Raw genomic sequence first — 144179 nt, 5'->3', positions numbered from 1 at the left:
AGGGGGCCTCTGTGTGCGTCGTGCCGTATGAAGACGTGCCCAGCCGAGCATGCCATGCTCAGTGGTAAGCGCAGAGAAGGTGGGCAGCGACAGGTCTGGAAACTGCCAACAGTCTGAGAAATGTGTCTGCCCCCGACAGCGAGCCCGACAAGTGTGCACACGAGGGAAGAAAACGTTAAGGCATCAACCAAACGCCTGTTCTTAACGTCCACTAAGAGTCCATGAGCACACAAAAAATCCGCCCCGAGGAGGGAAAATAAATGTCCGCTGTCACAAAATCCCAGCTGAAATATTGTCCTCTGATGCACAAACACATAGGCCTCACGCCGTATGTGCGAATTGGACCGCCGTTAGCCGTCGTCAACCGCGGTCCATGCCCCCCACGGGTGATATCTTCACTCAACGCGGGAACTACGCTCCGTTGAGCATTTCCCTGGGGTTTGTAGCTGCACGGAGCGATGCATTTCTTAGCCATTGTCCCGAAACGTGCGTGGTAAAAGCACTCTCCGGTGTCTCCACGCCGGCTCGAAACTGCCGTGTCCGGCCTCCGCCATGCTGTCTTGCCTGCAGATGGGCCACTGAGCGTCGCGGCTAACGTCTCTGCACCGGGCTTTTGTGTAGCCAGGAAAAAACTATCCGCTTCCTCAGCCAAGGCACGGGGATCCGTGACCGCCGTGTTGGCCAGCGCCGTCTGGACCCGGGAAGGTAAGTGACGCAGGAAAATCTCTGTGAATAAAATCCGGGGATCTTTCCCCCATAGCTGAGATGGCTTGCTGTCTCCTAGGCCTTGAATGTCAAGTATCTGGCGGGCCCTCTGCTTAGCAGATAAGCTAAATGTTTTAAGGAGGAGGGCCTTAATCGCCTCATATTTGCCATGGTGTGGGGGGTCTGTGATAAAACCAACCAACCTGGACGACGTGAAGCCTCCCAGCGTTCCCGTCACGGACCGGCCGGCAGGCGAAGTGCGCTTCCACGTGTGCAAACCACGCCGCCGCGGCATTCTCCCAAAACTCCGGCAGCTTTATGAAAACATCACGCTCAGCCATGTTCGTTAATTTTCCGGAAACTTTCTCAGAAAAGTCGGAGTCACCAGTGTAGTAACGTGAAAAGGGAGTCGGAGGCGGTGTATTCAGAATTGACTTCCACACTTTATTATTCATTAAACTCTCGGAGGATAATGCATGAACTGCTCTGTCTGACGAGCTAGCAGGAATGAATAGCCACAGCTCAGTGTTCCCACTAAAGGGTCCGTGTGGCAACACAATACAACAGGTGAATTATGGTCCACAATATGGTGTCACCACAGTATATGGGTACATGTATTATTGTTATTATTCCTTATTTCCTTATCTATTAATTTTCATTTTCTTTTAATATTATCTGTTACATTACTTTATTTTTACCTATATATGTAGGCCTATCTATTTATTTACTTTACTAGCTAGGACCGGGAGGGGGGAAATGGACAAATATTCACTGTATAAATGTAAAGTCATTGTGCCTGACTCAATAAAAAATAAAAATAAATAAAAATAATGGTTGTTGGTAATGTATTAGCGAGGGGTCTGAGCAGTGGCGTGCACAGACATTTATAGGGGCAGGTGCTCAAGAGAAAAAAAAAGGGCACCTTCTGAGTCGTCGTGGCGGTCTGGCGTTCGCCCGCGCGCGAAATTGTGCGCGAAAATTTGCCGGATAATGGCGGATTTTGTTAGTTTATTTTCGGTTTTTGGTTACTCCTTCCATCTCTTCCTCCTTTTGGTCATCATCAGAGAGCACTGTTTCTGAACATGTTGCTGCTCTGGACTCTGACATTTCTGCTTCATCTGTTTCTGACTCAGAGATATTTTCTATGGATTTGTCTCCCTCATCTTAGATGGACTATTGCAGGACAGCAGGGGGCTGCTTCCCTGAGCCTGCTGTAGCTGCCTAGAATACAAACAATATAGAATATGATGTTTATTTCAATTATTTGGGTAAGGCAATGCAATGCATGATAACATTAAGACTCACCAGACTTTAACTGTCATGGCCAAAATTCAACACCCTACCACATAGTTGTTGTTTTTTTGTCATTTGGCAAGTAGCTTCATGTCTGATTTAGTATCACTTAGTGTGGTTAAAATAAATTGTGTGCCTCTCAATAAAATTATATTATTATTACTCTTATTATTATCACAGTTCAAATCTGAGCATGAAAGGGCTCTAGACAGACAGTTTGTCCCTTAACATGACTCTGGTATTGACTCTGACCTTTCTTCTTCATCTTAATCATTGATGATGGGTAAGGGTTCATCAGGCACATCTGCATCCTCATCTTCCTTGCTGGTAGGCTCAGGCTGCTTTACCCAGGAGAGCAGAGAGCTGCTTGCTGTAGCTCTCTTTGTTTTTCTTTTCTTATCCTGTCTCTTCTTGGCATTATTCTACAAGTGGTAAATGCAAATGAGCTAAATCAATGTACTGCTCTGCTGTGCATGATAATTAAGGGTTAATCTCCTAGAAACATTTAACAGCAGCATTAATGTAAACCTATAAGGTTACTACTACTTATATTGTACTTTTTGAGGCATTTTTACTTTACTTGAGTATTTCCCATTTTCAATACATTTACTTCTACTCCACTACATCTCAGATGCAAATATTCTACTTTTACTCCACTACAATTATTTGAAAACTTTAGTTACTGGTTACTATGTAGATTTTGATTAAGATTATTACAAAACATACATGTAATCACTTCAGCCCTAGCATAATGACGCATTGTGAGCGTGTAGATCTGCTATTTTCAAAAGTGCACAACGAGACTAAATGGATGGATGCAAGAAAATAAGTAAAGTTATAGTTTAGTTTGGCATCTGATTTAGGGGACTACACTCGTTGTCTCGTATTTGTTACCTGGTGGTTACCTAATTGGTCGTCACTAGGGCACTTTTAATCGTGTTGCTGCGTGCTGCTGAACCACACACCCGCCGTGGCCTGTCTGACTGAGTGACTGACTGTCTGCTCTGCGCGTTCACGTTGAGAGCAGGGAAGGGAGGGGCTGCAGCCAGGGCACGTACGGGAGTGCCGCGGGGCACGTGTGGGGATGTCTGACAAAATTACAACGCGCATTTGGGGCATTGTTGTATATATTAGAAGCTTTTAATCCAGAATTGATCGATGTTACCATGAGCCACATACTGTAAAAAAATAAAATAAAAAACTGTAAAAAACGAACTTTCAAAAGGGCACATTGCTGTCCAGAGGGCAAAACGGGCTCAAGCACTACCTAGAGTCTATGTGTGCACGTCTCTGGGTCTGAGCCAGGGGCGGACTGGGACTAAAATGCAGCCCTGGAAACTGACCCAGTCCGGCCACATTAAATGTCAAATGTTAGAAATCCGCTGTTTATTATTTAAAGTTTTACGTCCGATTCACTCCTTTTTCCCTCTCTGTACACAGCTCCAGTTTGATCATTGGCCTGTCATCAGATTTCATTTTTAGTTCCTGCTGTAGCGGAAGTTTAGTACAATTATTTTTTTGATGAAATACTCCAAATCTCCACCCTCCATAATTGCACTTGCTTCAGTTGCTTGCTACTTTTTAAGGGTAGGGATGACAGTTACAGTACGAACTGAAGTTGATGTGATTTGATTGGATTGTGAGGCATGACGTGAGCCTCATCTGATTGGTCAATCCCTCCATTTTTTTTCACCAAGGGAAGCCAATTTCGGCTGGCCTCGTCTCGCAACAGAGAGTGCAATCTACTGTTTCACCATAACATCTAGAGGGGCGCTGTTTCACTCTTTGTAAAATACTCAATGAGAATGGCGGAGAGATGGGCCGGCAGAATAATTACCGAAACTAAACGAAGTGTTTTTATTTATTTATTAATATTATAACTACAATGCAAAAAAACAGGGGAAGCCTGGCTTCCCTTGGCCTCCAGGAGAAAACGCCACTGAGTTCAAGGGATAATTCTCACCCACCTCTTGCTCTTGCCCTGCACTTGTATGTGCCAGTTGAGCTGGTTCTTCCAGCAGCTCAACTCTGTCCCTCATCATGAACGCAGGAGGCTGGCTGTATATCTGAACTTGTGCCCTCATCATTCTCTTCATCATCTTGCACTTGTTCTAAGTTGCTGCTGATAGTGCTTGTAGCGCTGCTGCCAAAAAGGTCTGTCGATTTGCGACATTTATATGCTTCACCTGCGAGTGACTTCACCTTTATTTCTCTTGCCTTCTCGGCCCCACCTTTTTCTTTTCGTTTTCTTTGATTTGTATCCATGTTTTTTCATTCTCCCTGTCTGCCGCGGCATCTAATCCCTTCTCTTTGGCCAAATCCCAAACCACTCCCTCGACCCTACCCCTCCGTGATGGAGTGAACTCCGTCTGTAGCACACACTCACAGCTCAACGAGGCTCCCTCCTGTCAGATGGAGGGAGTAAATACAGCAGCAAGCTTTGGGACGGCCTCCCCTCTCTCCGGCAGAAACAGGAAATGCCGTAACTGTATGTAACAACGGTTTCAAATCAGCATCTCTTAGACAAAAAGTTTAAATGAATAACTCAAATAAAACTCCAAACATCTTTCATTGTGTTTCAAAGCTCTTTTAGTTTTAAACCTGATGTTTATAAGCTTCTTAGTTTTTGCAACGGTCTGTAAATAATACACAACTTTATAATAAAATGCACACATTTACCTTTTTCTAGACTAAACACAGGTATGATCCTAAGTTAAAAACATGAGGTTATCATGAGGTTGTTAACATCGCTATTTATCAGTGGATGTTTGCTGGAACTACTTGCAACAGCGTGTTTCCTGACGGACACACACAGCGTGACTTTGGTCAGGTAGAGACCGGTCTCAAGCAAGCCAAGCCCCCAGGAAGTGCGCCGGACTCAGATGAAAATATTCGTGCTGGCCAAATGGCGGTACTACACTTCCGTTTGGTTGCCAGGCCCGGAAACACTTTTTCCCATTGACCTACATGGGGAAAGAGTGGTCTGTAACTCGTTGGATAATTTTTTTTAAACTAAATAAACAACCCAGTATGAACACTTGTATAGCCCTTATTAAAAACATTCGTTCCTCAAGTTGTAAACATTTGCTAATAACGTTATTCTGAGAGTTATTTCCCTCTGCATTATGAACGCGCATCTAACCCACGGGACCGCGCCGCCCGGCACGTTCATGTTACGTGTCCCGACCAATCAGAGCACACTGTGCTCACAGGGAGGGTGGGGCTGGAGCAATTGGAGCTACAACGAGCCGTTAAAGGCAGAGAGTGAAATTCAGTGAATACACGTAGCCTACAGAGATGCTGGATGAGAAACCAATGTGAGTTGCGTTTATCTTTACCCATGGATGCACAATAAGAACGGATCCATATCGTCTTACTGCCATCCCACGGAGCTGTAATAATGGATATATTGCACATGTTTGCTGTAATTCATTATCATACTACATGGGCTGTATGATTAAATCTTGTACCGTAAATGTTGTATTAAATCAAGTTAATATTACCGACATTATTAACGTCCCTGTAGCTTCGTATTGCACTAAGAAGCTTATTGCACTGTATATAAATATATATAAATATATATATATATATACAGTGCAATAATTATTTCATGCTAAATGAAGCTCTGTTGGATATCACTAGATCCTGTTACAGCGTAATATAAGTACATAACGATTGATGTGTACATTAGCATAATGACTAGCTAGCCGCTAGCTGCTAACTGCCGCCTCGTTCATATCAAATCCATGATAACAACAATCCATTACCATGCTGTCATGAACGCGCGGTGCTGTTACGTGTACGCAAATTGACGTGCTTGATGTGAACGAGCATTTTGGTTAAAGTTGCGCATGCTCTATGAGTGCACATACGGGTACTTCTCAGGCATGCCGGGTAATCTGTGACGTTTCACTCTCTCAAAAGTTGGGCCATTTTATCATCATGCGCTAATGAGCAGCTCTCATAGGAATGAATGAGGACCCGCCTCCCACGCTGTATCCAGTTCTTATTATGCATCCATGGTCTCAAGTCAGCACCGCTGCAGACTCATGTTATCATGGATTTGATATTAACGAGGCGGCAGATATTAGCTAGCGGCTAGCTAGTAATGATGCTAATGTACACATCAATCGTTATGTACTTATATTACGCTGTAACAGGATCTAGTGATATCCAACAGAGCTTCATTTATCATGAAATAATTATTGCACTGTAGCCTATATATATATATTTATATACAGTGCAATAAGCTTCTTAGTGCAATACGAAGCTACAGGGACGTTAATAATGTCGGTAATATTAACTTTATTTAATACAACATTTACGGTACAAGATTTAATCATACAGCCCATGTATGATAATGAATTACAGCAAACATGTGAACGGGCGGCGCGGTCCCGTGTGTTAGATGCCTGCCCTTCCTTGTGGGAGCTCAGCTTCCATTGGCTCACACTTAACTCGAGCCCTGCATGTGGCGTCTCGTCGCTACGGTTCTCGCTTGTGTTCCTGAGAAAGTGTGTGTGAGCTCCAGCTCTACTGATCCATCATCCGTGTGTCTGGATAAACCTCTGAACGGACTCTGTGCTCTTTTTTCTGGAGCGTTTACCTCGGACTATAGGAGCTAGCTTAGCATGCTAGCTGGAAACACGTTAGCAATACTAGTCATATTGAGAGTTTGACGGAGAGAGAAACGGTGTGTTTAACGGAGTCTGCAGGGAAAGGTGATCTAGGAAACATGAGTAAAGTCCAAATGCTGCTGTCGTTGAAGAAGCAGCGACTCACTGCTGCTGCTGAAGAGATATTTGCTCTGTTTGAACAAACAATAGCAGAGCTCGAGGAGGAGCTGTTTCTTTCCAAAGAGGAGAACAAGAGACTCCAGAAACTACTGGACGCTGTTTCACAGCCTCAGCTTCGGATACACAGAGCAGGTCTGTTCCCTTTACTCTTCATTAACACTTTAAACTCTTCAGTAACACTTTATTATCACATTAATAACACTTTAGACCAGGGGCGCTGGAAGGGGGGTGCTGAGGGCGCTGCAGCACCCCCTAGCGTCAGGCAGGCGGAGCTCCTCTGCCTGCAGATTTTAATTTTTTGATATTTATTTTTTGATTACATTTCATTGTGCCTGAGATATATTTTTATATAAACAATCATACGGGGGGATAAATAGTTAAATATTGATATAAAAACAGTAAATAAAGTGCATTAAAAGTGTGTATGTGTGAGAATGGTTACGGTTATTGCATTATGTGTGGTGGTTGAGCAGCCTGATGGCCCAGGGGTAGAAACTGTTTTTGAGTCTGTTTGTCCGTGACTTGAAGCTCCTGTCTCTCCTCCCAGAAGGCAAGAGAGAGAACAGTCTGTGACCTGGGTGAGAGCTGTCCTTTATGATTGTGTTAGCTCTGCTGCGGCAGCGGGAGGTGGAGATGTGTTCCAGAGAGGGCAGGGGGCAGCCGATGGTTTTCTCTGCCATCCTGATCATTCTCTACAGGGCTTTCTTGTCCGCAGCTGAGCATCCTGCATACCACCCCGAGATGGAGTATGACAGCACGCTCTCGATGGTCGCCCGGTAGAAGGACACCAGCAGCTTCTTGTTCAGTCGGTTCCTCCGTAGCACCCTCAGGAAGTGACTTCGCTGCTGGGCCTTCTTAACTGCTGCAGTGGTGTGTGCCGTCCAGCTGAGGCTCTCTGAAATGTGAACCCCCAGGAACTTAAAGGTGGAGACCCTCTCCACTCTCTCTCCATTGAGGTGAAGGGCGGTGGGTTCTGGACGGTGCTTTCTGAAGTCTATGATGATTTATTTTGTTTTGCTTGTGTTCAGATGTAGGTTGTTAGCTGAACACCACGCAGACAACTTCAGGATCTCGTCTCTGTATGCCGACTCGTCGTCTCCCTTATATATTTGGCCGACCATAGTGGTGTCATCTGCACATTTTATAATGAAGTTGGAGGGGTGAATGGGAGAGCAGTCGTGTGTGGAGAGTGTGTAGAGTAGAGGGCTCAGCATGCAGTCCTGCGGGGAGCCAGTGCTGAGGGTTTGGGTGGAGGAGCAATAAGGGCCTATTTTCACTGTCTGAGGACGGTCTGTAAGGAAATTATTTATCCAGGCGCATAAGATGGAGGGGAAACCTAGGCGTGACAGTTTTTCCACGAGTATGTCAGGTATGATGGTGTTAAAAGCTGAGCTAAAATCAACAAACAGCATCCTTATATAGTTGCCTGGGCCTTCTAGGTGGCTCACAGCTGTGTGATCAACTCAGTAAATCAACCAGGGTTTCTCTGTCCGGCTGAGAGCGCGTTCATGTGAAATGGACGGGGTTAGCAACATTTGACCAATCACAAACATGGAGAAGCGTGCTGACAGCGCAGCGTCATACTTCATGAATGAATAGTAAATAGCAAATCCTGCTTCGTAGTACAGGCCACTGGTGTCACAGAGATTTCATAAAGTGAAGGAGGTTTTCCTTCTATAAAACAGCTGTGGGCAGCAGATTCTGTGTGAGTCACGGACATGAATTCATAGATCAAAGCAGACTTGTTACAGACTCTTCTGTTTTGCGAATCCGGTGCTTAAACAAATAGCTCTAAACCCCTGGGCAAAATGTCCCTAAATGAAGTCAGAGTTTGAAATATATCTCAAATGATGTATGCACTGCCATTTCTCCACATAAACATAACAGTCTGCAAAGAAACGGTTGTCTCCTCTGTGCTCCACTTCCTACTTGGCGCACCGGTAACTTTCTCGTGCGAACGAGAAACTAACTAAATACTATCTTGTGCGCACAAAATACTATTTTGTGCGAACGAGAAAGTACATTGTGCGAACAAAATACTTTTTTTCTCTCTCCATGAACCGTTGGGGCTCCGTATATACACTAGCATTAGACACAGTTAAAAAGTTTGGACACATCTTCTCATTCAAAGTTTTTTATTTATTTAAGGGGAGACACGGCAGGCAAAAACATCGTTTTTCAAGTACTGGTCAATTTTGAGATTTTGTGCTATTTTGATTCCATAACATGTTTTCTTTCAGGATTTTGGAAGGAAAACGTACAAAATCCACATTTAAGTGTTTATTTTACTACAGTTTGTCTATTTGCGTCTGTAGATTTCTCCTAAATTCACCAAAAGTTAGCATTCTAACGTAACATAAAGTACCGCGACCGCTGTGTGCACCATGTCAACAGAGATATCGTTGGAAAGCTCCGTCTCTCCTACACAATCTCATCGGATCCAAATATGGTCATTTCCTTTACCAGCAACCAATCGTGAAAGCACAAAGGGGTCTTAAACCAATAAACGAAATCTCATTGGCTGGTGTCAATTTCTGACAACGTGATTCGTTCAGACGCGTCACGTGGTGTGCTAAAACACTTCCTGGTTAGCTTTCCGCTAGAAATTGAAATCTCAAAATGGCAAAAGAACGGCGAAAAAAACGTTGACAGAGAAGACGACAACAATTGTCACTTGCACGAAGCAAGGTTATACAAAAAACAAATGACCCCGAACATGAAATACCTTCACGGAGTGCGTCGATGCGCAAGCTGTCATCCGGTAGACGCTACAGGTCAATTCAATCAAGGACAAACCGACTGAAAAACAGTTTCTACCCCAGAGCCATACGAGAACTGAACATTGTCAAACACTGAACTAGCACACACACAGTTACAACTTGCAACTGCACTACTTTTTAATAGTTTTATTAATTTATTAACTGATCGACATCAGAGATGCCAAATATCATCCCTGTATTTTTATATTGTAAACTGTATTTAAATAATGTGCGGGCATGTATGCATGTTGGTATGGATGTGTGAGCATATGTTTATGTGTGTATATGTTTATATAGATATATTTATTCGTTGTATGTGGATATGCACTGCGAGGATTGCTTTTTTAAATTTCATTGTACCTGGTGCGATGACAATAAAGGAATTATATTCTATTCTATTCTATCCAAAGAACAGGAGGGTTTAGCTAGCGTCTCACTGCAATCTTTAAAGGTAGTTTTTTCAAAATGATTTTTTTCTCCTACTCTGAGTTTGAAATGTCAACTTCAGTAGCACGTACATACACCAAACCTTCCAGTTATATTCCTATCAATATTATGAAGGCTTTTACAGAAGGGTTTGTTCATATATCATTCATAGCCTGAATTATACAACATTGTATACCTAAAAACATGGCGAACATTTATATTTTAGGGCTGTTGACAGTATTATCTGATTTATGAAGTGATAAAAAGAGATATCCAATATCCCTTCTGTAAAAGCCTTAGATACCTGGCTTTATCCAAAGTTCAGATTTTGATTCCTGAAATATGTTAAAATATGTGCATATTTAATGAGATAATGGCTAATTTGCATATTTAAACATGCTATTTCAGAAAATTGTAATACAAAAAACAATTGCCTTATTGTAAGTAATTAACTGGAGACATTTCTAGCTGATACCTTTAAGTAAAAAAAAAGTGACCTTAAATTGGTTCTACATTGTAGAACCAGTTATTTATTTATTTACATTGGTTCTACATTGTAGATTAATACTGAAGACATCAAAACTATAAAACAACACATATGGAATTATTCTAGCGTTCAGTGGTTTTTGTGAGTGCATTTGAGGATACATTCAAAGTTCTTGAAATGTTCCGGATCGACTGGCCTTCATTTCTTAAAGTGATGATGGACGGTCGTTTCTCTTCACTGAGTTGAGTGGGTCTTGCCATAATATGGATTACAACAGAAGTCAAATAGGGCTCTCCACTGTGCACTAACCCTACCTCAAACACATTAAGAAAGCAAGTAATTCCACAAATTGACTCTTGACAAGGCACATGTGTTAATGGAAAACCATTCCAGTTGACGACCTTGTTATGGCAGATTCCTTATTACAGCGTATTTCTCGCTTATTCATTAAGGTCACACAGGTCAGAGAGGCAGGTAAAACTGCTACTCGTTGGGGCATTTCCGCGATTGGCTGCTGTTGAAGCAAGGTGATGTACTCCAATATTATTATTTGTTGTTGTGCAACTAAATATTGATTAATCTCAACCATATCTGTGTTTATGTTTTATTGATCTCTCTCTCTCTGTTAACATTTAAAGTTGGTGAGCCATTAATTGCACTAACATCCTCGTGAAGCTGACTGAGAGAAGCCCAGAGTGTGCAAAGCTGTCATTAAGGCAAAAGGGGGCTGCTTTGAAGAATAAAAATGACACTTTTGTGTTAACTAGATAATTCCATATGTGTTCTTTCATAGTTTTGATGTCTTCAGTATTAATCTACAAAGTAGAAACAAATTAAAAATAAACAAAAACAATTGAATGAGAAGGTGTCCAAACTTTTGACTGGTACTGTATATAAAAAACACAAATATTTTAATATTGAGCAGGTTCCCTCATCTATAATCATTTATACAAGCGCAACTTTAAACATGTGCAGCAGTAAAATGCAACATTCAAAATAATCAAGAAACATCATGAATGAAACACTGACAGGGAACATTTTACTGCACCATCATTACTATGACATAAGAGGGTGCCGTAAAATGTTCTGATAATACTTGCATACTTTTACTTAAATAAGGTTTGAATTAGGGCTGTGCAATTAACCGTATTTTAATCTCTATTACGATTTTGGCTTGCAACGATTATGAAAACAACGTAATCGGAAAAAAAAACGATTATTTTGCTGCATTCCCTTTCGCAATGATGCTCTCAATGTGTCTTGCGTTATACATCCTGCCCCCCCACCCCCCCTCCCTAATAGCCCTCAGCCAGGTTGTGTTGTGACTTGCAGTCTGTTTAATAAATCCATATAAACACGTCACAAGGGAAGCTTTAGTTGCCGTGTCTTTATCCTCCGGTCTCTAGCGTACAGTCAACTTTGACTAACTATCAATATTTACCAGAAATAATCGTGATTATGATTTTTGCCATAATCGAGCAGCCCTAGTTTGAATGCAGGATTTTAATTTGTAACACAGTATTTTCATTCTATAATGTAGGCATAGTGCAGGGCTATTCAATTGGCGGCCCGCGGGCCAAATCCGGCCCCGGGGGGATATTTACTGGCCCTTTGAGTATAATGTTAAAAAGTAATCTACAGAGTGCCTTTATTCCAGAGAGGGTGTTAAATTGAGAGATAGTGGGGAAGACATTGCCTGTAAACTTGGGCGGGCTCAGGTTTCAAACCCACCTAATAGCTACTGTAGTGACAACTCCTGTCATTTATTCTATCTCTGCGTGAATGATTAGATCATTTCACTTAAATTAAATGATGTTGATTAGGGGTGTAACGGTTCACAGAAGTCACGGTTTGGTTCGTACCTCGGTTTGGGGGTCACGGTTCGGTACGGGTTCGGTACAACAAGAAAAAGCTAAAAAAAGTCCCAAATGCATAATTACATGTTTGTTGTTATTTATGTTTGAACAGTAGCAAGTTTCAGTTTAAAAATAAAGAACTCTGACATTTTGAATAATTAACTTTATTAAACAATTAAAAACAAACCACACACAGTCAGATGGCCATATTATCTATAATGGCTGATGTCAAACAAAAAGGTTTCATCAAGCTGTAAAACTAAAAACAATGTCTTGAAAATATTACATCATAAATAATAAGAAAGTGTTTCAAGAGCGCAAAGTCGTTGAAAAACATATGCCAAAAGCTTACGTTATTTATTTTGGTCTCTCGGCTCTCATGTCTCTTGGCTTCTTAAAAACAGCGGGGAGAAGCTGTTGAACTGCTGTTGTCTTTTGCCGGGCTCCAGTGATTGGCAAATCTGGGTAATGCCTTCTGATATGATTTAGCATGTTTTGCGTGTGTTACCATTAGCATACCGCACCGCTATCGAACAACGCCGACACACCGTCCTCGTCCGATCCACCACTCGTCCGATCCACCACTCGCACACTTCATCGTTATTGTAGTCCACAGGGAACCCGAAATGTTCCCTCACAGCTGATTTAAAAGAAGCAGGTGGGTTCTAGCTCCTGTGTGTTATCTGAAATCGCCATACTAACTTTTCTTCTTCTTGTATTTTGTTCGTTTTGTTGTTGTGTTTCTTCTTGTTCTTCATTTGTTGTTTAAGGGCGGCTGGCAAACAGCTTTTAGGCGCAATACCGCCCCCTGGATTATATATAGTGTAATGGATACTGCCCTGAATGACAGATTTTTTTCCCACTCGTAAAAAAAAGGCGTATTCGTCGTGTGACTGCGTGTGTCGAACCATGACGTCCGAACCGTGACGTCCGAACCGTAACGGTACGGGACAAATACGGATACCGTTACACCCCTAATGTTGATGTTTAAATTAGCTTCAAATGTAGGTCTACTGAGTTCTGAACTTGCCAGTTAGATCTATAAAGGCCTTGGGGCTATGTTGTTTGATTGAATTAAACACAATATATGCACCCCACTATGCTGTTTTACTGTATCTGAATCTTTCATCTTTCAAGCCATATTTTTCCCGGCCCCTTGCTTTGGATCATTTTCATCAACCGACCCCCATTCCAAACAAATTGAATAGCCCTGGCGTAGTGTATCTGTGAACAATCCCAAATACAATTCATTGTTTACATTGCGGCTAGTGCTAAACCAGAAGAAAAAAACCCTTTTTCATTTTTAACTGTAAGTGGAAAGGGGCTGGGCTACATGAGGTGAATTGAGCCAACATAATTAGACCATTTTTTCTGACTGTGTTGTTGTGGCAATTCAGCACTCACAACAGGAAAGAATAAAAACAGAGGAATCAATAAAACACAAACACAGATATAGTTGATTAATTATTATTTCATTGTACAACAATCAATAATAATGAGGAAACATTACCTTGCACACAAGCAGTCAATAGTGGTAATGCTCCAACGAGTACAAGTCTTTCACATCATATATAGCAGCTGTAATGAACGCACACAAAATGTCCCTTACATTAGCCAACACACCCACATATGTTCCAGATGTCGAAAGGTCATTATCTCATGACCTCTTTAGGTGTATTTCATACCCTGTCAGGATATGAACCACCTAACTAACAAGACTTAACTGTATTATCCTGAGGAGGGCCTCTTTGCACTTCCGCTCACCCCTAATAATTGCAGAAGAGACGATGGGCCTCTCTTCTCTGGAAACTGTAATTCAATAACATACCTAATTATATTGACTAGGTCCAAGAATGATATAACAGTGTGTTTCCTGTTTCCTGCAGATGTCCAGCAGCTGGTGGTGGTTAAAGAAGAGCCTCTCCCTTACCATCAGGAGTGGAGCACCAGTCTGGACCAGGAGGACTCAGAGCCCCCCCCACATATCAAGCAGGAACAGGAGGAACTCAGGATCAGTCAGGAGGGAGATCAGCTTCAGGAGCTGGAGGAGGCTGATATCACCAAATCCACTTTCACTCCTGACCCTGTGAAGAGTGAAGATGATGAAGAGAAACCTAAGTCCTCACAGCCTCATCAAAGACAAACTGAACACATGGAAACAGAAGCTGATGGAGATGACTGTCGAGGACCAGAACCAGCCAGGAACTCAGATCCAGAGAGCAGTTTACAACCAAAGACTGAGGACCACACTGGAGACTCTTCTGAAGACACTGATGACTCTTCTGAACCTGACAATGAACACAGTGCTGATTGGAAGGAGACCAGAGAACCTGCCTTAGGCTCAAACTCACTGAAAAATAGACAACAATCTGTCAGTGATCCCCGACGTAGTGTTGAGAAGAAACCATTCAGCTGCTCAGTCTGTAAGAAAGCGTTTAGATATAGAAGATATCTAAATCGACACATGAGAATCCACACAGGAGAGAAACCCTTTCGCTGCTCAGTTTGTGAGAAAGCTTTTTCACAGAGTGGAAGTTTAACGGCACACATGAGAGTCCACACAGGAGAGAAAGCACACAGCTGCTCAGTCTGTAAGAAAGCTTTTTCACACAGTAGAAGTTTAAAGGAACACATGAGAATCCACACAGGAGAGAAACCATTCAAATGCTCAGTCTGTAAGAAAGCTTTTTCCGTAAATATGAATTTAAAGACACACATGACAGTCCACACAGGAGAGAAAGCACACATCTGCTCAGTCTGTAAGAAAGCTTTTTCACAGAGTGGAAATTTAAAGAGACACATGAGAGTCCACACAGGAGAGAAAATATACAGCTGCAATGTTTGTGACAAAAGATTTAAATGGCGTAATCATTTCAAAAGGCACAAGTGTGTTGGTCGTCAGTCCTCACAGCTTAATGAAATTCAAACTGAGGATAATAGAGAGGCAGAGCCTCGAATCAGCAGCTCAGCTGAACACATGGAAACAGAAGCTGATGGAGAGGACAATGAATAAGTCTTATGACAGTTCACACATGAGAGAAATCTGTCTGACTGGATTAACATTGTTGTACAACATCCATATAAGACTTAAATGAACTCCATCTTTATCAACAGAAGTGGACAATATGTTTAATGTTTTTGTCATTCTGATGTATACGTTAACCACTGACTGTTGATGAACCATTTTATTTGGATTGAGGGCTCCAAGTTTCCATATAGGATGATTTGATGTATTGTTCTTTATTTCTAAATGTTTTGTATCATTGCTATCCTGTTAATGAGCCCTGTTTTACATAAATGTACCTGTTATCGGAGTGTTTTTGCTTCTGTAACTGTAAGGGAATACATTTTCCTATTTTGTATCCTGATGACCTAATGCCGTTGTAATGTAATACGTTACTCCCTAAGCCTGTTTTCACCCATCTGCAACCGATTCGCTAATAATCACAAATGTTCATTTCTTTGACCCCTTGACTCGACTATTTCTTGTTTAATAATTGTTACATCTCCTCAGGACCAAGTTCCCATGTCCTGCCTTTCACCTGTTGATCACCCACTGCTCATTTAAAGTGGACTGACCTTTACAATGGACCAGCTAGTCTTAGTGTCTTAATGCAAACGTTTTGTAAAATGACGCTAGACCAAAAACGTGCTGTTGGGCTGTGTGCTCTCTGCAGGATGGTGTCTGGACTCAAAGATTGTTTATGGTATGAGAGCTTCACTCTATTTTTGTTGTCCAAACGACGCCAACAGAGCGATACGTCATCTTTCCAGCAGATGGCATACATGTTACATCATCCAGTTCAACTGTCATCCACATATTAGTGATTAAAAACAGCAATGTGTGAGACATGGCTAGTAATTGACTCACAATTTCAACAGAATGTGAAGAGGTTACAGTCTTGCGGTTATGTCCAAGATGTTGTTTTTTGTTGTTGTAAGAGATAATAGGGATTGATGCAGAAAATAACCAGAAGATAGTCTGGATAGAGCCTTCAAAGAACCAGAAAGGGTTTTGAAGATTATCAGGGATATAGAAAGAATACAAATATTACAAATTATTATACTTTTTGCAGTGTTAACATCTAAATACCAAATGTAAAAGTACTCATTTATTAATAAATCATATTTGTTATAATCATGTATTTATAAATTTGTTCATCACCTTAATATTCAAGCTGATAAAGTTGGAGCTATTTTTAATAGCATTATTGGCTATGATGCTTGGTAGTTTACGAGTTGATTTTATTTTGTACAAAAATCTGAATCTGTAAAATAAGCTTTAAAATAAAAATGGTGCCACAAAAAGTTCCATATTTTCATATGAGATAGACAATGATGATCCTCCAAACCATGGAGACCATGTTTCCCAAATAAGATACCTTAGAGTACCCATCTCCACATACAATCTTATTTCAAAGTCCTATGACTCATCGTCAGGAACACCTAAAACAAAGGGAAAAAACAAACTTTCTCCTGTCAAAAAGAATCAGCAATGTTAGAAATCAAGCTACATAGTCATCAAGCCATGCAGGGATCATGCAGAGTCAAACAAAGTTCATGCGTCATGTCTCACAATCGTTAAACTAATATGGCATAGTCAGAAATCTATTGCCAACAGCATTGTGTGCATCCCAAAATAAAATCACCTTGTCGGTGGGTCAGTGTTACTGTAACAGTCAGAAATTGACAAATCAAATCACATTCATTCAGTCTTTGCAGAGTCTAAGTCAGTCTCCAGATCTCATGTCCTATAGTGCACTTTGATATTCTACCAGCTGGAGTTTTCTCGTCATTGTGTTGATGTCAAACAATGCAACAAAGTTTTTCCCGTGTTAGCAGCACAATTTTCTTCAGATTTTTAAACAAACACATTATCAATAAACTTTATAGATGTACTGCCCCTAGGAAACACAAAGCCTGACAAATGTTCATGCAAGCATTCCTAAGTGAACCTGCGGATAACGGCATTTTTAATTAATATTCCAAATTAATCAATAATAAATGTTATCAATTTGTTTATGACATGCAAATCACTAATACATTTTGTCCCACAAAAAGTTCAATTTTTTCCTCTGAGATATAATGTTCAGGTGTTAAGAAGCAGAAAACAATTATATAAAAGTTATATAATAAACAATTAGGTATAGTATAAGTTCCTCGAGTAAATAATACAGCAATTGAAGTGTGTACATGTAGAAGAATATACCATGAATCGTCCCAAAGAGGGGAAATGTACATTCTGCATTTCACCTACCCTAGTGTTAGGAGCCACTGCAAACCACGCCCCGTAAAAGGCTGCCATAAGTACTGCCCGGGTATCAGTGTCGTCAAAGGTGCCTTGCTCAGGGACACATCGGTTGCACTTGGTCTTTCGGGGACTCGTACCGGTGACCTTCCGTTTCCCAAACCAAGTCCCTATGGACTTCGGTGCTGGACGAAGTATTCCTGGATCACATCAGTTACCCATTAGCCGCGTTCACACCGCGTACTTTGTACTTAGTGCCGGCACTTAGTGCCCCGGCACTTATTACCCCAGGGCACTAAGTAGCTACCAATCACATTCACACCGGAGTACTTTTCCCTGAGGGGAGATTACGCAAATGAGCGGCTGACGTCACTTCGTCTTCTTCTGCTTTGGGTTTACTGGCCGTCTGCAAACAACTTCACGGCGTATACTGCCACCCGAAGTCCCCGGCCGGAAGTCCCCGGAGTTGGGGAAGGCTTCAGTAGAAGAACGCCGACACCTCCTCATCACCTCATCACCGCTCCCATGTTTTGTTTTTTTGTTGCCATAAGTTATTCCCTCTCCGTTGGTGTGCGGAGATAATGCTAATGCTAATAATGCTAATGCCACAAATACAATGGCGGCTTCACAAAACTTTTCAGAGTTTTACGGGGCGTGGTTTGCAATTTGCCCAGCCAATCAGAACTTAGGCACTTTTCCCCCCCAGGATAGTACCACCTCTCTAGCAGGCACTAAAAATGGGGGTAAAAGTTCCTGGCACTAAGTACTCTTTTTGGTGTGAACGCAACATAAGGGGTACTAACGGAACTAAAGGGGAAAAGTACGGGGAAAAGTACTCCGGTGTGAACGCGGCAATTGAAGATGTTTGAACCCAAGCCAATACAGTGCAGACGATGTTGTAAGTTTGGTCAGAGTTCTTTGGTCTGAAGACATGCCTTGGTGATTTGTGGCAAATATGAGGATAAGTTGTGCAGCGGTAGAAACTGAGAAGGAACCAAAGTATAGTCAGTGTGGGGGGAATCACAAAGCATAGCGATCAGATTGTCCAAAGAGAGAGATTAAAATAACTAAGAATAGGTCCAACAAAACAATGCATGAGGAAGAAGAACCAAAGCAAGGGAAGTGTTGGAGCCATAATGTATCTTGTTTGATCTGATTGAGATTAAAAGTTTTTAACTACTGGTCCCTGGTCATCAGATTCAGGTGTGTGGGACGGAAGCAAACAGTGTTTTGACCGTGTCTGGAGAAGCCCTGTCGAGATGAGCTGAGTTAAACCTGTTTGTATTCAGCGTGACTGGCATGCATATTGAACACAAAATAAATGGATCGATACTAGATTGAAAGATACACGACTCGTATGGACTTTGTTTTATCGTCTGGAACATGCGTCAGAACAAAGGTCTCCCGTTCCCATCCGTCAGTGGCTTGAGTATAGATTAGGTTAAATAGTCACTACAGGTAGAGTCGAGAAAATAGGGAGTGTAAAGCAGGTAGGAGTCATGAGGAATATTGGCGTGTCTGTCCATGGGGATCAACTATGCTGCTGAGGCAGAAAGAAAGTCAGAAAGAACCAAAATAGTTGTTGATGCCGTAAGAAAGTTTCTGACAATGGTGGGAGTTATATTGGAGAGGAAGTACAGCGGCTGCTGAGAGAGGCTTTCATGTCCTCTCAGAGCCTTGAGCAATGATATTAGTAGGCTAGTTACTCGAGATAAGAGGTTAACATGGCAAGCTGTATTATGTTAATTGATTTTCCCTTTTTCCTATATTAGTATTTTCCGTTAGCAGAGATGGCAAAAGTACACACATCCTTTACTCAAGTAGAAGTACAGATACTCGTGTTTAAAAATACTCTGGTAAAGGTAGAAGTACTGACTAAACGTCTTTACTCAAGTAAAAGTAAAGAAGTATGGGCTTTGAAATGTACTTCAGTAAAAAGTACCCATAACTAGCAGCTGTTTTAAAGAGTACCTGACCTCCCTTTATATTAATAGAACAATAATGTCATTGTTAGCTAATGAATGTTTCCATGCAGGGCCGATTCTAGGCGGCTCTGGCGGCCCTAGGCAACAAATTCACTGGGGGCCCCTCGAACCAGCTTTCATCACCATTGTGTTATAAATAATCTACCACCAACAAAAAGATTGCTAAATGTAAACAGTTTTTTATTTAACAACTTAAAAAAAAAATTTATTTTCAAAGTTAGTTATTAGTTAGTAATATGAATATAAAAGACATACACAAACAAATAAATCACGCATATAAATATAAAGAACAATTAAAACCAGAATAGTTTTCCTTTGTAAATCTACGTGAAGTTTTTTCAGTATTCTGCGGAAAGACTATATCTGTTTCTTGTATTGGTCCTCTTGTTACTAGTGCACACTTTTCACTATCATTTAGGACATTTGGCCATTGTGCTCGGTCGTCTGATGTGATCAAACCTTTTGTAGTCGTGGTAGGTGTCATCTTCATGATGAGAAGATGTTGACGCCCCACTGGAGGCAGATGTTGACGCCTCACTGGAGGCAGATGTTGACGCCCCACTGGAGGCAGATGTTGACACCCAACTGGAGGCAGATGTTGACGCCCCACTCAAGGCAGATGTTGACGCCTCACTGGAGGCAGATGTTGATGCCCCACTGGAGGCAGATGTTGACGCCTCACTCAAGGTAGATATTGACGCCCCACTGGAGGCAGATGTTGACGCCCCACTGGAGGCAGATGTTGACGCCCCACTGGAGGCAGATGTTGACGCCCAACTGGAGGCAGATGTTGACGCCCCACTGGAGGCAGATGTTGACGCCTCACTGGAGGCAGATGTTGATGCCCCACTGGAGGCAGATGTTGACACCTCACTGGAGGCAGATATTGACGCCCCACTGGAGGCAGATGTTGACGCCCCACTGGAGGCAGATGTTGACGCCTCACTGGAGGCAGATGTTGACGCCCCACTGGAGGCAGATGTTGACGCCCCACTGGAGGCAGATGTTGATGCCCCACTGGAGGTAGATGTTGACGCCCCACTGGAGGCAGATGTTGACGCCTCACTGGAGGCAGATGTTGACGCCCCACTGGAGGCAGATGTTGGCGGCTCACTGGAGGCAGATGTTGATGCCCCACTGGACACAGATGTTGACAACCCACTGGAGGCAGATGTTGACGCCCCACTCGAGGTAGATATTGACGCCCCACTGGAGGCAGAGATGTTGACGCCCCACTGGAGGCAGAGATGTTGACGCCCTAGTGGAGGCATATGTTGACGCCTCACTGGAGGCAGATGTTGACGCCCCACTGGAGGCAGATGTTGACGCCTCACTGGAGGCAGATGTTGACGCCCCACTGGAGGCAGATGTTGACGCCTCACTGGAGGCAGATGTTGACGCCTCACTGGAGGCAGATGTTGACACCCCACTGGAGGCAGATGTTGACGCCTCACTGGAGGCAGATGTTGATGCCCCACTGGAGGCAGATGTTGACGCCCTACTGGAGGCAGATGTTGACGCCCCACTGGAGGCAGATGTTGACGCCCCACTGGAGGCAGATGTTGACGCCCTACTGGAGACAGATGTTGACGCCCCACTGGAGGTAGATCTTGACGCCTCACTGGAGGCAGATGTTGACTGAACTGCTATGACCAAAAAAGAAACAGGAAATATCATGTTACAAGGAATCTTTGGAGTGCAATGCACAGTATAATCAATTAAAAGTGGAATACTTAACTTACCATCATCAGCATTTGGAGGGGGCACCTTATCCTTTTCCGTTGCTGCTGCTGGTGCCAGAAACTTAAGAAAGGATCCTGAGGATTGATGATAAAGTGAAACTTATAACAGTAACATGTTAACAATTCAAAATGCTTTCACTTTCTATAATTCTAATTCCTCATATTCAGCTTTCGAATGTTGTTCTTGAGGATAGCTTCCACTATTCTTCATTGTTTACTATTTCCATTTCATTTGAAAGGGACAATGTAAGTGAACATGGTTCCAACACAGAGGATTGTGCTGGAGCCTGCACTATGGCTACTGAGGTTGAAATATACAGTTTTCAGTATCATCATAAAACCACTAGGAGTACACTACAGATGAATGAGCATATTCCTTCTCCCATACACCTCGACCAACTGGCAGAGGAGGTGGCACTGGTCTCCTGCTCTCTCCCAAATTGAGCTTTTCCCTCTTCAAGCTACCTAGCTTCACTCCTTCCACCTTTGAATTCCATGCCGTTACAGTAACCCATCCTATACAATTAACCATTTTTGTTCTCTACCGTCCACCAGGCGCCTTGGGGGACTTCTTGGAGGAATTAGATCATCTCCTCTCACACATCCCTGAAACTGGCCCTCCCGCTGTACTTCTCGGAGACTTCAACCTTCAGACAGGGAAGATAGACGAACTAACATCTCTGTTAACGGCCTTTGCTTTCTCACTGTCTCCTTCCCCACCAATTCATAAAGCTGGCAATGTCCTTGATTTCATATTCTCAAGGAACTGCTCTACTTCTAACCTCCACACATCCGATCACTTCTTCATTTCATTCTCTCTACCCCTTTCCAAACATAACAAACTAATCTCTTCCCATCCTGCACCTGTCCGCCGTAACCTTTGTTCCCTCTCCCCCTCTACCTTTGCCTCATCGGTGCTCTCAGCCCTCCCTTCCTCTGACTCGTTCCAACTCCTACCTCCAAACTCTGCTGCAGAAACTCTCCTCTCTACTCTCTCATCCTCTCTGGACTCTCTCTGTCCTCTCACATCTCGGCAGGCTCGTCAGTCCCCTCCTGCTCCCTGGCTAAATGATGCACTGCGTGCTAATAGAACCGTCCTTCGGGCAGCAGAGCGGACATGGTGGAAATCCAAACACCGTGACGACCTCCTAACCTATCAGGCTCTCCTCTACTCTTTCTCTGCTTCGATCTCTCAGGCAAAAAGCACTTTCTTTCAAGATAAGATCCAATCTTCCTATTCCAATCTGTGCAAACTTCCCTGCTTTGGGACGCCCCCCAGACAGTCCCGAGATAGTTACCGGACGCACCCCTCACTGTAACGTCATTAGTCACGTGCTGCGCGCGACCAGTTATAAACAGACTTTCAGCAAGTGAACGAGTCGTTGTGTGTTCCACGTTGTGCGTTTATGAAACTATAACCACAACATAACAAACGAACATCCTGTAACACCATAACTCCTGTGAACAATTAAAGTTTGGATATCTACACCCCCTGGATTGCTGCAATCTTTCTGACAGAAGATTTAGGCCAGACTTGTATACACCAGCCAGCATCAATTATTCCTAATTTCACAAGTGGTCCTTCGAGCCGGAGGTATACAAGCTGCGCTATGGCCACATCCAGGGAGCTGTATGATGGGCAGCCACCGCTCAGTCCCCGTCCCAGCAGAGTACGGCGCATTCCCGGACATCTGGAGGACTTCGAGCTCAGCTACCCACATCAACCTCTTTATCCCCCCCAGATGAGGCCAGCCTCATCACCGAGGCCAGAATATGACGAGTCGCCCAGCCATGGAGGACATGTCAGCTACCCTGTAGCAGCACATCACCCTGTTGGCACTCCATATCACAACTGGCAACGATTAGAGGCACGCTGGCAGACGATTAGCAGGCAGATGCAAGAGCTAGAAACTGACATGGACAAGGTAAAGATCACCGCACACCCAAAAAGTGCCCTGGGTTACCTTTCATACCACTCACAACAGTTTCCAGCATACCAGAGTCGCTATAGCAGCCTCCCTCAACTGGAGCTGTGTTCTCCCACGAACCAACGTATGGAAGAAACAGGTTTACTCTCATATCCTCAAGCTCATCCTGCTCCTCCCCAAACGTCTCCGTCAACGTCTCCTTCAACGTCTCCACCTCAATCACAGGCTAATACTCCTGCACCGCAGACACAGCAGACTTCCCCCGCGGCGCCGGTTACTTCTGCTGAACAGATGCAGCCTGCACCTCCTATGGCTCCAAGAGCTTCTGCAACAGACACGCATTCTGCACCCACTACTTCGCTGATGCAGCCTGCGTCACCTGTCACTTCTCCTGCTGTGGTACAGCCTGAACCTCCTGCCTGGCTAATACATCCAGGTGTTATTCCTGCTCCTGTTGCATACCCGCAGTCTGCGCCAGCTCCACCGGAACAGCCATATAATCCACATCACCGGTACTGGCAGACGGCTCCAGAGCCATATCAGCCTATGCAGTATGCTGCACCACCTCGAGTACATCACTCCTACATGATGCAGCCTCCTGCAACGGCCTGGCCTACAGCTAATCCTAACATACCCAGTATGATGGAGATGGCAATTGCATCATCATATGGCATCCCAAAGCCAAGATTAACCATCTTCAGCTGAGGAAAATAAACTGACTTTCTTATGCTCAAAAAGGGATTGGACAGCGTGCTTGGCCCTCACCAACACCTGTCCGAGGATTATAAATACCAAATCCTCCTCGATCACCTCACCTTTCCATCTGCACTCCAGGTAGCTAAGAGGTACATCAACAGCCCAACTCCATACACAAGTGCCATGCAAACCCTGACCCAACGCTATGGCCAGCCAAGACAACTGGTGCAGGGAGAGCTTAAAGCCATATTGAATGCTCCAGCAGTGAAAACTGGTGATTATCAAGCGTTTGAAGACTTTGCAGCATCAGTTGGCACTCTGGTGGGAATGCTAAACACCATGGAAGGCCCTGCATCATCCGAGCTGAGATGTGGGTCTCATGTTGACACCTTACTCAGCAAACTCCCTCCTCACTTCAGAGACTCGTTCGTGGAATACTGCTTCAACAGAGGAATCATCCAGAGCAGTAGTAACCTCACATATACTCTCCCTGACCTAGCTGCGTGGCTCGAGAGGAAAGTCCAGACATTACAGGTTTCACGTCGAATAACTGTCACATGTCCAGAGCCTGCACACACAGACAGTAAGGAGCGAAGAGTGGCTAAGCCACAGAGAGTCAGACCTGCTACTATACTGCTTGGTAGCCAGCAGGGAGCCCAACACTCTAATCCATCACCTGCTGCTAGCACTCCTGCCCAGCTAAATAAACGTGAACGTTTTAAGCCCTTCTGCCCTTATTGTAAGAACCAGGAGCACTACCTCAACGCCTGTGCCGACTTTGCTAAACTCACTAACACTGAAAAGGCAAGCTGGATAAAGGATAACAGGAAATGCTGGAGGTGTGGGAGAGGGCACACGCCTGAAAACTGCACCTTAAAGAAACCATGTGCAACCTGTGGACAACAACATCTTATCATACTGCACGATGTGGCCCTCACAATGACTGTACTGACTGTAACTGCTTCCTCCAGTGTGGTCTTCACAAACCAAGTGAGCCGGTCAGGCAAATAAATGCTTAAGGTTGTCCCTGTCCGACTACAGAATGGAAAGAAAACCCTGGACACGTACGCTGTACTGGATGATGGATCTGAAAGAACTATCATACTACCAGCTGCTGCCCGCCATCTCGGCCTCCTCGGACAGGAAGAGGTCATATCCCTCAGGACAATTAGGCAAGAGATAGTGCAGGTGAAAGGAGCTACTGTGTCATTCAAAGTGTCAGCCATGACGAAGAAAGGTGTGAAACACAATATCAGTCAGGCCTTTACAGCTGCCGAGCTGAATCTGGCAGAGCAGTCACGTGCAGCTGAGTCCCTGAAGCAAAAATACAAACATCTTAGGGACATCCCACTGCCGTCCTTTAATAAGGTCAATCCCATGCTGCTCATCGGGTCAGATAACACACATCTGATCATCCCCAAACAGCCTGTGCGCACAGGCCCAACAGGCTGCCCAGTGGCTGTATGCACGGCACTCGGATGGACTATACAGGGACCAGCCAGCTTCCATCAGCAGTCAGCAGGTGAGAGCAACTGTCTCCATTCATCCTTCCTCTCCCCTTCAGAGGAGCTGCATCAGAACGTGGAGAAACTTTGGCAGCTCGACACACTCCCCTTCAGGAGCATCAATGAAGTGACCCGCTCTGGTGAGGATAAAGCAGCCATTGAACTACTGGAGGACAAGACTGTACGTGTCAAAGTTGACGATGTGTCTCGCTACGCCACTCCACTACTGCATAAGAAAAGTGCCCCCTCTCTACATGCACCTCCTACTGCAACAATGGCTCTTCTAAGAGCTACAGAACGTCGTCTGTCTATCAACCCTAAGCTATCAACAGTCTACAACGAGGAGATCCATAAGCTGGAAAAGGCTGGTTATGCAGTGAAGATTAGCTCTGAAGAGGTGAGCAACTCCAAGGAGTCATGGTTTATCCCCCACCATCTTGTACAACACAATGGTAAACACAGAGTCGTCTTCAACTGCTCCTTTAATTACCAACAAGCCTCTCTTAATGACAATCTGCTTCGTGGACCGATCCTGGGCTCAGTGCTGCTTGGCGTGCTGCTGAGGTTTAGAGAGTATTCTGTGGCCATCAGCGGAGACATACGTGGCATGTTTCATCAAGTGCGTCTCCTCCCTGAAGACCAACCACTGCTCTGCTTCCTGTGGCGAGACGGGGAGACAGATCGCAGTCCAGATGTCTACGAGTGGCGCGTACTGCCCTTCGGGACCACCTGTAGCCCATGCTGTGCTACATACGCCCTGCAGCGCCACGTTAACGACCACAGCAAAGACAATGAAGAGGTAGTTAAATCTGTGATGCACTCATTCTATGTGGATAACTGTCTCCAGTCTCTGCAGTCCCAGGACCAGGCCAGAAACCTCATTGACAAGCTGAGATCAGTCCTTGCCAGCGGAGGCTTCGAAATAAGACAGTGGGCCAGCAACATGCCTGACGTTATCTCACACATCCCTACAGAAGCCAAATCAGCTGAGTGTGAGCTATGGCTAAAAGCTAATAAGACCGACCCCCAAGAGTCTGCGCTCGGTCTCCTGTGGTGCTGTAGTACCAACACACTGGATACAAGCACCGTGCTATTTCCTTCAGCTGAACCCACCTTGAGGTACGTGTACCGAGTACTGGCTAGCCAATATGACCCTCTCGGCTACATCATCTCCCCTTTACCACACGGGCCAAGGTCATAGTTCAAGCCCTCTGGAAGAAGGGAAAGGGGATGGGATGCACCACTGCCAGATGAACTTCTCCCTGTGTGGCAAGCCTGGGAAAGAGAGCTGCCAAATCTCCAGAAAATCAGCCTGCCACGGTGCTACACTTCGGATGTTCCCGACATTACCTCCGCCGACCTACACATCTTCTCTGACGCTTCTGAGAGAGCATACGGCTCCGTCGCCTACCTGAGGTTTGAAGACGACAGAGGTAGAGTGCAGGTGTCATTCGTGATGGCAAGGTCACGTGTAGCCCCGAAGAAACAGCTCTCAATACCCCGCTTAGAGCTGTGTGCGGCCCTGACTGGAGCACAGTTGGCCAAGCTGCTGCATACCGAGCTGACACTGTCAATACACAAAACAATCCTGTGGTCAGATTCCACTACAGTCCTCCACTGGATTCAGTCTGACTCCCAGCAATACAAAGTGTTCGTAGGGACAAGGATAGCGGAAATCCAGGAGCTTGTCGGAACCTACAGCTGGAGATACGTCCCCTCTGAAGAGAACCCCGCTGACGACATTACAAGGGGAAAGCATCTACTGGACTTAGCTAAGCCCGATCACTGGACATCTGGCCCGACTTTCCTTCAACTGCCTCCAGCCGACTGGCCAGCTAACCCCGTGGTTAGTTCTGCACACACAGAGGAGACGTGCAACACCACTTTCTCTGCGGCAAACATTGCAACAGCCGAGCCTGCGGCTCAAGATCTAACACTCTTCAAATCATGGTCTGAACTACTTGAAGTCACCTACCAATCCATGCACGGGGCGGCTGCTCCACGCATGACTGGCATCCAGCCGACTAGAGACACAGGTTGTCCTGCTTAAAAGAGCACAGCAAGAATCCTTCCCTGAAGAAACGACCGCACTACAATCAGGGAAACAACTCAGCCTAGTAGTCGCTTGCTTGCCACTCTCTCCTGTATACGACCAGGCTGTAGGACTAATCAGAGTGGGAGGCCGTCTCCGGAAGGCAGAGAAATAACCTGAAAGAGGACACCATACATCCTATAATCCTGGCTCCAGACCACCCTGTCACCAAGCTGATTATACAGGACTACGACAAACGTTTGCTGCACGCAGGTCCCGATCGTGTATTCGCAGAGCTAAGGAGAACCTACTGGATACTTCGCGGACGGCAAGCAGTCAAGAAACATCAATATGCCTGCGTTGAGTGTCGCAAGTGGCGGAACAAACCCGTCATTCCTAAGATGGCAGACTTACCCGCTGCACGGCTACGCATAAACAAACCACCATACTGGTCCACTGGTGTCGACTGCTTTGGCCCATACACCATAAAGATAGGCCGCCGACACGAGAAAAGGTGGGGCATTATATTCAAGTGCCTTACTACACGGTGTGTACATTTGGACCTTTTATGTAGTATGAGCACTGACGCCTTCCTGCTCGCGCTGCGACGCTTCGTGGCGAGAAGAGGGAAACCCTACGAGATCCTCTGCGACCGAGGAACCAACTTCCGGGGAGGTGACCGCGAGCTGCAAGAAGCCTTTGCGGCACTCGAGCCAAGTCTGAAGGAACAGCTAGCTGACCAGAGTATCACCTTCAGATTTAATCCACCACTCGCTCCACACTTGGCGGCACATGGGAACGGGAGATCAAATCTGTCAAAGCTTCACTGCAAGTGGTCCTGAAAACCAAACGTTGCCTGAAGAGGTCCTGATGACTGTGCTAGTGGAAGTGGAGGGAATACTCAATTCCAAGCCCCTCGGCTATGCGACGTCTGACATTGCTGATCCAGACCCCATTACACCCAATCTCTTGCTCATGGGGCGGCGAGATGCATCATTGCCACAAGCAGTGTATGGCGACTGCGATCTGCTTGGGAGTCGCCGCTGGAAACACAGCCAGGTCTTGGCCGACCACTTCTGGGCCCAGTTTACACGTAACTATCTCCCTAACCTTCAGCTCCGTCGAAAGTGGCACACTACTATGCCAGACCTAACCACAGACCAGGTCGTCATGATTGTCGACCCGCAACTGCCAAGGGCTCTCTGGCCAGTTGGACGGGTAACCAAAGTGAACCCGAGCGATGATGGTAGGATACGCTTGCAGAGGTGAATATAAAAGGCACTACATATATTCGACCTGTGGCGAAACTCATCGCACTTCCTGAAATGCCAGAGGACTGACATGCCTCCCCCACATTCTAGCAGGGACATTTGTGCTATTACAAATTCATCTAGTGAATTTGGGGGCGGCTGTGCAAACTTCCCTGCTTTGGGACGCCCCCCAGACAGTCCCGAGATAGTTACCGGACACCCCTCACTGTAATGTCATTAGTCACGTGCTGCGCGCGACCAGTTATAAACAGACTTTCAGCAAGTGAACGAGTCGTTGTGTTTGTTTTAAATTATTATTGATGACATTATATAGTACATATTTCTTAATTTAAGCTCCAGTATATATGAATATGTTTGGTGTGTTTTTTAGGTATATTTGTTATTGACCGAGTAAACGCTTTTATTTTGAAGGCAATTTTTACAGGCCTCTACCGTAATGCATAGGATATTCACGCACCGCAATACAACGTGCGGGCTGGCTTGACTGTTTTTTCCGAAGTGAGGGCTGGCTTGACCACAGTCTGTTTACCAAGTGTTTCCTGACATAAAACGTTTTATTTCACCTTGCTATGTGTTTTTAACGTATATTAAAAAACGGGGACATTTCCGGGGACAGTTTCAACCGGGGACAGGCCAATACAAACGGGGACTGTCCCCGGAAAACGGGGACGTCTGGTCACCCTACTGTAAGTGGACACTTAAGTATTCTTTTGTACTTGGGACTATAGCAAGTAATGGAGTATTTATACTTTTACTTTAGTACAGGATCTGAGTACTTTTTCCAAGCCTTATCTTAAGCAGTGTGCGAAAAAGCACACGTCCCACCGTCCGGGACGTGTTATTTACGATATCAGACAAGTAGATCTTTCAATTGACTTGCCGGTGGACAAGTGGCGTTTTTTGCCCTCATTTATTGACAATTTATAGATAAATTCAGTTTACAAAGGCAGAACTCGTTCGCAAATGTTAGTTTCGGTTCTGCTTGTCGATTCAGGAAATGCATCTCACCGCGTACTGTTAGACGGGGGCGGGGCGGGAAGTGTAGCAGAGTTGGGAAGCAAAAGTAGACGAGAATAGCCGATCGCAGCCGGGGGAGGTCTCAAAAGCTCGCCCCACAGCCAAGCTACCTGCAGACCACCTGAGCATCCTGCTGGTCAAAGTCAGCCTCACACACTGAGGACCAGGACGGGTTAGACTGGTCAGACTGGTTAGAGTTCACCTCCAGTCTACCTGAGCACAGACTGGTCCCATTCACCAGCCTGACAGAGTCTGCAGAGGACAGAAGATAAAACTGAGGTAAAGAAACAGTTGCTTTTTTTATTGTATTTCATTATTTATCAATTCTTTAGGAAATAGTCAACATTTGGAGGAAACAATCAAACAGCTTGAAGGTGCATACCGCCACCTCCGGAGTCGGCTTGACTCGGTTTGCATTTATAAAGAATGCACACATGTGTTTAATCGTTAATGTCAGATATGTACTAAGTAAATACATTTTTTCCTGCTCAAGATTAGATTCAACTTTATTGTTATTGCACATATTACAGGTACTGAGACAACGAAATGCAGTTTAGCTTCCAACCAGGTGCAACAAGCAGTAAAGTGAAAAGTAATGTACTAATCTACAGAATAAAATATAGAATGAATTGAATGATGAATAAACAGTGAGTGGTATGAATACACTAGATATCAGCCTGTGAGCAGTATGAACAGTGTGTATGAATATGCTAAGATATATAAAGTATGAAAACGGTACGCAGTGCAAGTATAGTATAACATAGATATTAATTTCATGATGATAAACATTGTGGAACAATTATGAACATTTTTAATGGAGGGGGCGACGTAAAACTGACACAAAACAACAACAACTTTTGCCGAGCCAATTGGAGAGTTTCATCAGCAGCACGGGGTAAAAACCACCAATGAGCGCTCAGCTCGAGATACCAGCGAGTCGTTTCCCATCAAGCATTTCGCTTCCACAACCCGTGGAGAGGAACTACGCCGCCTCGCCGCGCCTCGCTCTCAAGGCTGCGGGCGTCTTTGTCCCGCGAGATTTCAACGTCTCATGTAGGCGGGCCTCCAGAGCAAGTCGGACAAAATGACTAACCATCATGCAACGCACTAGCAAGACGCAGCGTTGACGTTGATCGAAATTGCGCAGGTCTCGCTTGTCTCAAACAAGCCTAGTATGTCAGCGGAACCCGGAAGTGGCCTTCGTGCCAAAGAGCAAGAGGGAGCAAGAGCGACACTGACCCCTCTTTATAAAGGTTGCCCCGTGTGGTGATCAATCAATCAATCAATGTTTATTTATATAGCCCAATATCACAAATGTTACATTTGTCTCAGTGGACTTTACAGTTTGTACAAAATATCAGTATGACAATACGACACCCTCTGTCCTTAGACCCTCACATCGTACAAGGAAAAACTTCCGAAGAAAACCCACAGTTTAAAGGGAAAAATGGGAGAAACCTCAGGGAGAGCAACAGAGGAGGGATCCCTCTCCCAGGACGGACAGACGTGCAATAGATGCCGTGTGTAAATTGAAAAGATAATACATTTGCAACATAGGTAGTCCAAATGTTTGGAAATGCATGTGTGTATAATAGGAAGATGAATCCACGAGGATATCCATCCAGGACCTATGATCCAGGACCACAGCCACGACTCAAGATCCAGGACAGAGGAGCGCAGGATCATCCATGACTCCGGATCCCGGCGTATACAGACACCAAAAGAAAGACATTTGGGGAAGCTGGGTTAATCGGAACATGAGATACACAGGTATAGACAGAGAGAAGGAAGAAGTAAGATGTCCCCCGACAAACTAAGCCTATATCAGCAAAACTAGGGGCTGAATCTAATCAGCCCTAACTATAAGCTTTATCAAAAAGGAAGGTCTTAAGCGCACTCTTAAAAACGGATAGGGTGTCTGCCGCCCGAACACAAACTGGAAGCTGATTCCACAAATGTGGAGCTTGATAAGAAAAGGCTCTGGCTCCCATTGTACTTTTAGAGACTCTAGGAAGAACCAACAACCCTGCATTCTTGGAACGCAATGCCCTAATAGGACAGTAGGGTATAATGAGTTATTTAAGGTAAGATGGCGCCTGCCCATTAAGGGCTTTGTAGGCGAGAAGAAGAATTTTAAATTCTATCCTGTGTTCTATAGGGAGCCAGTGTAAGGCAGCCAGAACAGGAGTAATGTGGTCCCTTTTCCTAACTCTGGTTAGTACACGAGCTGCAGCATTTTGAATCAGCTGAAGCGACTTGACTGACTTCTTGGTACACCCTGATAATAAAGAGTTACAATAATCCAGCCTTGAAGTAACAAATGCATGGACTAGTTTCTCTGCATCGTTTTGAGGCAAGATATGCCTGATTTTTGCAATGTTACGTAGATGGAAGTAGGCGGTCCTTGAAATTGATTTTATGTGGGCGTTAAAGGATAAATCCTGATCAAATATAACACCAAGATTCCTTACAGTCTCACTGGAGGCCAAATTAATGCCATCCATGGTTAATATATCCTTAGATAATTTGTTTCGTAGATTCTTCGGGCCAAGTACAATAACTTCAGTTTGGTCGTGTTTAACATCAAAAAGTTTAAGGCATCCTTGGTGGAATGAGCTCCCCATTGACATCAGGACGGCAGATAGCTTGCACATCTTCCGGCGCAAACTGAAACTCATCTCTTCGACTCTCCATTTCGAGCGTTAGAACGATTAACGAAGCTTTTATACTAATAAAGGACTGGATTACCTAAGCCAGTTGAGTAGCACTTGAAAGTTTGGCTCTATGTAACCTGATATACTTATATGATTCTGTTTTTCTTCAAGGTTGTGTCTTCCTGGTCGAATGTACTTATTGTAAGTCGCTTTGGATAAAAGCGTCAGCTAAATGCAATGTAATGTAATGTAATCCACGTTTTTAAGTCCTTAAGGCAGTCTTGAATTTTATTTAGATGATTAATTTCATCAGGCTTGATTGATAAATATAGTTGAGTATCATCCGCATAACAATGAAAATGTACAGAATGATTCCTTATAATATTGCCTAACGGAAGCATATATAATGTGAACAAAATAGGTCCGAGCACTGAGCCCTGTGGCACTCCATGGCTAACTTTGGTTTGCGTGGAAGATTCATCATTGACACGTACACACTGAGAGCGTTCAGATAGATAGGACCTAAACCAGTCTAAAGCAGTTCCCTGTATGCCAACTAAGTGCTCTAGTCTTTGCAATAAGATATCATGGTCGATAGTATCAAATGCAGCACTGAGATCGCGCAAAACAAGAATAGAGACACGTCCCTTGTCAGAGGCTATTAGAATGTCATTTGTGACTTTAACCAGAGCTGTCTCTGTGCTATGATGTGTTCTAAAGCCACTGAAAATCTTCAAATAAATCATTGTTTTGTAAGTAATCACACAGCTGTTTTGCGACCGCTTTCTCAAGAATTTTTCAGAGGAACGGAAGATTGGAGGTCTATAATTGGCTAAAACCTCTGGATCGAGGTTGTGCTTTTTAAGAAGCGGTTTTATCACTGCTACTTTGAATGATTGTGGAACATAGCCTGATAATAAAGACATATTCATAATATTTAATAAATAAGTGCTAATTAATGGAAAAACTTCCTTCAACAGCTTAGTTGGAATTGGGTCTAACATACACGTTGATGGTTTAGAAGAGAGAATCATTGAATTTAATTGTTCAAGGTTTATGGCTGAAAAGCATTCTAGTTTACTATCTAGTGTAATATTAGAACTTACGTTTCCGGGAGCTGTTGATAACACTATACTGGTCAAAGGCAAGAGGTCATTAATTTTGTTTCTAAGAGTAACAATTTTATCATTAAAAAAGCACATAAAATCATTACTACTGAGTGCTATGGGAATAGAAGGCTCAATCGAGCTATGGCTCTCTGTCAGCCTGGCTACAGCGCTGAAAAGAAATCTTGCATTATTCTTATTCTCATCTATTAATGAAGAGTAGTAGGCTGCTCTCGCTTTACGCAGTGCTTTCTTATATTCATTGAGAGTAATATGCCAAATTAAACGAGATTCTTCAAGTTTAGTGGAACGCCATATCCTTTCAAGTTGTCTCGACTTTTGCTTTATTTTGCGGGTTTTCGGCATTATGCCATGGAGCTAATCTATGTTGTTTTATTTTCTTCTTTTTCAAAGGAGCACAGAGTCTAATTTTATTCGCAGCGCATCTGTAGCACTATCAACACATGATCAATTTGGGGTGGTGTACACCACACACCACAGACACCAGCCCTATACATACAGTGATAGGGCTGAACAGCTATCCTGCTATGTTGTTAATATTGACTGCCATTTCCCTTTATGAAGTATCTGGTTTACACCAGTAGATTAACTGCTGTCCTTTCTGCTAAGACAACTTGATGGATATTATTATAGATACAACAGCTTTAAACAAAAACATTTTAACATGTATCACAATGTGGTTGTGTTAACTGTGATGGTTTATTCTCGTGAAGCGAAGCGAAGAGAAGCTTAAAAAGAAGACTAAATTGAGTCTCTGAGATGTTTTCAAATTGGTACTTTAATTAATAAAAAAGGCGCGGTAAAGTCACAAACAGGATTATTTTCCAACAGAAATACAGCTGTGCATCTGGCCCTTGTTAGCAGAGAAAATGAGGCTGAAACCGCTCAGGTGCTGCTGTTATATAGCTTCTGCAGGCTCCTCCCTGCGGGCCGGCCCTCCACATCTTAATGTCCGTTGTTACGTTTAAACAGAGGATTCAGGCATTGTACATTCAATATATACTTAACACTCCTCTTCTCCTCATATTGTCTTTCATCACTTTTCCTTTAACACATTCTAAACGTTGTAGTTAATATTCTAAAAAATACAGAAAATACTTCACGGCTGGTTTGGTTTCTGGTCATTCCGGATGTTGTCACATTTTACCCACGTCTGTAAACAATAACTTTATTCAAATAAACAGTGACGTGCGGTGAGGTTCATGGCTGGTGAGGCACTGACTCTTTCAGAGTCAGATTTACAAATATTATATTCTGACCTTAATCGAAATATTCTGTTATTTTCAAAAGCTTTTTTGGTCTGATGTTTCGATTCATTTTAAACAGACCGTTCAACAAAAGGATACCCACAATCTAAATATTGGATTGTTCTTTCTTAGTAAGAACCAATTTTCATTACCAATGTGGTCTTACCTTGACTTGAAGATGAAGTCCATGCTATCCTTCTGGACAACAATCTCTATTACTTTTTTGTAAAAGTCCTCCGTATCTTCCTCTAGTTTCAAAAGTCTAGTTTGTTGTTCGCGTCTATACCGTCTCTGCGTAGAATAACAGTAGCAACAAGGACCTGTGGGCTCATGTGCGCCCCCTTCAGTGCGGCAGAGGTTATGGCTGCCTCCCCTGGTGCTTTTTTCATTGCCGTTGTACGGCGAGCCTAAATATCATATATACGTGAAATAAGTTATTTAGAGACTATGGATGGTGAGGATAAATGTAATAAAGGGATCTACAAACATTACATTGGTGACCTACAGTGAGATGGTGCAGGCATGCGCTTAGGGCCCGCTTTCCAGCCAGTTTCTGTGGGGTGACGCATTTTGAGGTGAGGCAGAGCTCATCTGTGCCTCACCTCACCCCACAGTAACTGGCTTGAGCGCGCTCACAAAATAAGTGCCCGCGCTAAATTAGTGCCCGCGCTCCAGCCAGTTACTGTGGGCTTACGTGAGGCAGAGCTCCCCCGGGAAGATTTTTTTTAAATATTGAAGTTAAAAGCATCAATGCACTTTGAGAGCAACATTAGGAGCTCTATGGATACATCTCTCAACACCCAGATGAAACACAACTGTAAACAGATGTTCTTTTTCTTTATGGATATTTTACAAATCACTCCCCTTTCAAACTGTATTCTTGTTTTACTGCCATATAGTATTTCATACCTGTTTTTCCTTTATTCTAATTTTTTTTATAACTATAGTGATCATATGAAGGTGTGCCACGGAAATAATCTTTTGAATAATTTGTGACCAAACCGTTTGAGACCCACTGAGATAACTCTCAGGTGGGTCCTCTCTCTCACACACACTAAATGCGCTATAATCCGCACCACACACACACACACAACCACCACACACACACACACACACACACACACACACACACACACACACACACACACAACACACACACACACACACACACACACACACAACACACACACTACACACACACCACAGACACACCACACACAGAGACACACCACACAACACACACACACACACCACAGGACACACCACACACAGAGACACACACACACACACACACACACACACCACAAACACACACTACAGACCCACCACACACACACAGACACCAACACACACACACACCCACAGACACACCACACACACAGTAACCCACACACACAACACACACACACACACACCACACAACACACACCACACACACACCACACACACTCACACACACCACAAACACAACACACAGAGACACACACAATTGTGTTTCTGCTTTTGAAAGTTCAAGGCATATGTTCATGTGTATAACAAAGATCTACTGTAACACTTTATGTGCTTGAGCAATATTATGTAAGTGTTTGGAAAGACATAAAAAAACACCATACTTCATAGTAAAGTTGCATTTTATAAAATGTTCATATAATAGTCATTGTTGTAACTTTTCAGCCCACATGTTAACTTCTTGAGTCACTCGTGTTTCTCACTGTCAAATTCAGCAGCTGTGGGTTTTTTACGCAAAGCGCTTTACAATTCTAATATGTGCACCTACCACCAATGGGCGGTTGGAGTTAAGTGTTTTTTTGTTGTTGAATTGTTGTGGCAATTCAGATGGCTGTTTGCTAAATGCAATGGTAGAAGTTTACACTACTGCACTTTGTCTGAAATGAACATTTTAAATAAAGTGAGGGGAATACAAATTACTGAGTTGTAGTCATTTGAATAACTTGCGTACCTGCGTACATTTAGAGTGAAGGGACGAGACAATCCTTGGTTTTCTGCTGAACTGTCTAGTCTCCTACATGAGAGAAACAAGGCCTGGGCAAAGGCTAGGAGATTCAGGCTCAGAGGTAGAATGGCTACGCTTTAGGCAGCTAAGAAATAGCTTCACATCGCAAATTAAAAGTGCTAAGTCTAAGTATTATTTGTCAGTTACCAAAAATAACCTGAATAATCCTGGAAAATGTTGGGAAAGCCATTAAATCGATCTCCACCGGTGATATCCGTAATGAGCTACCTCCGTGCATTACCACAGCATCTGGCTCTATATCGGACAGGCTCACTATGCTAAAATTGCTTTAATGAGCATTTTGTGTCCTGTGGCTCTCTGTTTGATTCTCTCACTAACTCTGCTTCTGTGAACACCACAGTCTGTGACTCTGAAAAACGTGTTTTGGAAAACCCTTTTAGTTTGACCCCTTTTACTGTTGATGTTGTTTGTGAAGCTTTAACCAAGTTAGATCCTAAGAAAACCGGCCGGCCCGGACAACGTAGAGCCTTTCTTTTTAAAGATAGCTGCAGATGTTATTGCTTATTAAATCTAACACATTAATTTCTTTGAGTGTGGGTACATTATTGTTATTATTCTTTATTTCCTTATCTATTAATTTTAATTTTCTTTTAATATTATCTTCTACATTACTTTATTTTTACTTTACTAGCTAGGACCGGGAGGGAGGGGGGGGAAAGGGACAAATATTGACTGTATAAATGTAAACTCATTGTGCCTGACTCAATACAAAAAAAATGGTTGTTTGGTAATGTATTAGCGACCCCCCACAGATGTATGATGTCGCTGCATCCGGTGGGAGCTCAGACCCCTCCTTGTGGGAGCTCAGCTCCCATTGCCTCCACAGCCACACTTAACTCGAGCCCTGTGCCTGGAGTCTGAAGTCAGGAAAGCCCAAGCGAATAAGGAGTGTGTTGTAGCTGTATTCTTTGATGTGAAAAAGCTTACGATATGATGTGGAAGGAAGGATTATTAATAAAACTGGACATTATGGGTCTGGGAGGTAATGTATATAATTGGATTATGGATTTTTTTTGTTTGGCCGTGCCATCAGAGTCCGAGTTGGCAATTCATATTCTCGAAGGCATGAAGTTGAAAATGGAACCCCGCAGGGAGTGGAATTAGTCCTCTTTTGTTTTCTATCATGATAAATGATATATACACACAAGTAGGATCTGATATTGGTAAGTCACTTTTGCAGATGATGGAGCTATTTGGAAAAGGGGCAGACATTTAAATTATATTGTAGCTAAGATTCAGGAAGCCATTACGGAAATTGAAAGCTGGTCTCTGACATGGGGGTTTAGATTGTGGAAAAAACTGAAACTTTATTTTTTACGAGGAAAAGGTTAGGTGAGGAGGTTAAAACTGTATGGACAAGATCTAAAGAAAGTGAAGACTTTTACATTTCTGGGAATATGGTTGGACGAGAGAGTCACATGGAGTACTCACATGATAAAGTAGTAGATAAATGTAAAAGGGTTTTAAATGTTATGAGGTGCTTGGCAGGCACATACGTGGGGGCTGATAAAGCTGCTTTGAGGAATGTATACACAGCCTTAATAAGATCAGTCATAGAATACGGACTAATAGTGTATGGTTCAGCTGCATACTCTTCTCTTCACAAATTAGATAGAGTCAGGCACAAAGCACTAAGGATATGCTGTGGGGCAGTCAGATCTACACCAGTGTCGGCACTTCAGGTAGAGTCGGAGAAATACCAATGTCTTTGAGGAGAAAACAGTTAATTGTTCAATTACTGGGCAAATCTTCAGGGCCATAAAGATACTCACCTACAAACAACTGTACAAACAAGTTGGGAAAGTACAACATAAAAAAAGAGAGTTTTTGTGTTTGTGTTTCGGAAATATGTCAGGGAATTCAAAGTTAAGAATGGAATATTAGTCCGACTGTTATCAGCTGTTCCACCATGGTTTCTACTTCAACCTGTAGTAGATGTATCACTATTGAAACGGTTTACATTCAATGAAAACAAAATCAATGTACAGGGTTATGTGAATACTGTTCTTCATGAACAATATGGGCACTTTATAAAAATATTTACTGATGGATCCAAAAATCCAGGAAAATTGGTCTAACTAGTTGTGCATTTATGTTCCTGAATTAAAAGTCAAAGTGGGAAAGCGTACGAGTGATCACATTGCAGTATTACTACAGTAGAGATGATGGCTATAGCACTTCAGTGGGTAGAGGAAATACAGCCAATGCGAGTGGTCATTTGCTCTGACTCCAGTGCAGCTCTGGAGAGTATTAATAGCTTCTCTCAGAATGTCATCAGGATATTTTACATGACATTTTACACATCATGTTTAGTTTAGTTCATCTGGAATTGTTGATCAATTTGTGTGGGTTCCAGCGCATGTGGGGTATTAGAGGGAATGAGGTAGTGTATCAACTGGCAACATGTGGTTTGAAAGCAACCCAGATTGATATGATGGTACCTATCAGTAGATCAGAAGTCAAATCTGTTACAAAAGTGGTTATCAAGCAACAATGGCAAAAACTATGGGACAGTAACACCAAAGGAAGACATTTATACCAGATACAAAGGGAAGTAGGGAACAGGAAGCACTTGGGGGAGTAGTAGAAGAGAACAGAGCATTAACAGCAGGATACAATTGGGACACTGGATTAAACTCATCACTTGCATCTGATTGGAAAACATCTAAATGGCAATTGTGATGGTTGCCAACAACCAGAGACAATACATCATGTATGTTTTAGCTGCACGGATTATAACCAGACAAACGATTCATTCTGAAAACTGCACTGGAACAACTCAACGTCAAACACATGGATTTCAAGACAATATACGAAAGTAAATCAAGAAATGAAGCAAACAAGCTGATCTTCAAATTACTCAAAAGCACTGGTCTGAGGACAAGGATTTAATATGAACATTTAATAACTCAACAGTAGGTGGCGATATATGCTCCAAGTGGAAGCGATTCGCCATTAAAGAAAAGAAAGAAGAACTCGAGCCCTGCATGCGGCGTCTCGTCGCTACGGTTCTCTCTTGTGTTCCTGAGAAAGTGTGTGTGAGCTCCAGCTCTACTGATCCATCATCCGTGTGTCTGGATAAACCTCTGAATGGACTCTGTGCTCTTTTTTCTGGAGCGTTTACCTCGGACTATAGGAGCTAGCTTAGCATGCTAGCTGGAAACACGTTAGCAACACTAGTCAGATTGAGAGTTTGACGGAGAGAGAAACGGTGTGTTAACGGAGTCTGCAGGGAAAGGTGATCTAGGAAACATGAGTAAAGTCCAAATGCTGCTGTCGTTGAAGAAGCAGCGACTCACTGCTGCTGCTGAAGAGATATTTGCTCTGTTTGAACAAACCAATAGCAGAGCTCGAGGAGGAGCTGTTTCTTTCCAAAGAGGAGAACAAGAGACTCCAGAAACTACTGGACGCTGTTTTACAGCCTCAGCTTCGGATACACAGAGCAGGTATGTTCCCTTTACTCTCCATTAACACTTTAAACTCTTCAGTAACACTTTATTATCACATTAATAACACTTTAGACCAGGGGCGCTGGAAGGGGGGTGCTGAGGGCGCTGCAGCACCCCTAGCGTCAGGCAGGCGGAGCTCCTCTGCCTGCAAATTAAAATGTTTGATATATATTTTTTGATTACATTTCATTGTGCCTGAGAATATATTTTATATTATTATTCAAATGATAATTTTAAACTATATAATACATTATTTAGCTTCAGGGAAGAACACAAATATATATGTCTTTTTAGTTCGTTTTTAGTCGGATACTTTTAACGTGACGCACAACACAAGTGACGAGTAACTGACATGGCACAAAAAAGTATCTCGGAATTCTTTCTCACTAAAAACGCTAAATCTGCTAAAAAGATTGAATTAGAAGATGCAGGGGCAGGGCATTATTACGCAGAATCTGTGTAATATGTAGCCAGGAATTAGCAATGCCTTGATAGCCTACTTCAATGAATGTAATTTCCACATTGTTGGTAAATCATATTTTACATCTTAAAGGTGGGGTAGGTAATTCACTTCAGATACACTTTTATTCCATGGAATGCTCTTAACATCCCGATGGCAATGAATACATTAAATGCTTTGACAATAAATACTAGGGATGCACGATATTGTTTTTTTGAAACTGATACCGATAACTTCCTGCTTCTCAAGACCGATAACTAATAATAATATATATATATATTAAATGTACCTGTAGTTTTTGCACACCTGGTGGTAACAAAAAGAGTAGTAGTGAGCAAATGACATGAGCATTACTACTATGAACAAAACAAAGCCAAGAACAGTTTTGACTCTTCAAAGTGATCATATTTATTTTCCCAAATAAAGTGCCTTTTTCAAAAGCCTCGTCGATAGGTAAAAGCCCCGGTGCCTTTGCAGCTGGCTTTGGATTCACCGCTAGTTTAGCAGCGCAGGCATCTTCGTACGCTTTTAACACACCATCGTAGCGATGGCGATGTTTCAGGTGACTAATCAGGTTAGAAGTATTATAGCTCGTTGCCTTTTTCCCTCCTCGTGGAACTTCTGCATTTGTTAATACAAATAGCAAGCGAACTATCTAACTCTGAAACTTTGAAATAGTCCCATACTACCGGCGACATGTTTACTGTCCTGGCTTCACGGCCGCACACCATTTACGCCACAGCCAGGCATGAGTTAGGGAGCGCTGGATTTGTGAAAAACTCTCTTCCTAAACCACTAATACCACAGTACTGGCAAAACGGGAGGAGCCGAGTGGAAAAACAAGCGCCCCTCATCCCAATCCACCCACACCGCAGTATTTTTTCTTTTTTTTACCCAAAAATATATTGTATATTATCGGGGCTATTAATACTTTTATCGGGTTTATCGGGATGACGTCATAATTCCTATTATCGGACCGATAATTATCAGGGCCGATAATTATCGTGCACCACTAATAAATACTAGGGCTGTCAGTCGATTAAAATAGTTAATCGCGATTAATCTTAAATTAATCGCACATTTTTGTATCTGTTCTAAATGTACCTTAGAGGAATATTTCTCAAGTTTTTAATACTCTTATCAACATATGAGTGGACAAAATATGCTTTATGCTAATGTTTATTATCATTTGAACAATGACAAATATTCTAATGAATATTAAAACACAACAACCTCTGAACATTACAATATTCGCCTCAATTCAACCTGGAACCTCTCATGCAATAATACAATACTGTGTGTGTGTTGTGTGTGTTGTGTGTGTGTGTGTGTGTGTGTGTGTGTGTGTGTGTGTGTGTGTGTTGTGTGTGTGGTGTGTGTGTGTTGTGGTGTGTTGTGTGTGTGGTGTGTGTGTGGTGTGTGTTGTGTGGTGTGTGTGTGTGTGTGGTGTGTGTGTGTGTGTGTGTGTGTGTGTGTGTGTGTGGTGTGTGTGTGTGTGTGTGTGTGTGGTGTGTGTGTGTGTGTCGTTCGTCCCCTGTCCCACTGTCTGGCTTCCTGCATAAAGTCCAGTGCTCGGCGCAGTTGTGGCGAAATGTCGCTCCTCTGTTTTCATTTAAACAGCTCCATATCCATTAGCGCAGCTAGCTAGCACCAGATGCTAACAACAACAATGCATGTAAGGTCTCTCTCCTCGCTCGCTCGGGCCACACATACACACACCCTCCCGGTCCTCCCAACAGCCAGTCGGTGCCTGCCGGTGAGCGTGGAAGTGTGGTCTGCCACAAGCGGGCAGCATCAGCTTGTAGATGGTATTTTAAACTCGATGCACTCTAAAACTACGGGTCGGCCGAGGACAAAAAATACACATGCGTTAATCGCGTTAAAATAATTAGTGGCATTAATATTTTTTATGCACAATATTTTACAAAAATGTCATCTGTGGAAGCCGTAGTACCTACTGTAAAAAGCACGACCAATCATCTGAGCCGGCCCGGCTAAAATAACTGGATGGCCTACCTGCCTGTCAGCCTTCCATCTGTGCACAACTTATCTCGTGCCCTCATTGGTCACGTGTGTGTTGGAGGAGGGGCTCTGTAAAGAATTCTGAAGGAACGGGCAGATTTTTTCCGGTTGTGTATTTTCAAGTTCTAGCGCACTCGAGCTGGTTTCTCCATTCGTACCCACCCTACCTTTAATAGAGTGTGTGGACTCGCGCTTTGTGCATGCTCTATGCAGCAAATTTGACCCGCCATCGGAGGGCCTCCTCCCCGGGTCCACGTGCCGGTGCTTGGCGGTCGGAAGAATAATATTTTACAGGACATGACGGAGCTCAGGAGTCTGCACTTTGAAGCTCCTAGAGCGGACAAAGATATGTGTATTTGCCTGAATGATGGAAATAAACAAAAAATGCTATTTTACAGGACATGACGGATATAGGTGTATTTTCACAGCTTTTTGGAAATACACCAAATGTGATATTGCAGGGCAACACGGAGCTCATTTTACCCATGTGATGTTGTGCAGTACATTACTGGAGCTCACTTAACGACATGGCGTACCAGGGGCACTCTAGGGGCACTAAGGTCTTACCCGGATGTCCTTATGTGTTTAGTCCAAGCGGCAAACTGTGGGGTAGAGCCGGGAAGCCAATACGGAAGTGCCACACACTGCAGTTCATATATTGGCCGATAGGCGATGGCTGCAGAAAGGAGCAATTTCCATAGACCCCCCATGTTAAAAGGCCCGATTTTCCAGCAGAAAAAAAACATGTTTCTACCCCTGGCTCCATACATTTTATTATCGATATAGTTAGATTCCACCTTCATGATTATGGATCTGTGAGTGAATTGTTTTCTAACGCGACCCTTTATATTTATATTAAGTCTTAAAGTTGTGCATACATTAGGGCGTGGTCACTTTGATTGCCAGATACGTGCCTCACTGTCAGCTAACAGCAACTTGTCCAATCTGCTAGGCTACAACCATAGAGGCTACAACGTTAGTTAGTTTGTAGTTACTGTAATTGATCCTTTAGCTGTGTTTGTGGTGATCGTGCCTGTTAGGGAATATTGTTACAAATACCAGATAATTAAAATGTTGTGCTGTGCGCTTGAATGTACTAACAGATCTTCCAAGAAGTCTACTTTCAGCTTTTTCGGTGAGTAAAATGATAATATTATACATGTTAACCCTGTTAGCAGGTGTTTGTGTGCTTGTTAGCTTAGCCTGTTATGTAGCTTATTAGCCAGCTAAGGACGTAACCCTTTATACATATATACAGTTTAGTTTATGATTCAGCCCTTGGGTAAGACTTTTATACTATATGGGCTATGACGCCCATAATGCTAAACGGGAGCAAATGTTAAAAGGGGATGGGCCGCCGGAGTCCACGCCGCCGAAGCTAACGGGGCTGCAGGGTGCTAGCTCGCTAGCGCGTCCCGGCGGCCGTAGCTAGCACCCTGGGGCTCCGTTAGCTTTGGCCAGCGGCGGAGTCCGGCGTTATAACTGGAGATTAAGGAATGCATCGTAAGGCGGACTTGGTTCGCCTGCAGCCCGCTGTAGTATTAGCTAAATAAATGATGTTGAGCAAGGCTTATTAAGCTGAACACCGCCACAATTATTCTGCTATGTATCGGTACTTATTTTATTACGTGTGAATGACAAGCATTAAGAATAATACCAAATAGCTAATTATCTTGCAGATTGTCTCGTTTGATTATGAATGTAACGTTTATATAGTGGAACTACACTGTTTTATCAAAACCAAAGTGCCACGCAGTGACTTGGTATGCATGTATTTCAGCAGGAAATGTGCAACCTAGATGACATTTACCAACACAGACTATATAGTAAAAGTTGTTCATGCGTTACTAAGTGAATATGGCATTAACCCTCCTGTTGTCTTCGGGTCAAATCTGACCGATTTACTACTTTCATCAATCATGTTTTACATTCGATTGATACCGAGAGCATGTTAGCTTAGCTTCTTAGCCTGAGCTAGGACTCAAACGTCACGCTCGTTGGCAGCAGGTCCCGCCCTGTCCCGCCTCGGCTCCGCCTCAGCTCCGCCTCCGCCTCAGCTCCGTCTCTTTGCCCTTATTTGGAGAAGGCGGGAGAAGGCGGGAGTTAGACTCTGACGACACCGTCGAGCCGTTAGAGGCCGACTCCGCCTACTAAGGGCTTCACGGCAACTCTGCAGAATCCTATGGGTGACGTCACGGACCCTACGTCCATTTATATATACAGTCTATGGTTTAGTCAGAGTGAGAGTGCTTGAGTTTGGGTACACATCTTTGCCAGGCGCACCCACCCGTGGAAAGACGAAATATGACAAAACAGTTAAAGTGTGAACCTCCAGCACAGGGGGGGGTGCCATGAAGAAGGCCGAATATGGATGCTGATGGGCGGACGGTAGATCACCACAAAGGGTTTCCAGGGGCATGATGTTCTGTAGGGTGTGAACATCTGGGTTTAGTCCATGGGGGAGTGCTTAAGTCCGGGGGCCCGGGGTCTCACGGTGTGCGATGTTATGGAAGTGCGCATGTTAGGGAGACATTCTGGAGCTGCTTAGTCCGTCCTTTGGGGGCTCTGTGAAGGGCCACGGAGAGGTGGTTTTCGCGGTCTGTCTCCTGGAAGTGTGACAAGAAACCTGTTTAGCCCACAATTCCTGGAGTTTCCAGGTCGAATTTGGGAGCTAATGGCGCATTTCCACTGCAACGGGGTAGCCCCGTTTAAGCGTCCTCGCTCAGGCCTCGGGCTGCCTCGCTGGCCGTCCGATGCCGTGGCGCATTTCCATTACAGTTTAGGACCTGGGGTAGCAACGCAGTGTAGGCGGGGCGATCGGCTTTGTTTTTGTTCACATTTCGAGTTGTTCCGTCGAGCTCCCGCTGGATTTGATCATCCCCCAATGAGATGTAAGGAACGTCGTCACCTCCTCGGTCGACCACGGTGTGCTTTTCTTATTAGACGTAGCCATTTGTGTAGCTCATCCGTTTACAAAATGCTGTTTATAAAAATGCTGCAAGCTTGCTTCTAAATATATATGCGACGCTAGGGATGAACTCGCAAGCGATCTTGTGACGATTCTCTCTGGCCAATCAGCAGTCGAGAGTGTTGACGTCACTAGTTCAGCCCTGGCCCTGGTCTGAGGGAACCACGATTTTATGGGGCCGGAAAAAGAGGGAAAAAGTACCCGCTAGCCGGTACTAGGCTATATGGGAAAGGCCACCAAAAAACTGGCCTGGCCGCTTGAGGACGCTTAAATGGGGCTACCCGCTGCAGTGGAAATGCGCCATAGTAGGCGGCCTGGCATGCGCCCCCACCAGTGGAAAGCAAAAAAAAGTAAAGAAAACAGTCAATTAATATCTTAAAATAATCAAAAATGAAGTTTTAAAAAGTAAAGAAAAAACGACTGAGTGCCAACGGAGGAGGGGCTCCAAAAAGCGCAAGTCTTCGGCGCTTCGGGCTGAAGCCCCGGACACTTTTGCACTCCCCCGTTGTTTACAACGGAGTGGTAAATCGAGACCTCCCCTCCTCCGTCAAAAAAATTAATTCATGTTTTTGAAGTTACCATCTGCACGAATCGGAAACCCGGTTTTTGAGAGCACTCAGAAAAAAACCGGCTGTTTCACATCATGGAGGAATGTGTCCCGCTCCATGATCACTTTGGCTCGGATACAATTGTTGCCTGGAGGACCCCCAATCATGGTTCTTACCAAACTTTAAGTTTTTGAACTGGACTCTGGAGGAATGCAAGGAGAGTTTGAGGGGACTCTACCTGCATTATGAGGCACTATTTTGGGATACAAGTTCTCCATTTTCACCCCTTTTCTCTGGTTCTCCCAAAAGTTAACATGCTTTTTCTGCCTCTGGAGGAATGCAAGAAGAGTTGTCAGGGGACTCTACCTGCATTATGATACACCATTTTGGGATACAATTTCTCCATTTTCACCCCTTTTCTCTGGTTTCTCCCAAAAGTTAACTTGTACTTTTCCTGACTCTGGAGGAATGTAAGGAGAGTTGTCAGGGGACTTTACCCACATTATGATGCACTTTTTTCGGATACTTTTTTTTACTTTCATGCATCTTTCCATGGATGAATTATTTTATTTATTTAAATATTTTGGTCAATTTCACCCAGTTTTGGCCCCCGCCTTGCCTGGAGGATAGGACCGAGAGATGACAGGGATCTCTGCCCGCCTAACGAGTGCCTAAATGGGACACCTGTAAACTGGAGAGATTTGACATGGGGTCTCTCCAGTAGCTGAGTGCCATTTTCTTGAGTCTTTTCAGGTTTCCTTCTCTGTCACTGGTTCTATTAATTCCTTTTACCTGGTACACTTCCCTGTACCGAGTGTCCACAGATGGCCCGTTTATCCACACACATTGGCACAATGCTCCGGAGGAAACAGCCGAGAAATGACAGTGTTCTCTGCCCGATTAACGAGTGCCTAAATGGGAAACCTTTCGCACGATGATTGCTGTAAAACTGGAGAGATTTGACATGGGGTCTCTCCAGTTCGCTGAGTGCTATTTTCTTGAGTCTTTTCACGTTTCCTTCTTTGTCCCCCCCGGTTCTATGCATTCTACTGGGGACACTTCCCGGTACCGAAATGCTATGCCTCGTGCACGTGGTGTGACTCTGATCACCAGGTACTATGAATTGAGACCAGTGGTCCTTTGTTGGAATGAAGGTGGAGCCCCCCACCGACGCAATATACATCAACTATATCTATTCAATGGATTAAACAAAACAATATGTTTCATCCATACAGATAGAATGGCGAGCGAATGTCCGATCTGTAAGAGTTCCTACCGCGCCCTGAGCAAGCACCTGCAGAGGAATCATAATGTGCGTAATGCAGATGAAAGAAGAATTATTCTGTTGATGGCCAAAGGACGAACAAACATTAGGCTCCATCCCTGCATTATTGCAGGATGTGAGTACATCGGGACAAGGCTGGACCGCCACTTGGACAGAGACCACTTTGAGCTGTCCCGGGAGGAAATATATGTGGTTGTTAATAAAGTAAAAATAAAAGTGGCAAAACAGGAGCTTCGTGAACTCCGATTGACAAACCCCACAGTAGGAATGATTTCCTCTTAGGATGTGGACACTGTGGATGATGAGGTCCTGTCACAACCTCCACCCTTGTCCCCAGTGATTGAATGTGACAACCCATACTGTAAGGAATGGAGGATGGAGGCAAACACAATGAGGGCTCAGAGGGACACATATGCTGCTGAGGTGAAATCCCTGCGCTGCAAGCTGCAGCAGAGGATAAAACATAGCGACATAGGAGGGAACAGAGGGCCAAGGACATGCATGGGTCCGATGAAGAGGATGGGGAGGAACAAGAGCGGGTGTATCTAAAGAAACGACCCCGGACAGAGTCAAACGAAAAAGAGGCAGTCCAAGTCCAAAGGTCCCTCCTGCAGCAAGTCCCCCCATTCCCTCCCTGCAGCAATCCCCCATTCCCTCCTGCAGCAAGTCCCCATTGCCTCCTGCAGAAATACCTCTCAGCACAGACATCCAGCTCCTCAGAACCTGCATCCTGAGATACCGAGGCCTCGTCAACCTCCCCTCCCATAAATTCCCCCTGGTTCAGCGGCAGGGGAATATAATGCGGGACATAACATTCCCACGCATCATGGGTAAGTGTGTTGAATATGTCACAAATGCAGTTTCTGTAACACGCATGTGTTGTCATTAAAGTACTGTGTTATGTTTCACAGAGGAGTATCTGCAAGGCTACCGGGAGCATTATGAGTGCATCGACCCTACAGTCAGGCTCCAAGAAAACGCAGTCTCCAAGATAAGCCGAGTGAAATCGTTCCTAACCTTCATGGCACACGGTTTCAAGCGCCTGTCTGACTGGCTCTTTATGAGAGATTTGAAGAGGATACGTGGGTGAGTAACATCAATTACTGTCCATGATGTCAGCATCATTGTGTGTGTTCTCCACATTGACGCAATGTACTGATGCGTTTCCCTTTGCCAACAGCTGGTCCCGGAGCCTGATAACGTCGAGCCTACAGGTCACGACCTCTGACTTCTATATCAAAAATATAGCACACTTTGTCAAATACATGTCAGCCACACCATGCAAGGGTAGCAGGCTCAACCAAAATGACATGACCTTAATAACACGGGAACTTGGTGCCATCCTGAAGTCCCTGAGGAAGAAGGTGGTTATCCACCAGATGCAGGTGAAGCGGGACAAGATGGAAGGTCTGCCGAGCCATAAAGACATCATCGCATGTTTGACTGCGGCCAATACTCTCATCCCTCAGCTCCTGGACGTGATGGCCAGCAATCCGACTACCGCAACCCGGCTGTTGCTCTATGGGTACCTGACCCTCCATTGGAGCTGCATCTATGGCCACCGTCCGGGGGTCTACTCGAACATGACCAACGCCGAGGTCCGAAAGGCGGAGACAACTGGCACTGCCTTTGGCTACCTCATCCACGTGAGTGCTATTTTTAAAAAAAGAAAAAAATAAATAAAAAAAAAAAGTGTTTATTCTGGCAGTGATAAACATGTTGTGCATGATTGATACTTGTATTGACGCTCTCTACCTCTGTCATAACAGGTAAGCAACCACAAGACGGCCAGCGCGTTCGGGGAAAGCGCAGCTATACCTCACCATAGAAGAGTTTGGATGGATGAAGAGGTGGCTGGATATAAAGGAGACGCTGACATGGGTGAAGAGAGGGTGCCAGACTCTGCACCAACTTCACCCGATACAGACATTGTTACCAATGCACAAGCCAGTGACCAACTTGCAAATATGCAATGCGTTGTTCAAATCAGTCCCCTTGTGCTGGATGAGTGAACAATGCTATACTGTTATAAAGTGACAATGTCAATGTATATATATATATTTCTGTGAATAAAGTTTGTTAAAATTAGTTTACTTTGTCCTCTTTTTAAAAACCCACCAACAACTGAACACACATTTAGTATATATTGCTGAATGTTATTTTAATATTAACACCACAGTTGAGTTGGTACCGATGATGGGAGTGGATATGATGAGTTGGTACCGGATGATGGGGAGTGGAACAGTGGCAATAGTGAGCAGCATGAGAGGGAGAGAAATGGGTGGCAGACATCTCTATGCTGAAAATCTAGGTGTTCCCCTTTTAATATCCCCAGGGGCATGAGGTTCTGGTGGTGTGCATGGAGGGGTTTAGTCCGAGTGAGGAGTGCTCAAGTGTTGGAGGATGTGTAAGGCAGAGGAGGGTAAAAAAAAGTTAAAGTGTGACCCTCCAGCAGGGCAGGTGGTGCTGTGAAGAGAGACGAATATTGATAATAGCGGGCGGGCGGTTGAGCACCGCACAATCCACACCCTTCATGTGTTACCAGGGCCATGAGAACATCCTCCACAGTGCACAAAGTGCTCGCACCTCCATGCACACCCGGGACATGGACATGGACAGGGACAGGGATCCAAACTTAAGCACAGATCCTCTGACAAAAAACCCAAAATGAATGACTTCCATACAAGCATGCCCCTGGTCACCTAGAAGTGTCTGAATGTCTGGTAGTCACGTGTCCTCTGTAGGAAGCTTAAGGGCGGACAATAAAGTACCGCAAACTCCACCCCCCCTTTAAAGTTCCCAGGGGCACGAGGTTCTTGAGGGTGAGATCATCTGGGTTTAGTCCGTGGGGAAGTGCTTAAGTCCGGGGACCCACGGTGCGCGAGGTTACGGAAGTACGCATGTCAGGGAGAGATGCTGGAGCTGCTTAGTCCGTCCTTTGGGGCTCTGTGAGCCGCCACAGAGAGGTGCTTTTCCCGGTGTATTTCATGGAAGTCTGACATAGCCTGTTTGCAGGGTTGGGAGTAGGGGTGTTGAAAATAATCGTTTCAACGATGCATTGCTATGCGGACGTGGACGATTCGGTCTCGATGCAGTGACGGAAGATAATCGATTATAGCGTAGTAACGTTGCTTCCTGATTTTCCGGCCGCGGCTTTACTATAAACATTTTTTTTCCTGTCACTTTAATATAAATCGGTTGGTGACGCAGAGATCAGGGAACAGCGGCACAGCAACACCAAACACGGAGCAGTCTGCTTTATCCACAAACACAACACCACCAGTCCAGAACCAACAGCAGAAGGACCAGCTCTGAATCACTCCGTGTCGCTGCGGCACAGGGATTTATGTTTTTCAAAAATAATCGCGTTACAATCATGTCAGGTTTTTGGTGGATTTAATTAAGTCTTGAATTGCAAGTATGAATGTCCTCTAGCAATTTTCAGACGATACGTGTGTAAAGTTTGTGAAGGCAGGAGGAAAAAGCTTCCGCGATCATCGTCTCCTCTGTTCCTCCAAACCCCGCCCCCTCCCTGAAAATAATGAGTGACAGGCTGATAGTGACCCGATAGAAACTTTATTATTCACTTAATCACTGAGATATGATGAAGCTAATTTAATCTCATACATTCATGGGATTTATGTAACAGTAAGACAGAGAATGTAAGTGTGCACCCACATGCAGTATTTTGTTTGTATATGCTATTGTAAATACTCCTGTTGTCTGCTGTGTTCAGACTCAAGTCCTGTGTGTGATGCCACATTCAGACATTCAGTGTCCTTTTTTAACAGAAGACCGTTGCTAGAAGCTGCAGCTAGACTGCAGAAGCATTATTTTTTTGTTTTTGAGGATGGAACATTTCACACACAGATATAGGGAGGCTAGACCTATACAATTAATTTATTTTGGTTTATAAATTAATGTCAAGACATTTATGTTATTGATTTCTGAAGCACTTGCGAAATAATAAAAAGAGAGGCTCATATGTATTTACTGCATGTATGCATTGATGAAAATAAGCCATGTGCAGTAATATAGAAAATTGAGGATGCAACGCATTGGTATGAATCGTGATGCATCGGGATATCGAATTGAATCGAATCGTTGACAGGATAATCGTAATCTAATCGAATCGTGAGACCAGTGAAGATGCACAGCCCTAGTAGGGAGGGTTACTTTGTAAATGTAATCAGTTACTGATTACTGAATACATGGCTCTGAAAGTAATCCCAATACAGTTACAGTTACGTGTCTTAAAAAGTAACGTAATCAGATTACTTTTAGATTACTTTTGGATTACTTTCTTTTTCCATAACAGATGGGTATGTTTTGGTGAACAGGAGACACAAAAAGCAAAGGAAACTGAACGTGTTTTTACTGTTTAATGGCTTATGTTAAACATAACATCTGAAACGATGTAACAACATAATAAACTTGTTGGGATGCAGTTTTGGATGTGAGGAGTGAGGGACATGGCTTGGAAACGGGCGTGTCGCCTTCTGTCCTGCCAGTGTTGGCAGGACATGAATTAAAATGTCGAACTCGAACTTCATTTTAAGGACATTTCGGCCAGGGGTGTAGAGCTATATTTGTTTAAGCACCGGATTGGCAAAACAGGAGAGTGTGTGCACCAGTCCTGCCTTGATCTATGAATTCATGTCCGTGACACTCACAGTATCTGCTGCCCGCAGCTGTTTTATAGAAGGAAAACCTCCTTCACTTCATGAAATCTATGCAGCACCAGGAGGCAGCGGGAGGGTTAACTCAGCCTCTACGAGCGTGCCGTGCCTTTCACGCACCGTCTTTACCTTCAGAATCATTAGAAAGGCTAAAGAGCGGTGTGGCTGATGTGTTTTAAAAACCACACACACCTCTACCACACACACACACAGACGCACGATTTAAACGCAGACTTTTGTTCCTCCATGTTTCGTTGTTATCGTTTCATTGAGGCGGACCCGCCCCTTTTTTTCAAAACGCTTCTTTTTTGGATCATCGCTGTGATGATTCGACTGTACCTTTAGTAATGAATATTAAATGTTGTGAGGAAATCTTTCCACCAATAATTCCAATAAGTAATCCAAAATGTATTCACTTCAGGTTTACGAAAGTAACTGTAATCAGGTTACTCGTTTTTCAAATGTAACGCGAGCTGAATACAGTTACTTGATTTTTGTATTCTGATTACGTAACGCCGTTACAATGTATTCCATTACAACCCAACCCTGCCTGTTTGTCCATGTCAGGGAGAGATGCTGGAGCTGCTTAGTCCGTCCTTTGGGGCTCTGTGAGCCGCCACAGAGAGGTGCTTTTCCCGGTGTATTTCATGGAAGTCTGACATAGCCTGTTTGTTCTGTGAAATAACCTGTTTGCCCATGTCAAATCTTGCTATTAATTGATAACTTTAATAGGAATCTCTGTTTGACATATGTTCAGAATGTGCTACATTCTGAATGACCCAGTGTACACATCGTACCTGCAAAACGATGATGCAAGGCTGGGTTACGATGTGTACACTGCATGGACACAATGTTGTGCATTAAAGTATGTATAATAGACATGTATTTAAATCACTTTTACCGCTATTTAAAACCATCTTTTCCTGGATTGTAAAGTGAGTTGCTGCAGCCTGTTTGCTGTGTACACTCTCTCCCAATTTCAAACACTTATTCCTGGGTTGAAAAGCCATGTGCTGCGTGCTGCTCTCTAAGTACAGTCTCCCTCTATTTACAATACTTGTCCCCCCCTTTCAAACACTTATTCCTGGGTTGAAAAGTCAGGTGCTGCACCACCTGTGCTCTGGGTCTGTATTCACAACACTTTTCCCGACATTTCAAACAGTTTTCCGCACGTTTTAAACACTTATTTGCAATGTCTATTTCATGGACACCACTCATATGCATTCATGTACGTGATATTGACATATTATTCTGTACACTTTATGGACAACGATGTCCACTCAGTGGACATTACGCCCCCTAGTGAAATTGTCCCCGAATTACGCGCAACTTTAACATTTGATATCTCTGCGGGGAAAGCTCGTCCGTCTCCGAATTTTTTCCACGTGGAAGGCCCCTGCACTGGCTATCCATGTAGCACCCCATCATATTTTAATTGCGCTCTGGGGCCGAACAGCATGTCTGTACACTTGGCGTTCCGCGACCTGTAGTAAATGTCCACAGGGTGTACACCCATGTTCCTAATATATGTAAGTTTACTGCTTGGCTCAGATCCACCAACGTCAGCAAGATCTCACCTCTATTAACTCCCCGAAGAACCAGGTTCAATTAACTGCTGTTTCAATTCAGACAACTATCTTAAATCTGTTGAAATGATCCCGAAGGATTTTGATATCAGTAAATGAGGTGTGGCCCTACCTAAGTGTGAGTGTGGCAGGTGCAATCTTACCTTTGAAGGCAGGAGAGGAGGGCGCAGATGTCTTTTAAGTTGTCCCGTCCAAAAGGTGGGATCAGTTTATTTGAAGAAAAATAGGTCCAAACTAATTACAGGGTTTTTACCTTCTCTCGTTACAACATTATAATCATAGTAAAACCTATCATGCTGTGATCATGTTCAAATATGAAACTTTTATTCACAGTTTTACATTTATTACCGAAATTGTACTTTCAGCTGCCCAATTCAGTTGTGATTTTTAAATCTCCCGATAGAATTTAGAGGCATTTCCTCATTAAAGACCAGTGATAATAAAAAGCACATTTTTTTCACCAAATCAATTCACATAAATTCCATACCTTTTTTCCGACACAGATGGCGGGTACTAACATTCACAAACACATACCTAACCGTAGTTATTCGGAGGAAGATCCTCGTAGGTGATGGTTACTATACTCACAAACAAATCTCAATTCATTCCACTCATTCAACAAAGTAATTCACTCAGCATTCAACAAGAAGAGAGATATTTACCAAGTTTGAGAGAACCTTACCGAGAGCAAAAACCCAGCTCTGAGGGACAGAGCTAACCAAGAGAGAGCATACCAGGGGAACCCCCCCCCCCCCCCCCCCCCTCTCTCTCTCGCTCTCTCCAAAAAAAAAGTTCCTCCCCATCCGCCAGTGTCTTTATGCTCAAAAACAGGATAGAAAAACCTAAGACAACTCCTCCACACCCATATTTGTGGAAACTGGGCATGGCCTCTGATGTACAGGACTGGACATGACCAGACATATTCTATGGCAGGGGTCGGCAACCCCTGGCACGCAGTTTTTTCGTGGCTGTGTCTTTAGTTGAAAGCCCAGTGGCGATCTGCTCATCTCTCATTGAAATAACATTCTACACAGGGGCGGACTGGCCATGTGTGTTCTGGAGAATCACAGAACGGACGATCGTCCTTATTATTATGCTGTTTAAACCAGTTATTTAAATGTGTTTGTTAAATTCGGCATCATGTAAATTAGGAATGCTCCGATCGATGCGTGCGCCGATCGATATCGACCGATACTCACTCTCTGCCGATCGATCGGTGCTCTCTAAAAATGCCGATCGCGAGAGCCGATCGCATGACGTAAAATACATGACAAGCTCTCCAAAATGGCTTCACCGGTCTGGTAGTATTTTAAAGTGTCCGAAAATGACAATAAAATAGCGGAATGCAACGTGTGTGAAGCAGAAATCCTGCAGCTCCGCCCGCTGTGACGGACCGGTGAGCGGAGCAAAACACACAAGAGTTAGACCTAACACACTTAGCTATTTGATCTACCTCTGGAACAAGCTACACTAGTTATACATATATTTATTCTTCACTGTTGGGTCACTCATTACTGGATCAGTGAGCTGCATGAGATACTGACAGGCTGTCAGGAGAGAGAGGGGGAGAGAGGAAAAGAGAGCGCTTCCGCTCATTTCTCCTGTGTTATTATCCAAAGTTAATGTAAACTTGAATAATGTACTTCATTTGAATGTAACAATTATGTTGGTTGTTGTTTGTGTAAGCGCCAGTGATGAATGAGCCCCATTAACTGAGTTTTTAAACATAACTTTAAATGGAAGATCCCGATAGCCCCCCCCACCCCCACTCGATCCGATCAGAGCATCCCCTGCTCCCCCCCCCCTTGATAATTCACGATCATCAGCACGTTGATAAAAAAAAAAAAATTTTTTATGGCACTTCATATCAAAAAGGTTGCCGACCCCTGTTCTATGGCTATGACATAACCAACTTTTTGGGGCCTCTGTCTTTTTCTCCTTAAGTCAGGAGCCCCCCTCCCTGTGTACTGCTGTGAGGGAAGAGGGAAGAAACTGTCTCTCGCTTATAAGTGAAACCATTATAGGCCTTACACACTCAACTTAACAAACCACTTGTGTTTTGTTTATACTGTAAATATAGAAAATCCATAAAATATGAAGCATTTTCATTGTGGGTTATATAAGAATATAATTGATTATATTTGATTATAACTAACTTTCGTTTTAAGTATTCACTTGATACTATGAAGATCTCAACACCCTCTTTTTAAAACGCAAAGTTATCAACACAGCAACAGATAAAATCGTAAACATACATACATATTCAAAAACCATCAAGAAGCATTTTCATTATGGGTTTATACAAGAATATGATTGAGGCATATTGATTATAACTAACTTTCGTTTAAGTATTCACTTGATACTATGAAGATCTCAACAGCACCATCATTACTATGACATAAGAGGGTGCCATAAAATGTTCTGATAATACATGCATACTTTTACTTAAATAAGGTTTGAATTAGGGCTGTGCAATTAATCGTATTTTAATCTCTATTACGATTTTGGCTTGCAACGATTATGAAAATAACGTACTCGACAGGAAAAAAATAAAACGGAGAGGAATCAATAAAACACAAACACAGATATAGTTGATTAATTATGATTTCGTTGTACAACAATCAATAATAATGAGAAACATTAACTTGCACATAAGCAGTCAATAGTGGTAATGCTCCAACGAGTACAAGTCTTTCACATCATATATAGCAGCTGGTAATGAACGCACACACAATTTCCCTTACATTAGCCAACACACCCACATATGTTCAAGATGTCGAAAGGTCATTATCTCATGACCTCTTTAGGTGTAATTCATACCCTGTCAGGATATGAACCACCCAACTAACAAGACTTAACTGTATTATCCTGAGGAGGGCCTCTTTGCACTTCCGCTCACCCCTAATAATTGCGGAAGAGACGATGGGCCTCTCTTTTCTGGAAACTGTAATTCAATAACATACCTAATTATATTGACTAGGTCCAAGACTGATATAACAGTGTGTTTCCTGTTTCCTGTAGATTTCCAGCAGCTGGTGGTGGTTTAAAGAAGAGCCTCTCCCTGACCAGCAGGAGTGGAAATCCAGTCTGGACCAGGAGGACCCAGAGCCCCCCCCCACACATTAAGCAGGAACAGGAGGAACTCAGGAGCAGTCAGAAGGGAGAGCAGCTTCAGGAGCTGGAGGAGGCTGATATCACCAAGTCCACTTTCACTCCTGACCCTGTGAAGAGTGAAGATGATAAAGAGAAACCTCAGTCCTCACAGCCTCATCAAAGACAAACTGAACACATGGAAACAGAAGCTGATGGAGAGGACTGTCGAGGACCAGAACCAGCCAGGAACTCAGATGCAGAGAGCAGTTTACAACCCAAAGACTGAGGACCCACACTGGAGACTCTTCTGAAGACACTGATGACTCTTCTGAACCTGACGCTGAAACACAGTGCTGATTGGAAGGCGACCCAGAGAACCTGCCTCAGGCTCAAACTCACTGAAAAATAGACAAGAATCTGTCAGTGATCCCCGACGTAGTGCTGAAAAGAACCCATTCAGCTGCTCAGTCTGTAAGAAAGCTTTTAGAGATAGACAAGATCTAAAGCGACACATGAGAATCCACACAGGAGAGAAACCCTTTCGCTGCTCGGTCTGTAAGAAAGCTTTTTCACAGAGTGGAAGTTTAAAGACACACATGACAGTCCACACAGGAGAGGAACTCTTTCCCTGCTCAGTCTGTAAGAAAGCTTTTTCTTACAGTGGAAATTTAAAGGCGCACATGAGAGTCCACACAGGAGAGAAACCATTCAAAATGCTCAGTTTGTGAGAAAGCTTTTCCACTGAATATCAATTTTAAAGACACACATGAGAGTCCACACAGGAGAGAAAGCACACATCTGCTCAGTCTGTAAGAAGCTTTTTCACAGAGTGGAAGTTTAAAGACACACATGAGAGTCCACACAGGAGAGAAAGCACACAATCTGCTCAGTCTGTAAGAAGCTTTTTCACACAGTGGAAGTTCAAAGGAACACATGACCAGTCCATACGGAGAGGAACTCTTTCCCTGCTCAATCTGTAAGAAAGTTTTTCACACAGAGCTGAAATTTTAAAGTCACACATGATATTCCACACAGGAGAGAAACCCTTTCGCTGCTCAGTCTGTAAGAAAGCTTTTTCACAGAGGGAAATTTAAGGACACACATGAGAGTCCACACAGGAGAGAAAGCACACATCTGCTCAGTCTGTAAGAAAGCTTTTTTCACACAATGGAAGTTTAAAAGAACACATGACAATCCAGACAGGAGAGAAACCATTCAATGCTCAGTCCGTAAGAAAGTTTTTCACGGAGTGGAAATTTAAAGGAACACATGAGAATCCACACAGGAGAGAAAACACACATCTGCTCAGTCTGTAAGAAAGCTTTTTTTACAGAGTGGAAGTTTAAAGGAACACATGAGAATCCACACAGGAGAGAAAACACACCGCTGCTCAGTCTGTAAGAAAGCTTTTTCACAGAGTGGAAGTTTAAAGACACACATGAGAGTCCACACAGGAGAGGAAATATACAGCTGCAATGTGTGTGACAAAAGATTTAAATGGCGTAATCGTTTCCAAAGGCACAAGTGTGTTGGTCGTCAGTCCTCACAGCTTAATGAAATTCAAACTGAGGATAACGGAGAGGCAGAGCCTCCAATCAGCATCTCAGCTGAACACATGGAAACAGAAGCTGATGGAGGAGGACAATGAATAAGTCTTATGACAGTTCACACGTGAGAGAAATCTGTCTGACTGGATTAACATTGTTGTACAACATCCATATAAGACTAAATGAACTCCATCTTTATCAACATAAGTGGACAATATGTTTAATGTTTTTGTCATTCTGATGTATACGTTAACCACTGACTGTTGATGAACCATTTTATTTGGATTGAGGGCTCCAAGTTTCCATATAGGATGATTTGATGTATTGTTCTTTATTTCTAAATGTTTTGTATCATTGCTATCCTGTTAATGAGCCCTGTTTAAATAAATGTACCTGTTATCGGAGTGTTTTTGCTTCTGTAACTGTAAGGGAATACATTTTCCTATTTGTATCCTGATGACCTAATGAAGCTTAGCGCAAGTTCAGACAGGAAGACCTACTCACTCCGTATTGCACGTCATGACAATACTCGCTCCCTGCACTAATGACAGGGAGCGCCACTCCTCAGCTAACCTATCACTCCCCTCCATTTACAAGCCTAATCATCGCACTGTTAATCCCTCTATATATGCTCTCCCCTTTCCTATCAGCTGTCTTCCAGGTGTCAACGCGCAAGCAGCAGCAGGGCTTCGTCCCAGCTCCAGGCATTATTCATCAGCTCCGCAGTCTTGCGGATTAAGCTACAGGCAGCGTCCCCCAGTCGGCTAGCGGTTCCAACCGGTAGTGATGGCAAAATGAAGCTTTGAATGAAGCGTCGAACCACTTGGACAATGTGTCCGAAATAGGTTTCATTTCTCGAAGCTTCAGTTACAGCGACCTCTCCTGGCGAAGTGCAAGGCTGCAGTGGGTTTAACGTATCATTGCCTTGAAAAATATTCGATGCACACACACACACTAAGACTGAATATCATGTTATATTTGCAATTAAAGATTGATAATTGTGTGTATTGGGTTATTGAGAAGAGACTAGAGAGTGCTAGACATGTTTTTTGGGTGGAGAGGGCCTTTTATCAGTTATTAAAGTTGAAAAGCAATGATTAAAATACGTCCATTCCGGGATTTGAACCAGCTGCGCGGAGGACATCGCCGCATTCGGGCCGCCGGCTCTACCCACTGGGCTATCTATTCCTTGAAATATTTAACTGTTTTTATATTACTGATAATTGTCTTTTTGTTCACAACTTCTCCACATTTCGAAGTGTTTCCCGAGCCAGAACGACCTATCTTTCTTCCTGACTTGCTCTATAATGATATCAAATGCAATACCAACAACAACTCAACAGCAACAACGCAAACTACGACAACAACCCCACACATTGCGCATTGTTTAGAGCGGTCATAAAGTGTTGAAGCGCTCAAATTTGAAACTGTTTCAACCTGTCACCTGTCAGAATCGAGACGAGGCAGTGCATTGAATCGCGTGAATGGACTGTGAACCAGTCAAGTGATTCATTCAGGAAATGAATCAGTTGCTGTTTTCGGACGTCACATGTCACGTGATTTGAAGCAGTTGCTGCTTCGGACGTCATATGTCACGTGATTTGAAGCAAGCTTCGAAGCACTGCTTCTATGGAATAGGAAGTCCACGGTTTTGAAGCTCCGTTCGAAGCTTCAGTGTCAAACTGCCATCACTACCAACCGGCCGCCCCGCAAACCCGGATGCGGGAGGAAAAGACAAGGAAATCGGGCTCCACGGAAGTTCCTCCGGCTAATGGAAATGGGCTACTTCACGCAAACAATTGACACACGCCTTCAGTCTCTCAAGAGGGCATCACTGGCATCAGGGCCGCTCAAATGCGGCGCTTCACGCGGAACGCGGAACGGGTCCTCATCGCATGCGAAGCTTTACCCATTCTGGCTTCAACCACAACCCCTCCTGCAGGCAGGGCAGGGCGTAAGCTACATCCCATTGAAGCTACTTCCTCCTGTGCCTCACCTCTAAAACAGGCGTTCAGGGTAGCCGCTGGCAAGAGGCAGTTGCAACAAATTCACGAGATGTTTCGTATATCGTTATGACATTTGGGTCATGCCGAGTGAGATCGCTACCCCTTTAAGAGAGGGGTGTGGCGCGTGCATGTGTGTGCGGGCATGGTATGGTAGACCGAGCGGGATAGATGTTTTCTAGAAATAACGAGGCAGCAGAAAAAGGAAGGTCTGTGATCTTGCGAAACAGAAGAGCTAAATAAATGCAACGACCTCCCAAGAAGAGCTCGCCTCTCTCCAGTCTTTCCGATAAAATGGGTTATTGAACCCGAAGCGTGTTGCTTCTGCCCTGGGAGACAACAGAGAGTCATCCCCCCCGTTTCCTCGACTACGGTCTGGGAGCCGACAGGAAGTTCAACACTATGCATTGCTACCTTTAGTTCAGGGTTAGGTAAGTCCCAGCAGGCAGTGTTGGGCGTAATGTGTTACAGTATGGAGTTCAGTAACGTATTACTTGCATTACTAATGCCAGTTCGGGTAATTACTACCCATTACAATGCTCAGTAACTAACGCAGTTTCAAGCTTCAACACAGTGTTACCTGAAATAAATGGCGTTTCGTAGGGATTATTTTCCTCAATGACCAAGTCGCTGCACATTATCCTGTTTATGACACGACCAGGTACTAAATAAATTAGGAATTCACTCCCAATATTAATTTAATGATTATTGACTGAATGATCGTATTTTTCTCTTTTTCTTCTCTACTAAGAAATATTCCATTTCAACATCTCCTCGGCAGTAGGGGTGCAACAACTAATCGACTTAATCGATTACCAAATTAGTACCAACTCATTCAGTCGTCGATTCATTGGTGACGTCATCACGTGTGTTTTACGCGCCGTTAAGTTCCAACGTATTGGTCTTTTATCGGTACCGGAGACATTCATAAAATATATGTCATGTATTATTGCTAAAAAACATTATATCGCAGTCTTAGTGTCGCCAACTCGTTTCTAATATGCAAAGACAACAAATGCGTCTATGATGTATTTTCGATCAGACGAGATCTCTCTCCCCCGTCTGTGTGCGAGGGGGCGGGGCAGTTTACACACACGCAGCTGCTACATGCAGCGGAGCACACTGCGGAGATGGCGGAGAGAACGCGCTCCGAGGTGTGGTTAAACTTTACCCGTCTCGATGTGGAGAATACTTGTTACCATAAGTGCAATAAGAGTTTAGCATGTAAGCACGAGCAATTTGTCTAAACATTTAGCAAAGTGCACCGCATGCAGACGGAGGAATGTACCGGGTTCGACCGTCTTTCTAGCAGCTCTGTAGCTCCATCCACGAGTAACGTTCCACGTCAGGTGTTATGTATGCTAGCAGCAACACACGGAGTTAACTACATTATACAAACATGGGTTAATGATTAGAGGTAACTGAGTTATTTAGTTTGTTAAAATTTCAGCTATTCTGTTTACAGCCTGTCGACAGATTACTTAATACGATTTGTTAAAGGCCCAGGGCAATCTCGATGACAAAGGTCAATGTTCCCCCCTTTCTACGCACGGAGATAATGTAATCTTAATAGTGTGCAGGCCAAGGCTGGCTCTTCAAAGCAGATATTAACGACGCGCTTTAAAGTTCCCATCATCGTTCAGCGGAACTCTTTCAGCCTTAAGCGGCAGTCAAGTAGGAGAAACTACGTGTGCACCGGCTATTCGGGGTAAATAATATTAATAGCTGTCTCTCCCCAGTTCAAATCACCCACTGCTCAGGGAGATCTCCTCATGCGTTGCCTTTACGCATCTAGTGTTCAAATACAACATTACTAACCTATAACTCCGCTCAACTGGGAAAAGAGAAGAAGAAAGAAGAAGAGAATCCTCCAGGAGCACAGCGTTCCTAATCATGAGGAACTATAGGCCCAGTCACACACCTGGAGTTCCTAGGCATCACATCAAGCTCATGGTATTAACGTTCCTCTAAACCAAACTGCGTGCATCCACATAAACGTCTTCAACGACAGTTGCTCTTCCTCATCGGGCAACCGTACTTTACATGCGGATATTCTTCGGCACGCCATCATCTCCCGTTTCCTGGACGTGGCATCCGCCGGCCTCACGACGACCGCGTGTTCCCCGACTTAAGGACGTGCACCGCACATCCTCCGTTTTGGGGGGGACATCTGCATGAGATCATCCGCATAGCGGCACACTCAGATTTCCACTATTGCTACACATTTATTATCACACTCGCTGGATCTAACACCTCGAAAGAAGAAGTCAATCTAAAAAGCATCCGGGGCCTCTTAGCAGGAGTGCAGTTAACGTTCGCTGTTCCGATCCCGGCTTTCCCAGCCTGTTCGCAAACCAGTCAGTCAAACTCATCCTCAAAGGTCTCATTAAAACGTTCCCCCCGTCTTAGACCGGAGACGCCCTATTACACTCTCCACTTTACGCCTCATGCTCTCCAAACTCAGAAGTGGGTTATTCTCCCCTTATATCAATGCGCTACTCAACGCTCTATTTCTCCTAGCTTTTATGCCTTTCTCAGACCAGGTGAATTTACCACAGCTTCCCTTACATTCGATTCCAATCGAGACGTCAGCTTTTCTGACATATCCTTTCACGCTAGCCACTTTAGCTTATATCTTAAACACTCCAAATGCGGCGGCGCTGCTCCGTCATCGCCGCCCGCATCGACTCCCAGTTCTGCCCTTATAAATCCATGATCAAATTCCTACAGCTTAGACCTACTTCTAATCCTCTCTCACCATTATTCCTTATCTCAGGGAATTTTCCTTTAACTCAACGACAGTTCAATATCTATTTAAAACAAGTCCTCATTAAATCCGGGTTATCACCCCTTCTATACACAGGGCATTCCTTTAGAATAGGCGCAGCTACTTCCGCTGCTAATCAAGGTGTCTCATCCTCATCCCTGCAACAACTCGGACGGTGGTCCTCCTCCGCCTTCTCATCCTACATTCGCCCTGACCTCAATGCCGTGCTGGCTATCTAAAGGTCTCTCCAACCTTAAATTGGTACGTATGCATATAACTGGTGGTGGTGCATGTCAGCACGTATGTCGCCCCGCGGCTCATGTTTATTCTGCATATCTAACCCTGTATGTCCAGGTTGTAAAACCTTCGGGTCTGTATAATGTGTCCCTGCTAAGGCAGGTTGCCCCGCACGTTCGGGAAGCCCTGCACGCTCCGGGCGCCCCGCACGTCGGGTCGCCTGGTGCGTCCCGCACGTCGGGTCGCCCGGTGCGTCCGGGATGCCCCGTTCGCCCGGGATGCCCCGTACGTCCAGGACGCCCTGTATGTCCAGGATGCCCTGTATGTCCAGGATGCCCCGTACGTCCGGGACGCCCTGTACGTCCAGGATGCCCCATCCGGGATGCCCCGTACGTCCGGGAAGCCCTGTATGTCCAGGAAGGATGCCCGGGAGGCATCAGATGTTTAAATTCTCACATGTATTAACCTCTCATTTCCATCCGTAGATTTCCACTGCATCCCACAAGGTAAGATCCTTCACGTTCAGTACTTCATACTTCATTCTTTTGGGGGGTTCATCGGAAACGGTTCTTCCCTTCCCGATTGATATCCTACAAAACCTGGGCCTAATCGCCAAAACACATTTCATTCACTTGTTATAAACTGTCATCATTATGTTTCATTTATATAATGTGACCGATAATAAATATGTATTCCATACATCACGTCTCTCCTGATTGAAATGCCGTTACATGTAATACGTTACTCCCTAAGCCTGTTTTCACCCATCTGCAACCGATTAGCTAATAATCACAAATGTTCATTTCTTTGACCCCTTAACTCGACTATTTCTTGTTTAATAATTGTTACATCTCCTCAGGACCAAGTTCCCGTGTCCTGCCTTTCACCTGCTGATCACCCACTGCTCATTTAAGGTGGACTGACCTTTACAATGGACCAGCTAGTCTTAGTGTCTTAATGCAAACGTTTTGTAAAATGACGCTAGACCAAAAACGTGCTGTTGGGCTGTATGCTCTCTGCAGGACGGTGTCTGGACTCAAAGATTGTTTAAGGTATGAGAGCTTCACTCTGTTTTTGTTGTCCAAACGACGCCAACGGAGCGATATGTCTTCTTTCCAGAAGATGACATACATGTTACATCATCCAGTTGAACTGTCATCCACATATTAATGATTAAAAACAGCAATGTGTGAGATATGGCTGGTAATTGACTCACAATTTCAACAGAATGTTAAGAGGTTACAGTCTTGCGGTTGTCCAAGATGTTGTTTGTTGTTGTTGTAAGAGATAATAGGGATTGATGCAGAAAAATAACCAGAAGATAGTCTGGATAGAGCCTTCAAGAACAAGAAAGGGTTTTGAAGATTATCAGGGATATAGAAAGAAATACAAATATTACAAATTATTATACTTTTTGCAGTTTTAACATCTAAATACCAAATGTAAAAGTAATCATTTATTAATAAATCATATTTATGTTATAATTATGTATTTATCAATTTGTTCATCACCTTAATATTTAAGCTGATAAAGTTGGAGCTATTTTTAATAACATTATTGGCTATGATGCTTGGTAGTTTATTTGTTGTTGAAATACTAAATAATTTACGAGTTGATTTTATTTTGTACAAAAATCTGAATCTGTAAAATGAGCTTTAAAATAAAAAATTGTGCCACGAAAAGTTCCATATTTTCCTCTGAGATATAATGTTGAGGTGTTAAGTAGCAGAAAACAGTTATATAATAAACAATTAGGTATAGTATAAGTTCCTCTGGTAAATAATACAGCAATTGAAGTGTGTACATGTAGAAGAATATACCATGAATCGTCCCACAGAGGGGAAATGTACATTCTGCATTTCACCTATCCTAGTGTTAGGAGCAGTGGGCTGCCATAGGTACTGCCCGGGTATCAGTGTCGTCAAATGTGCCTTGCTCAAGGACACATCGGTTGCACTTGGTCTTTCGGGGACTCGTACCGGTGACCTTCCGTTTCCCAAGCTAAGTCCCTATGGACTTCGGTGCTGGACGAAGTATTCCTGGATCACATCAGTTACCCATTAGCCACGTTCACACTGCATACTTTGTACTTAGTGCCCTGGCACTTATTACCCCAGGGCACTAAGTACCAATCACGTTCACACCGGAGTACTTTCCCCTGAGGGAAGATTACGCAAATGAGCCACTGACGTCACTTCGTCTTCTTCTGCTTTGGGTTTACTGGCAGGCAGGGCACGGACTGGAACAATAAGTCAGACCGGGAATTATACACCCAGCCAGGCCACTACCAGTTTTCTTTTGTGCTATTTTCCTGGATTTATTTGTCAATATTTACAGCGTTGCTGCCCATAGTGATAGCCCTAAACTTTAAATCTACTACCCCAGAATAAACATATGGACATGGGTTACTATTTTTAAAAAAAAGTGCAAATCTATTTAGGAACCTATCCATGTGAACATATTTTAAGTGGAGGTGGACCTCAAATCCTCTAGGGGGGTCCAGGGGCATGCTCCCCCGGTAAGATTTTTTTGTTTAAATGTTGGACTTAAATGCATCAATCTGGTGCATTTTGAGGGGGAAATAAAGAGACTACACCCATATGAAACAGAACTGTATACATTTAAATAATCATAAAATCATAAGAACATGGCCATAACCAATAACATACCATATCCAATATGAAAAAACATTGAAACTTGTTTATTTATTTGTTTTTGATTCATTTATAGTTGTGAGTGTGTCTGGGCTCCTGAACCAGCCTCACCTGTCTCCCCCCTCTCCCCCCTCTCCCCCCAAATCCTTTTTGAGGCAGCAGCAAAGAATAGTTTTAGCTCTCAACATGTTTATCTTACCTTTTTTCACCAAGTTTTTTTTTTTTATTGTTCATGCGTATTTTACTAATCACTCCCCCTTCAAAAGGAAATATGTGTTTACATAAATGGTGACCAAACCGTTTGAGACCCACAGAGAACTTAGACTAAGTTAACTATCTAAACACTTTACCTCACCTGAGCTGTAGTTATCAGTCTCTCAGTCTGACAGGAGAGGACTCTCCTCCACCTTGTTGACAGCTCATTATATCCGTTAGCGCAGCTAGCTAGCACCAGATGCTAACAACAACAATACACGTAACCGGTGTGCGCGCTTACTCTCTCGCTCGCGCCACACATACACTCCCGAGCTTGAATGACACACAGAGACCAATCGAGGGCATTAGCATGATCCGTATGAAAATGGCCATGTCAGCAGGCCACATCATGTAGACAGCCAGTCACCCTCTGTGAGACAGAGTCAGACCCACATTTGCGCAGCGTTGCGCTCACAATACATACATAAAAAACAAATATCCTCAGGCCAGCAGGCCACTTAACAGGCCAGGCCATCGTGAAACCTCCTGGTCCTCCCGATGGCCAGTCCAAACAACTTCACGGCGTATACTGCCGCCCGAAGTCCCCGGCCGGAAGTCCCCGGAGTTGGGGATTTGGCTTCTACTGAAGCCTTCTGAGTAAATCGCCAGAACGCCGACACCCCCTCATCACTCCACCGCTCCCATTTATTTATTTTTTTGCCATAAGTTATTCTCTCTCCTCCGTTGGTGTGCGGTGCTAATGCTAATGCTAATAATGCTAATGCCACAAATACAATGGCGGCTTCACAAAACTTTTCATAGTTTTACGGGGCGTGGTTTGCAATTCGCCAAGCCAATCAGAACTTGGGCACTTTTTCCCCCCAGGATAGTACCACCTCTCTATCAGGCACTAAACATGGGGGTAAAAGTTCCCGGCACTAAGTACTCTTTTGGTGTGAACGCAACATAAGGGTACTAACGGAACTAAAGAGGAAAAGTACTCCAGTGTGAACGCGGCAATTGAGGATGTTTGAACCCAAGCAAATACAGTGCAGACGATGTTGTAAGTTTGGTCACAGTTCTTTGGTCTGTAGACATGCCTTGGTGATTTGTGGCAAATATAGGGATAAGTTGTGCAGCGGTAGAAACTGAGAAGGAACCAAATTATAGTCAGTGTGGGGGGAATCACAAAGCATGGCGATCAGATTGTCCAAAGAGAGAGATTAAAATAACCAAGAATAGGTCCAACAAAACAATGCATGAGGAAGAAGAACCAAAGCAAGGGAAGTGTTGGAGCCATAATGTATCTTGTTTGTTTTAATTGTATCTGCACAAGCTGAATGTATAATGCAGTTCCAACATTGAACACAGGATGGAGCATTCAACTTATGAGTGCATATAAGTAATCACCGGGGTGATCAGATTCAGGTGTGTGGGACGGAAGCAAACAGTGTTTTGACCGTGTCTGGAGAAGCCCTGTCGAGATGAGCTGAGTTAAACCTGTTTGTATTCAGCGTGACTGGCATGCATATTGAACACAAAATAAATGGATCGATACTAGATTGAAAGATACACGACTCGTATGGACATCGTTTTATCGTCTGGAACACGCGTCAGAACAAAGGTCTCCCGTTCCCATCCCTCAGTGGCTTGAGTATAGATTAGGTTAAATAGTCACTACAGGTAGAGTCGAGAAAATAGGGAGTGTAAAGCAGGTCGGAGTCATGAGGAATATTGGTGTGTCTGTCCATGGGGATCAACTGTGCTGCTGAGGCAGAAAGAAAGTCAGAAAGAACCAAAATAGTTGTTGATGCCGTAAGAAAGTTTCTGACAATGTTGGGAGTTAAATTGGAGAGGAAGTACAGCGGCTGCTGAGAGAGGCTTTCATGTCCTCTCAGAGCCTTGAGCAATGATATTAGTAGGCTAGTTACTCGAAATAAGAGGTTAACATGGCAAGCTGTATTATGTTAATTTATTTTCCCTTTCTCCTATATTAGAATTTTCCGTTAGCAGAGATGGCAAAAGTACACACATCCTTTACTCAAGTAGAAGTACAGATACTCGTGTTTAAAAATACTCTGGTAAAGGTAAAAGTACTGACTAAACGTCTTTACTCAAGTAAAAGTAAAGAAGTATGGGCTTTGAAATGTACTTCAGTAAAAAGTACCCATAACTAGCTTTTAAAGAGTACCTGACCTCCCTTTATATTAATAGAACAATAATGTCATTGTTAGCTAATTAATGTTTCCATGCAGGGCCGATTCTAGGGCCTCTGGCGGCCCTAGGCAAAAAGTCCCTGGGGGCCCTTCGAACCAGCTTTCATCACCATTGTGTTATAAATAATCTTATATAATAATTATATATATAATTAGTAATGTTAGCTTACATTTTTTAAAAAGGAGGGAAAAAACGTGTCCACGTGGACATGCCAGCGGAGAAAAGCACGTCAGCGGAACCCGGAAGTGGCCTTCGTGCCAAAGAGCAAGAAGGAGCAAGAACGACACTGACCCCTCTTTATAAAGGTTGCCCCGTTTGGTGATAGGGCTGAACAGTCTATCCTGCTACAATCCACCCCTCTTGTTTGCATCGACGCCCCGACGATGGACCAATCAGTGCTAAATGTACCAAACCTAGTTCCAAGGTCTAAAAATAACAGAAACCGCATTAGATGTTGGACCAGGAGGGTTTCGAGCCGCAGGTGCCAAACCTCGTAGAGGCATTGGAAGATGATATACATTGGGATGCTGACCAGCGGTTGACCGTGTTGTACGTCGTATTGTCACTTCGGTAGCGTCAGGGTAAGAGCTGCTGGAAAAGACAAGCGGGTAGATGGTAACAAGCGGGTAGATGGTAACTCTGGCACTGCAGCAGGAACCCCTGAAGGCAACTTCCGGATAAGATGGTGGGACAGGCAACCGAGGGGTGTTTCGGGTGAGCACCGCTGTACTGGTGGGTGAAGGCATCAATACCAACAGGTCACCATTGCATGACAGCTCGTCCTCTGACAGTGGTTGGCCATGAGGAGTTGGGACGGGACCGAATAACTACTTGAGGGGGCTGCTCCAACCAGTGCCTTTAACAGCATTCGGTGGACCTGTTTGATTTTGCTCAAGTCATCTGCAGATGCAATTGTGTACACACAGCCTCCCTCTTTTGGTGGTTTTAGGACTCTGTACACGACAGAGCTCCAAATATCCCTTATCTTATGGCGACCTCTCGCACTGTAGTCTCACAACAACACCAGCTGGCCCTCCTTCAATGGGGTGTCTCGGACATTCTGGTCATGGCTCATTTTTCTGCGCTCTGCTGCGACTGTTAGCCTCTCTCTGGCCCCTTCGAAGGCAATCTGCAAGTGGGTCTGGTGCTCCTGAATCCATTCATGTATGGTACCACCAACTGGATCCTGGACTCTGCCCAACAGGAAGTCAACAGGGAGCCTCGGTTCCTGCCCGAACATCAAGAAGAATGGAGATTCCCCAGTCGACTGATGGGGGGTGGTGTTATAAGAGTACAGTACATGTGGCAAGCAGGAATTCCATTCCCGCTTCCGGGATACAGGCATAGTGCGCAGCAGGTTATGAAGGGTCCGGTTAAACCGCTCACATTGACCGTTGCCCGCTGGGTGGTATGGAGTTGTCCGGGACTTTTCAATGCCATAGAGGCCACACAACTGCTGAATCAGTGTGCTCGCAAGTTTCGGCCCTGGTCGGAATGTATCCGGGCTGGGACAACCGAACTTGGAGAACCATTTTGTGACCAAAACTTGAGCCACAGTAGCAGCTCGTTGATCACGGGTGGCGAAAGCTAACGTGTATTTACTAAACACATCAGTCATCACAAGAACATTTTCTAATCCATGACTAGTGGGTTCCAAAACTGTGTAATCAATGGCTAGAATCTCATTGGGTCGAGAAGCAAGCAAGTGTCCCATGAGAGCATGAGACCCTGATTGGTTGTCCTTGGCAACCTGGCACCTCTCACAGGACTGGCACCATTGCACAACCTCTGAGGACATGCCGGGCCAGTAACACCGCTGCCTGAGTATCTCCAAGGTTCTTTCAACACCTTGGTGGCCATGCCTCTGATGTACTTCAGTGAGCACCTGCTCCCTCAAAGAAGCAGGTACAAGCAACTGCAACACTGTCTCAGCACCATCAGGGCGGAAGACCTGGCGATAGAGGACCCCATTAGTCTCAGTTAGTCAGTCCCATTGACGAAGAAGTGCCAAGGCTGGTCAAGACATCTGCTTGCATTCATCGCGGTTTGGGCGCTGCCTACACCTCCAGAACACCAAGAGCTCCTCGAGGACAGGGTCCGCTTGCTGGAGTGCTCCGATGTCTGATGGCGTATGATGAGGCAAGGCTGTGACCGTCATTTGTGTGGCTCTGCCCAGCAGCACTAGCAGTGCTTGCTGTAGAGGTCTGGGGATGGAGGTACTAGGGAGCATAGCTTCCAGGTCTTGCACCCCAAGCGGGAGCTGACGGGACAAGGCATCAGCATTAACATTGCTTTTCCCGGAGCAATACTTTATTTCAAAGTCAAATGAGACAAGTTGGGATGCCCAACGTTGTTCTGTGGCCCCAAGCTTTGCAGATGACAAGTGGCTGAGTGGATTGTTGTAAAGACTACGCACTTCTGGCCAAGGAGATACTCCCTGAATTTTTCTGTCATGGCCCACTTAAGCGCCAAGAATTCCAACTTCATGGAACTGTAGTTAGTCATGTTGCGCTTCGTGGGCCTCAGACCTCGGCTGGCATAAGCGATGGGCCTCACTTTACCACCCTGCTCCTGTGACAAGACTGCCCCCAAGCCGCAATGGCTCGCGTCCACCTCCAAGATAAAAGGAAGGGAGAAGTCGGCGTATGCAAGCACAGGTGCTGGGGTGAGCTTGTTTTTGACTGCCTCAAAGCTCCCATGACACTCCTCAGTCCAGTTCTCAGCAATGAGGCGCTATGACCTCTTTCTTGTCTTGGTGCCTCCCAATTCAGCCACCAGCTTGTGTAGAGGGGCCGCCAATTTGGCAAAACCCTCCACAAACCGCCGGTAGTAACTGGCGAAGCCAAGAAACGACCGCAGCTTGGAAACGGTAGTGGGGGGGCGGCCAATTAGCTACCACCTCTATCTTACTGGGATCGGTGGAGACTCCCTGGTCAGAAATCACATGACCCAAATAAAGCACTTCTCGTTGGAAGAAAGCACACTTTGAAAGCTTTGCCTTAAGACCTTCCTGCTTCAGCCTCCCCAGCACCACTCTCTAGATGTTGTTTGACAGTAGAGGAGAAGACCACAATATCATCAAGATACAGAAGCAGGGATTGGCATTGTTGGTCGCCAAAAATCCGCTGCATCAACCTCTGGAAGGTGCTGGGGGCATTGCAGAGTCCAAAGGGCATTCGATTCCATTCAAAGAGGCCAAATGGAGTGCAGAATGCAGTTTTGGGCCGGTCTGCCTCGGAAACTGGAACCTGGTTATACCCACTGGCTAGATCCATAGTGGAAAACCAGCGGGCACCGGTCAGTGCATCAAGAGACTCCTCAATGCGAGGAAGAGGAAAGGCGTCCTTCCTGGTCTTGTTGTTCAGCTGTCTGTAGTCCACACACATGCGCAGACTGCCATCCTTCTTTTTAACAAGCACAATGGGGGACACATAGGGGCTGCTACTCTCCCTTATGACCTGTGCTTCAAGGAGTTGGTTGATGTGATCTTTGACAACCTCATACTCAGACGGAGGAATACGCCTATAGCGTTGCCTCACTTGGATGTCGTCAAGGAGAGGAATGTCAGGAGCCATCAGGTTGGTGCAACCCAAGTCCCCATCGTGGGCAGAAAAGATGGAGGTGTGCCTGGTCAGGAGAGACCGCACCTCTAACTGCTCCTCAGCAGGCAAGGCAGATAGGTCCATGGCATCTATATGGTCATGTGCAGACGTAGACAGAGCCTGTGATGCCACTGTAGCCACCACTGAAGGAACTTCTGTGACACCAGCAGGTAAGTTGACCAGCTTAACCTCATCCAAGGTGCCTACCACGGAGCGGGAGTAGAGCAACACATCTGTGGAGCCTACATTCACAATGGGGATGTATGCGGTACCTCCTTCCACCCGAACCAGATTAGGAGAGGCGAGCAATCCAGCCGTAAGGCCTGAGTCCAAGGGCTCGAACAATACAGTGCCATTAGAGTACTGTTGTGAGCATGTGGCTGCCACAATTTTCATCATGCCACCAGGAATTCGGCAAGCCTTCCGGCCACGCACTTTGACCTTACCAGCAACATCAGGAGGGGCCTGCACACTGGCCTGGTGGCACTTTTGAAGCGCGTGAATGATAGATTCTGGAGCACCTGATACAGGAGGCAAGGAGAACAGGGCTAAACCATGCTGGCCAAAGAGCTCCTGATAACATCTGCGGATTACATTCATCCCCAAGATACCAGGGACAGCAGCGGAGGTACCATCAGGAGGGTCCTTGACCACCAGGACCCCGCAGCTTGCCATCCTTTTTCCACAGAGCTCAATGTCTAGCTCCAAGTAACCGACGTAGGGAATGGCCAACCCATTGGCTGCTCTGAGCTGCAACCAATGGCAAGATTGGAGTTTCATTTGACCCCAAGGCTCAAAATGGTGAGTAAAGAAACTTTCAGTGACTGTAGACACCATGGACCCGGTGTCTACCAAGCAAGGAATGTTGACTCCACCCATGTTCACATCTAAGTGGGGACAGGAGGATATGAGCTTCGATGCTTCTCCTGCATAGCCTGAAACCAACCCTGAGCCTGTGACTACACCCTCCGAACTATGGCTCTGCAATTCGGCTAGTTTTCCGATGGTAGATCAGAGCTAAAGTGTTGAGCAGGGGAAGCGGGCCGATCACGTGGAGCAGTAAGTACCCCATTGCACTCTTTGGCAAAATGACCGGGTTGCTGGCAACGTCTACAGATTACGGGGCCACTACGAGGGCGCCAACTGCGCTGATGAGACTGAAAGCTCTGTACATGGGAAATACTTTGGGTCAGTCGGTTTAGCTGCTCTTGCTGGAGCTTTAACATCTCTCTCATCTCGCTCCACTCAGATACTGGAGGTGAACTGGTCACCACCGGAGGACCATTTTTGACTCCATACTGAAGACCAATAATCGAAGGGACAGAGTGACTCCGCGCCCTCCCACCCACTGGCAGACCCTCCTGTTCCCACCGGACTGCCTCCGCCCTGACCTCAAGTATCGTAGCAGTAGGCTGCCGTCGTACAACCTGCTTAAGCTCACGACGCAGTGCACCATCAATAACATGCTCGACAAATTGGTCGCGCAGCAAAACCTCAGCGTTCTACATGTCACTAGGTGCACGTTGCTTTACTGACATCATGAGACTCATCAACGCCAGGGAGAACTCCTGCAAGGTCTCGACCTCCTGCTGCCGTCGAGAGAAGAAAGCTTCCTGTAAGGCTAGGACTCAGAACAGCCATAGAGCTCTTGTAACACAGATATGATCTTATCTGGGGCTTCCCTCTCTGCACTAGAACGATATTTTATCTTGTCCCAAATAAGAAAAAGGCCTGATCGGTGGCAGACAAACGGCGCGCTCTCATGCAAGCCTGAATTTCATCAATCCAATCATTCAAACCTATGCCTGACCTCCCCCTAAACATGGGAAATGTTCGGTCTCGGGGCACAAAAACCAGTCTCTCCGCTAAAGGGGCACTAGCACTGGAAGGATCAGAAGGTGGCAGAGCAGCAGGGAGAGAAGCAGCACTAGGGCCAGGCACGGCCGCAGCCTGTTCATGCCGCATCCTCTCATTGTCTGCTCTCAATTGAGCGACTAAATCCCTCAATTCTTGCATTTCTCCCTCCATAGCTACACCTTTACCAATAAAAGTGGAGAAAAGGCTATGAATGTGGACAGGAAAACAATGTAACTCACTACAGATTCACAAGAAACCAACTGCTGTTTTGCCTCTGAACACAATATAAAACAATTACTGCCTGCCCAACAATAGTTTTTAGCAATGGCCATAATAGGAGAAAACAAAGAAGATTGGAACACACGTCTCGGCCCTCAAACAGTAAATCCTGAAGACAACGCCAGTTTGTGGCGGCACGTAGGGGGTGTTTGTTGGAAATCCTATTCAACTAAAAGCCAGACAACGCCACCTTGGGAATTGCACCCAAGGAAATATTTATTCCAAGTACCAACAAGGCACTCAGGTTCGTGATACTGAGGGGCAGGAGACGTGGTTCTAATTTATCAAATGTTTTATTTCTGGCATTGAAATATCATTAAAAACACCATAAGATCATTATACACACTGAAAATAAAGGGGGGAACTCTTAAATAGGGAGGCGTGTGGTGCAGTGGGTTGTGTGTTGGTGTTCGGATCAGGGGGTCACAGGTTCAAACCCCACTGCAGTCAGCATGTTGTTGTGTCCCTGGGCAAGACACTTCACCCCAAATTGCTCTTGTGGGGAATGTCCACAGTATTGAGTATGTCGCTTTGGATAAAAGCGTCTAACAAGTGACATGTCATGTCATGTCATGTTAATTCAGGAATGCTGAGGCTTACCAGTGGATGGAGGTGACGAGGGGTGAGAGGGATCCCAACAAAGTAAATTAAGGCACCCGTGATCACTACACACTCACACGAAGGAACACAAATCAGGGGGGAGCACAGCACGACACACAAAGGGGGAAGCCACCACCGGGGACACCAGCACCACACCTTTGGCTCTCAGCAACTAAGAGGGGCAAACAATAAACAATTACTGGGATAAACAGTAAACACAAATTAATACAGACCAACACATAAGATAAGTATAAGACAATACAAAGTCAAGAATACTACAAAATACTGATTTCAAGTAACTGAATTAAACAAAACAAATTTAAAGCAACAGGGTCGAAACTAAACCAAAGATACGAAAATCAACCTAACAGTCTACTTAATCTTGAATTAAATAAACAAAATAAACTTAAAGGTGGGGTAGGTAATTTTGGAGAAACCAGCTCGAGTGCGCTAGAATTTGAAAATACACAACCGGAAAAAGTCTGCCACTTCCTTACAGAGCCCCTCCTCCAACACACACGAACGCGCACATGACCAATGAGGGCACGAGATAAGTTTGTGCACAGATGGAAGGCTGCAAGGCAGGTAGGCCATCCAGTTACTTTAGCCGGCTCAGATGATTGGTCGTGCTTTTTACAGCAGCACGGCTTCCACTGATGATATTTTTGTATGTATTTTTTGTCAAAGCCCTTAAGATATTCATTGCTATCGGGATGTTAAGAGCATTCCATGCAATATAACAAAAAGTGTATCTCGAGCCGGTTTCTCAAACTTACCTACCCCACCTTTAACTCAATGAAATAACTAATCATGAACAGAGATTAATCGAACAGTCCGCGATAACAATGTTTAAAATATGGCCCTGTAATGAAGAGCAAAGGCACAGTGATACCAAGAGGCTGGTACAGACAATGTAGGCCAAAAGCAACACCCGCCAGACAGTAGTGTAGCGGTGAAGCACAGTAGGGCAGGCAAGCCGGCTGTGCAGACAGACACAGCCGTGAGGGCAGACCAGCCGTCCAGGCAACAGTCAGGCAGGCAAGACACTCGTAGACTTAGAGCAGTCGTGGATGCAACACAGACGTGGAGGTAAAACAGCAGTCCTTTATCACGCTTCCAGCGCAGAGCCGATCAGGCCAAGTTCAGACACAGCAGGAGAGCTTCATTTACAGCGGCAGCAGACATGGGCTGCAGGATCCCTGCAAGGGTCGGTGCCAGCGGAGAAAGCATGTCAGCGGAACCCGGAAGTGGCCTTCGTGCCAAAGAGCAAGAGGGAGCAAGAGCGACACTGACCCCTCTTTATAAAGGTTTCCCTGTGTGGTGATAGGGAACAGAATGGGAAGCCAATGGAAAGTAATAGTACCATCTCACCTCATACATGTGGGCACATTGGGGCCGGTGATAACTCCATCTTCTCCATCGTACCAGTAAAGAGCCACAAAGGGGACAAAGTGTTACAAACGTATGCATTTCTGTACAATGGAAGTTCATCTACCTTTTGCACAGAAAGTTTAATGAGGAGGCTAAACCTTACAGGACAAAGGACTAACATTCTCCTAAAGACAATGAATCAGAACAAAATTGTGTCTAGTCATCATATTTAAGGTTTGGAAATATCGAGTCTGGACGAAAACAATTTCCTTCAACTATCCGATGTCTTCACACATAAAACCATGCCTGTTTCCAAGCACAATATTCCTCTACAAGAAGATCTGGAAAAATGGCCTTACTTAAAGGACATCAAAATTAATGAAATTGCTTCTGGCATTGACCTACTCATTGGGACAAATGCTCCTAAGGTATTGGAACCTTGGGAGCTGATCAAAAGCCAAGGAGAAGGACCGTACGCTGTAAAGACCCTACTGGGGTGGGTCTTCTATGGTCCCCTACAAGGAAGCAACGGCAGCAGAGATGCTAATGACCACCCTGCTGCTGCTGTCAATCGGATAGCCATTGTACGCCTAGAGGAGCTATTGGTCAAACAATACAATCATGACTTCAAGGAAAATACAAGCAAGGAAACAGAGGAAATGTCCAGAGAAGACAAATTATTCCTGAACATTATGAATCACTCTGCAAAAATGTCAGACGCCAAAGAGGATGGCGATGTTGTAGCAGACGCCAAAGAGGATGGCGATGTTGTAGCAGACGCCATGTTGTAGCAGACGCCAAAGAGGATGGAGATGTTGTAGCGGACGCCAAAGAGGATAGAGATGTTTTAGCAGACGCCATGTTGTAGCAGACTCCAGAGAGGATGGAGATGTTGTAGCGGACGCCATGTTGTAGCAGACTCCAAAGAGGATGGAGATGTTGTAGCGGACGCCAAAGAGGATAGAGATGTTGTAGCAGACGCCAAAGAGGATGGCGATGTTGTAGCAGACGCCATGTTGTAGCAGACGCCAAAGAGGATGGAGATGTTGTAGCGGACGCCATGTTGTAGCAGACGCCAAAGAGGATGGAGATGTTGTAGCAGACGCCAAAGAGGATGGCGATGTTGTAGCAGACGCCATGTTGTAGCAGACGCCAAAGAGGATGGAGATGTTGTAGCGGACGCCAAAGAGGATAGAGATGTTTTAGCAGACGCCATGTTGTAGCAGACTCCAAAGAGGATGGAGATGTTGTAGCAGACGCCGAAGGAGACAGTAATGGGGATGTTGAAGGCAAAACTGAGGACCCCCAAGAAGAAGATGAGGGTCGGGATTCAGGTGGTTACTATGAAGAGGCAGAAGGCGAGCCTTTTGAAAGCCAGCCGACTTCAGACTCCTGTCACAGCATGCCTGACTTCACAGCAGATGTCGAGTTACACAAATCCGACGCAGTGCCTGAGGAAGAAGCCAAGCCTGTGGCCGAGAAAGTGGAGAACGAACCAGAACCAGAAGTGGAAGTGAAGATATCAGATGGACACTACTGCCCAGACTTGCCATTCAGACAAGAAAATCCCAGCTTGCCCAACAACAAACATGTTACCGAGCAGCTCATCTGCGATGTTGGTGTTATGGTAGCAGGGCACCGGCTGAATCCAAGTGACAGACCTGAAGAAGTGACTGACTCATCAATGTAGGAGCCCTATAAGGAGAGGCTTGGAATTGGGTGAAAATATAACACACAGGTTCTCTCAGCGCTGGACGGGATGGCAACACGACTGCTTCAACCTCAGAACAGGGAGAAGAAAAGAAACTGAACATTCTTTAAGAATTACATACCAACACATACACACCATTTGTATAGCTCCTTTATTATTTATTGGTAATTGTTTTGTTTTCATACTAAAGCCAATTAGGGGCCGGTGTGTAGGAGCCATTTTATGGGTGTTGTTGGTGTGTCAGTTTATTTAAGATATACGTATAGTGCAATATTATTTTGAACACTTGGTGGCGGGGTTAAGCTGCACCGGGTGTATATAAGAGGTCATAGGTGACAGGAGAGGAAGGACACAGAAGGAGAGAGCACACCGATTCCACCAGCCCGGCAGATGCTCATCACAACAACTAGAACTGTACAATTAACCCTGGTATGTAAAAGCTGAATAAACCTCATTATAAACTGCAACAAAGGACCGGAAAGTCATCTGTTTGTGTCTGCGTCTGGATCACTCTTCAGCCCTTCTGTGACGTAATGACAACAATATATTGGACATAGGAACAGGAAATTGCCATTACAAAGTGTTTGGAAAGACATAAAAAAACACCATACTTCATAGTAAAGTTGCATTTTATAAAATGTTCATATAATAGTCATTGTTGTAGCTTTTCAGCCCACATGTTAACTTCTTGAGTCACTCGTGTTTCTCACTGTCAAATTCAGCAGCTGTGGGTTTTTTACGCAAAGCGCTTTACAATTCTAATATGTGCACCTACCACCAATGGGCGGTTGGAGTTAAGTGTTTTTTTGTTGTTGAATTGTTGTGGCAATTCAGATGGCTGTTTGCTAAATGCAATGGTAGAAGTTTACACTACTGCACTTTGTCTGAAATGAACATTTTAAATAAAGTGAGGGGAATACAAATGACTGAGTCATTTGAATGACTTGCGTACCTGCGTACATTTAGACAATCCTTGGTTTTCTGCTGAGCTGTCTAGAATAGAATAGAAGAGAATAGTTTAATGTCATAATACATGTACAATGAGATAAATGCTTCTCCCTTTCAAGGGTGCCATCAAATCAAAAACAAAACATCACAACATAAGACAACAAAATACACGCAGCATACATACTTAGGAATAAGGGATATGGAATAAAGAGTAAAGTGCAGTAATTATTTCCAGGAGTATACAAATAAAATCTGTAATGTAATAAATAATAATAATAATAATAGTGTGTATTTATAATAATAATAATAGTAATGATATATATGTATATGTACAGAGTCACATTGATTCACATGTCAGGTGTTAAGAGCAATGATGGCTCTTGGGAAAAAACTGTCTTTGAGTCTGTTTGTTTTGGATGTGATACACCTGTAGCGCCTGCCGGAGGGCAGCAGGTTGAACCGGTGAAAGCCGGGGTGTGAGCTGTCCTTGATAATGTGTTTGGCTCTACTGAGGCAGCGGGAGGTATAAATGTCCATCAGGGAGGGGAGAGGGCAGCCGATGATCCTCTGTGCTGGTTTTACAACTCTCTGGAGCCTCATCCTGTCGGCCTCAGTGCAGCTGGCATACCACAATGTGATGCAGTATGTCAGTAGGCTCTCGATGGTAGAGCGGTAGAAGGTCACCAGCAGCTTAGTGGCCAAGTTGTTCTTCCTGAGCACCCTCAGGAAGTGCAGACGCTGCTGGGCCTTCTTGATGACAGCTGTGGTGTTGTCCTTCCAGGAAAGGTTGTTGGTGATGAGGATGCCGAGGAACTTGAAGGTGTGGGCCCTCTCCACACACTCGCCGTTAATGTCGAGGGGAGTATTCCTCCTGAAGTCTACGATGATCTCTTTGGTTTTTGTGGGGTTCAGTGCCAGGTTGTTCACTGAACACCACGCTGAGAGCTTCAGTACCTCACTCCTGTAGGCCGACTCGTCTCCTCCTGAGATGAGCCCCACCACAGTGGTGTCATCAGCAAACTTGACGATGATGTTCTCTGGGTGGGCTGGACTGCAGTCGTGGGTGTAGAGCGAGTACAGGAGAGGGCTCAGCACACAGCCCTGAGGAGAGCCGTTGCTGAGAGTGCGGGTGGAGGAGCGATGGGGGCCAAGTCTCACACGCTGGGGGCGGTTAGTGAGGAAATCTTTGATCCAGGAAAAGGTGGGTGGGGGAAAGCCTAGGTTTGATAGTTTGCTAACTAGAATGTCCGGGATGATTGTGTTGAACGCTGAGCTGTAGTCAATAAAGAGCAATCTGACATAGCTCCCACGATGCTCCAGATGGCTCAGTGCAGAGTGGAGAGCTATGGCTATGGCGTCTTCAGTGGATCTATTTGCTCTGTAGGCAAACTGGTGTGGGTCGAGGGTGGGGGGAAGGCAGGCCTTTATGTGATGTAACACCAGCCTCTCAAAACACTTCATGATCACAGGTGTGAGTGCAATGGGGCGGTAGTCATTAAGGCTGTCTGTGGTTGCTTTCTTTGGAACAGGAATGATAGTGGCAGTTTTAAGGCAAGGTGGGATAACAGCGAGTTTCAGGGAGAGTTTAAAAATGCTGGTGAAGACCTGTGAGAGCTGGTTGGCACACGCTCTGAGCAACTTCCCAGGTACTCCATCTGGTCTAGTCTCCTACATGAGAGAAACAAGGCCTGGGCAAAGGCTAGGAGATCAGGCTCAGAGGTAGAATGGCTACGCTTTAGGCAGCTAAGAAATAGCTTCACATCGCAAATCAAAAGTGCTAAGTCTAAGTATTATCTGTCAGTAACCACAAAGAACCTGAATAATCCTGGAAAATGTTGGAAAGCCATAAAATCGATCTCCACCGGTGATATCCGTAATGAGCTACCTCCGTGCATTACCACAGCATCTGGCTCGATATCGGACAGGCTCACTATGCTAAATTGCTTTAATGAGCATTTTGTGTCCTGTGGCTCTCTGTTTGATTCTGTCACTAACTCTGCTTCTGTGAACACCACAGTCTGTGACTCTGAAAAACGTGTGTTGGAAAACCCTTTCAGTTTTACTCCTTTTACTGTTAATGTTGTTCGTGAAGCTTTAACCAAGTTAGATCCTAAGAAACCGGCCGGCCCGGACAACGTAGAGCCTTTCTTTTTAAAGATAGCTGCAGATTTTATTGCTCTTCCTCTCACTACTCTTTTTAACCTCTCCCTCAGCTCAAATGCAATTCCAAAAGTATGGAAGTCAGCGTATGTCCTGCCTTTACTAAAAGGTTGGGAGGCAACTATTTTAAATAATTATAGGCCAATCTCAAAATTGTCAGTTCTGGCGAAGGTGCTCGAACGCCTAGTGAGTGAACAGGTAAAGGAGTTTTTATGTACAAATGACATCCTGTCTAAACATCAGTCAGGCTTCAGAAAGCAACATACAGTAGCACCATCACTGCGACAATGAAAGTGGTGAATGATGTGGAGAGTATTTTAGATAATAAGCAGAGTTGTGCAGCTCTATTTGTTGACCTTTCCAAAGCGTTTGATACCGTCGATCATCGCATCTTAAAGCAGAGGCTACTCAGTATTGGCATATCCAGCCATGCAGTGGGTGGTTTGTGAACTACCTCTCTGAAAGGTCCCAATGTGTTCACTTTGATGGGCTGTCTTCTGAGTGGTTAAACATTACTAATGGTGTTCCTCAAGGTTCTGTTTTAGGTCCACTTTTATTCTCCATCTACATCAACAGTTTAGGTGAAAATGTGGATGAAGCTACTTTACATTTCTATGTGGATAATACTGTGATGTACTGTGCAGGTCCCTCCATTCAGGAGGCTGTTGTTGAATTGCAAGCAGTTTTTAAAATTATTCAGACTCAGCTCTCTGAACTTAAGCTTATTTTAAATGTTGATAAAACCAAGGTAATGCTCTTTTCAAAAGCTAAAAAGACACCAGAGCCTGTTTTAGATATTGTAACTACGCAAGGAATACAAATTGAAGTGGTTACCTGTTACATATACCTTGGTATCTGGCTTGATGATTGTCTCACTTTTAAACGTCATGTCAATAACCTGCTTAAAACACTGAGGGTTAGGCTAGGTTTCTTCTACAGGAACGAGTCCTGTTTCTCGCTTGAAGCCAGGAAAAGGCTCTGTGACCTTTTTACCTGTGCTGGACTATGGTGATCTGATGTATATGAATGCACCTGCCCATTGCCTGGTCAAGTTAGATCAGTGGTTCCCAAACTTGTTGTGCCCAAGGCACACCAAAGGACAAGTAAAAATCTCAAGGCACACCTATTGTGCAAAAATAGCCCTTATAACACGTGTTATCACTCATATCATGTAAAATATCTGTAAATGTGCATAATTATTTACTAATGCCAAATACAATGTGACAAAGACAACTATATTACGAAATATTTCAGAAATTAATTTGAAACTTTATCAAATTAGGCTTCATCAAAGCAGCAACACACTCATTTAAACCAGACAGGTCACAAAATAAAAAATGAGGCAAAGGAAACTCAGCAGAAATTCAGCACAGAGAACTGTCAATGCAAGGAAGCTGCATTGTCCATGGTCCTGAACTACACATTATAAATTATAAATGTATTACTTTAAAAAAAGTAATATATTACACTACTTCGTTACTATCTACATAAAGTAACTCGTTACTTTACTCATTACTTTACTCGCCGAGCACGTACGAACTGCGCATGTGTGAGTGGCAATAACTTTCCTTACCAGCAGGCGGCGGTAGTGTGCATTTGTCATTCAAAGCAGACAACAACCGGAAGACAGAGAAGAAGAACAGACTACGTGATATAAACAAACAACAATAGCATGTGCGGTAGCTTCACCTTAGCATGTGTTCTTTGCAGGTGTGTGTTGAGGTTTGACCACGTGGTGTTTCCAGCAGTGGATAACAGCTTCTGGCCTGGACACAGTTTGCACCTCACCGTCACATTCCTGTCTATTCTTCGGACGAACTCAAAGTAATGGGCATACCTCCACCCCTCGAAAGTTATCGCTGACTCAGCCATGTTTATGCAGCACTGCACGTGGAGATGTGGATACGCAAGTCGCGCAGATTGCGTACATATAAACCTACAAAGTACTGATATAGTTAATTAAAAAATAATTATTTTTGTGTAGTTGTATATTGCAATAATAATGTATGGTTGTCACAAAATCCCACGGCACACCCGGACTTGCATCACGGCACACCAGTGTGCCGCGGCACACCGTTTGGGAACCACTGAGTTAGATGCTGCGTCTCACAGCGCACTGATATTTGTGACAAACTGTAAAGCATTAACCCATCACTGTACCCTGTATGCAAGGGCTGGTTTGCCTTCACTAACTGTACGGAGGCTCAGTCACTGGTACATTTTTATATACAAAGCCATGTTAGGGAAACTTCCATCCTACATCTGCTCCCTGATCTCAGGGTGAATTGTAAGTGGCTACTGCCTGAGATCGCATGCTGTAGTTTTATTAAATGTGCCAACTGCTAGGACTGTCTTAGGGAAGACAGCTTTTAGATGCGCAGCTCCACTGTCTTGGAATAGTCTGCAATTGAAATGGAAACTGAGCAATCTGGTGCCACTAAATGTTTTTAAAGCTCGGTTGGATGCTACTCAATCGGAAGCTGTTGGTACCTGCTCATGTGGATAGTTATTGTAAATTGTAATCCCTGTAATTATGCTGTAAAATGTCCTTTTTGTTGTTCTGTTTATGTTTTTATGTTTCCTGTGGAACCTACTTGAGCAGGTCTCCCTTGAAAAAGAGATCAATGATCTCAATGGGATACACCTGGGTGAATAAAGGTTTGAAATGAAATCACTTATATTGATAGAGCAATTTGGATTAAATGATGTTAAGTGCAAATAACACAATCCTACAACATAAATGGAACTAATTTGTGTTAAGTAATTACAACCTAACTGTGTTAGGTAAATCAGTGCAAACTTAAAGTAAATACAACATCATTGTGTTAAGTAAAAACAACAATTTAAGTAAATTCAACATAACTGTTAAGCAAATACAACATAACTCTATGACGTAGCATTTAATTAAGATGCTTTGGTAAGATTTACTAGTTTACTAGTCTGTTTCATATTTACTTAGCCTTGTTACGTGCGACCGGTTGACATAGCTAGATTAAGTAAATCTAACACATCATTTCTTTGAGTGTGGGTACATTATTGTTATTATTCTTTATTTCCTTATCTATTAATTTTCTTTTAATATTATCTTCTACATTACTTTATTTTTACTTTACTAGCTAGGACCGGGAGGGGAGGGGGGGAAAGGGACAAATATTGACTGTATAAATGTAAACTCATTGTGCCTGACTCAATAAAAAAAATGGTTGTTGGTAATGCGACCCCCACAGATGTATGATGTCGCTGCATCCGTGGGAGCTCAGACACCTCCTTGTGGAGCTCAGCTCCCATTGCCTCACAGCCACACTTAACTCGAGCCCTGCATGTGGCGTCTCGTCCATAGACTGTATATATAAATGGACGTAGTGTCCGTGACGTCACCCATAGAATTCTGCAGAGTTGCCGTGAAGCCCTTAGTAGGCGGAGTCGGCCACTAACGGCTCGACTGTGACGTCAGAGTCTAATCCCACCTGCTATCATAAGGGCAAAGAGGCGGAACCTGCTGCCTCCGAACTGGAAGTAAACAGAGCTAGCTCAGGCTAAGAAGCTAAGCTAACATGAAATACATGCATACCAAGTTACTGCTAACAGTGTAGTTCCCCTATATAAACGTTACATTCATAATCAAATGAGACAATCTGCAAGAGAATTAGCTATATTTTGTTATTCTTAATGCTTGTCATTCACACGTTGAGAAAAGACGGACTCCACCGCCCGGACCTAACCGAGACGCAGTGGGCTAGCTCCGTGACGCCGGCTGGAGCTAGCCCCCTGCGGCTCCGTTAGCTCCGGCGGCCACCACTGGGATAATTGGGTCCCCTATTACCATTTGCTCCCGTTTAGCATTATGGGCGTCATAGCCATAGACTATAAAAGTCTTACCCAAGGCTGAATCATAAACTAAAATGTATATGTATGCATAAAGGGTTACTTCCTTAGCTGGCTAATAAGTAACAAGCTAAGCTACCAAGCACACAAACACCTGCGAACGGGGTTAACATGTATAATATTATCATTTTAGACTTCTTGGAAGTTCTGTTAGTACATTCAAGCGCACAGCATGACATTTTAATTGTCTGGTATTTGTAACAATATTCCCTAAAAGGCACAATCACTACGAACACGGCTAAAGCTAAAGGGTCAAGTACAGTACTATGACTAACTAACGTTGTAGCCTCTATGGTTGTAGCCTAGCAGAGTGGACATGTTCCTGTTTGCTGACAGTGAGGCATGTACTGTCCATCAAAGTGACCACGCCCTAATTTACGCAAAAACGTTAAGACCTCAAATAAATAAAAGGTTCGTGTTAGAAAATAATTCACTCACAGATTCATAATCATGAAGGTGGAATCTAACTATTTCGATAATAATATTTATTGCATCCATGGGTAGAAACGTGTTTTTTTCTGCTGTAAAGTTGGGCATTTTAACATGGGGTCTATGGAAATTGCTCCTTTCTGCAGCCAGTCCCTAGCGGCCCATGTATGAACTGCAGTGTGTGGCACTTCCGTATTGGCGTCTCGGCTGTTCCCCATAGTTTGCCGCTTGGTCTCGTCGCTACGGTTCTCTCTTGTGTTCCTGAGAAAGTGTGTGTGAGCTCCAGCTCTACTGATCCATCATCTGTGTGTCTGGATAAACCTCTGAATGGACTCTGTGCTCTTTTTTCTGGAGCGTTAACTCGGACTATAGGAGCTAGCTTAGCATGCTAGCTGGAAACACGTTAGCAACACTAGTCAGATTGAGAGTTTGACGGAGAGAGAAACGGTGTGTTTAACGGAGTCTGCAGGGAAAGGTGATCTAGGAAACATGAGTAAAGTCCAAATGCTGCTGTCGTTGAAGAAGCAGCGAGTCACTGCTGCTTCTGAAGAGATATTTGCTCTGTTTGAACAAACAATAGCAGAGCTCGAGGAGGAGCTGTTTCTTTCCAAAGAGGAGAACAAGAGACTCCAGAAACTACTGGACGCTGTTTTACAGCCTCAGCTTCGGATACACAGAGCAGGTCTGTTCCCTTTACTCTTAATTAACACTTTGAACTCTTCAATAACACTTTATTATCACATTAATAACACTTTAGACCAGGGGCGCTGGAAGGGGGGTGTTGAGGGCGCTGCAGCACCCCCTAGCGTCAGGCAGGCGGAGCTCCTCTGCCTTCACATTTAATTTTTTGATATATATATTTTTTATATTATTATTCAAATGATAATTTTAAACTATATAATACATTATTTAGCTAAAGGGAAGAACACAAATATATATGTTTTTTTAGTCGGATACTTTTAACGTGACTCACAACACAAGTGACGAGTAACTGACATGGCACAAAAAAGTATCTCGGAATTCTTTCTCACTAAAAACGCTAAATCTGCTAAAAAGATTGAAATAGAAGATGCAGGGGCAGGGCATTATTACGCAGAATCTGTGTAATATGTAGCCAGGAATTAGCAATGCCTTGATAGCCTACTTCAATGAATGTAATTTCCACATTGTTGGTAAAATCATATTTTACATCTTAAAGGTGGGGTAGGTAATAATAATAATAATATATTTTATTTCTATAGCGCTTTTCTTGAACCCAAAGACGCTTTACATTTGGGAGGGAGGGTAGACAAACAAAACAAAGCCAAAAAGAAACAAAACGAAACAGAAAAGCAGATTTTTTTCCGGTCAAAATTCTGGCGCACTCGAGCTGGTTCTCCATTCTTACCCACCCTACCTTTAATAGCGTGCACTGGAGTCCGTTGTTATGCACTGTGTTGGTTTTGCTCGGTGTATGTCAACGTCAACCCCCCCCCCCCCCCCCCCCCCTAATTAGCACATCGGACAGCACCTCAGCACCCCCACTCAAAATACCTCTGCTTTAGACCCTTTATCAGCACTTGCTGCAGGTAGTAGATCCTGAAGTAAAAGTACAAACACCACACTGTGAAAATACTCCATTACAAGTTAAAGTACTGCATGCATAACTTATTTAAGTAAAAGTATGTAAGTATTATGAGACAAATGTACTTAATTATAATAATTATAATTTATTACGGAAGAGCAAACCTTCCAAAATAAATATATTTCAAAAAGGACATTGAATAATATACCATTTAATGTACTGATTTAAATATTAACCATACATGTAGGCACTAGTTGATTAAATGTGACATAAATTGATAATTTAGTTTTAATGTGCTCATTCATTCACCTTTTCTTTTTAAATGTGTAAAAAGCATATAAAAAAACCACTTTGGATTAATTCAAATTGCGGGAGAATAATTCATTAAAAAATCAATAACAAATATGTTCAATAATTAAGTAAACACATCTAAAATGTTACTTGATAAAGAATAGGGGAACTAGTACAAAGGTCATGAAGTAATTCAAACATTAATATGAATGTAAAATCTCATCAATCAATTATTGCCAACATGTATTTATAATATATTCTTTATATATATATATATATATATATATATATATACAGAATATATATTTTGAGAGAGATGTACATACGGAACGCTGGAGGGTTCATAGAGAGAAACATAAATAAAACTAGGCCACGTTTTATTAATTTGGCGCACGATATACTTTCTTGTTCGCACGTTCCGGTGCACTCCGGCAGGACTATAGTACTACATCGAGATTAAGGTTAAACACATTTATTTCACTTGGGAATACACATATAACTATGGAGAACCAGATGTGTGTAAATTACTGTTCATGGTCATTTGAAAACAAATGCCGGTGTCGGACACACAAACACACCGAACACACACACAGAGCGGAGCTGAGCACAAACACACACACATCATGCGCCCTGGTGACCGGACATCTCCTTCATGAAACGAGTAATAGGGGGAATAATCAGGCAGTTCGATAGAGGTGTGTGTGGTAGCCGCCTCGATCTCTATCAGCTGTTCCAATGAAGGGAAACACAGTGAAGTAAACAGCAAAAGGCACATCTCTTTACAGCTGGTGCTGCTCTTCTCAGATTCTGCTGAGTTTTGCATTAAAATTGTGTGTATGTGTGAGAATGGTTACGGTTATTGCATTATGTGTGGTGGTTGAGCAGCCTGGCGGCCCAGGGGTAGAAACTGTTTTTGAGTCTGTTTGTCCGTGACTTGAAGCTCCTGTCTCTCCTCCCAGAAGGCAGGAGAGAGAACAGTCTGTGACCTGGGTGAGAGCTGTCCTTTATGATTGTGTTAGCTCTGCTGCGGCAGCGGGAGGTGGAGATGTGTTCCAGAGAGGGCAGGGGGCAGCCGATGGTTTTCTCTGCCATCCTGATCATTCTCTACAGGGCTTTCTTGTCCGCAGCTGAGCATCCTGCATACCACCCCGAGATGGAGTATGACAGCACGCTCTCGATGGTCGCTCGGTAGAAGGACACCAGCAGCTTCTTGTTCAGTCGGTTCCTCCGTAGCACCCTCAGGAAGTGTAGTCGCTGCTGGGCCTTCTTAACTGCTGCAGTGGTGTGTGCTGTCCAGCTGAGGCTCTCTGAAATGTGAACCCCCAGGAACTTAAAGGTGGAGACCCTCTCCACTCTCTCTCCATTGAGGTGAAGGGGGGTGGGTTCTGGACGGTGCTTTCTGAAGTCTATGATGATTTATTTTGTTTTGCTTGTGTTCAGATGTAGGTTGTTAGCTGAACACCACACAGACAGCTTCAGGATCTCGTCTCTGTATGCCCACTCGTTGTCTCCCTTATATATTTGGCCGACCATAGTGGTGTAATCTGCACATTTTATAATGGAGTTGGAGGGGTGATTGGGAGAGCAGTCGTGTGTGTAGAGTGTGTAGAGTAGAGGGCTCAGCACGCAGCCTTGCGGGGAACCAGTGCTGAGGGTGGAGGAGCAATAAGGGCCTATTTTTACTGTCTGAGGACGGTCTGTAAGGAAATTATTTATCCAGGCGCATAAGATGGAGGGGAAACCTAGGCGTGACAGTTTTTCCACGAGTATGTCAGGTATGATGGTGTTAAAAGCTGAGCTAAAATCGACGAACAGCATCCTTATATAGTTACCTGGGCCTTCTAGGTGGCTCACAGCTGTGTGATCAACTCAGTAAATCAACCAGGGTTTCTCTGTCCGGCTGAGAGCGCGTTCACGTGAAAGGGACGGGGTTAGCAACATTTGACCAATCACAAACATGGAGAAGCGTGCTGACAGCGTCTTTTTTTCTCTCTCCATGAACCTTTGGGGCTCTGTATATACACTAGTATTAGATGCAGTCAAAAGCTTGGACACATCTTCTCATTCAAAGTTTTTTATTTATTTAAATTGGTTCTACATTGTAGATTAATACTGAAGACATCAAAACTATAAAACAACACATATGGAATTATTCTAGCATTCAGTGGTTTTTGTGAGTGCACTTGAGGATACATTCAAAGTTCTTGAAATGTTCCGGATCGACTGGCCTTCATTTCTTAAAGTGATGATGGATGGTCGTTTCTCTTCACTGAGTTGAGTGGGTCTTGCCATAATATGGATTACAACAGTAGTCAAATAGGGCTCTCCACTGTGCACTAACCCTACCTCAAACACATTAAGAAAGCAAGTAATTCCACAAATTGACTCTTGACAAGGCACATGTGTTAATGGGAAACCATTCCGGTTGACGACCTTGTTATGGGAGATTCCTTATTACAGCGTATTTCTCGCTTATTCATTAAAGAGCTTACGAAATGAAGGACAACACTGTTCTTATTAGGATAATAAATACTATTATTAATGGGAAATCATTTGTCATTGATGACAATATGCCCGCTGTATTTATAAATCGTGATTTATTACAACTTTCCATGCTCGCTTCCGATATTACACGACGGCTCCGGACCAAACGGCTTTCGCCGGTTAGTTACGTCACGCACGTCACGAGTAGAACACTTTTTGAATAATACACTTACTATATGGCTGATGTCGGACTCTGGCTCGGATATTTCGACAGAATCGAGTGACAGTGAGTCGTCAATAGACTCGGTGCACTTTCAAGAAGAGGAGGATTTTATTGAAGAGGATGCTGGTGTGGAGTCTAACGTGGTGGAACCATACCAGTTTGAGCCACAGTATTCAAGTAGCGGTAGAGATACAGACGGGAGCGAAAATGGGGACGATGATCCTGGATTTGGCGGAGATCCGGTGCGGCAACAAAACACAGACTGGTAGGCTATATACATTTGACTTTAATTCATAGAGATTCTCAATAAATAGTAAATAAATAATAATACATTGCAGGTGCACTTGGCTCAGGCAACAGAACACAGACTGGTATACATGTGATTATAATTCATAGATGTTCATATATAGTAAATAAATAATAATACATAACAGGCACACTTGGCTCAGGTAACTGCATCACACTCTGCTAGGCTAAATTGGAACTCACCACAGAAGTAGCAGGTCTCCTCCTAAAAATGCAATTATTTCTCAACTATCTTTTGTACATTTAGGTGTACATGTGGAAAATGTACAATCATGGAAACAATTGAAGAGTGCCAATGCTGCCAAGAAATGGCCAAAATGGAGGAATGGAGGAATTCAATGAATATGAGGGAGATGGTGCAAACATAACCTGCGTAATAGATCACCCAGGATTCCAATCAAATTGTCTGGATGTTTGGGTGTTGCAGACAGCCTACCATCATTATTCAAAGAGGGACAGACAACAAGCAGGTGATCAGCCACGTAATGAGTAAGTTACTTTTGTTCACAAATTTGTAGAGCTCAGAAATTTGATGTATTTTTGGGAAGTCATTTTTTTTGGGGTTATTATTTTTGGGTCACTCTGGCAAAGTTACAGAATAAATAGATAAATAAGCAAATAAGGTTGAAGTGATTACCATTGACATTTATGATCTTGTATTTTACAGAATGTATCGCTATGTGGCATACCGCCAGCTAGTGAGATTTTGCTGGGGAATACTTGGTAAGAACCACAGAATCCCACTGCCATCATGTGCCATTAAAAAGATCCAGGCGACGTTTCCATCTGACATCTACACGTCGTTCAAGTATCCAGCACTTGATTAGAGTCAATAACAAAACTGATTGTCAGTTCAGTGATTAAATCTGCTTCTAAACAGCGCAACAGCCTCTCTCTTGTCTGGTTTTTCCCATCGACTGCTGAGTGGATCTGGGACATCGAAAGGTTCCTCATCGACATTGTTTTCGCACAAGCGTAGAGTCTCGGTCAAGAGTTCGGTAACATACTCTGCAAAAAATATGTTTTATAATCAAGAATTATATACTATATTTTCTAGTCCCCCAATTATGCATAGCATGCCCTGAGGCACTTTGCATAATTAATCATTGTAGTTGAAACTGTACACTCCATTCTCACATATCATTTTTCTTTACTGAAGACACAAAAAACATTCCAACACAACATTTAATCCATTGTCATAGAAAATATTATTACCTGCTTTGAGCCATTTTTTCTTGCGGTTCTGAGCTGCAGGCAGCCGACCATGGGCACATTTCTCGAACACTCTGCCATGTTTGGTGTGAATGTTTATAATGTGGTTGTTGAGGGACAGCCATTTTTCAGAAATCATTTCTCCATTTCCATCTGGAGTTGATACGGCACACCAATACAGATGGTTCAGAATGGATTGTATCCATTCCCCAATATCGGTACATTGCTTGTCCTTTGCAAGCTTTACCAGTTTTTTTTTTAGGTCTATAAAATAGAAAGTTCAGTATTTTTTTTAAAAATTGTAGTGAATTGGAGAATTATAATTCTACTATAGTTGAAAAATTAATCTACTTTTTGCAAGGTGCCAAACGTCGAACCGATGGTCCACATGTTCTTGGTTTTCCTTCAGCCATTTGTTGATCTGTGTGTGTCTGTCTGTCACAATTGTCTTCATGACAAGGTTTTCACTCTCCAAGAACTGGACACATCGCACAAGCCCCTCTTTTTCCATGTGGACACTTGAAGGGACTTCATTACTCTGGAAATACATTCAGAACACACATAGTATTTTATAAAGATGGCTATCATAGAGCATTTGATTTTCAGCGGTCATATTTGTAAACATGGTTAATGCTTTGAGCTTGAAATGCATCTGCCAAAAAAAATCACTCCTGAAATGATATTGTTTTGGGTTCGATAGAAAATATTCTCAGCTGTGTTTGGCTATAAAGTATTTGGAGGAGGCTATTCATAACATAGGATACATTCACTAATACTGACCTGCACTAATTGAACATCCAACACCTTGTTTATTGTGAGGTCTTGTATGGTATAAGATCCATACTTGGCACAGTGACCAGGGCTATCACAGCGTCCATCCCCTCCTAACACCAGTTCTTTGTGTTTGTTCGTCTCCTTCAGTTTCTGCACAATGTTGTTCCGATTCTTGGTCCAGACTGTCTTGATTGTAGGTTGAAGGAATTTCTTCTGATGATTCAGAAATGTCCTTGTTGTGATGGTGTAGCAGTTGATGGATTTCAGTACCCTCAGCACTTTTGTTGGTGATGTACCCGCAAAAAGAATTCCTGCTGACAACAGCAGATTTCCAGCAGGAGTTTTATCAATTAAAGGTTGATTCTGCCATGACCTGTGAGAAAAATATATGAATTCAATTTTCTATCATACTATACAACCTGTATGAGTATCTCATGAATAGGACCACCTGTCAATCATGGCCACAAATATCATTCTCTAATACATATTTCGCATGGTCATCATTTAAAAATATTACCTTTGAAAACCACAATGTTTGCAGTTTTGATCAATTTCCACAAATGTGCCCATTGTTCTCCGAAGGCGACCTGGCGAGTTCTCTTTACACATCGGACAATGGGTGAATAGTGACATCAGGGAAGACATGAACACAAGCAGAAGCTTACTCCTAAGAGGATCAGTGTTGTCCTGGTTGTCACTGTCCCTGTGAAATGGACAAAGAGTAAAATGATCAAGTCTGCAATAAATGGCTGGATCCGACCCTGCATAATGATAATGTAGCAACATTTTAAAAAAACATGACAAGACAATACTCATCAGCTGACGAATCAGATTCCACGTCTGATGGGCTATAAAGATGATCATTTTGATCATCCTCTTCATGTTGGCTATTGTCGGCTTCAAGCTCTTTTTCCTCATCAATTATGTCCCTTTCAGGGAGGTTTAGCTGCAGGTTGCACTGAATCCCAGCATCCACAGTACTTGTATCATCATGTGTTTGTGTCCCAACAGTACACACAGATGGTTTGATTTCAATTCCTGAAAATATTATATATAATATTATATAATAATTATATATATACGTATGTATGTGTATTTGTAACACACGTTTATACATAATATAATATCTAATAACATTCATAATACAACATGTGGTTGAATTGATTGAGAGAGCAATGCTATAAAATCAAACAATTACATATATTAATTATGTACAAACATGTGATGAAGATACAAATTGTATTTGTACAGTCCGTTCTGTATACTTACTGGTGTAGACACAGTTTCCTCCCCAGTGTAGATGTCCAATAGATTGTTGCTATCCTCAGTTCTGTCAGTGGCTTCATTTAACAAAGTTTCCAATACATATGTAATAATATTGACATTTTTCAGAATTTGAAGAGGTTGTATGAGGTATAATTTTACTATAAATGCTGTTCATGGGCAAAGTGCAGGCAATAATATATGGCATCATGACTTCATCATCTCATAAATGTGTGAGATTTTACATGTCATTTTGATTCAGGCTTTATGCTTGTAAACAAACAACAACAAGTAGCGCGGCTTACCTTCGCTCTCTCCCTTTTGGAGAATGCATTTCGCCGTCTCTTTAGTGGAGGACTCTGCATCGGGGGACGTGTAGGAATCGGCGTGGTGGCTTGTGCTGGCATTTGGGGTCTTGGCAGTATTGTTGGAACAGCATCTTTGTTCAGTTTGAAATTATTTTTTAATCCAATTTCCTTAGCGAGCATTGTGGACTGGTCGAAACACGATCTTTCAAAGTGCTGCCCACAAATTGTAGGTTTCATCGACCCCGGGTTACCTGGTCCAGCAAAGTCCGCCCTCGTACGACGCACTTGTTTGGTCCATATACGCGACATTTGACAATTTTTTGGCCACAAAAACTTCCCATAGCCAGATTTGGAGACGGCCCCACATCCCCATACCACACATCGCTTGCCGATTATTCTTCGCGTTTTGTTGTTGTGCATCCTTTGTTTTAATATTTGCCGCTTCAAGGCATTTAAACAATGGTGACTCAGCTGTGTTCTGCTCAGCTGTGTTCTACTCATGACGTCACCGCCGGAAATGACCGAAGTTGTTGTTTCCAGAGCGACGAACGATTGTTACTAACTGACAACATTTGTATGCTGTTATAATCGTGATTTATTAAAAAATACATCAATAATGAAAAAATCATATGGCACATTTCACAATACAAATGTAACCTCTATCATATACCAAGCCCACTAACAGGTGCTAATAGCATTTCGTAAGCTCTTTAAGGCCTTCCAACTTGACCCTGGCCTCACACAACTTTACATCAACATCATAAATGAACAGATCATTACTCTGGAATGCCAGACTCATAATATGGATTACAACAGTAGTCAAATAGGGCTCTCCACTGTGCACTAACCCTACCTCAAACACATTAAAAAGGCAAGTAATTCCACAAATTGACTCTTGACAAGGCACTCGTTAATGGAAAACCATTCCAAGTGACGACCTTGTTATGGTAGATTCCTTATTACAGCGTATTTCTCGCTTATTCATTAAGGTCACACAGGTCAGAGAGGCCCCATCGTCTTGTTATATCAGTCTTATGCCTAGTCACATGGTTAGTTAAGACAAATGTGTTTATTGAGTTACATTTCCAGAGAAGAGGCCCCATCGTCTCCCCCGTAATTATTAGGGGTGAGCGTAAGTACAAAGAGGCTCCATAGCTCATCGGTAGAGCCTCAGGTTATAATACAGTTAGAAGTCTTCGGTAGTTAAAGACGTCATGAGATAGTGACCTTTCCACATCTGAAACATATACAAGTATGGAATTCATAAGGTGTGTGTTGTGTGTGTTGTGTGTGTGTTGTTGTGTGTGTGTGTGTGTGTGTGTGTGTGTGTGTGTGTGTGTGTGGGTGTGTGGTGTGTGTGTTGTGTGATGTGTTGTGTGTGGTGTGTGTGTGTGTGTGTGTGTGTGTGTGTGTGTGTGTGTGTGTGTGTGTGTGTGTGTGTGTGTGTGTGTGTGGGTGTGTGTGTGTGTGTGTGTGTGTGTGTGTGTGTGTGTGTGTGTGTGTGTGTGTGTGTGTGTGTGTGTGTGTGTGTGTGTGTGTGTGTGTGTGTGTGTGTTGTGTGTGTGTGTGTGTGGTGTGTGTGTGAGCAGCTATATATGCCTGTGTAAAACTGCTACTCGTTGGGGCATTTCTGCGATTGGTTGCTGTTGAAGCAAGGTGATGTACTCAATATTATTATTTGTTGTTGTGCAACTGAATATTTAGAAATCTCAACCATATCTGTGTTTATGTTTTATTGATCTCTCTCTCTGTGTTAACATTTAAAGTTGGTGAGCCATTAATTGCTCTAGCTGTGTTTAAAGCTGTCATCAAAGCAAAAGGGGGCGGCTTTGAAGAATCTAGAATAAAAATCACACTTTTTTGTTAACTAGATAATTCCATATGTGTTCTTTCATAGTTTTGATGTCTTCAGTATTAATCTACAAAGTAGAAACAAATTAAAATAAACAAAAACCATGGAATGAGAAGGTGTGTCCAAACTTTTGACTGGTACTGTATATAAAAAATACACATATTTTAATATTTAGCAGGTTCCCTCATCTATAATCATCTATACAAGCTCAACTTTAAACAAGTACAGCAGTAAAATGCAACATACAAAATAATCAAGAAACATCATAAATGAAACACTGACAGGGTTGGTGCGGACCTGATAATTTATTCCGGCAAATTACTCAGACCTACTAATTAACCTAACCGAAGTTATTGAGTCTATGTACGTGTACTGCTTGGCTCAGATCCACCAACGTCAGCAAGATCTCACCTCTATTAACTCCTGAAGAACCAGGTTAAATTAACTGCTGTTTCAATTCAGACAACTCTCTTAAATATGTTTAAGCGATCCTGAAGGATTTTGATATCAGTAAATGAGGTGTGGTCCTACCTAAGTGTGAGTGTGGCAGGGTGCAATCTTACCTTTGAAGCAGGAGAGGAGGGCGCAGATGTCTTTTAAGTTGTCCCAGTCCAAAAGGTGGGATCAGTTTATTTGAAGAAAAATAGGTACAAACTAATACAGGGTTTTTACCTTCTCTCGTTACAACATTATAATCATACTAAACCTATCATGCTGTGATCATGTTCTAATATGAAACTTTTATTCACAGTTTTACCTTTATTACCAAAATTGTAACTTCAACTGCCCAATTCAGTTGTGATTTTTCCATCTCCCGATAGAATTTAGAGACATTTCCTCATAAAAGACCGGTGATAATAAAAAGCACATTCAACTTTTCATTCACCAAATCAATTCACATCAATTCCATACCTTTTTTCAGACACAGATGGCGGGTACTAACATTCACAAACACAAACCTATCTCCCGCAGGTATTCGGAGGAAGATCCTCACAGGTGGCGGTTACTAATACTCACAAACACACTCCTATCAGACACAGATGGCGGGTACTAACATCCACAAACACATACCTATCTCCCGCAGGTATTCGGAGGAAGATCCTCATAGGTGGCGGTTACTAATACTCACAAACACATCTCAATTCATTCCACTCATTCAACAAAGTAATTCACTCAGCATTCAACCAAGAAATTTGAGAGATATTTACCAAGTTTGAGAGAACCTTATCGAGAGCAAAAACCCAGCTCTGAGGGACAGAGCTTACCGAGAGAGAGCATACCAGGGGAACCCCCCCCCCCCCCCCCCACCCCCCTCTCTCTCACTCTCTCCAAAAAAAAAAGTTCCTCCCCATCCGCCAGTGTCTTTATGCTCAAAAACAGGATAGAACAACCTAAGACAACTCCTCCACACCCATATTTGTGGAAACTGGGCATGGCCTCTGATGTACAGGACTGGACATGACCAGATATATTCTATGGCAGGGGTCGGCAACCCCTGGCACGCGTCACCGTAACCAGTGGCACACTAGGAATAACTGGAATAAGTGTGCAAAACATTAACATTTTATTTTCGGATCCTGAACGAGACCGCCGCCAGCGCGTCTCCCCGTTACCTGCAGAAGCCATGCACGTTACGCAGCTCTTTAACTCCAGGTGACTTTCTGCCGCTTTCCTCCGTGGTGCAGTACTGATCGTTTCAACACAGAGGAAAGCACTTCACAAATTGCAGTACCCATAAGGAGCTGTACAAATGCCGCAGTTTTTGCGTGGCTGTGTCTTTAGTTGAAAGCCCAGTGGTGATCTGCTCATCTCTCATTGAAATAATATGCTACACAGGGGCGGACTGGCCATGTGTGTTCTGGAGAATCACAGAACGGACGATCGTCCTTATTATTATGCTGTTTAAACCAATTATTTAAATGTGTTTGTTAAATTCGGCATCATGTAAGTTAGGGATGCTCCGATCGATCGGCCGCCGATCGATATCAACCGATACTCACTCTCTGCCGATCTCTAAAAATGCCGATCGCGAGAGCCGATCGCATGACGTAAAATACATGACACTTTTTTCTGTGCACGGCAAAACATGCTCTCCAAAATGGCTTCACCGGTCTGGCAGTATTTTAAAGTGTCCGAAAATGACAATAAAATAGCGGAATGCAACGTGTGTGAAGCAGAAATCCTGTAGCTCCGCCCGCTGTGACGGACCGGTGAGCGGAGCAAAACGCACAAGAGTTAGACCTAACACACTTAGCTATTTGATCTACCTCTGGAACAAGCTACACTAGTTATACATATATTTATTCTTCACTGTCGGGTCACTCATTACTGGATCAGTGAGCTGCATGAGATACTGACAGGCTGTCAGGAGGGAGAGAGGAAAAGAAAGCGCTTCCGCTCATTTCTCCTGTGTTATTATCCAAAGTTAATGTAAACTTGATTGGTTGTTGTTTGTGGAAGCGCCAGTGATGAATGAGCCCCATTAACTGAGTTTTAAATGGAAGATCCCCATAGGCCCCGCCCACTCGATCCGATCAGAGCATCCCTGACAGGTCCACACACTGCTTCCCCGCAGCGAGGCTCCCCCCGCCCTCCTGTTGACAGTTCACGATCGTCGGCACGCTGATAAAATATTTGTTTTGAATGGCACTTCATATCAAAAAGGTTGCGGACCCCTGTTCTATGGCTATGACATAACCGCCTTTTTGGGGCCTCTGTCTTTTTCTCCTTAAGTCAGGAGCCCCCCTCCCTGTGTACTGCTGTGAGGGAAGAGGGAAGAAACTGTCTCTCCCTTATCAGTGAAACCATTATAGGCCTTACACACTCAACTTAACAAACCACTTGTGTTTTGTTTATACTGTAAATATAGAAAATCATAAAATATGAAGCATTTTCATTGTGGGTTATATAAGAATATAATTGATTATATTTGATTATAACTAACTTTCGTTTTAAGTATTCACTTGATACTATGAAGATCTCAACAGCACCATCATTACTATGACATAAGAGGGTGCCATAAAATGTTCTGATAATACTTGCATACTTTTACTTAAATAAGGTTTGAATTAAGGCTGTGCAATTAATCGTATTTTAATCTCTATTCCGATTTTGGCTTTCAACAATTATGAAAACAACGTAATCGGAAAAAAACCGATTATTTTGCTGCATTCCCTTTCGCAATGATACTCTCAATGTGTCTTGCGTTACACAACTTAGCATTTAGATCAATAAAGACCTTGGGGCTATGTTGTTTGATTGAATTAAACACAATATATGCATTCCACTATGCTGTTGTACTGTATCTGAAGATCTTAATATGATTGCTCATATTTTAAGCCATCTTTTTCCCGGCCCCTTGCTTTGGATCATTTTCATCAACCGGCCCCCATTCCAAACTAATTGAATAGCCCTGGCGTAGTGTATCTGTGAACAATCCCAGATACAATTCATTGTTTACATTGCGGCTAGTGCTAAACCAGACGAAAAAACCCTTTTTCATTTTTAACGGTAAGTGGAAAGGGGCTGGGCTACATGAGGTGAATTGAGCCAACATAATTAGACCATTTTTTCTGACTGTGTTGTTGTGGCAATTCAGCACTCACAGCAGGAAAGAATAAAACGGAGAGGAATCAATAAAACACAAACACAGATATAGTTGATTAATTATTATTTCGTTGTTCAACAATCAATAATAATGAGGAAACTTTACCTTGCACACAAGCAGTCAATAGTGGTAATGCTCCAACGAGTACAAGTCTTTCACATCATATATTGCAGCTGTAATGAACGCACACACAATTTCCCTTACATTAGCCAACACACCCACATATGTTCCAGATGTTGAAAGGTCATTATCTCATGACCTCTTTAGGTGTAATTCATACCCTGTCAGGATATGAACCACCTAACTAACAAGACTTAACTGTATTATCCTGAGGAGGGCCTCTTTGCACTTCCGCCCACCCCTAATAATTGCGGAAGAGACGATGGGCCTCTCTTCTCTGGAAACTGTAATTCAATAACATACCTAATTATATTGACTAGGTCCAAGACTGATATAACAGTGTGTTTCCTGTTTCCTGCAGATGTCCAGCAGCTGGTGGTGGTTAAAGAAGAGCCTCTCCCTGACCAGCAGGAGTGGAGCTCCAGTCTAGATCAGGAGGACCCAGAGCCCCCCCGACACATTAAGCAGGAACAGGAGGAACTCAGGATCAGTCAGGAGGGAGAGCAGCTTCAGGAGCTGGAGGAGGCTGATATCACCAAGTTCTCTTTCACTCCTGACCCTGTGAAGAGTGAAGATGATAAAGAGAAACCTCAGTCCTCGCAGTCTCATCAAAGACAAACTGAACACATGGAAACAGAAGCTGATGGAGATGACTGTCGAGGACCAGAACCAGCCAGAAACTCAGATCCAGAGAGCAGTTTACAACCAAAGACTGAGGACGACACTGGAGACTCTTCTGAAGACACTGATGACTCTTCTGAACCTGCCGCTGAACACAGTGCTGATTGGAAGGAGACCAGAGAACCTGCCTCAGGCTCAAACTCACTGAAAAATAGACAAGAATCTGTCAGTGATCCACAACGTAGTGCTGAAAAGAAACCATTCAGCTGCTCAGTCTGTAAGAAAGCTTTTAGACATAGAAGAGATTTAAATCGACACATGAGAATCCACACAGGAGAGAAACCATTCAGCTGCTCTGTCTGTAAGAAAGCTTTTAGAGATAGACAAGATCTAAATCGACACATGAGAATCCACACTGGAGAGAAACCCTTTCGCTGCTCAGTTTGTGAGAAAGCTTTTTCACAGAGTGGAAGTTTAAAGGAACACATGAGAGTCCACACAGGAGAGAAACCATTCAGCTGCTCAGTCTGTAAGAAAGCTTTTAGAGATAGACAAGATCTAAATCGACACATGACAGTCCACACAGGAGAGGAACTCTTTCCCTGCTCAGTCTGTAAGACAGCTTTTTCACAGAGTGGAAATTTAAAGACACACATGACAGTCCACACAGGAGAGAAACCATTCAAATGCTCAGTCTGTAAGAAAGCTTTTTCACAGACTGGAAATTTAAAGAAACACATGAGAGTCCACACAGGAGAGGAAATATACAGCTGCAATGTTTGTGACAAAAGATTTAAATGGCATGGTCGTTTTCAAAGGCACAAGTGTGTTGGTCGTTAGTCCTCACAGCTTAATGAAATTCAAACTGAGGATAACGGAGAGGCAGAGCCTCCAATCAGCAGCTCAGCTGAACACATGGAAACAGAAGCTGATGGAGAGGACAATGAATAAGTCTTATGACAGTTCACACGTGAGAGAAATCTGTCTGACTGGATTAACATTGTTGTACAACATCCATATAAGACTTAAATGAACTCCATCTTTATCAACATAAGTGGACAATATGTTTAATGTTTTTGTCATTCTGATGTATACGTTAACCACTGACTGTTGATGAACCATTTTATTTGGATTGAGGGCTCAAAGTTTCCATATAGGATGATTTAATGTATTGTTCTTTATTTCTAAATGTTTTGTATCATTGCTATCCTGTTAATGAGCCCTGTTTTACATAAATGTACCTGTTATCGGAGTGTTTTTGCTTCTGTAACTGTAAGGGAATACATTTTCCTATTTTGTATCCTGATGACCTAATGCCGTTACATGTAATACGTTACTCCCTAAGCCTGTTTTCACCCATCTGCAACCGATTCGCTAATAATCACAAATGTTCATTTCTTTGACCCCTTTACTCGACTATTTCTTGTTTAATAATCGTTACATCTCCTCAGAACCAAGTTCCCGTGTCCTGCCTTTCACCTGCTGATCACCCACTGCTCATTTAAGGTGGACTGACCTTTACAATGGACCAGCTTGTCTTAGTGTCTTAATGCAAACGTTTTGTAAAATGACGCTAGACCAAAAACGTGCTGTTGGGCTGTGTGCTCTCTGCAGGACGGTGTCTGTACTCAAAGATTGTTTATGGTATGAGAGCTTCACTCTGTTTTTGTTGTCCAAACGACGCCAACAGATCGATACGTCTTCTTTCCAGCAGATGGCATAAATGTTACATCATCCAGTTCAACTGTCATCCACATATTAATGATTCAAAACAGCAATGTGTAAAACACGGCTGGTAATTGACTCACAATTTCAACAGAATGTGAAGAGGTTACAGTCTTGCAGTTATGTCCAAGATGTTGTTTTTTTTGTTGTTATAAGAGATAATAGGGATTGATGCAGAAAATAACCAGAAGATAGTCTGGATAGAGCCTTCAAAGAACCAGAAAGGGTTTTGAAAATTATCAGGGATATAGAAAGAATACAAATATTACAAATTATTATACTTTTTGCAATGTTATCATCTAAATACCAAATGTAAAAGTACTCATTTATTAATAAATCATATTTATGTTATAATTATGTATTTATACATTTGTTCATCACCTTAATATTCAAGGTGATAAAGTTGGAGCTATTTTTAATAACATTATTGGCTATGCTGCTTGGTAGTTTATTTTTTGTTGAAATACCAAATAATTCACGAGTTGATTTTATTTTGTACAAAAATCTGAATCTGTAAAATAAGCTTTAAAATAAAAATTGTGCCACAAAAAGTTCCATATTTTCATATGAGATAGACGATGATGATCCTCCAAACCATAGAGACCATGTTTCCCAAATAAGATACCTTATACCTCATCGTCAGGAACACCTAAAACAAAGGGGAAAAAACAAACTTTCTCCTGTCAAAAAGAATTAGCAATGTTAGAAATCAAGCTACATAGTCATCAAGCCATGCAGGGATCATGCAGAGTCAAACAAAGTTCATGCGTCATGTCTCACAATCGTTAAACTAATATGGCATAGTCAGAAATCTATTGCCAACAGCATTGTGTGCATCCCAAAATAAAATCACCTTGTCGGTGGGTCAGTGTTACTGTAACAGTCAGAAATTGACAAATCAAATCACATTCATTCAGTCTTTGCAAAGTCTAAGTCAGTCTCCAGATCTCATGTCCTATAGTGCACTTTGATATTCTACCAGCTGGAGTTTTCTCGTGACATCATTGTGTTGATGTCAAACCAATGCAACAAAGTTTTCTCCGTGTTCACAGCACAATTTTCTTCAGATTTTTAAACAAACAAATTATCAATAAACTGTATTGAAGTACTGCCCCTAGGAAACACAAAGCCTGACAAATGTTCATGCAAGCATTCCTAAGTGAACCTGCGGATAACGGCCTTTTTAATTAATATTCCAAATTAATCAATAACAATAATAAATGTTATCAATTTGTTTACGAAATGCAAATCACTAACACATTTTTCCAAGTTCAGCATCAGCCTTCGTTACTCTAAAATTACGTTTTAAATAGGAATATTACAAATGGAACAAATATTCAATCTTCAGAAATGTTCTTAACAAATGTCTATCTAGTGAATAGCCAACAATTTTAAACATGTCAGATATATACAAATAAGCCTAAATACTCCTTTACTATCAAAGTCTAAAGCTAGACCTAAGGTGAACAGTTTTGGTAATGGACAATTTAATCTAAAAACAAAACTGGACTTGTGTCTTTGTTATTTGTTCTTCAAAATACATTTGTAAATACTTTGTGAAGTATTCCCAATATAACTAACCCTCTCTAGGATATCAAATCCATTCATCTTTAACCAGATACTATTTCCCTATTTATGTTTAGTTCATGATAACAATGGTATAACGACCACACGTTTTACCCACAGCTAGTTTCTATGTTAAGATTATTTCGTGTGACATAATAATCAGATGTCGTGTTTGCCAAACAAGGATATTATACTTCAATCTTTGCAGTATTCCAAACCATCGTTTAAACAAGCAGCCTCCTTTCTTAAACACTAAGCACAATGTCCTACACCACCTTCTGGAAAACTCTTGCACAGTTATGCTATAAAATCATTGCATAATTTCTTCAGAGTCTGACCAGTCTGAGACAAGCCTGTCTCAAGATCTTGTCATAATGAGAACAGTCAGAGATGCGTTGTCCTCTGCAGCTGTCGTCAGTGGGATCAAGGAAACTCTTGTGGCACTGGGATGTCCTGAGGGGGAAGGAACCTCTGGATCAATGTGGTACAATCAGCAGACACATGTTGTCCTCTGCACAGTAGAAATCCCCCAAAACTGCAGTTCCTCTTCACACCACTGTTGCCTTGACAACGAGGCACAAGCAAAATGTCAAAACCTCCTCAGAGATGCGTTCTTTGCACAGTTATTCTGTTTCTGTAGTGAGCAACATCTCACCAACACACTGATTCAGAGTACAACCCAAAGGTGGCGCACAACTATCCAGTGCTGCTGTAATCACAGCGAATCAGCTACTGGAGAAAAACTCAATTGAAATCTCTCGCCCAACGGGTTACAAAACAAAATGGCTGAGTGTCTCTATGGTCAGGAATGCTGAAACATGTGAATGTTAAAACAAACTAACGGTGGTAGTTTACCCAGATTCTTTACTTCAGTAAAAATAGTAAAACTACATTGTAAAATCTCTTTTGTCTAGTTGGCTTTTAAATTCTAGTCAGTAAAATCAAATAAACAACATCTTTAAAATCTTCTTATATTTGAAAATCCATAAAAACTTATTATTTATCTTTAAAACTATGAGGAATGACAGTTCTCATAAAACACTATTCTTCTTTACTTCAGTTCTAAGTCAAATGAGAAAAACAAGGAAACCATCCTTAACCACTATAGATTCATCTTTTATCTACTTGCTTATTCTGTTATTGTTTATCTAAGTTGTGTTACAAGCAGGTTAGATTTGTAACAGAATACAAAACTAACGGAATTCAGCGCTATATTTGAAAACCCAAGTAATCTGATTTCAGTTAATGAATATATTTTTGGAACACTCTGGAGAACATCTCAACACTTTATTCCATCTGAGCACGAATGTTTATGACAGACACGCCCTATTAATCCAAAACAGTCTTTAATGGTAATGATAGCAAAGATCAGTCAACCCTTTAGCTTCTCAGGCAGACTACGAGCAGAATACAGTGATCTCACCAGTGTCAACATGTATCAACATAAAACAAGACCTTTACGAATCAACAATGACAACCAACAGACAGAACAATCAACAAACAGATTTCAGCTATAGCTGTGCCTTAACTCCACTCCTCTGCTTTTGTTTTCTTACATTTTGAAAAATAACCAATACAACTTCAAAAGTCATTTCATTCCAAATACGTCTTGCTCACTGTGAGTCAGTATGTCTTCTGTGGAAGTCTCAAGTCTGGTTTCTCAATTCTTTGAGTTTACCACAGCCGTCTCAGGGCTGCCTGATCAGGGTGAGTTGAGACCCCCAGAGAAGGAACACAGCAACCTCCAGCTTCGGCAATCTCGGTAGGACCTCCAAAATGTTGTGGCGATCCAGCACTCACACAACAGGAAAGAATGAAACAGAGAGGAATCAATAAAACACAAACACAGATATAGCTGATCAGTAATTATTATTTAGTTGTTGCAACAAACAAACAATAATGGGGAGTACATCACCGCCGCCTCGCTCTCAAGGCGGGCGTCTTTGTCCCGCGAGATTTCAACGTCTCATGTAGGCGAGCCTCCAGAGCAAGTCGGACAAAATGACTAACCATCATGCAACGCACGAGCAAGACGTTGATCGAAATTGCGCAGGTCTCGCTTGTCTCAAACAAGCCTTCTTTCTGTCTGTCTGTAACTTTCTTATGTTCTTTCTCTAACACGTAATGAAGGTTATTAAGCTTTGTAGCTCCGTTTGTGGCGGCACGATACTGAGGGGCAGGAGACGTGGTTCCAATTTATCAAATGTTTTATTTCTGGCATTCAAATATCATTAAAAACACCATAATATCATTATACACACTGAAAATAAAGGGGGGAACTCTTAATTCAGGAATGCTGAGGCTTACCAGTGGATGGAGGTGACGAGGGGTGAGAGGGATCCCAACAAAGTAAATTAAGGCACCCGTGATCACTACACACTCACACGAAGGAACACAAATCAGGGGGGAGCACAGCACGACACACAAAGGGAGAAGCCACCACCGGGGACACCAGCACCACACCTTTGGCTCTCAGCAACTAAGAGGGGCAAACAATAAACAATTACTGGGATAAACAGTAAACACAAATTAATACAGACCAACACATAAGATAAGTATAAGACAATACAAAGTCAAGAATACTGATTTCAAGTAGCCTAACTGAATTAAACAAAACAAATGTAAAGCAACAGGGTCGAAAACTAAACCAAAGAAACACAAATCAACCTAACAGTCTACTTAATCTTGAATTAAATAAACAAAACAAACTTAACTCAATGAAATAACTCATCATGAACAGAGATTAATCGAACAGTCCGCAATAACAATGTTTAAAATATGGCCCTGTAATGAAGAGCAAAGGCACAGTGATACCAAGAGGCTGGTACAGACAATGTAGGCCAAGAGCAACACCCGTCAGACAGTAGTGTAGCGGTGAAGCACAGTAGGGCAGGCAAGCCGGCTGTGCAGACAGACACAGCCGTGAGTCGTGGATGCAACACAGACGTGGAGGTAAAACAGCAGTCCTTTATCACGCTTCCAGCGCAGAGCCGATCAGGCCAAGTTCAGACAAATACACAGCATGAGAGCTTCATTTACAGCGGCAGCGGACATGGGCTGCAGGATCCCTGCAAGGGTCGGTGCCAGCGGAGAAAGCATGTCAGCGGAACCCGGAAGTGGCCTTCGTGCCAAAGAGCAAGAGGGAGCAAGAGCAAAACTGACCCCTCTTTATAAAGGTTACCCCGTGTGGTGATAGGGCTGAACAGTAGGGGTGGGCGATACCACAAAATCTGGATTCGATCCGATACCAAGTATTTCAGGGCCAGTATCGCCGATACCGATATTGATACCGATACTTTTTTTAATGAAAAGCGTCTTATGTACTTTCATATAGGGGAGAGCTGCATGACATGATTTTTGAGCTGAAATCATCATAAATAGACTAAATCTGAATTCATTTTCATGAATAAAGACAGGACAGTTTTTATAGACAAATACACGTTTTACTTTTGCAAATTTAAAGTGCAAACATGAAAAATAACAATACAAAGTGGCCAAAGTAGCGAACTGTCTTCTTGCACACATCACAGTTCGCTAAGTTTTAATGGCCAGTTGTGAAATTGCTCCACACAACGCTGCTCTTTCTCTCAGCCATCATGCGCGTGTGTGTGTGTGTGCGAGTCGCTGGCTGCTGCTGTCCTGCCCTGCTGGCTGCTGTCAGTCAGCTTGATAATCGGCGTTCAGGCAGGGAGCCTCGAGGAGAAGAGGACAGCAGTGGAGAGAGAAGAAAAGAGCATATACTTGTGTTCGTCTGGACATAGTTTTTTGAAGAAATTGACGAGTAGAGGAGACGAGAAAAAAAGTATAACAGTATCGATCCTATTGGCTCTAGTATCGATATTTTGAAACGTAACGTAATATCGGAAGTATCGATATTTTGGGATCGATCCGCCCACCCCTACTGAACAGTCTATCCTGCTATGTTGTTAATATTGACCGCCATTTCCTTTATGAAGTATCTGGTTTACACCAGTAGATGAACTGCTGTCCTTTCTGCTATGACACTTGATGGATATTATTATAGATGCAACAGCTTTAAACAAAACATTTTAACGTGTATCACAATGTGTTGCAGGTAAACGCAGAATTCAGCCGCATCACCACCGTTCCGCTGCTGCCTACCTTCATGTCTCAACTGGATCGCCATTCGTCTCAGTTGATGAAGGTTTTCAAAAAGAAGGGGGGAACAGCAGGACGCAATTTGGGCCTGATCATGGCAGCCATGGACAAGGTATGTAGATGTATACAATGGTGTAGTTTGGGCACTGCAACACCATATTCTCTTTATCTCTCTCTCTTGTTGTCCCTCTCATATACATATATTTGAACCTCTCTGACCCCCTTTCTTTGACTTGCCAAAAATCAGCACACAAGCATAATCAGTATTCTTGTGTGAAGATTTTGAAAATGTGTTTGTCCCTCAGGATCCCACAGTTGAAACACGACGGGACTGTGTCCTTAAAGCCCTCTGCGTCTACATGAATGAAAGTTCAGAGAGCTTCATAAAGGAATATTTGGTAAGTTGAAACATAGCCAAACATATATATATATATATATATATATATATATATATATATATATATATATATATATACACCTGAACATCAGCAGGAAAGGACTCTTTAAAGTAGAGAAACTACATACTGATATACACCTGAACATCAGCAGGAGAGGACTCTTTAAAGTAGAGACACTACATACTGATATACACCTGAACATCAGCAGGAGAGGACTCTTTAAAGTAGAGACACTACATACTGATATACACCTGAACATCAGCAGGAGAGGACTCTTTAAAGCAGAGACACTACATACTGATATACACCTGAACATCAGCAGGAGAGGACTCTTTAAAGTAGAGAAACTACATACTGATATACACCTGGACATCAGCAGGAGAGGACTCTTTAAAGTAGAGACACTACATACTGATATACAACTGAACATCAGCAGGAGAGGACTCTTTAAAGTAGAGACACTACATACTGATATACACCTGAACATCAGCAGGAGAGGACTCTTTAAAGTAGAGACACTAAATACTGATATACACCTGAACATCAGCAGGAGAGGACTCTTTAAAGCAGAGACACTACATACTGATATACACCTGAACATCAGCAGGAGAGGACTCTTTAAAGTAGAGACACTACATACTGATATACACCTGAACATCAGCAGGAGAGGACTCTTTAAAGTAGAGACACTACATACTGATTTGAACCTGAACATCAGCAGGAGAGGACTCTTTAAAGTAGAGACACTACATACTGATATACACCTGAACATCAGCAGGAGAGGACTCTTTAAAGTAGAGACAATAAATACTGATATACACCTGAACATCAGCAGGAGAGGACTCTTTAAAGTAGAGACACTACATACTGATATACACCTGAACATCAGCAGGAGAGGACTCTTTAAAGTAGAGACACTACATACTGATATACACCTGAACATCAGCAGGAGAGGACTCTTTAAAGTAGAGACACTACATACTGATATACACCTGAACATCAGCAGGAGAGGACTCTTTAAAGTAGAGACACTACATACTGATTTGAACCTGAACATCAGCAGGAGAGGACTCTTTAAAGTAGAGACACTACATACTAATTTGAACCTGAACATTTGCATAATATGTCCTCTTTAAATTAAAAGCAAAAATAATTGAATGTGTTCTCATACTGATAATCATGAATACTATGTTCTAATCCCACTTTAGGATGTTGAACCTGCAACAACACAAATGGAGCCAATGGTATTGGGACTCTATCTCGTGAAACACGAAGGAGCAGAGCCCGGGGAACCACTTGCGGATGTTGCGTCATCATCGAGGGTGTTGGAGTGCTGCGAGAGCTGAAATACTTGGCAACTGGATGGGCAGTGCTGCTTGGATTGATTTACAGCCTCAATCTGAGCTACCCCAAGGACCTGAAGCATACATTTGAAATCATTCAAAAAGTATTGATGGGGGTGGATGGCTTAAAGAACATTTTTAAATAACATGTTTTGGGTTTTATTTGTTTTAATAATGTAATTAAACCCCAGTTTTTTGGGTATTTTTACTCAAATAAAATATATATTTTTCCACCTTTCAAGATTGGACCTCCTTTGTTCTAAATAAATAGAATATATAATGAGATCCCCCCCTTAAAGTCATTCATTTAAATATTCTCCTCTTCTTGGTGTTAACATCACTTTCTCCTCCTCTTCCTCTCAGACGCTTTACTGCCTCACAGGCACATCAAAGGACACACACACACACACACACACACACACACACACACACACACTCTGGATGTGTAAAGGCAGACACGTTGAGGCGGACACACACACATGTTGTTCTGATGGTTGTTGTTGTTTGTGTTTTCTCAGGGTAAAGCTTACGGTCAGATGCTGCTCGATCTGAGGAAGCTGAGAAATCTGCCCGACCTCAAGTCCCTGGTGGACTGGCTGGACTCCAGTGAACACTATTACGGGCACTATAGAGCACGCACAAAAGCAATCCCCACACGCAACACACAGTACACCCGCGACTGTTACAATGAAGGCTCGATAATCAGCTCACGGCATATAGGCAGGGGTAAAGGGCTATTTTTCAGGAGTGGGGAGCGGACCTCAGCTCCTCTAGGGGGGTCCGGGGGCATGCTCCCCCGCGAAGACTTTTTTTAAATGTTGAAGTTAAAAGCATCAATGCACTTTGAGAGCAACATTAGGAGCTCTATGGATACATCTCTCAACACCCAGATGAAACACAACTGTAAACAGATGTTCTTTTTCTTTATGGATATTTTACAAATCACTCCCCTTTCAAACTGTATTCTTGTTTTACTGTCATATAGTATTTCATACCTGTTTTAACTTTATTCTAATTTTTGTTATAACTATAATGATCATATGAAGGTGTGCCACGGAAATAATCTTTTGAATAATTTGTGACCAAACCGTTTGAGACCCACTGAGATAACTCTCAGTGGGTCTCTCTCTCACACACACTAAATGCGCTATTTCCGCACCACCACACACACACACACACACACACACACACACACACACACACACACACACACACACACACACACACACACACACACACACACACACACACACACACACACACACACACACACACACACACACACACACACACACACACACGTGTATAACAGAGGCAAAGATCTACTGTAACACTTTATGTGCTTGAGCAATATTATGTAAGTGTTTGGAAAGACATAAAAAAACACCATACTTCTTAGTAAAGTTGCATTTTATAAAATGTTCATATAATAGTCATTGTTGTAACTTTTCAGCCCACATGTTAACTTCTTGAGTCACTCGTGTTTCTCACTGTCAAATTCAGCAGCTGTGGGTTTTTTACGCAAAGCGCTTTACAATTCTAATATGTGCACCTACCACCAATGGGCGGTTGGAGTTAAGTGTTTTTTTGTTGTTGAATTGTTGTGGCAATTCAGATGGCTGTTTGCTAAATGCAATGGTAGAAGTTTACACTACTGCACTTTGTCTGAAATGAACATTTTAAATAAAGTGAGGGGAATACAAATGACTGAGTTGTAGTCATTTGAATAACTTGCGTACCTGCGTACATTTAGAGTGAAGGGACGAGACAATCCTTGGTTTTCTGCTGAACTGTCTAGTCTCCTACATGAGAGAAACAAGGCCTGGGCAAAGGCTAGGAGATCAGGCTCAGAGGTAGAATGGCTACGCTTTAGGCAGCTAAGGAATAGCTTCACATCGCAAATCAAAAGTGCTAAGTCTAAGTATTATCTGTCAGTTACCAAAAAGAACCTGAATAATCCTGGAAAATGTTGGAAAGCCATAACATCGATCTCCACCGGTGATATCCGTAATGAGCTACCTCCGTGCATTACCACAGCATCTGGCTCTATATCGGACAGGCTCACTATGCTAAATTGCTTTAATGAGCATTTTGTGTCCTGTGGCTCTCTGTTTGATTCTGTCACTAACTCTGCTTCTGTGAACACCACAGTCTGTGACTCTGAAAAACGTGTTTTGGAAAACCCTTTTAGTTTCACTCCTTTTACTGTTGATGTTGTTCGTGAAGCTTTAACCAAGTTAGATCCTAAGAAACCAGCCGGCCCGGACAACGTAGAACCTTTCTTTTTAAAGATAGCTGCAGATTGTATTGCTCTTCCTCTCACTACTCTTTTTAACCTCTCCCTCAGCTCAAATGCAATTCCAAAAGTATGGAAGTCAGCGTATGTCCTGCCTTTGCTAAAAGGTTGGGAGGCAACTATTTTAAATAATTATAGGCCAATCTCAAAATTGTCCGTTCTGGCGAAGGTGCTCGAACGCCTAGTGAGTGAACAAGTAAAGGAGTTTTTATGTACAAATGACATCCTGTCTAAACATCAGTCAGGCTTCAGAAAGCAACATACAGTAGCACCATCACTGCCACAATGAAAGTGGTGAATGACATTACGAGTATTTTAGATAATAAGCAGAGTTGTGCAGCTCTATTTGTTGACCTTTCCAAAGCGTTTGATACCGTCGATCATCGCATCTTAAAGCAGAGGCTACTCAGTATTGGCATATCCAGCCATGCAGTGGGTGGTTTGTGAACTACCTCTCTGAAAGGTCCCAATGTGTTCACTTTGATGGGCTGTCTTCTGAGTGGTTGAACATCACTAATGGTGTTCCTCAAGGTTCTGTTTTAGGTCCACTTTTATTCTCCATCTACATCAACAGTTTAGGTGAAAATGTGGATGGAGCAACCTTACATTTATATGCGGACGATACCGTGATGTACTGTGCAGGTCCCTCCATTCAGGAGGCTGTTGTTGAATTGCAAGCAGTTTTTAACATCATTCAGACTCAGCTCTCTGAACTAAAGCTTCTTTTAAATATTGAGAAAACCAAGGTAATGCTCTTTTCAAAAGCTAAAAAGACACCAGAGCCTGTTGTAGATATTGTAACTACGCAAGGAATACAAATTGAAGTGGTTGCCTGTTATAAATACCTTGGTATCTGGCTTGACGATTGTCTCACTTTTAAATGTCATGTCAATAACCTGCTTAAAACACTGAGGGTTAGGCTAGGTTTCTTCTACAGGAACAAGTCCTGTTTCTCGCTTGAAGCCAGGAAAAGGCTCTGTGACCTTTGACCTGTGCTGGACTCTGGTGATCTGATCTATATGAATGCACCTGCCCATTGCCTGGTCAAGTTAGATGCTGCGTATCACAGCGCACTGAGATGTGTGACAAACTGTAAAGCATTAACCCATCACTGTACCCTGTATGCAAGGGCTGGTTTGCTTTCACTAACTGTACGGAGGCTCAGTCACTGGTACATTTTTATATACAAAGCCATGTTAGGGAAACTTCCATCTTATATCTGCTCCCTGATCTCACGGCGAATTGTAAGTGGCTACTGCCTGAGATCGCATGCTGTAGTTTTATTAAATGTGCCAACTGCTAGGACTGTCTTAGGGAAGACAGATTTTAGATGCGCAGCTCCTCTGTCTTGGAATAGTCTGCAATTGAAATGGAAACTGAGCAATCTGGTGCCACTAAATGTTTTTAAAGCTCGGTTGGATGCTACTCAATCGGAAGCTGTTGGTACCTGCTCATGTGGATAGTTATTGTAAATTGTAATCCCTGTAATGATGCTGTAAGATGTCCTTTTTGTTGTTCTGTTTATGTTTTTATGTTTCCTGTGGAACCTACTTGAGCAGGTCTCCCTTGAAAAAGAGATCAATGATCTCAATGGGATACACCTGGGTGAATAAAGGTTTGAAATTAAATGACTTATATTGATAGAGCAATTTGGATTAAATGATGTTAAGTGCAAATAACACAATCCTACAACATAAATGGAACTAATTTGTGTTAAGTAATTACAACCTAACTGTGTTAGGTAAATCAGTGCAAACTTAAAGTAAATACAACATCATTGTGTTAAGTAAAAACAACAATTTAAGTAAATTCAACATAACTGTTAAGCAAATACAACATAACTCTATGACGTAGCATTTAATTAAGATGCTTTGGTAAGATTTACTAGTTTACTAGTCTGTTTCATATTTACTTAGCCTTGTTACGTGCGACCGGTTGACATAGCTAGATTAAGTAAATCTAACACATCATTTCTTTGAGTGTGGGTACATTATTGTTATTATTCTTTATTTCCTTATCTATTAATTTTCATTTTCTTTTAATATTATCTTCTACATTACTTTATTTTTACTTTACTAGCTAGGACCGGGAGGGGAGGGGGGGAAAGGGACAAATATTGACTGTATACATGTAAACTCATTGTGCCTGACTCAATACAAAAATAATGGTTGTTGGTAATGTATTAGCGACCCCCACAGATGTATGATGTCGCTGCATCCGTGGGAGCTCAGACCCCTCCTTGTGGGAGCTCAGCTCCCATTGCCTCACAGCCACACTTAACTCGAGCCCTGTGCCTGGAGTCTGAAGTCAGGAAAGCCCAAGCGAATAAGGAGTGTGTTGTAGCTGTATTCTTTGATGTGGAAAAAGCTTACGATATGATGTGGAAGGAAGGATTATTAATAAAACTGGACATTATGGGTCTGGGAGGTAATGTATATAATTGGATTATGGATTTTTTGTTTGGCTGTGCCATCAGAGTCCGAGTTGGCAATTCATATTCTCGAAGGCATGAAGTTGAAAATGGAACCCCGCAGGGGAGTGTAATTAGTCCTCTTTTGTTTTCTATCATGATAAATGATATATACACACAAATAGGATCTGATATTGGTAAGTCACTTTTTGCAGATGATGGATCTATTTAGAAAAGGGGCAGAAATGTAAAGTATATTGTAGGTAAGATCATAGGCGGCGCGTGAGGCTCAGGTTTGGGAAGGCTAAATAACTTGTTTTACCTGACGCTGCCTGCCTCCGGCGTCTATAGAAAAGAGATCAACTCAGTGAAAGCACGGGCACCGCCTGATCAGAGCTCAGTGTGCGGAGTTTAAATCTATTAAGTATAAAGGAAATACAGTTTAAACTGCCGTATGAAGAGAAGACGCCGACGTGTCACACTTATCATTCATATCACATTATCAATCATCGATCATATAATATCATAATATATCATATATTTCCTTACCTGAGTCATATGGCCGTGCAACACTTACATTGTCACATACTGTATGCAGAAGTATTATTTTAAGCAACACATTAAGTTTGACGAAATACTCAAATCAAATGTAATTAAAGTCAGATCCACTCGTGTTTTTGACGGGCAATGATATCATAATTGGGTCATTCTACAGAAAAGGTGGAAGTGCTGTCACTTACTTTTGCAGACACCAAAATACATGACGTTGACCTAATACTCACATTCATTATATATGTTGAATAAATAGAGATTGTCTTTGCAATCGTACTAAATAAAAAATAAATAAAAAATGGTTGTATACGTAAATTGCAATTTATTTACAATGTCAAGTTCAAGGAACTTCCTTGTCACTTTGATCATACATGGAAGTGGAGCCTATAGTTTTTCAATAAATCAAATTTATATTAACATAACATTACAAGCATTAAATATAACACTGAAATTAAATTATTATTAATAATATCAAATAAATGTCAGTCACCCAAAATTACGTCATTGGTGTGACTGCTACACAAAACGCTTTTATTTTTGAAATAATGTACTGTCTCTGAAGTGCCTCCCGTAACAAGAGATCCTTTGAGGCAGTGCACAAAGACATAAGGAAAGTCAGATACTTCTTACTTTGTTTGTTAAAGGTGTCATTTTATCTTCAAATTTTACATGAGTCTTTCAAGTCTGTCATTAGTGACTCATTGCATAGCCCTAGGGGTGAACATTTGAATGGGAAAATGTATTGTATTGAAGAGTTCAACGATTTTGATATTGACTGAAGCCACATGTGGTCTGACACATTGCAGCCATTTTGTTAAAATGGTAGGGTTTTCTCCAAATTGTCACTGGTGTTACTCTTCTTCCTGGTAACACGTAACACCAGTGACATTCCTATACAAATACGCTTTGTATAAAGTATACAAATAATACAAATAATACAAATATTTTAAGCTCTACTTGTTGTGGATTCATCAAGTTAAGAGTTAGTTATTGTTATTTAACAGGTTTTAGATGTTTTTAGAAGGAATATATTTCAGCAGATTTGTATCACCCAGATTCCACCTTTTCTGTAGAATGACCCAATTGTTAATGTATGCATTCAAACACTTTTTCTTTCACCAGTTGTATTCACCTTGCAGGTACGGAAATTGAAAGCTGGTCTCTGACATGGGGGTTTAGATTGTCGGTGGAAAAAACTGAAACTTTATTTTTTACGAGGAAAAGGATAGGTGAGGAAGTTAGGTTAAAACTTTATGGACAAGATCTAAAGAAAGTGAAGACATTTACATTTCTGGGAATATGGTTGGACGAGAGAGTCACATGGAGTACTCACATTGATAAAGTAGTAGATAAATGTAAAAGGGTTTTAAATGTTATGAGGTGCTTGGCAGGCACTACGTGGGGGGCTGATAAAGCTGCTTTGAGGAATGTATACACAGCCTTAATAAGATCAGTCATAGAATACGGACTAATAGTGTATGGTTCAGCTGCATACTCTTTTCTTCACAAAGAGACAGAGTCCAGGCACAAGCACTAAGGATATGCTGTGGGGCAGTCAGATCTACACCAGTGTCGGCACTTCAGGTAGAGGTCGGAGAAATACCAATTTCTTTGAGGAGAAAACAGTTAATTGTTCATTACTGGGCAAATCTTCAGGGCCATAAAGATACTCACCCTACCAAACAAACTGTACAAACAAGTTGGGAAAGTAACAACATAAAAAAAGAGAGTTTTTGTGTTTGTGTTTCGGAAATATGTCAGGAATTCAAAGTTAAAGAATGGAATATTAGTCCGACTGTTATCAGCTGTTCCACCATGGTTTCTACTTCAACCTGTAGTAGATGTATCACTATTGAAACGGTTACATTCAATGAAAAACAAAATCAATGTACAGGGTTATGTGAATACTGTTCTTCATGAACAATATGGGCACTTTATAAAAATATTTACTGATGGATCCAAAAATCCAGAAAATGGTCTAACTAGTTGTGCATTTTATGTTCCTGAATTAAAAGTCAAAGTGGGAAAGCGTACGAGTGATCACATCGCAGTATACACAGTAGAGATGATGGCTATAGCACTTCAGTGGGTAGAGGAAATACAGCCAATGCGAGTGGTCATTTGCTCTGACTCCAGTGCAGCTCTGGAGAGTATTAATAGCTTCTCTTCAGAATGTCATCAGGATATTTTACATGACATTTTACACATCATGTTTAGTTTAGTTCATCTGGGAATTGTTGTTCAATTTGTGTGGGTTCCAGCGCATGTGGGTATTAGAGGGAATGAGGTAGAGGATCAACTGGCAAAATGTGGTTTGAAAGCAACCCAGATTGATATGATGGTACCTATCAGTAGAGCAGAAGTCAAATCTGTTACAAAAGTGGTTATCAAGCAACAATGGCAAAAACTATGGGACAGTAACACCAAAGGAAGACATTTATACCAGATACAAAGGGAAGTAGGAACAGGAAGCACTTGGGGGAGTAGTAGAAGAGAACAGAGCATTAACAGCAGGATACAATTGGGACACTGGATTAAACTCATCACTGCATCTGATTGGAAAACATCTAAATGGCAATTGTGATGGTTGCCAACAACCAGAGACAATACATCATGTATGTTTTAGCTGCACGGATTATAACAGACAACGATTCATTCTGAAAACTGCACTGGAACAACTCAACGTCAAACACATGGATTTCAAGACAATATACGAAAGTAAATCAAGAAACAAGCTGATCTTCAAATTCCTCAAAAGCCTTGTCTGAGGACAAGGATTTAATATGAACATTTGATAACTCAACAGTAGGTGGCGATATATAATCCAAGTGGAAGCGATTCGCCAATAAAGAAAATAAGAAGAACTCGAGCCCTGCATGTGGCGTCTCGTCGCTACGGTTCTCTCTTGTGTTCCTGAGAAAGTGTGTGTGAGCTCCAGCTCTACTGATCCATCATCCGTGTGTCTGGATAAACCTCTGAATGGACTCTGTGCTCTTTTTTCTGGAGCGTTTACCTCGGACTATAGGAGCTAGCTTAGCATGCTAGCTGGAAACACGTTAGCGCCACTAGTCAGATTGAGAGTTTGACGGAGAGAGAAACGGTGTGTTTAACGGAGTCTGCAGGGAAAGGTGATCTAGGAAACATGAGTAAAGTCCAAATGCTGCTGTCGTTGAAGAAGCAGCGACTCACTGCTGCTGCTGAAGAGATATTTGCTCTGTTTGAACAAACAATAGCAGAGCTCGAGGAGGAGCTGTTTCTTTCCAAAGAGGAGAACAAGAGACTCCAGAAACTACTGGACGCTGTTTTACAGCCTCAGCTTCGGATACACAGAGCAGGTCTGTTCCCTTTACTCTTCATTAACACTTTAAACTCTTCAATAACACTTTATTATCACATTAATAACACTTTAGACCAGGGGCGCTGGAAGGGGGGTGCTGAGGGCGCTGCAGCACCCCCTAGCGTCAGGCAGGCGGAGCTCCTCTGCCTGCAGATTAAAATGTTTGATTTTTTTTTTGTGATTACATTTCATTGTGCCTGAGATATATTTTATATTATTATTCAAATGATAATTTTAAACTATATAATACATTATTTAGCTAAAGGGAAGAACACAAATATATATGTTTTTTTAGTCGGATACTTTTAACGTGACGCACAACACAAGTGACGAGTAACTGACATGGCACAAAAAAGTATCTCGGAATTCTTTCTCACTAAAAACGCTAAATCTGCTAAAAAGATTGAAATAGAAGATGCAGGGGCAGGGCATTATTACGCAGAATCTGTGTAATATGTAGCCAGGAATTAGCAATGCCTTGATAGCCTACTTCAATGAATGTAATTTCCACATTGTTGGTAAAATCATATTTTACATCTTAAAGGTGGGGTAGGTAATTCACTTGAGATACACTTTTATTCCATGGAATGCTCTTAACATCCCGATGGCAATGAATACATTAAATGCTTTGACAATAAATACTAGGGATGCACAATATTGGTTTTTTGAAACTGATACCGATAACTTCCTGCTTCTCAAGACCGATAACCAATAATAATATAATATATTAAATGTACCTGTAGTTTTTGCACACCTGGTGGTAAAAAAAAGACTAGTAGTGAGCAAATGACATGAGCATTACTACTATGAACAAAACAAAGCCAAGAACAGTTTTGACTCTTCAAAGTGACCATATTTATTTTCCCAAATAAAGTGCCTTTTTCAAAAGCCTCGTCGATAGGTAAAAGCCCCGGTGCCTTTGCAGCTGGCTTTGGATTCGCCGCTAGTTTAGCAGCGCAGGCGTCTTCGTACGCTTTTAACACACCATCGTAGCGATGGCGATGTTTCAGGTGACTAATCAGGTTGGAAGTATTATAGCTCGTTGCCTTTTTCCCTCCTCATGGAACTTCTGCATTTGTTAATACAAATAGCAAGCGAACTATCTAACTCTGAAACTTTGAAATAGTCCCATACTACCGACGACATGTTTACTGTCCTGGCTTCACGGCCGCACACCATTTACGCCACAGCCAGGCATGAGTTAGGGAGCGCTGGATTTGTGAAAAACTCTCTTCCTAAACCACTAATACCACAGTACTGGCAAAACGGGAGGAGCCGAGTGAAAAACAAGCGCCCCTCATCCCAATCCACCCACACCGCAGTATTTTTTCTTTTTTTTTACCCAAAAAATATATTGTATATTATCGGGGCTATTAATACTTTTATCGGGTTTATCGGGATGACGTCATAATTCCTAATATCGGGCCGATAATTATCAGGCCGATAATTATCGTGCACCACTAATAAATACTAGGGCTGTCAGTCGATTAAAATAGTTAATCGCGATTAATCTTAAATTAATCGCACATTTTTTTAATCTGTTCTAAATGTACCTTAGAGGAATATTTCTCAAGTTTTTAATACTCTTATCAACATATGAGTGGACAAATATGCTTTATGCTAATGTTTATTATCATTTGAACAATGACAAATATTCTCATGAATATTAAACACAACAACCTCTGAACATTACAAATATTCGCCTCAATTCAACCTGGAACCTCTCATGCAATAATACAATACTGTGTGTGTGTGTGTGTGTGTGTGTGTGTGTGTGTGTGTGTGTGTGTGTGTGTGTGTGTGTGTGTGTGTGTGTGTGTGTGTGTGTGTGTGTGTGTGTGTGTGTGTGTGTGTGTGTGTGTGTGTGTGTGTGTGTGTGTGTGTGTGTGTGTGTGTGTGTGTGTGTGTGTGTGTGTGTGTGTGTGTGTGTGTGTGTGTGTGTGTGTGTGTGTGTGTGTGTGTGTGTGTGTGTGTGTGTGTGTGTGTGTGTGTTATATATGCTCGAACGCTGCAATCATGTTGCGCACTATCCGTGCTGGGGGGGTGACTTTTCGTACAATGTCTGGCTTCCTGCATAAAGTCAAGTGCTCGGCGCAGTTGTGGCGAAATGTCGCTCCTCTGTTTTCATTTAAACAGCTCCTTATCCGTTAGCGCAGCTAGCTAGCACCAGATGCTAACAACAACAATGCACGTAAGGTCTCTCTCTCGCTCGCTCGGGCCACACATACACACACCCTCCCGGTCCTCCCTACAGCCAGTCGGTGCCTGCCGGTGAGCGTGGAAGTGTGGTCTGCCCCAAGCGGGCGGCAGGAGCGGGGCTGTCAGCATCAGCTTGTAGAATGTATTTTATACTCGATGCGCTCTGAAACTACGGGTCGGCCGAGGACAAAAAATACACATGCGTTAAAATAATTAGTGGCGTTAATATTTTTTTTGCGTTAACGCGTTATTAACGCCCTAATATATATACATACAAAAATGTCATCTGTGGAAGCCGTAGTACCTACTGTAAAAAGCACGACCAATCATCTGAGCCGGCCCGGCTAAAGTAACTGGATGGCCTACCTGCCTGTCAGCCTTCCATCTGTGCACAAACTTATCTCGTGCCCTCATTGGTCACGTGCGCGTTCGTGTGTGTTGGAGGAGGGGCTCTGTAAAGAATTCTGAAGGAACGGGCAGATTTTTTCCGGTTGTGTATTTTCAAGTTCTAGCGCACTCAAGCTGGTTTCTCCATTCGTACCCACCCTACCTTTAATAGAGTGTGTGGACTCGCGCTTTTGTGCATGCTCTATGCAGCAAATTTGACCCGCCATCGGAGGGCCTCCTCCCCGGGTCCACGTGCCGGTGCTTGGCGGTCAGAAGAATAATATTTTACAGGACATGACGGAGCTCAGGAGTCTGCACTTTGAAGCTCCTGGAGCGGACAAAGATATGTGTATTTGCCTGAATGATGGAAATAAACAAAAAATGCTATTTTACAGGACATGACGGATATAGGTGTATTTTCACAGCTTTTTGGAAATACACCAAATGTGATATTGCAGGGCAACACAGAGCTCATTTTACCCATGTGATGTTGTGCAGTACATTACTGAGCTCACTTAACGACATGGCGTACCAGGGGCACTCTAGGGCACTAAGGTCTTACCCGGATGTCCTTATGTGTTTAGTCCAAGCGGCAAACTGTGGGGTAGAGCCGGGAAGCCAATACGGAAGTGCCACACACTGCAGTTCATATATTGGCCGATAGGCGATGGCTGCAGAAAGGAGCAATTTCCATAGACCCCCATGTTAAAATGCCCGATTTTACAGCAGAAAAAAACATGTTTCTACCCCTGGCTCCATACATTTTATTATCGATATAGTTAGATTCCACCTTCATGATTATGGATCTGTGAGTGAATTGTTTTCTAACGCGACCCTTTATATTTATATTAGGTCTTAAAGTTTGTGCATACATTAGGGCGTGGTCACTTTGATTGACAGATACGTGCCTCACTGTCAGCTAACAGCAACTTGTCCAATCTGCTAGGCTACAACCATAGAGGCTACAACGTTAGTTAGTTGTAGTTACTGTACTTGATCCTTTAGCTGTGTTCGTGGTGATCGTGCCTGTTAGGGAATATTGTTACAAATACCAGATAATTAAAATGTCGTGCTGTGCGCTTGAATGTACTAACAGATCTTCCAAGAAGTCTACTTTCAGCTTTTTTCGGTGAGTAAAATGATAATATTATACATGTTAACCCCGTTAGCAGGTGTTTGTGTGCTTGTTAGCTTAGCCTGTTATGTAGCTTATTAGCCAGCTAAGGACGTAACCCTTTATACATATATACAGTTTAGTTTATGATTCAGCCTTGGGTAAGACTTTTATACTATATGGCTATGACGCCCATAATGCTAAACGGGAGCAAATGTTAAAAGGGGTGGGCCGCCGGAGTCCACGCCGCCGAAGCTAACGGGGCTGCAGGGTGCTAGCTCGCTAGCGCGTCCCGGCGGCCGTAGCTAGCACCCTGGGGCTCCGTTAGCTTCGGCCAGCGGCGGAGTCCGGCGTTATAACTGGAGATCAAGGAATGCATCGTAACGCGGACTTGGTTCGCCTGCAGCCCGCTGTAGTATTAGCTAAATAAATGATGTTGAGCAAGGCTTATTAAGCTGAACACCGCCACAATTATTCTGCTATGTATCGGTACTTATTTTATTAACGTGTGAATGACAAGCATTAAGAATAATACCAAATAGCTAATTATCTTGCAGATTGTCTCGTTTGATTATGAATGTAACGTTTATATAGTGGAACTACACTGTTTTATCAAAACCAAAGTGCCACGCAGTGACTTGGTATGCATGTATTTCAGCGGGAAATGTGCAACCTAGATGACATTTACCAACACAGACTATATAGTAAAAGTTGTTCATGCGTTACTAAGTGAATATGGCATTAACCCTCCTGTTGTCTTCGGGTCAAATCTGACCGATTTACTACTTTCATCAATCATGTTTTACATTCGATTGATACCGAGAGCATGTTAGCTTAGCTTCTTAGCCTGAGCTAGGACTCGAACGTCACGCTCGTTGGCAGCAGGTCCCGCCCTGTCCCGCCTCTTTGCCCTTATTTGGAGAAGGCGGGAGTTAGACTCTGACGACACCGTCGAGCCGTTATTGGCCGACTCCGCCTACTAAGGGCTTCACGGCAACTCTGCAGAATCCTATGAATCACAGAACGGACGATCGTCCTTATTATTATGCTGTTTAAACCAATTATTTAAATGTGTTTGTTAAATTCGGCATCATGTAAGTTAGGAATGCTCCTATCGATCGTGCGCCGATCGATATCGACCGATACTCACTCTCTGCCGATCAATCGGTGCTCTCTAAAAAGGCCGATCGCGAGAGCCGATCGCATGACGTAAAATACATGACAAGCTCTCCAAAATGGCTTCACCGGTCTGGCAGTATTTTAAAGTGTCCGAAAATGACAATAAAATAGCGGAATGCAACGTGTGTGAAGCAGAAATCCTGCAGCTCCGCCCGCTGTGACGGACCGGTGAGCGGAGCAAAACACACAAGAGTTAGACCTAACACACTTAGCTATTTGATCTACCTCTGGAACAAGCTAAACTAGTTATACATATATTTATTCTTCACTGTTGGGTCACTCATTACTGGATCAGTGAGCTGCATGAGATACTGACAGGCTGTCAGGAGAGAGAGGGGGAGAGAGGAAAATAGAGCGCTTCCGTTAATTTCTCCTGTGTTATTATCCAAAGTTAATGTAAACTTGAATAATGTACTTCATTTGAATGTAACAATTATGTTGGTTGTTGTTTGTGGAAGCGCCAGTGATGAAAGAGCCCCATTAACTGAGTTTTAAACATAACTTTAAATGGAAGATCCCGATAGGCCCCCCCCCCCCACTCGATCCGATCAGAGCATCCCTGCTCCCCCCCCCCCCCTTGATAATTCACGATCGTCAGCACGTTGATAAAATATATATTTTTTAATGGCACTTCATATCAAAAAGGTTGCCGACCCCTGTTCTATGGCTATGACATAACTGCCTTTTTGGGGTCTCTGTCTTTTTCTCCTTAAGTCAGGAGCCCCCCTCCCTGTGTACTGCTGTGAGGGAAGAGGGAAGAAACTGTCTCTCGCTTATCAGTGAAACCATTATAGGCCTTACACACTCAACTTAACAAACCACTTGTGTTTTGTTTATACTGTAAATATAGAAAATCATAAAATATGAAGCATTTTCATTGTGGGTTATATAAGAATATAATTGATTATATTTGATTATAACTAACTTTCGTTTTAAGTATTCACTTGATACTATGAAGATCTCAACACCCTCTTTTTAAAACGCAAAGTTATCAACACAGCAACAGATAAAATCGTAAACATACATACATATTCAAAAACCATCAAGAAGCATTTTCATTATGGGTTTATACAAGAATATGATTGATCATATTTGATTATAACTAACTTTCGTTTTAAGTATTCACTTGATACTAGGAAGATCTCAACAGCACCATCATTACTATGACATAAGAGGGTGCCATAAAATGTTCTGATAATACTTGCATACTTTTACTTAAATAAGGTTTGAATTAGGGCTGTGCAATTAATCGTATTTTAATCTCCATTACGATGTTGGCTTGCAACGATTATGAAAACAATGTAATCGACAGGAAAAATTAAAACGGAGAGGAATCAATAAACACAAACACAGATATTACATTACATTACATTACATTGCATTTAGCTGACGCTTTTATCCAAAGCGACTTACAATAAGTACATTCGACCAGGAAGACACAACCTTGAAGAAAACAGAATCATATAAGTACATCAGGTTTCATAGAGCCAAACATTTCAAGTGCTACTCAACTGGCTTTAGGTAAGCCAGTCCTTTATTAGTATAAAAGTGCTTCGTTAATAGTTCTAACGCTCGAAGTGGAGTCGAAAGAGATGAGTTTTCAGATATAGTTGATTCATTATTATTTTGTTGTACAACAATCAATAATAATGAGGAAACATTACCTTGCACACAAGCAGTCAATAGTGGTAATGCTCCAACGAGTAAAAGTCTTTCACATCATATATAGCAGCTGTAATGAACGCACACACAATTTCCCTTACATTAGCCAACACACCCACATATGTTCCAGATGTCTAAAGGTCATTATCTCATGACCTCTTTAGGTGTAATTCATACCCTGTCAGGATATGAACCACCCAACTAACAAGACTTAACTGTATTATCCTGAGGAGAGCCTCTTTGCACTTCCGCTCACCCCTAATAATTGCGGAAGAGACGATGGGCCTCTCTTTTCTGGAAACTGTAATTCAATAACATACCTAATTATATTGACTAGGTCCAAGACTTATATAACAGTGTGTTTCCTGTTTCCTGCAGATGTCCAGCAGCTGGTGGTGGTTAAAGAAGAGCCTCTCCCTGACCAGCAGGAGTGGAGCTCCAGTCTGGACCAGGAGGACCCAGAGCCCCCCCCACACATTAAGCAGGAACAGGAGGAACTCAGGAGCAGTCAGGAGGGAGAGCAGCTTCAGGAGCTGGAGGAGGCTGATATCACCAAGTCCACTTTCACTCCTGACCCGGTGAAGAGTGAAGATGATAAAGAGAAACCTCAGTCCTCACAGCCTCATCAAAGACAAACTGAACACATGGAAACAGAAGCTGATGGAGATGACTGTCGAGGACCAGAACCAGCCAGGAACTCAGATCCAGAGAGCAGTTTACAACCAAAGACTGAGGACCACACTGGAGACTCTTCTGAAGACACTGATGACTCTTCTGAACCTGACGCTGAACACAGTGCTGATTGGAAGGAGACCAGAGAACCTGCCTCAGGCTCAAACTCACTGAAAAATAGACAAGAATCTGTCAGTGATCCCCGACATAGTGCTGAAAAGAAACCATTCAGCTGCTCAGTCTGTAAGAAAGCTTTTAGAGATAGACAAGATCTAAATCGACACATGAGAATCCACACGGGAGAGAAACCCTTTCGCTGCTCGGTCTGTAAGAAAGCTTTTTCACAGAGTGGAAGTTTAAAGACACACATGAGAGTCCACACAGGAGAGAAACCATTCAAATGCTCAGTCTGTAAGAAAGCTTTTAGAGATAGACAAGATCTAAATCGACACATGACAGTCCACACAGGAGAGGAACTCTTTCCCTGCTCAGTCTGTAAGAAAGCTTTTGCACAGAGTGGAAATTTAAAGACGCACATGAGAGTCCACACAGGAGAGAAACCATTCAAATGCTCAGTCTGTAAGAAAGCTTTTTCACGGAGTGGAAGTTTAAAGAAACACATGAGTCCACACAGGAGAGGAAATATACAGCTGCAATGTTTGTGACAAAAGATTTAAATGGCATGGTCGTTTTCCAAAGGCACAAGTGTGTTGGTCGTCAGTCCTCACAGCTTAATGAAATTCAAACTGAGGATAATGGAGAGGCAGAGCCTCCAATCAGCAGCTCAGCTGAACACATGGAAACAGAAGCTGATGGAGAGGACAATGAATAAGTCTTATGACAGTTCACACGTGAGAGAAATCTGTCTGACTGGATTAACATTGTTGTACAACATCCATATAAGACTTAAATGAACTCCATCTTTATCAACAGAAGTGGACAATATGTTTAATGTTTTTGTCATTCTGATTTATACGTTAACCACTGACTGTTGATGAACCATTTTATTTGGATTGAGGGCTCCAAGTTTCCATATAGGATGATTTGATGTATTGTTCTTTATTTCTAAATGTTTTGTATCATTGCTATCCTGTTAATGAGCCCTGTTTTACATAAATGTACCTGTTATCGGAGTGTTTTTACTTCTGTAACTGTAAGGGAATACATTTTCCTATTTTGTATCCTGATGACCTAATACGTTACTCCCTAAGCCTGTTTTCACCCATCTGCAACCGATTCGCTAATAATCACAAATGTTAATTTCTTTGACCCCTTGACTCGACTATTTCTTGTTTAATAATTGTTACATCTCCTCAGGACCAAGTTCCCGTGTCCTGCCTTTCACCTGCTGATCACCCACTGCTCATTTAAGGTGGACTGACCTTTACAATGGACCAGCTAGTCTTAGTGTCTTAATGCAAACGTTTTGTAAAATGACGCTAGACCAAAAACGTGCTGTTGGGCTGTGTGCTCTCTGCAGGATGGTGTCTGGACTCAAAGATTGTTTATGGTATGAGAGCTTCACTCTATTTTTGTTGTCCAAACGACGCCAACAGAGCGATACGTCTTCTTTCCAGCAGATGGCATACATGTTACTTCATCCAGTTGAACTGTCATCCACATATTAGTGATTAAAAACAGCAATGTGTAAAACATGGCTAGTAATTGACTCACAATTTCAACAGAATGTGAAGAGGTTACAGTCTTGCGGTTATGTCCAAGATGTTGTTTTTTGTTGTTGTAAGAGATAATAGGGATTGATGCAGAAAATAACCAGAAGATAGTCTGGATAGAGCCTTCAAAGAACCAGAAAGGGTTTTGAAGATTATCAGGGATATAGAAAGACCACAAATATTACAAATAATTATACTTTTTGCAGTGTTATCATCTAAATACCAAATGTAAAAGTACTCATTTATTAATAAATCATATTTATGTTATAATTATGTATTTATCAATTTGTTCATCACCTTAATATTCAAGCTGATAAAGTTGGAGCTATTTTTAATAACATTATTGGCTATGCTGCTTGGTAGTTTATTTTTTGTTAAAATACGAAATAATTTACGAGTTGATTTTATTTGTACAAAAATCTGAATCTGTAAAATAAGCTTTAAAATAAAAAATTATGCCACAAAAAGTTCCATATTTTCATATGAGATAGACAATGATGATCCTCCAAACCATAGAGACCATGTTTCCCAAATAAGATACCTTAGAGTACCCATCTTCACATACAATGTTATTTCAAAGTCCTATGACTCATCGTCAGGAACACCTAAAACAAAGGGGAAAAAACCAAACTTTCTCCTGTCAAAAAGAATCAGCAATGTTAGAAATCAAGCTACATAGTCATCAAGCCATGCAGGGATCATGCAGAGTCAAACAAAGTTCATGCGTCATGTCTCACAATCGTTAAACTAATATGGCATAGTCAGAAATCTATTGCCAACAGCATTGTGTGCATCCCAAAATAAAATCACCTTGCCGGTGGGTCAGTGTAACTGTAACAGTCAGAAATTGACAAATCAAATCACATTCATTCAGTCTTTGCAAAGTCTAAGTCAGTCTCCAGATCTCATGTCCTATAGTGCACTTTGATATTCTACCAGCTGGAGTTCTCTAGTGACATCATTGTGTTGATGTCAAACCAATGCAACAAAGTTTTCTCCGTGTTCGCAGCACAATTTTCTTCAGATTTTTAAACAAACAAATTATCAATAAACTTTATTGATGTACTGCCCCTAGGAAACACAAAGCCTTCCTAAGTGAACCTGCGGATAACGGCCTTTTTAATTAATATTCCAAATTAATCAATAACAATAATAAATGTTATCAATTTGTTTACGACATGCAAATCACTAACACATGTTTCCAAGTTCAGCATCAGCCTTCGTTACTCTAAAATTACGTTTTAAATAGGAATATTAGAAATGGAACAAATATTCAATCTTCAGAAATGTTCTTAACAAATGTCTATCTAGTGAATAGCCAACATGTTTAAACATGTCAGATATATACAAATAAGCCTAAATACTCCTTTACTATCAAAGTCCAAAGCTAGACCTAAGGTGAACAGTTTTGGTAATGGACAATTTAATCTAAAAACAAAACAAAATTGGACTTGTGTTCTTGTTATTTGTTCTTCAAAATACATTTGTAAATACTTTGTGAAGTATTCCCAATATAACTAACCCTCTCTAGGATATCAAATCCATTCATCTTTAACCAGATACTATTTCCCTATTTATGTTTAGTTCATGATAACAATGGTATAACGACCGCACGTTTCGCCCACAGCTAGTTTCTATGTCAAGATTATTCCGTGTGACATAATAATCAGATGTCGTGTTTGCCAAACAAGGATATTATACTTTAATCTTTGCAGTATTCCAAACCATCGTTAAACAAGCAGCCTCCTTTCTTAAACACTAAGCACAATGTCCTACACCACCTTCTGGAAAACTCTTGCACAGTTATGCTATAAAATCATTGCATACTTTCTTCAGAGCCTGACCAGTCTGAGACAAGCCTGTCTCAAGATCTTGTCATAATGAGAACAGTCAGAGATGCGTTGTCCTCTGCAGCTGTCGTCAGTGGGATCAAGGAAACTCTTGTGGCACTGGGATGTCCTGAGGGGGAAGGAACCTCTGGATCAATGTGGTACAATCAGCAGACACATGTTGTCCTCTGCACAGTAGAAATCCCCCAAAACTGCAGTTCCTCTTCACACCACTGTTGCCTTGACAACGAGGCACAAGCAAAATGTCAAAACCTCCTCAGAGATGCGTTCTTTGCACAGTTATTCTGTTTCTGTAGTGAGCAACATCTCACCAACACACTGATTCAGAGTACAACCCAAAGGTGGCGCACAACTATCCAGTGCTGCTGTAATCACAGCGAATCAGCTACTGGAGAAAAACTCAATTGAAATCTCTCGCCCAACGGGTTACAAAACAAAATGGCTGAGTGTCTCTATGGTCAGGAATGCTGAAACATGTGAATGTTAAAACAAACTAACGGTGGTAGTTTACCCAGATTCTTTACTTCAGTAAAAATTGTAAAACTACATTGTAAAATCTCTTTTGTCTAGTTGGCTTTTAAATTCTAGTCAGGAAAATCAAATAAACAACATCTTTAAAATCTTCTTATATTTGAAAATCCATAAAAATGTATTATTTATCTTTAAAACTATGAGGAATGACAGTTCTCATAAAACACTATTCTTCTTTACTTCAGTTCTAAGTCAAATGAGAAAAACAAGGAAACCATCCTTAACCACTATAGATTCATCTTTTATCTACTTGCTTATTCTGTTATTGTTTATCTAAGTTGTGTTACAAGCAGGTTAGATTTGTAACAGAATACAAAACTAACGGAATTCAGCGCTATATTTGAAAACCCAAGTAATCTGATTTCAGTTAATGAATATATTTTTGGAACACTCTGGAGAACATCTCAACACTTTATTCCATCTAAGCACGAATGTTTATGACAGACACGCCCTATTAATCCAAAACAGTCTTTAATGGTAATGATAGCAAAGATCAGTCAACCCTTTAGCTTCTCAGGCAGACTACGAGCAGAATACAGTGATCTCACCAGTATCAACATGTATCAACATAAAACAAGACCTTTACGAATCAACAATGACAACCAACAGACAGAACAATCAACAAACAGATTTCAGCTATAGCTGTGCCTTAACTCCACTCCTCTGCTTTTGTTTTCTTACATTTTGAAAAATAACCAATACAACTTCAAAAGTCATTTCATTCCAAATACGTCTTGCTCACTGTGAGTCAGTATCTCTTCTGTGGAAGTCTCAAGTCTGGTTTCTCAATTCTTTGAGTTTACCACAGCCGTCTCAGGGCTGCCTGATCAGGGTGAGTTGAGACCCCCAGAGAAGGAACACAGCAACCTCCAGCTTCGGCAATCTCGGTAGGACCTCCAAAATGTTGTGGCGATCCAGCACTCACACAACAGGAAAGAATGAAACAGAGAGAAATCAATAAAACACAAACACAGATATAGCTGATCAGTAATTATTATTTAGTTGTTGCAACAAACAAACAATAATGGGGAGTACATCACCTGCTGCCACAGCAGCCAGTCGCGGAAATGCCCCCGGCAGTAGCAGTAATCATACAGCATATATAGCTACTGCAATGAGCACACACACATTTTCCCTAAGCATGTTTAACGCACACACATTTGATCATGCAGCCTACCACACAAATGTGACATGTTTATCTCTCTGAAAGCTATACTTGCATATGTTTAAACGTTATCGTCTCAAGACATCCTTAGGAGTAGTTAACTAACAAAGGTTAACTGTTTTAATAACCTGAGGCCTTCTCTGAACTTCCTCTACCCTCGGTGTCAGCTCACTTAAAATGAATACATCTATTGATAACTCAGAACGACCATTGTCTCTCTAACTGTGTGTGACCCAACTCAGTAACACACATCATATAGCTTAGCATGTGATCTCTAATAAATATCAGAAATACGCTGTATTAAACATTCCGCTATAACAGAGGTGTCTTAGGCTTTTCTATCCTGTTGTTGAGCATAAAGACACTGGCAGAGGGAGCAAACTCGAGAGAGAGAGAGAGAGAGAGAGAGAGAGAGAGAGAGAGAGAGAGAGAGAGAGAGAGAGAGAGAGATAGAGAGAGAGAGAGAGAAAGAGAGATCAGAGAGAGAGAGAGAGAGAGAGAGAGAGAGAGAGAGATAGAGAGAGAGAGGAGGGGGGGGGGTATACTCTCTCCCGGCAAAGCTCTCTCTCTGGATAGCTGTGTTTCTGCTCTCGGTAAGGTTCTCTCAAACTTGGTGACTATTGCTTAAATCTCTGTGGATTGAATGCTGAGTGAATGGTTGGATGAAAGTTTTTAAAACTAGGAATTCAAACTGATAATTCTGAGGAGCTGACCTCTTACATGTGTCAGGCCATAGGCTGTGGATGTTAACCCTGTCCATCTGTGAGGAAATTCCTTTTGGATTTTCTTGGAAGACTTTAATGTATGAACTATGAATTAAGGTTTTAGATTAGAAAATAACCCCAGCATGATATGTGTACTATGATTATAATGTTGTAACGAGAGAAGGTAAAATCCCTGTATAAGTTTGGACCTATTTTTCTTCAAATAAACTGATCCCACCTTTTGGACTGGGACAACTTAAAGACATCTGCGCTCTCCTCTCCTGCTTTAAAGGTAAGATTGCACCCTGCCACACTCACACTTAGGTAGGGTCACACCTCATTACTGATATCAAAATCCTTCGGGATCGCTTAAACAGATTTAGCAGGTCGTCTGAATTGAAACAGCAGTTAATTGAACCTGGTTCTTCAGGAGTTAATAGACGTGAGATCTTGCTGACGTTGGTGGATCTGAGCCAAGCAGTAAACTTGCATAGACTCAATAACTTCGGTTAGGTTAATTAGTAGGTCGGAATAAATTATCAGCTCCTCACCGACTCTTACAATAGAGAAGAATGGCCAGTATCCTGCACCTGAGACCCCAGTGGATCTTCTATGTTGAGAAGGTCTCAGCTGGGGGGCTGGAGTGGTTTGGTGAAGGGGCTTTGTGGAACATCAGTTTGAAACCCCCCTGTGTCCTTGGGTAAGACACTTCACCTGGTTTACTCCTGGGTATTGTCCACAGTAATAACAGTAATAACTCAATACAAATGTATTGAATTATTATTATTAATAATAAAAGCTGTCATCCAATCAGATCAGAGCCCTTTAGATCAATAAAGCCAGTGTACTACCCAGAACCCCCCCCCAAATACTCTTTGACATACTTGATATGAAGGTAAAGAGAAGTTAGGAACTTGTCAAAAGCAAGGAATTAGCAGTCAGAGAAATTCAAGTTTAAAAGTACCTTATTATTTATTTATTTACAAATCAACAAATTAAAACTAGGAAGACTTTTTTTTCAAGATTGCAGCCTTCTTCCTGTTGACCCTCTGTCGGTCCCTCAGCATTTCCTTTTCTGTTCTCCCTCCCCTCAACTCAGTGAGCCCCTGCTCCGCTGTGCGCTCCTGGGGGTCAGCAAAGGCCTTCTCTATCTGCAACCTCCACCCTGTGGTCTTCGGGACGTTGACCTTCAGCCACTGATCCAGGGTCACTCCTGAAGTGGCACGGCAGAAGGTCAAGCCTTGGAGGGAGAGGTGCTCAATCACTGAGATGTCCTTTGAGCAGCCAGGACACACACACACACAGTGCAGTCTAAGATATGAATAGTTCAATTAAAAGCAGCGACAAAAAGAAAAGTCTTCTTGCTGGATTTAAAAGTAGTCAGAGTTGCAGCGGACCTGCAGGTTTCTGGGAGTTTGTTCCAGATATTTGGAGCATAATAACTGAACGCTGCTTCTCCATGTTTAGTTCTGACTCTGGGGACAGAAAGCTGACCAGTCCCTGAAGACCTGAGAGATCTGGATGGTTCATCATTTAGCAGGAGGTCAGAAATGTATTTTGGGCCTAAACCATTCAGTGCTTTATAAACCAGCAGCAGTACAAAGCCTCTCTTTGGAGAAGAAGGCCTTTGAATTCAGGTGTTAAAGCACAAGAGAGAAACACAGATAGTACACAGGATGAAATAAAGAGGGCTGATAAGAATAACAAGTAAATAATAGAATATGAAATAAGAAAAAACTTGTATTAACAGTCTGAATAGAAATAAGAAAAATAACATGAGTAAAAGCTGGTTCTGATTTGAAAGATAATGCTAGACAACACTTTTCCATCCGCTCAACATTAACCTGAGAGGTCTGACTTTAAATGAATGATACTTATTACATTATGATATAATAATGCGTATTGAACTGGTTTCATTCATTAGTGAGTTTATTGAAGGTAAGTAGTTAAAGCCCTCAGTATCAGTATGTCTGCACAGCAGGTACAATGGGCAAACTACATTACAACACAATTGTCCCCATGTTTTCTTTAATAGTTATTAACATCAGATATTTTAAGGAGATATGGACCGCTAAACTAAAAGTCACCTGAGTGTCACTTGCAATGACCATGTGTTTCTGGCTTAGCGGCAACTTGTTACCAATACTAATATGCGCAAACGTTACAAGACAACACATTCATCTGTTATATTTAAGCAATAGCTCACGACAGGCCGTGGTATATGCTCATTATATCACAGCTAAGGGGCGTGGTTCGGCCCGACGCGAAGCATCGGATTATAAGTATTATAAGTCCCACCCCCTCGTTTAACTCTGACCCACCCATTGGTTGACAGTTAGATTGTGTCTCCTCTGATTGGATGACGTGTTATTTAGCGAGGAGCGTCTTAACTGTATTTTCATCACAGGCGTCACAACTTACCGACTTTTGAAAAGGTAAGATACCCTCTGCTATCACTCTCATCAAGACAGTCCGTTATAATGTATTATAAAACGGACAAGTCAAATCAAGCAATCTGATTGGTTCTTAGCCGTGATATACTGAGCGTATACCACGGGTAGAATTGTAAGTTACTTTTCACAACAAGTCAGTATCCCTCCGCGTCTGAGAAAAACAGTATACCGTTGGTCTGAAAAGCAAACTGCCTGCACTTTTCAAACTGGAACAAGAAAGCAGCGGAGAAGTAACGGGGCAGAAACCCTCCTTTTTACACAGCGGTCCAGACATAGACATCAAACGGCAAAACATAGGCCTATTCAGTGTGCAGTTCCTTTGGCATTAGGGATATCTAGATACTTTCCAAGGTTTGACATAATGAATTGAGCTACTTTTAAATCAAGCAACAATGTTTTCAAATCTGTAATCAAAGAGGTCCGCAAAAACACTATCGACCAATCAGATTGCCTGATTTGACTTGTCAGTTTTATATATTTCCATTTCTTCCATTACGAAACAAACTTACAAAGCATAAGATGGAAACATTTAAGATTAACTTCGACCTCCGGGGTCTTCTTACTATGGAGGAGTGGATTGAGCAGTGCCTGTCTCCAGAAAAAAAAAGCACCTAAACGACGACATGCAGAGTGTTTAGAGTCGGAGAGGTCCTGATAATTTATTCCGGTAAATTACTCTGACCTACTAATTGACCTGACCGAAGTTATTGAGTCTATGTAAGTTTGCTGCTTGGCTCAGATCCACCAACGTCAGCAAGATCTCACCTCTATTAACTCCCCGAAGAACCAGGTTCAATTACTGCTGTTTCAATTCAGACAACTCTTTTTTAATCTGTTGAAGCGATCCCGAAGGATTTTGATATCAGTAAATGGAGTGTGCTCCTACCTAAGTGTGTGTGGCAGGGTGCAATCTTACCTTTGACGCAGGAGAGGAGAGCACAGGTGTCTTTAAATTATCCCAATCCAACTGGTGGGATTCAGTTTATTTGAAGAAAAATAGATCCAAACTAATACAGGGTTTTTACCTTCTCTCTCACAACATTATAATCATACTAAAAACCTGGTGCTGTGATCATGTTCAAATATGAAACTTTAATTCACAGTCTTACATTTATTACCAAAATGTTTTAATTTCAACTGCCCATTTCAGTTGTGACATTTTAAAATCTCCCGATAGAATTTAGAGGTATTTCCTCGTAAAAAGACCGGTGACAATAAAAAGCGCATTCAACTTTCCATTCACCAAATCAATTCACATCAGTTTCATACCGTTTTTTCCGACACAGACGGCGGGTATAACATTCAAAAACCCATACCTGTCCGCAATATTTCGGAGGGAGATTTTTCCTCACAGGTGGCGGTATTTATAATATTCACAAACACATCTCTCATCAAATCATTCCACTCAGCCAACAACCAAGAAATTCGAGAGATATTTACCCCGTCTGGCAGAACCTTACCGAGAGCTAGTTACCCAGCTCTGAAGCACACAGCCTACCGGGAGAGAGTCTACCAGGGGAAACCCCCCTCTCTCTCGCGCTCTCTCAAAAACCCAGTCTCTTTATGCTAAAAAAACTGGATCGAAACCCCAAAAAACAAACTCCTCCTCTACACCCAATTTGTGGAAAACTGCGCATGCCCTCTAATGTACAAGGCTAAACATGACCCGACATGTTCCATAGCTTTATGACATAAGACCCACCTTCTCATGTTAGTGTGAAAAGGACATGAACTCTTTTTGGCCTCTGTGTTTCTCCTTAAGCCTGGAGCCCCCCCTCCCTGTGGACTGCTGCCAGAGGAGAGGGAGGAAAACGGCCTACTCTCTTCAGAGACACCCATAAATCATAGGCCTTACATACTCAACCTAAACAAACCACTTTGTTTTGTTTATACTGTAACTATAGAAAAACCTAAAATATGAAGCATTTTTATTGTGGGTTATACAAGAATATAATTGATTATATTTGATTATAACTAACTTTCGTTTTTAAGTATTAAACATACTATGAAAACTCACAACAAGAGCTACGTGAAGAGCAGGTAGACCAACTGGAAAAGTACCACCATTCAAAAGCTTTCTGATGCGGGTCTTGAAACAAAGCAGAGAGATGATGACCGTTAGTGGCCACAGGTGCGAAAGCTCTCTCCAGAGCTGCTGGAAGCCCAATCTCGGGGACCGGAGAAAGTGGAGCAATATTCTCACCACACCAAGCAACAGCCTAGAACAACCTCAACCTATACAAGTGACCTCGTAAGCCATGCTGTTGATGCTGCACAGGTTTCAGTGGCTGCACAATAAACGGCAACATACAAATGAATGTAAATAAATAGCCAAATAATGGATCAACGCTCTCTGTCTAATATGTTCGCTAGCTGTTAGTGTTGTTGCATAGCAACCACCTCGCACTATGTTTCGCGCAGAAGGCAACGGAGGGACTATTTTATTTTGAACATCATTATTTACTAATAAAAACTATTTAAATTAGAGTGTGTATTTTTCTTTCATATTGCCACACTTGGTAACCGTTTTATAAAAGCAATAGCTCACTTCAGGCCGTGATATATGCTTCGCGTCGGGCCGAACCACGCCCCTTAGCTGTGATATAATGAGCATATACCACGGCCTGTCGTGAGCTATTGCTTAATTATATTCCATGGAATGCTCTTAACATCTCGATAGCAATGAATATCTGAAATGCTTTGACAAAAAAATCCATAAAATAAAGTCATCTGTGGAAGCTGTAGCGCTGTAAAAAGCACGACCAATCATCTGAGCCGGCTAAAGTAACTGGATGGCTTACCTGCCTGTCAGCCTTCCATCTGTGCACAATCTCATCTCGTGCCCTCATTGGTCATGTGTGCGTGCGTGTGTGTTAGAGGAGGGGCTCTCTAAGGAAGTGGCAGATTTTTTCCGGTTGTGTATTTTCAGATTCTACTGCACTCGAGCTGGTTTCTCCAAAATTACCTACCCCACCTTTAAAGTCAAATAAAAATCAAGCAATACAAAAACAATCACACATTAAAAGCCAGATTGAAGAGGTGAGTTTTTGTGAGTGTTTTGAAGGTGGTCAGGTCAGTGCAGTCTCTGATGGGTTGGGGGAGTGAGTTCCAGAGGGAGGGGGTGGCGACGGATGAGGCTCTGTCATCTTCAACAGGGGCAAGAAGAAGAAGCTTAAAAACGGTTCTGGTCCCCCTCTACATCTTTCTTGAAAATAAAAGATGAGGTCATCGTCATCAGCATCCGTGACGTATTGGATTCTTTGTTTTAAACAACCAAAAGGAAATCACTTTTACAACCACAATAAATATCCAGCCTGAGTTCCCCGGTCCTGCTCAGAACATTCAGGACCTGGTTTCTCTCTTTGTGAAGAACACGTCAGTCAGTCTTCTCCTCGTCCTCCTCTCTTGATGAAGAACACGTCCGTCAGTCTTCTCCTCGTCCTCCTCTCTTGATGAAGAACACGTCAGTCAGTCTTCTCCTCGTCCTCCTCTCTTGATGAAGAACACGTCCGTCAGTCTTCTCCTCGTCCTCCTCTCTTGATGAAGAACACGTCCGTCAGTCTTCTCCTCGTCCTCCTCTCTTCATGAAGAACACGTCCGTCAGTCTTCTCCTCGTCCTCCTCTTTTGATGAAAAACACGTCCGTCAGTCTTCTCCTCGTCCTCCTCTCTTGATGAAGAACACGTCCGTCAGTCAAGAGGGGGGCGGCCCCGTCTCGGCGGTCGAGCCAGCACCACCGGCCGGTCCACATCCAAATGAGCAGCATTCACCCGGTCAATCGAGACGTGCTCAGCCCCTGTACATATGTGAGTATTGTAGTGCCGTGAAAAGGGAGTCAGAGGCGGTGTATTTAGAATTGACTTCCACACTTTATTATTCATTAAACTCTCGGAGGATAATGCATGAACTGCTCTGTCCGTCTATTTATTTACTTTACTAGCTAGGACCGGGAGGGGGGGAAAGGGACAAATATTGACTGTATAAATGTATGTCAGGAGTGGGGAGCGAGTAGGTCATCACTTCTGAATATATATTGGGCACTCATGAGACCTGTATTCGATTATGGGTGTGTAGCGTTCATGGCAGCAGCAGAATCAAACCTTAAAAAGCTGGATGTCCTACAAGCTCAGGCCCTGAGAATATGTAGTGGAGCTTTTAAAACATCTCCAGTATCAGCAATACAGGTGGAAATGGGAGAAATGCCTTTAAGGATAAGAAGAGTGAAGTTAATGTTGGCATTCTGGGTAAACCTTCAGGGGCACAGTGATAGTCATCCTGCGAAAAGTATTTTTGAAAGACTGATGGGAGCACAATGAGTCACATTTAACAAGTTTTGGATGGATTGACGATGTTAAAGCAGCAAGTATAGGTTTGAATCAAATACAGTATTGCCCCACAGCTCCAATCTCGTCCATTCCACCCTGGTTGTTCCCATTGCCAAGTGCAGACCTCAATATACGAGAGGAGTTAAGGGAAAAGAAAGAACTACCAGTATGGCGCATAGTCCAGAATTATTTTGCAAGATATCACTCAGACTCAACAATCATATTTACAGATGGTTCCAAAGATCCAGAGACAGGGCGTGCAGGGGCAGCAGTGTATATCCCAGTGAGTAATACACATATAAAGAAAAGGGTAACAGAACATGTGTCAGTATACACCACAGAGTTGTTGGCATTGGTACTGTCATTGAAATGGATAGAGGAGAAATAAATACATAATAGTATAATTGCATCTGACAGCTTTTCAGCATTATCGAGTATACGATCAGGCAGATCTTCATCTAGAATGGACATCATAAATGAAATATTTCTAATTTGATATAAAATGCAAATCAAAGGCAGAGCAACTCGTTTCATCTGGGTTCCTGCTCATGTTGGTGTGGAGGGAAATGGACAGGTGGATATTCTGGCCAAACAAACACTCAGAAGTATGAACATAGACATAGAAGTTCCACTCAGCAAAGCGGAGGTTCAAACATTCATACAGAAATATGCACAAACAACATGGCAAGAACATTGGGACCTTAGTGATACAGGAAGACATCTTTATAAAATGCAAAGGTATGTGGGGGATGGAAGGAAGGTGGGGTTTAAAAGAAGGGAGGACAATGTCATTTCTCGGATGAGAATAGGTCATACAGGTCTCAATCATACATTAAGTATAATACAGGTCTCAATCATACATTAAGTATAATACAGGTCTCAATCATACTTTAAGTATAATACAGGTCTCAATCATACTTTAAGTATAATACAGGTCTCAATCATACTTTAAGTATAATACAGGTCTCAATCATACATTAAGTATAATACAGGTCTCAATCATACATTAAGTATAATACAGGGTCTCAATCATACATTAAGTATATACAGGTCTCAATCATACTTTAAGTATAATACAGGTCTCAATCATACATTAAGTATAATACAGGTCTCAATCATACTTTAAGTATAATACAGGTCTCAATCATACATTAAGTATAATACAGGTCTCAATCATACATTAAGTATAATACAGGTCTCAATCATACATTAAGTATAATACAGGTCTCAATCATACTTTAAGTATAATACAGGTCTCAATCATACATTAAGTATAATACAGGTCTCAATCATACATTAAGTATAATACAGGTCTCAATCATACTTTAAGTATAATACAGGTCTCAATCATACTTTAAGTATAATACAGGTCTCAATCATACATTAAGTATAATACAGGTCTCAATCATACATTAAGTATAATACAGGTCTCAATCATACATTAAGTATAATACAGGTCTCAATCATACATTAAGTATAATACAGGTCTCAATCATACTTTAAAGGGATAGTGGAAATCCGCGAATTTTGGGTTTAACTTATGTATTTTTATTAAAAATAAGCATAATAAACAATTTTTTTTAATTTCATGCGCCTAGTTTCATTTTATTTCCAATTTTACTGCGCCCTCTCAATGAAACGAAATACTTCGGGAATCGTCGGGAATCTTCGGGTGATGACGAGAGCATAGGAAGACGGGCACAAACAATGGTGGACATTCAATAGCATTTGCATGTGAATAGCCGACCTTTATTATGGTGAATAGATGTGTTTTGTATGGCTGTAGTGCGACAGAAAAATTCTACGTGACACAACGACATTGGATTAACCTTGAGATGCGTTTTTATTCCGTTGAACACAACTTTTGATCACAAATCAAAAAAGGTAAGACGTAATTATTGTAATATTTTTGGAACCGGATGTTGTTTACTTTCTCTTTTCTGGCTGATAGCTCCAGGAATTCGAGGTCTTACAGTGATGACATTACATGTGTGGAATCTGTGGAGTCTCAGCTTTAAATCGTATATCTTGTTTGTGCAGTTAAGATAGTAATAAGGGCATTTCTACCGTGTGTTGTGTGTAAAAAAGCGTTAGCATTAGTTAGCATTGTTTCGCTCAATGCTAATTCAAAGGCTTGGTATTACTCTTGTGTTTTTTCTAGCTAACAATTGTTCTTATTGTCAGTTAGCGGAGTTTCTTACCTTTAAAAGGGTATGAAACATGAATAGTTTCATAAATGTTAAGAAGCCCTGAGACATGTGAGAGAAAAAAAACTGTGGGAGGGGTCCACTGGGGGGACCTTCGGGCTTAACTGATTAACAATGATTAATATTTGTATAGGCTACAGGTGATCTTAAGATGCGTGAGCTATGCTTAGGGACCTACCAGTCAAGATTATTTGTGCGTAGGAGTGCATCATCTGGCGCCTGGTCCTGGTCATCCTCGCCATTGCCCATGCCGTGAACCATCACCTCGGGCTCGGGCTCGAACAAATAAGGACGTAATGGTCCATCGTCTGGCTCAATATTGTCACCATCGTCGCTTACTGAACCGGATTCAGATTCAGTTCCTAAAACTACATTTTCGTAGGAAAGCCGAGAGGATGTTTCTGACTCGCTATCATCACTGGATACCTCGTACAATCCTTCTTCTTTGTCTGGTATATTTGCCCTTCCACGTTCATTCTGCATAGACGCCATGGTTTGTTATCGTATCGTCTTCCTAAGTTTTCGTCACTTCCGGTTTGGCTGAGTCGAACATTTCGTTTCTAAAAAACTTCGGGGAAGCTGCAATAAAGTGCTTCTAACATGCGTAAGGCAATTATTATATTTTTTTAATCAGGTGTGATTGTTTGGGTACGTAATTATGCTTGTATATAAGTTCAAACGAAACTATTTGAGGTTCCATTTCCACTATCCCTTTAAGTATAATAGGAAAGCATCCAACCGGAAAGTGTACACACTGCAGCCAGCCAGAAACTGTTGAGCATGTTTTACTGCTTTGCAGGAAATATAGTACTCAGAGAAATGTGCTTTTCCAGACACTGAAGAAAGCAAAATTCCATGACTTGTCGCTATCAGGGCTGAAAACATCAGGCAATATATATTGTGAGATTATTACGTTTCTAAGAGAAATTGATACATTTAAAATAATCTAGAGTTTTGGTTCTTTGTTTTGTTTCTTTTGTTTATTGTTTTCTGCTTAGTCTCTTGTCCACACTCCAGTCCAGTTGGTGGCGGTAATGCACCTACAAGTTGGTTTGCCAACCGACAATAAACACAGAAGAAGAAGAAGAAGAAGAAGAAGAAGAAGAAGAAGAAGAAGAAGAAGAAGAAGAAGAAGAAGAAGAAGAAGAAGAAGAAGAAGAAGAAGAAGAAGAAGAAGAAGAAGAAGAAGAAGAAGAAGAAGAAGAAGAAGAAGAATGTATTAGCGAGGGGTCTGAGCTCCCACGGATGCAGTGACATCATACCTCCTTGTGGGAGCTCAGCTCCCATTGGCTCACACATAACTCGAGCCCTGCCCCTCCTTGTGGGAGCTCAGCTCCCATTGGCTCACACATATCTCGAGCCCTGCCCCTCCTTGTGGGAGCTCAGCTCCCATTGGCTCACACTTAACTCGAGCCCTGCATGTGGCGTCTCGTCGCTACGGTTCTCTCTTGTGTTCCTGAGAAAGTGTGTGTGAGCTCCAGCTCTACTGATCCATCATCCGTGTGTCTGGATAAACCTCTGAATGGACTCTGTGCTCTTTTTTCTGGAGCGTTTACCTCGGACTATATGAGCTAGCTTAGCATGCTAGCTGGAAACACGTTAGCAACACTAGTCAGATTGAGAGTTTGACGGAGAGAGAAACGGTGTGTTTAACGGAGTCTGCAGGGAAAGGTGATCTAGGAAACATGAGTAAAGTCCAAATGCTGCTGTCGTTGAAGCAGCAGCGAGTCACTGCTGCTGCTGAAGAGATATTTGCTCTGTTTGAACAAACAATAGCAGAGCTCGAGGAGGAGCTTGTTACAGATATGGGCATCTGTTAATGCCTGCTATATAGTGACGCCTGTTGGCGCTTTAGTAAACTGCATGCTGCAGCGCTTACACTGTGATGTACTATATCCGCAAGCGCGGGAATATACATGTGATGGAGTTGTGAGTTACGGAATAAAGCTGCAGACTGAAACTTGGTGTCAGAAGCGGTCTTCTTGGACTAAAAGCTCAAGAAAACTCACGTCATGACGACAAACAGTATTCCGGCACCCGAGGGCATGCATATGTCTGGTGATATAGCCAAAAACTGGGAGGTTTTTAGAGCAGAATTTGAGGACTTTATGCTCGCTACAGGTCTGACCGAAAAAACGAATGCGGTGCAGGCAGCCACGCTGAGACGGCTTATGGGGAACGAGTGCCGGCATATATATATGCACAACGTCACGCTGACCGAGGAACAAAAGAAAGACCCCAAAACAATCTTGGATGCGTTGGGGGATTATTTCAAGCCGGCAAAAAATGTGATTTATGAGAGATACACGTTTGGATGCTGCAAACAAGGACCGAACGAGCCGATCGATAGCTTTATAACAAAGCTGAGGGAAAAAGCATCATCATGTGAGTACCGTGACCTAAAAGATTAACTGATTAGGGACAGGCTGGTACTCGGTATTGCCAGCGAGAGCACCAGACGGAGACTGCTGCGTGAACGGGACCTAACGCTGCCAACAGCTGTGGAGATTTGCCGCCTTGCAGAATTGACGGAGTCACGCATGAGGCTTATTGAGAGCCCGCAGGCACAGGTGGACAGTATTAATTCTATGGTGGACAGGCAAGGTGGACGACGCAAAATACAGTGGAAAACAGCTGAAAGAAACACAGCGGCTGAGAGAGAGCAGCAGTGGACCTGCAAATACTGTGGAAATGGACACAAACGGGGCAGAGAGCAGTGCCCAGCCTATGGTAAGACCTGCCGAGCATGTGGCGTTTCAAATCACTTTGCAAAAGTACTTCAGGCCAGCAGCAGAGCAGAGAAAACAAGAAAAGTTAATGTTGTTGAGGATGTACAGCAAACTGAAGGGGACTCGGATACAAGTGAAAACGTATACAATGTCACTGAATATGTGGGGAATGTGAAAGCACCTGGACGCAAATGGTTTGTACACCTACACCTGAATAAGAAAAGACAGCTATGCCAGCTAGATACAGGGGCCACTTGCAATGTTATGGGCCGCCAGTTTAAAGAGAAACTGTCACCAAAGACAGCCTTACAGCCGACCAGAACAAGGCTAAAGCTGTACTCTGATACATACATGCCATCCCTGGGGACATTTCACACTGACTGTGTGGTCAGGGGGAAAATACACAGACTTGTGTTTGAGATAGTGAACACCAAACAAAAGCACCTGCTCGGTGGTGCTGCATGCACTGATCTGGGCCTTGTGAAATTCACTATTCCAAGAGAACTACTGCCAGCGGAGGTGAACACTATTGATGCAAGCCAGTCTATGCCACTCACAAAAGAAATGCTACTGAAAGACTTTCATGATGTTTTCCATGACCCGATCGAGTCAGTCCCAGGTAATATTCATTTCGATCTGAACCCTGAAGTGACACCAGTCCAGTGCTCACCACGAAATGTCCCTGTAGCGCTAAAAGCCCGGGTTAAGGAAGAGCTGGACCAACATGTGAAAGCAGGCAACCTTACGCCAGTGACAGAGCCAACAGCGTGGATAAGCAACATGGTGACAGTAGCTAAACCAGACAAGATAAGAATCTGCATTCACCCAAAGCCTCTCAATCAGGCACTTCTCAGGTCCCATTACCACATGCCAACGCTAGAAGACGTCTTGTACAAACTGCCCAAGGCTCGTGTCTTCACACTGGTTGATGCTCGTGACGCCTTTCTCCAGTGCAAGCTTGATGAGGAAAGCAGCCGCTTGACGACATTCTGGACCCCATGGGGTCGGATGAGATGGCTCAAACTCCCGTTTGGAGTCTCAGTGGCGCCAGAGATCTATCAGCGCAAGCAACATGAGCTGCTATCAGGCCTGGCTGGCATCGAGCCTATTGCGGATGACATCCTGGTGGTCGGGTGTGGCGATACGGACGCAGAGGCTGAAGAGGACCACAACACCAACTTAAGAGCTCTCATGCAACGGTGCAGGGCTGTGAAGCTCAGATTGAGTGAACGCAAGCTGCAGTTCAAGCTCAAAGCTGTACATTTCCACGGCCATGTACTGTCTACAGAAGGACTGAAAATCGACCCAGAGAAAACTCAAGCAGTGTTGGACATGCCGACGCCCACGGATGCTAAGGCAGTGCAACGCATGATCGGGTGTGTGACATATCTGGCTAAGTTCCTGCCAGGGCTATCGGAGATCTGTGAGCCTCTTCGCAGACTCCTGGATAAGGACACAGCATGGCACTGGCTGCCAAAACACGATGATGCAATACGCAAGATAAAGCGGATGGTCACCAACACGCCGGTTCTCAAATATTATGACGTCACAAAGCCTGTAATGATCCAGAGTGATGCCAGCATGAATGGACTGGGGTG

The 144179-nt window shown here is 42.8% G+C and overlaps 1 protein-coding gene across 1 annotated transcript; it reads left to right on the top strand.

The window, feature by feature from the left end:
- Positions 1 to 48336: 48336 nt before the first annotated feature.
- LOC117549094 lies at positions 48337 to 49629 on the top strand. The gene is made up of 4 exons (XM_034220694.1): positions 48337 to 48371; positions 48453 to 48627; positions 48722 to 49187; positions 49311 to 49629. The coding sequence occupies exons 1-4, from the start codon at positions 48341 to 48343 to the stop codon at positions 49551 to 49553; spliced, it is 915 nt and encodes a 304-aa protein (XP_034076585.1). The 5' UTR covers positions 48337 to 48340; the 3' UTR covers positions 49554 to 49629.
- The last annotated feature ends 94550 nt before the right edge of the window (positions 49630 to 144179 follow it).

The sequence above is a fragment of the Gymnodraco acuticeps genome, unplaced genomic scaffold, assembly GCF_902827175.1.
Source record: "Gymnodraco acuticeps unplaced genomic scaffold, fGymAcu1.1, whole genome shotgun sequence".
Lineage (NCBI taxonomy): Eukaryota > Metazoa > Chordata > Actinopteri > Perciformes > Bathydraconidae > Gymnodraco > Gymnodraco acuticeps.
The sequence above is the reverse complement of the archived record's forward strand: the minus strand, read 5'-3'. Positions and strand labels throughout refer to the sequence as shown.

Bases quoted from the DNA above. Each gene is read 5' to 3' on its own strand.
- LOC117549094 (XM_034220694.1), top strand. From the start codon at position 48,341: ATGCGGGACATAACATTCCCACGCATCATGG. The intron at 48,372-48,452 runs GTAAGTGTGTTG...TATGTTTCACAG, and splicing joins AACATTCCCACGCATCATGG to AGGAGTATCTGCAAGGCTAC. The intron at 48,628-48,721 runs GTGAGTAACATC...CTTTGCCAACAG, and splicing joins GATTTGAAGAGGATACGTGG to CTGGTCCCGGAGCCTGATAA.